This window comes from Salminus brasiliensis, chromosome 18 (genome assembly GCF_030463535.1).
Source record: "Salminus brasiliensis chromosome 18, fSalBra1.hap2, whole genome shotgun sequence".
NCBI classification, from domain to species: Eukaryota; Metazoa; Chordata; class Actinopteri; order Characiformes; family Bryconidae; genus Salminus; species Salminus brasiliensis.
This window is the reverse complement of record NC_132895.1, coordinates 13,296,591-13,403,992: the sequence shown is the minus strand read 5'-3', so window position 1 is coordinate 13,403,992 and position 107,402 is coordinate 13,296,591. Positions and strand designations below refer to the sequence as shown.

The window sequence follows — 107,402 nt, the reverse complement described above, 5'->3', positions numbered from 1 at the left end:
TCACATGCAATGCTTCCAACACTGGAAGGGTGAAGACCATCCCACACCTCTTCCAACACTTGTGCAGCCAGCTACCAATGCAACTTCACCAGGCAACCAATGTGCTTGGAGGAAAGCACCCAGCTCTGATGCATTGATGCCAGGGCTGACCAGCATGTGGGACGAAAGTGCCATCCACCAACCTCTGGTCACAGTAACAGCGCCTAATATCGCTGGACCATTCTGGGCCCCAAGAACAATCATTTCAAGAGTAGCAGGGTGGTGTGGTACTCTGGTTTCCTCACACTTCCCACAAACACATTGTAGGGGAACTAGCTATGCTAAACTGCCCCCTAGGTAGAAGTGAATATGTGTGTGTTGTTCCCTGCAATGGACCGGCACCCTGGCCAGAGGAGATTTCTGTCTTGCACCCAAGGATTCCAGGTAGGCTATAGACACACCACAACCTTGCTCAGCTGAAGAGGATAAGAATAATGGATGGATAGATGGATGGAGGTAACCATTCAGTAATTCAAGGTTGTGTCATAACAGAAATAAAATACTATTGAAAAATGGCTGATAAATGGTTCTGGTCCAGGGCCTATGGTTTTAGCTAAAACCTTTAATTGGTACAGAACCTATATATACACACCATATGTTCAAATGTTTGCGAACATCCTTTTTTAATTAATGCATTCGGCTACTTTAAGTTGCACCCATTGCTGAGACATATGTGTAAATGCACACACACATCCTGCCTAATCCCTGTGAAGAACTCTCGCCAATAGAGCAAATAAACATTAACCAATTGGCACCATGCCTGATGCCTTTGGTGGGACAAAAGATTATAAAGCTTCCCAATATAGAGCTGTGGAGCAGTGGAGCTGTGTTCTCTGGAATCATTGTGCTCCTTCAAATACTTTTGGGATGAGTTGGGGAGTTGAGGATGAGGTGGGGTGGTGATCATCCGACCTCTTGACCTCACTAAGGCTCTTGTTGCCGGATGCAATCAAATCCTCACAGCATTGCTTCAAAATCTAGTGGAAAGCCTTTCCTGGACAGTAGAGACAGTTACTCCAACAACAGCAGGATAAACCATTTTTAATACCCTTTCTTTCAGGAGAAACAACAAATGATCAGGTGTCCCAATACTTTTGTCCATACAGTTTATGCATTTTGTTCAAGTTCTTTAAATCTGGTTCCTCAATTTAAAAACATGTTTTCTAAAAAAAACTGTCCTTTTCAAAGCTGACTCCTATGACATGACTCTTTTTGGCACCTTTGCTGTAAGTGTATTGTCGCACAGTTCATACATAATCGAGTGCTCTATAAGCCCATAAGCAAACGATGTGTATGATGTAGTCACGTCAAACGCCTACACATATTATAACAGATCATAGTGGGCATGAATAATGTAAAACTGGCAGATTATGCAGTGTTAGAGGAATGAAAGCAGGCTGTCTGTAAAATGAAGCCATGCTGAGACTGTGTGGGTAAATAAACTTTGATGTGTCTGGCCTGATGAGTTCCCTCTGTCACCCAGCAGACATGTGACATCACAGAGGTCATCCTGACTAATGACTGAGAGAAAAGGCCTGCGGCGGCGGCCCTGATTAGAGCAGTTTAGGAGGTGGCAGCTGTGAACTTACGGAAAACCTGTGAACTTGGTCTGACAGATAGCGGCGAAATTCGCACCCGGGATGTTTGAAGTCCGAACAGTCCGTCGGAAATTCTGTCAACATCTTCAAAAATGGCTTCGACCTTTATGTTTGAGTTGCTTTCATACTGATAGCTAAAAGAAAGTAAACTGAGAAATGTTTGGAGTGACTGATGGGGGATACTGAGTAGTTTAGTCCACTTCACAGGCCTATGCTAATATGCATATCGTCGCCATGCAAACATATATTTACACTGTTAAAAAAAAGAAGATCCTAAAGGAATTTGTGGAGGTTCTTCAGTTTGAAACTGCGAAGGAACTTCTTAAGGTGCTTTCAGGAACCTTTAAGGAACCTTTTTCCTCAAAGCACCTTTCAATGGAAGTCAAAAGCAAGTGTAAAAATATTATTCCTACTAATTTTGGAGCATTTCTATTGGTCTGTTTATTGTGAAATTTGGATACAATGAAAAGAACAACTGCCAGATTCAAGTCATATTAAGGGGAAAACAACAAAAATGAAGGTTTTGAGTGATTGTGAGTAGTGTGTGTGTGTGTGTGCGCTGTACAGTCCCAGGGGTCGTGAGTCCCAGGTCGTGGGCTTGATCTTTGCTCTGGTCTCTGTCTGGCTATGCCCCTAGTTGTAAAAGAATGGGTGTGTGAATGGACTGGTGACCTGTCCAGGGGGTATTTCTGTCTGGCAGCCAGGGAGTCCTGGTCGACTTCAGGAGCACCACAATCCTGGTCAGGAAGAAGCAGATTAGAAGATGAAAGAATGAAAACACAAGAACAAAAACTGCTCCAATTAAACTGTGATTACATTAACTAACACTGTATTACCCATACCTTTCTGTATCGTTTCCCCTTATTCAGTTATTCATCCCAAGTAGACCACCTCAGGAGCCTCCACAACTCAAACCATAAAAATGCACTGCCCTTAGATTGCCAGCATTTTGTTATGTTAATATGCTGCGCTCCTCTAGGCAGCAGAAATGACACCAGTGATAAATGCGTGCAAAACAAATGTAAACTTGTTGCATATTTTATTCTCAGATGAAGGATATGCTGATGGCTCATTATTATAATATCTGCACTGAGAAATGCTCCCAAACACTGGTATTTACACAGCTGCAGGGGGTCATAAATTACATACACACACACACACACACACACACACACACACACACACACACAAACTGCAATGTGCTGTTCTAAGATTTAAATTGTTGTAAAGACTGGAATGTGTCTCTGTTTCCTCAGATAACTGAATTAGTGCCGAGGAAAGAAGCAGCTGCTGATCCACCTCCACACTATAGACCAGAGAACGCTACTGCTGGGATACCATCTGGGACTGGTGGTGTTTGTTGGGCCAATGTTTCACATCTTAGTATGATCGGAGTTCAGAACAGTTCCAGAAGGTTCTCCCTCATTCACATTGTTCTAGATTCTTCTCCTCTATTCAGTTTTAGAATGTTGTTCTAAAATGACACGCTATTCTAGAATGATGAAACTTACACCATTCTAGAATGCCCTTCTTTATCATCACTGTTCTAGAATGTTCTCTCTTATTTACAAAGTTCTAGAATGTTGATTCATTTACACTGCTCTAGAACGTTAACACATTCTCCCTCTTCAAGTGATTCGCCCTCATTCCGATTGTTCTAGGACATTGTACCCTACTCACTGTTCTAGAACCTTCTCCCCTATTCAGTTTTAGTTATGTTCTCTTAGTTTTAGTATAATTCCCTGATTCTAGAACATTCACTCATTCACACTGTTTTAGAATGAGTCCACTTACTTTAAACCTTTCTAGAACATTCTTGTTCATTCACACTGTTCTAGAACTTTTCCCCATTGACACAACTCTAGAACGCCCCCCTCATTAACACTGTTCTAGAACCTTCTCCTTTATTCAGTTTTAGAATGTTCTTAGTTTTAAAATGATTCGCTCATTCTAGAACATTCACACAGTTTTAGAATGAGTCCCCTTACTTACACCATTCTAGAATGTTTTCCCCGTTCTAGAATGATTTGTTCACACTGCTCTAGAATGTTAACACATTCTCCCTCTTCAAGCGATTTGCCCTTATTCCTATTGTTCTAGGACATTGTACCCTACTCACACAATTCTAGAAACTTCTCCTTTATTCAGTTTTAGAATGTTCTCTTAGTTTTAATGATTCCATGATTCTAGAACATTCACACTGTTTAAGAATGAGTTCACATACTTAAACCTTTTAGAATATTCTTGTTCATATACACTGTTCTAGAACTTTTCTCCACTGACACAACAGTAGAACACCCCCCTCATTAACACTGTTCTAGAATCTTGTCCTTTATTCAGTTTTAGAATGTTCTCTTAATTTTAATGATTCCCTGATTCTAGAACATTCACACTGTTCAAGAATGAGTTCACATACTTAAACCTTTCTAGAATGTTCTCCCTGTTCACAAAACTCTAGAATGTTCTTGTTCATTCACACTGTTCTAGAACGTTAACACATTCTTACTCAAGAGATTCTTCCTCATTCTGATTGTTCTAGTACACTGTACCCTACTCACATTATTCTAGAGTGAGTCCCCTTACTTACACCATTCTAGAATGTTCTTGTTCATTCACGCTGTTCTAGAATGTTATACCGGTCTCCCTCATTCTGATTGTTCTAGCACATTTAGATTGTTCTCCCTTATTCACACTGCTATCAGTTATTTTTAAAGAATTAGAACGCAGGAGTTTGTTGGGGAAGGTTGGGTCAGTGTTGCTGTGGTAGACAGTAATTGATGATGCCATTTAGATAAAGGATGATGTGTTTTGGTTGATTGCAGGGAGGAACTTTATCAGCAGCTCTGCTTTTACTGTTACTCTGCATTTTCCAAAGTGAATCAAAGTCAAAGCTAAAGTCAGCTTTACGTTCATTCCATCGCATCACAGATGTGTTAAAGGGGAACAAAATGTAGTTTTTTTCCCCCCCAGACACACTAAGCTATAATAACTAACCCCTTAACGCAAAAAGACTTGTTACACACTAAGGTGTATAATTCAGTAACTACAGGGACTTCTGTACAAACTGGTGTACAGAAGTCCCTATGTAGTCCATAGGCTAGGGGTTAACGTGGAACAGCAGCAGACAAGTAATACAATTAATTGAAACAATAAATCCAACAACACAGGCGGTTTAGGGGGTTGATGTTTATTTATATACAACAAATCATCACAGTCACATTCAAACATTTACATTCACAGCATTTAACAGACGCTCTTATCCCCAGCGACCAACGAAAGTGCTTCACTCTTCACTCATAAAATATTCAAGCTAGTCTGAATAGGCAAGACACGAGCACAATCACTCGCCTTTAAAGAGTGCAGGATTAGGACTGATTTAAGTACTCTTGAAAGAGATCGGGGTCTGAAGACAGCCAGAGACCCTCCTGTTCGGACACCCAAGTTCATTCCACCACCTCAGCTGGTGCACAGAGCAGAGTCTATATACTTGTCTATATACTTGTTTTGACAATTGCTATAAGGTAGACAGGAGCTGGTCCATTATTGGCTTTGTTGGAGTTGTAACTATGAGATGGACAGCTACAGCAGGACAGTGAAGAGAACACAGCACAGGTACATGGCTAAACTTAGCATTTAGCTGTACCATCAGGCCTTCAATGTTCCTATTTGGCAAAAAAACACAATGCTTCTAACATGACTGAATGTGATCTCCAAATAGTTTATTGAGCGTTCCTCAACCAAATGAGCTGCTTCAGCAGGGTTTACAGTTTCCCTCCAGCCATCAGTAAAGTTCTACTAACTTCTAACTGCACCCAGCGACTGCTGAAAGCTGCTTCAGTAGTTTCATCACTGTGCTGTATTTGCACTGCTCACTTAGGACAGTCATTATTACATCTCTGCATCTTCATTATTTATCACATATTACAAGTCCTATCAGATCAGCAATTTAGTGCTAGATTGACTCTTGTTGTTTCGAACTGCTGTGTTGGATTGCTTACCTTAATGTCAACTGTTGACACATTAACCTTACACAGCTGTTCTGAATTTAAATACCACCAGCGCTGTTGTGTGGCAGTGACAAACCAACAGTGAAAATAAATAAATAAATAAACCAACTGGCTGCATTGTTAAAATGACTGATAACAGGCTTGTAAACGGTCTTTGTGTGAAACCTGTCAACAGCTCCTATTTGCTGCTTTCAGATAGCAAATTGAATTGTTTATTAACAAACAAACACCGTCATCACAAGAGTGAGCTGATAAGCAGCAGCAGTAGGTTACACAGATTCTTCACTGGAGTGGAAGACTGAATGCAGTATTAGTATTTACTCTACACTACAACACTACCATAGCATCACTGTCACAGAAAATACCTTGTATCTCCATTCGTGTGTTGCCATTTTCCCACTTTGAACATAATGTGAATTTGGTAGATGTTCTTTACATTCTGTGATGAATGGACCAATATAAATGCTTCAAAATGACTCGAACATGGACTTCCATTCAAAGTTCAGAAGGCTTTGTGCATCATTTTGGACAGAATTCTTTGTGACATTGTTGATATACACCCAATACCAATGTATCAAAGGTAAACGACTATGAATTGTTCAGATGAATGAGGGCATAAATTTACATGTAGCAGCCATTTGTTTCCTCCCTAAAACCTTAAAATAAACAGTTTACAATATGACAATTTATTTAGATATATGGACAATAAGTATACAGACAAAAGTATTAGGACAGCGGCTCATTCACTGTCTTCTGAAATCAAGGGTAGTAAAATTTAATCCATTTGTTGGAGTAACTGTCTGTCCTGTCCAGGGAAGGCTTTCTACTAGATTTTGGAGCACTGTTGTTAGATTTGATTGCATTTAGCGACAAGAGCGTTAGTGAGGTCAGGATGTTGAATGATCACCACCCCCCTTATCACCAACTCATCCCAGACGTATTGGAAGGAAAACCACGGGAGGAACACAGTTCTGCTGCTTCACAGCTAAATGCTGGGGGTCTTTATACCCATCTAGCTCAAACCTGGCACCAAGTCATGGTGCCAATAGGTTAATGGCCACCTGCTCTGGAGTCCTATTCTATTGCCAATACTTCTTCACATTGACTAGACAAGCTGTGAGTGTGTATTTACATTTGACTCTGGATGTTCTGTTCAAATGGACCAATAGAAGTGCTCCAAAATGACTTGGCATACAGTGAAAGTTCAGAAGGTTTTTTTGCTTCTGAAAAGCTGGTGTCTCGGAGATACAAGGTTTTCAAGGGACAGGGATGGTATGTAGATTATATTCCAAATTATTTTAGTTTACTCAGCATCTTATATCGCTCTTCCTTTTATCTGAACTGTGCACCTATTTTTAACTCCAACGTCTCTCTCTAACAAATGACTGAAAACAGTTGCTAGCCTTTACTTACATCATCCGTCTTTACGATGAAATATCCCCTGCCTGACTTGTTGGACTTGCACATAACAGATGAAGTGTGTCAGGCTTTGACTTCAAGCAGCCAATTGCTTTGGCCTCAATATTTCTCTCCGTGCCACGTGTAGCCCTGTGAAGGAGGTGAAGCATGAGCTCCTACTGACTGTTGGGACCCATAGATGTGGGCTCGGAACAAAGGGCTCAATGATAAATAAACAAGGAATTCGGACATGCGTGGGTGGCTGGTCGGGTGGGAGTTAAATACATTAAAAGACTTAAAGCCAAAAGAGACATGGAGTGTTGGGCTAAGTGACAGGGTGTTTGGCAGGTCCTGAAGCCTCTGAATCTGAGGCTTTGCTCTTAACTGTCTGACTGCTGAAGGCCAGCATGTCTTTCTGCCAAATGAACAAGAGAGAGACTGCAGAGAACACATTCCATGGGTCGGCATGGAGAAGCACATGGTTTGCAGTGAGGCATGAGATGGGCTAAAACGACAGGACCACATGCTGCGAGGCCCGTTCTTTAGCGCTGAAAATCCTCTAGATATTTGGAAAGGTTGATTGATTTAAGCCACACACCAACAACTGCAGAATGGAACAATAAGCACAAACTGGAGACGTCAAAACTGTCATACGAGAGCAGATTTGAGATCAGATGATGGATCAGATTTTGTGTGGAGGAATAAGCGTCCAGATCCTCATTAACATTTAATTAACAAATAGGCCAGTTTGTCCTTATACACATATAGCTTACATGAAGCACACTGTTTTCAATGCAGATGTTTTTGACAGTGAGCCAATAAAAAGAAAGCTTTCAGCAGTTAATGAACACGTCTTTCTCCATACTCAGAGTTCAATGTTGAGCAGTGAGTGAATTTAGATTGTTCAAGTACTGCAAATCAAGTAGGCTGTTAAACTCAAAATTAACATGCACTCCAAACAGACATGAGTTTGATCACACAGATATACCACAGACTATGATGGCTAGAGGACTGGGTCAGAACATATCCTAAACATCAGGTTTTCTGTGGTAGGCAGTGGTCAGTACCTACCAACAGTGGTCCACAATAAAACCTTGCAGGACAACTTGCTGCTAACGTCTTGGTGCCACAGGAGGGATTTAGAAGTCTTGAGTGCATGCCTTGAATGCTCAGATCGATTTTGACAGCACAGGGGAGACCTACTCAATAGTAGGTAGGTGGTACTAATGTTTTGGCTGATCATTTTATAAACCTGTATAATTTTAATATCAAGATCTGTAAATAATATATAGAAGGTGTATGGATATAGTAAGAAATGACTATAAATGAATATTGAGAAGGCATTATTTATCACTTAAAAATATCTAGTCCTCAAAAGGGTTTGAATCCAGAGTAGAATATCCAAACATCTGCTGATAAATGTTTAGTATTATGCTTGTGCTGTATTCTAAAATAATTCCTTTTTTCACAATTATTTCCCAACCTCTCTTAATCCCTTAGAGATAAACAGACTGCTTCTGTTAAAAAAAACCTTTAAGATGGATACAACAAAAAAGTGCTCTGTCAGGCCCTCGTTATCGTGCCCTCCCAATGACGCTCTGTTCTGATTGGCTGTTCTGTATTGCGCTTTACTCAAAAACACTGAAACTGCAATGAGCTAAACTGTGGCATGCTGAACAGGTGAAAAGTTGGTTCCTGTGATACCAGAGAAACAGTGTTGTTTTTGCACTTTAGTATCCATATATTGACTGAATGGACTGAGGGAGTGAAAGGGAATTTTTCAAATGTATTAAACATTTACATATTACAAACTTGTTTTTCCATTTTTCATGGCAATAGCCCTTTAGGGTTTCATTAGAGATGGAAACTTTAGGTCCAGAAAGTAAAAATCAACCCTGGGACTATGTTCCAACTGTCTGGGCAGCTCTGCTGCTGCTTAGCTTTTGTTTTTCATGGTAAAAGTTTTTTACGTCTTCGTTAGAGATGGAAATCTTCAGTGTTAATATGACAAAGTATTAAAAATATTGAGTAGTAGAGTAACTATATATTATCTAAGACAGGCTTACACACTACAAACGCTGTCCACAAATCAGTATTGCATTCAAAATGTGCATTGATCCTGGGTGATTCAAGTGCATTCATTATATTTATGTAATCCAGTAAAAGGAAGGTAAGGCATTGAAAGGCCTTTTAATTAAGCTTTTAATCTCAAATTTAGTTAATATGCAACTCAGCTGCTCAAGGTTAGCACCAAGTCAGATATTGATGGTGGTGAAAATTGAAAAGCAAACATAGCATCCATTATTTATTGCACTTTACTGGGCAAGTAGACAGAAAGCTGGTGTTAAAGCTGCTATAACCCTCACACCCACTGCTATAGCTCAATTTGGTCTGCTACAACAGACTGGACGAGAAGTAATGACCCTCTGGAACCACCCACTGTATTTTCTGAATGTTATGAAGGCCAAACTCACACATATGAACACCTACACCAGGGTTGGGCTGTTCCACAGATATAATGACACAGGAATATGAAGTTCAAATGGACAGCGTTCCGTCCAAGAATAACGTAAGTGCAGCTCTATAAGCCACACATGTTAAATAACCTGCACTGAGTTCATGTAGTTCATAGTAGATCAAAAGTATCTGCTTTTAGAACAGATGGTGGCTGAACTCTTCCCTGGCCATTTCTGCACAGGCTTTTTTGAGGTTAGCTGAAGATCACTGGTCTCATTAAGGCACAGGTAATGAAAAGAAGCAGCAGATTATTTCTGGCTCCGAGAGACAGTGGTTCAAGAGGCCAAGTCTGACTCACTTAGGGGACGATGAACTACACAAATTACAGAGGACAAACAGCAGCCTGCATGCACACACACAAAGTGAGCATGAAATATACCTGATTCGAAGGGTTACGAGGTAGAACACACTCAGAAAGTTTATGAGGAATTTGTTTTAAGCGTGGTTGGAAGGTGAACACAAACTGTTGCAGAAAAATCTAAGGCATAGAAGCAGTTTAAGGCATGGCTTTATAAGCCACTGCACAGGTAAAAAAAATACTCTGATAGGATGTAACTTAAATATATTATAGTTAAATATAAACTATGCTGCTTCCAGGAGAGTCTGAAGCTCCTCATGTTAGTGGTAGAAATAGGAACACACATTACAGCCACTGTACATTGGAATTCAACCTCTGCATTTATCTCAGCTGTGGCAATGGACACACACACACGCACACACACACACCAACCTTAACACCTGGGAAGCAGTTCGGGGTTGGGTGGCTTGTTCAAGGGCAGCTGAGCAATGAATGTTAAGGGAGAAGTAGTTCCCCGCTTCCTGCAAGTCCAAGGGATTGAACCAGCGACAGGCTTCTCTAACTTTTAGGTCACAGCTGCCCCTGCCAAGGGTGCCATATGGGGGCAGGGGTTAGAACGATTCTAAGGGCCTTTGACTGCCAGGGGCCCTACAAATATATTCATTGAGTATTTTGACAGAATTGTTACAGTTGTGGGGGCCAGTGTAATCTCTTTTCTTTAGGTCCAAAACCCCTGGCTGCACTCTGGGCACCAGCTCACAGCTTTCACTAGACAGATCAACACACAAGTATCTGTCCTTCAGGACACTACTTCCTGATGTTTTCTTTTGAGAGCAAAAAGTTTTTTCTTCAAATAATTTATTTTATTTATGTGCTGTAATATTGTATTGTATTGGACTGCAGTAAAAAGGGTCTGGCAGCTTGTTTTATGCTTCCTCTTCCCAAAGTATTCGAATCTAGTGGAAATCCAGTAAAAATGGTCTTTATTAATGAAAATGCTTTATTGTTACTTTGATGTACTATTGCATGGGTTCCCACTGCTAGAGAACCCCCTGTCCTGCTTATTTTAGTGTTTTCCTGTTGTAACATACCCACTTCAACTCAGGAAGTGCTTGTTTATTAACTGATTAGTCGGGTCAGGTGTGTTGGGGTCAGGAAAAACACTAAAATAGGCAAGACAGGGAATGCTCCAGGGCCTGTTTTGGGAACCACTGTACTATTCCAATGTTCTCTGAATAATAACTGCAGAGTTGCATACTGGACTGCATTTACACTGGGTGCACATTCCACTTGTTTGAGCCTACACTTTCAGTTTTTCAGTTTGTGTCGATGGATAATTCTTACAAAATCATGATTTTCTTTTCACCAAACCATGGTAATAAAATATATCTACAAAATGAAGATCTCCTTTATGCAAAATAAATAGACTGAAGGTTTAGAAGAGAGAAATAATCAATACTTGTGAATTTTAAGTGTTACATGTTAATAAAAAGGGCCTGACTGCTCGTTTATTCCTTGTAAAGAACCCCTCCGAGCTAAACTGACCTCTTTGCTGATGCAGTCAAGCCTTGGAAACCTTGGAAGCCTAGCTTCAACCACAGAAGGGCTAGAACAGGAACATAAATCTTGCCGCCAAAATCTCCTTCCTTTGAGGGACTGGATGATGAAGTAGGTGTGGAGAGAAATGCAGAAGACAGAACAGAAGGCAGAGGCTGGGAGGTCTTGGGTGGATGCTGGCCTTCTTCCTCCGGTGGCTTCCTTCTCTGTGGTGTTTTTCTCTCAGAGACAGACTGAAGAAGGAAGATAACAAACAGGGGTCATCCCAGTCAAGCAAGATCTGGGTCACTAGTTCGGTGAATCCAGCAGCTTGGACCCATCAAGGCATATAGCTGAGTTACTCCACCCTTTGGCCCACCAGGGAAACCTGACACCATTAGGCCTACTGACATTGCTCTTTTCAACAAAGGACAAAGTGCTGCATAATTTCATTATACGTGACCACCACTGAGAGAGTGTTTCAAGGTGAACGGAGGAAACTCAAGGCCGTCGAAAAAGATTGTCAGGCTGGAAAGTACATTTCCATGAAACCCTAGACTTTGAAAGTGAGTGAGTGGCTGGTCAGAAATCTTCTCAGCGTAAGGTTTTAAAGGCTGCCCATAAACCTTTAAACACAAGGGTGCAATTTTGTTAAGTTCTCTGAGTAGCCCTCAAATAAAAGTAAGTGTTCTCCATTTAACATTCAAAATCCCCAGTCATTGATTCTTAACCACCTTAAAATGCAGCTGTAGTTTAATTTGGACTCGTTGTTTTAAAAGAGATTTCCTGTAAAGAAGGAGGAGAAATTCTTTCCCTTGTCCAGCATTAGGGCTGTCCTGAGGAATCAGCACTCTAGAGCATACCAGACATTCACCTATCAAATGTCTTTCATTTCTCTTTAAACAGCTCCTGCTTGGCTATTTCGAACCATTTATCCTCCCATATTATGTCTAAGCCTTAACTCAAAACATGTCTGTGAAGCAGGGCCTGTGTGTTGAGCAGACCTGAACTGAGACACTGTTATTCTTTTTGATTCCTCTCCAGCATGTACCTGGAGATTTTCCCTTCCGTTCACAGCCAATGGTGAGCAGCAAACGCACCAGTCCACACACGCCATTATCTCCTTGACCAACTGAGAAATATGGCTTAGCGAAATCCCAGAACCAGGCCCGCCCTGTACCATCACACAAAGCATGGTTTGAATTAATCCACCACGGGAAGCAGGGTTATGAATGCTGGGAGAGGAACATGATAAGAGTACTGAAACTGTTTTGAGGGCCAGGTAATCATCTCTGGCATGTCAAAAATGAGCATGTGAATCAAATGAAACAAAATTAAGGACATCCATAATACACTTTTCCCACGACGGTAAAGCTACAGCAAGAGGTAATGTTATCTTCCATGCTGAAATATCCAACAGGGAAGAATATGAGTTGGCGAAGAAGAGTTTACTGGAGGAGACTAAGTATAAACAAAATCCAGACACAATGTGTTCTATAGGATATTGAAGATGGGTCTTGTGCTTTATATTTTCTACCCTTAGCTATATGTACATTATATAATCACACACACACACACACACACACACACACACACACACACACACGTGTATTACATTTCATCTAAATAATGGCACATATATAGCATTAGTAGAAAATATGTTGTTGCAATACTCCTAGTATTATTTTTGAAGAATTTATACTGTACTGGAATATTCTTGAAAATAATAGAATTTTTTTATGCCTTTATTTTTAAAAAGTGCTCATTGTAAATCTCAAATGTCTTTCCCTTTTTCTTTTGCTATTTTCATTTCATTTACTGCCTAACAGTTGTGATTACAACTTATGAGTGTTTTAATGTAGACCACTTTTTACATGAGTCACAAAACAGGACAGCTAAATCAAGTGTTTATGTCATGTATGTGTTTATCAAGAGTGCATGTCGTCGCCAACATGCAAAAAGCCTGTATCTCTATTTTTGCTGTTTTGCTGGCGGTTGTTCTTTACATTGTCAAACTTTGATAAAAAGACCAACAGTGATGCTCCAGAAATATTTTTACTTTTACTAAAGTTTTTTTCCCTTTTCCTATAAAGTTGACATTTTGGAGATACAAAGGTATATATATTAACAATATATATGTGTACAAGCATCAGTCTTGTATGACACTAACAAACCCCCCCAAAAAACTAAAAAGAAAACCCTAAATGTAAAGGGATAAAATCTAAATAATTGTGTATAAATTAATAATAATTGTTATTGTGTCAAAATAAAAAGTAAGTGGCCACTTATTTTAAAGAAGAAAAAAAGTATTTATTTGACTTGAATAAACCTAATTAAATAAAAATGATAAAATTATACATAACATTTTCTTTTTTTCTTTTTTAGGTTGAACAGACAAACCAATTTTTCTTCTTTTTTTTATTTAGGTACAGTGTCTATTTACTTTTTACACCACTGCTTATTTATGGTCCCTTATACAGTGCTTCCTTTTAATAACCATCATAAAGAAACCTATCTTTAAACCATTTTCCATTGGTCAATTTAACATAAAATGGTAACATTGTAAAAGACACCTGACATTTTCCAATGGTACAGATAAAACATGGTTCTGCTAAGACGTTTACATTTACAAAGACTCTCAGCCTACATTTTGACCTTGTTACACAAGCAGGCCACTATATAGGAGTCTAGTCTAAAGACTCTTATTTGTGTAGTGTGGTATATGTCCCCAGCCAGGGAAACAAAGCCTGGTCTGCCATGGGGAAGTCTGTATCGTTAGCCACTATGCTACACCAACCTGCAACCTGTATAAAATACCAACCACTGAACCTAATTCTAAACAGAATGACTGTCTGACACCAACTGTGACCATTTAGATCAAAGCCCAAGAAGAACAAAGCAGTATCATAAACTGTGCGTTTGTTCCTGAGCGCTCTATTCTCAGGGTTCCCCTCAGATTGACAGCCTGCATCCATGGATTCACCGCTTTGCATCTCACTCAACCATCCTCATGATTAAATAGCTCATTCTAATCAGACCATGTGAATAAATGGGGACTGGTAGGACTGATGTATTCTGTTTTTGTACATGTTGAAGGTCACTGGAAGTGCTATAATCAAGCCACCCTGGATGTATCTGGAATAGTTGTATTGTGGTTGGCATGGGAAACTCCACTTTAGCCGACCTAAGATTATATTTAGAAAACAGCACAGTGGCGATGGAATGATAAATGGACGAGAGTGAAGAGTAGTTTTATTGGCCAGGAAATCACAGAAGAAAGGCTCAGACATACTCTGCAATTATCCTTTGGGGAGAGATCAGTCACTGCTTTCAGCACAGGAAATGGTCAAAGTGTGATTCAAGTGTAACATACAGCATTATTAGCCTCCACCTAATAACAACAGAAAAACCTTCGCCCATCTAACTGCATGCATCTCACGCGTTCGGCACAACTTTATTAGAGGGAAAGTTTAACTTTAGCACTGTTGATGGAGGAGGAGAACATAAGGAAGTCGATGTGCAAAGGCTCAGTCTTTTGGAAACACTACATCTGTTGTTCCTGTGGAGTTTATGGTGTCAGATAAATGATGATGAATTGTTTTAGATTCCTGTTTAACATCCAGTGCACAGGGTGTACTATCCTGATCAACTACTTCAAAGATAAAAACTTTACAATTCACTCTAAACAATAAAGGTGCTTCAAATGGATGCAACAGAAGAACCACTTTTGGTTCCTTAAAGAACCTTGTTCGTAATAGAGATGCACGAAAAAAGCTTAATTTTAAGTGAAGCTTCTTTAGACCTTAAAAGGTACTTCAAACACTCACATTTCTTTTATAAACATGGTTCTATAAAGAACCAAAAGTGGTTCTTCACAAAACCATTTGAAGCACCTTTATTTTTAAGAGTGAAGTGATTCTTCTGTGGCATCATAGGACACTTTATCGTTAAAACATCTTAGTTTAATTGAAAATGCCACTGTTGCACAATGCTGCCAGGCTTAGAGAGTGGAGGCTGTTGGAGACAATCTCTAGAGTTCAAACTCATGATCATCTAAATGCAAGTTGAATGCTGAGATACTGGTGCCACTCATGACCCCCAAAACAACTTTAATTGCCGTGTTCAGTAACTTTTAATACAATTTAGATTACATTCATTTAATTTACAAATTTAGCCTTTAGCTTAGTCTTCCCATCACACACAATGCTTTCAAGCTATCATGGTGGCGGCGATAACAAATGCACCTTCTAAATGGGAATGTGTACAGCTATTCAATCTGTTCGAACTGCCACCAACACATCATCACTGGACAACACGCTCAACACGCTTGGAGAACACCCATTCTAGTCATTCTTGTAGTCTTAATCAGCTAACAGATGCCTGTATTGGCTAGTACTGCGTTGATTGCGTTGAGTAATTGGGAAGAGGGGGACAATCCTATCCAACCATAGACTCAGAAAGAGCAAGGCCAGTTATGCGCCCTCCAACTCCCAGCCATACATAACTGAAGCATTGCTGGGCATCAAACTCACAATCTCCCGGTAATAGGGCCAATGTTTGCACCATGCAGAAGCCAAAATGAGAATCTTCAGGTTTTCTAACAGCATGTTTTATTAGTACTGAGGCAAATGGTGTTGGGCTAATTGCATTTGACAGTTTAACCCATCATTCTTCATTCGGATAACACGTCCCATATGGAAACACATTTTAGGCTGGATTTGTTTACAGTGCAGATGCTCCAGAGGTTGCAACTTCAGAAAGTGAAAAGCTGCTATATCTGACTGGTAATAGATAATGTGCCTGACATGTGTTTTTACTTTGTGGAAAGAACAGGCAAGCTACAAATGAGAAAAAACTGTGGACCCATGCTGACATAATACTTCTTAACCAGCAGAGGGTGGCATTTGCAGATTTGCTGTTACCCCAAAAGAGCAACTCTAGTAAGATGCCTGGAGTGTAAGAGAATAATGCCAAAATAGTAGTTTTACACAAATCATTTTAGCGGCAGTGCTTCTCACCATTATCTTTTTCCTGTAAAATATATGGTCATGGTCATATAAAAAACAATATCGCTGTTTTTAATTCATCTGCATCTTGCAATTTCACTTTAATTTGTGGCATACATTTCACAATGAAGGGCCCAATAGAAATACTCCAAAATTACATGGACTAAATACGCATTACTCTTATTTTTACCCAATGTGTAATATGTCTCTAGATTTTGTACATTATCCATGTTTGTACAGCAATTTAATATCTCAAGCTGGTTTGATCATCTGGTCACTGTATTTATAATGTAATAGGCATTTGTACACACTAAAGAGTCTAATACAGACTGTAGAGGTTTTTCTCTTTTTTTGCCCACCCATGTGACTTCTCAAAACTCAAAACAATGACTCAGTACACAAATTAGACAAATCAAAGCATTCCTTGCATTTTCAGTCCAAGTTATATTCCAGACATGATTCAATCTGGCTCAGTGAATAATTAGCAGTCATACTGGGGTCATGATTTTCCCACCACTCAAGCTCACCATCATTATAACTAACACGAACAGTATTCTATAGTAAGTACTTAATAACCTTTAAGGTATCTGTCTATCTGTAATATCTTGTATCTGGTATCTGTCCCTTGTCCCTAAGGGTGCTATATACCAGTGAATGAGGAATGTTGCAGTATAAGCATTAACCCAATCAAACAGCAATCACTGCTATTTGCTTAGTAATTATGATCCGTTTGTACAGACGAGTCCTGGCGGGGGGCTGGGGGGTGGAGAAGGGATTTGGCCTCCTCCACTCTGGAGTAAATATGAAAATAAACTGCCTCACAGGAAAGACCTAATTAGCCTGTCGCTCTCGCTCTTTTCAACTCATTTTTTTGGCCCTGACAGTCGCGGTCATGAGCTCCGGAGTTAATCCGGTGGCAGGGTCGCATGAGCCCTGCAGCGCTGGCACAAGATTCATCACTCTGCAGACATTAAACATTCAATAAAGCCTCCTCTATCTCCACTATCCGCACTGATAGATGACTTTTACAACTCATTAAAATGCCTTTGTTGTTTACCAGCATCTCCAAGTGAAAAGCACTTTTATTGTGCCAGCATTTCATTTCGGACAAAACTGCTGCTGGTCTTGGCCTTGAATTGACATCACTGCCAATGTGATATCATTTGCACTGAAAGTGGATAAAATGCACTGATATGTATGGCACCAGTGGTCAACTAATGTATGCATTTAAAGACTACGTACCTGAACCCTCACTGAGATGCATGCATGCATGCACTTTTTTTAGCAGCTAGAAAAATTAACACTCATGGATGATGACCTTTAAGAATCTGTTACCATATTTAACAAAAATGAAGAATACCTCTGCTAGAGATGACAACTTTCCGCCCACAGGCATCACTGGTGGCCTGAAGAAAATGCTGGGAATATGACCACTTTTTAAACACATGCGTAATTAAGCACAGGACTCTACTTTATGGTACTTGGTAGACACACTCTTCCATACGAAGCAACCTCAACTTTGACCATGTTAGGTAAGTATATACAACTGCCGTGGTGGCGCAGTTGTAGCGCGTTCAATCGGCAACAAGGTGGTGCTGGTTCGAGTCCTGCTGTTAAGCGTCCTTGTTTAGTGGGCGGTGGTGGCTCAGCGGTTAGAACGCTGGGCTATCGATAACGGGGTTGTGGGTTCGATTCCCGGGCTTGGCAAGCTGCCACTGTTGGGCCCTTGAGCAAGGCCCTTTACCCTCTTTGGGCGTTGGAGTTGGAACCCACCGCTCTGGGTGTGTGTACTCACCGCCCCTAGTGTGTGTTTGTGTGTTCACTACCACAGATGGGTTAAATGCAGAGGACACATTTCGCTGTGCAGTGTACACTGTACAGTGACAAATATGTGCACCTTTACCTTATTATTATTTAGGAGGTTTTAGGAGTCTTTTTGGTAGAGCATCTTGACCAGGAAGGGAATCAAATGCCAACCTGCTGTGGGGATGATGAAAGTGTTACCCAATAAGCACTACCAACCACTGTACCACGCACCTCATTTCCTATTAGGTTGCTTGATAGCAGGGGTGTTAAACTGGGTTCCTTCTGGGCTACAGCTCTGCTGAAATTAGTGTTATGCCTCATTAAACATACCTGACTCAACTCAACAGCTAATTAACAAGGCCTTCAAGAGTTGAACTCGTGAGTGCTAAAAGGGGAGAAATGCTAATCTCTGCAGGGCTGTATATGTAGACAGGTTTAGAATGAAACTACTCAAACTGTACAGGATCTACAGTATGTGGGTGGTCAGTTTTTTGTTTAGGACAAAACTGTGAAATTCTGGCTCCATGGCTCCATTCAGGGACTCAGATCAGTTGCACTGGTAGTTTTTTCAAGTAGGAAAGGCTCTGCAAAAATGGTAAGAATTTCACATTCTACTATGATTATGGTTATTTTAAGGGTTTGGTGAAATTTAGTCTATATTTAGGGTACAACTGTATGTAGTATACATTGAACAAATCCTGAAATATTGATTTTTTTTTTTAAGTCACGAATGTACGAATACCTGTTGAGTTTAAGTTTTCTAGAACTGCCGTGGTGGCGCAGTTGTAGCGCGTTCAATCGGCAACAAGGTGGTGCTGGTTCGAGTCCTGCTGTTAAGCGTCCTTGTTTAGTGGGCGGTGGTGGCTCAGCGGTTAGAACGCTGGGCTATCGATAACGGGGTTGTGGGTTCGAAATGGTAAGAATTTCACATTCTACTATGATTATGGTTATTTTAAGGGTTTGGTGAAATTTAGTCTATATTTAGGGTACAACTGTATGTAGTATACATTGAACAAATCCTGAAATATTGATTTTTTTTTTTAAGTCACGAATGTACGAATACCTGTTGAGTTTAAGTTTTCTAGAACTGCAAATCTTCTGGGATGTTCACAGCTGATACTTTTCTGGAATTTACTCAAATTGGTGCAGTCAATCTTTAGCAATCAATTCTTTGGCAGTTCTGTGGACAGAAACACCTTGATAAGGGAGGTCAATGAAAAATGGCCAGGCCTTTTTGTGGTGAGCAGAAAAGCATCTCAGGATGCACAACACGTCCAACCTTGAGGTGGATGTGCTATGACAGCAGAAGACTGTGTTGAGTTCCAAGTAGTGTTTCTAATTGAGTGCTTAGTAAGTGTACGTTTGCTAAATTTCTTTTGGGATCTATACAGTATGCCCGTCTGTCTACATACAGCAAAAGTATTCGTCCCCCTTAAACTTTTCAACCTTTTGCCACATATCAGGCTTCAAACATAAAGACATGAAATAGTAATTTTTTGTGAAGAATCAACAAGTGGGACAATCGTGAAGTGGAACGAAATTTATTGGATATTTGAAACTTAATAAGAAATAAGAAAAACTGAAAAGTGGGGCGAGCAATATTATTCACCCCCCTGCGTTAATACTTTGTAGCGCCACCTTTTGCTGCGATTACAGCTGCAAGTCGCTTGGGGTATGACTATCAGTTTTGCACATCGAGAGACTGACATTTTTGCCCATTCTTCATTGCAAAACAGCTCGAGCTCAGTGAGGTTGGATGGAAAGCGTTTGGGAACAGAAGTTTTCAGCTCTTTCCACAGATTCTCGATTGGATTCAGGTCTGGATTTTGACTTGGCCATTCTAACACCTGGATACATTTATTTGTGAACCATTCCATTGTAGATTTTGCTTTATGTTTTGGATTATTGTCTTGTTGGAAGATAAATCTCTGTCCCAGTCTGAGGTCTTTTGCAGACTCCAACAGGTTTTCTTCCAGAATGGTCCTGTATTTGGCTTCATCCATCTTCCCATCAATTTTAACCATCTTCCCTGTCCCTGCTGAAGAAAAGCAGATGCTGCCACCACCATGTTTGACAGTGGGCATGGTGTGTTCAGGGTGATGAGCTGTGTTGCTTTTACGCCAAACATAACGTTTTGCATTGTGGCCAAAAAAATCGATTTTGGTTTCATCTGACCAGAGCACCTTCTTCCACATGTTTGGTGTGTCTCCCTGGTGGCTTGTGGCAAACTTTAAATGAGACTTTTTATGGATATCTTTGAGAAATGGCTTTCTTCTTGCCACTCTTCCATAAAGGCCAGATTTGTGCAGTGTACGACTGATTGTTGACAGCCGGGTCTTGGTAGATTTGCAGTGGTCTGATACTCCTTCCATTTCAATATGATCGCTTGCACAGTGCTCCTTGAGATGTTTAAAGCTTGGGAAATCTTTTTGTATCCAAATCCGGCTTTAAACCTCTCCACAACAGTATCTCGGACCTACCTGGTGTGTTCCTTGGTCTTCATGATTCCCTCTGCGCTTTAAACAGAACTCTAAGACTATCACAGAGCAGGTGCATTTATACGGAGACTTGATTACACACAGGTGGATTCTATTTATCATCATCAGTCATTTAGGTCAACACTGGATCATTCAGAGATCCTCACTGAACTTCTGGAGTGAGTTTGCTGCACTGAAAGTAAAGGGGCCCAATAATATTGCACGCCCCACTTTTCAGTTTAAAATATCCAATAAATTTTGTTCCACTTCACGATTGTGGCAAAAGGTTGGAAAGTTCAAGGGGGCCGAATACTTTTGCAAGGCACTGTATCTAGATCAATCTATTAGCTATATCAAGTTGCCCAAGATACAGATTAGAGGACCACAGCTGCACTGCAGGTTTACAGGACACTTATTCAATTTCAGTGAGAAGTAAAAGCAGACCACCAAACAAACCAATAGAAAGAGTCGGAGTAGAGTTGGAAGAAGGCTCCTATTGCAGGCTAAAAGAGCTGATTCATTCACAAATGATGCATTACCAGTAGACCAGCAGAAATCCAGGTAATACCAGGCACATGCAAAGTAAATGTGAAGCTAAAAGATCCAGCTGTGAGAGATGTAACTTAACTAACGCTAGTAGAAGGAGTCTGGACCGGAGCACATGTGAATGATTGTCTCATTCGGTGTGGTACAAATGGGTCTAGCTGTCTGCCCTGCAGGGATAGGGGGTTAGGCAGAGGGTGTGGGAGCCTGACGCCTCTCTACCCCCTCAGGCCGAATGTGTCACTGAGCACCGAGACAGATCGACCTTTCACCCTGCAGGTCACACCCAGGTCCTCATATCACTGTTCTGAAACTCAATCACACCTTCAGTCTCCACGGCAAACATCTGTCAATCTTCTTTAACCTGTCAAACTGTCAATTACCAATTACCAAACTGTTCATTAGCCCGTTCCCTCCCAGCTTCTCTGATGATCCACTGTAGATGCTGTGCAAATACACCCTCACATTCTCTTCAATTTACAATCAGCTAAATGTCTATTAATCTTTAAAGCAACACTATGAAAACAATTTTATTTCATGCTCTTGGGCACCCCCTACAGACAGGATGTGTAATTTGTGCTTTGATCCACTTCTAAGAACACATTTTTCTGGACGAGCTGAGAGATACAGAACTGTCACTTAAAAAGGAAAGAAGCAAGTGGACTGAAGTGGTACGGTAATATTCCACAAATATGACTCGAATTACGCAGCATTATACAGTTCTCACAAATGTTATCCTATGCGTATCTCCAAAGTTACATACTGCAGTTAGCAGTGTGCCGAGCTGGGAGCAGTAGTGACTGTGACACTATTCTACCTATTACAAGTCAGTGGAGCCCCTAAGTGATGCTGAAGCTGTAATTTTAGGGTAGAAATGCTACACACCAACCCTAAAGGTAGCATTAGGATTAGGTTCATCACCGTTAAATCAACAGATCTTCACTTGATTGGCTGTTAACAAGTTGAATGAATGTATATAAGCTATGGTGGACAATCTCGTTAAAATGTGATCAAGTCTCAGAAGTACAGTCAGTTCGATTCTCTCTCTTTGTGAAGTGATATTTAAAATGCTTTATGCACTTTATGAGCATACTGGCCTCATGTATCATTCCTCAGCAGGAGAGAGGGAGTAATTGTCTGCAATCACTTCAAATTAATGAACCAGATGGTATTTCATAATAACACCTGTGATGTTCTGGCATGCTACATTCTCCCGAAAAAACACCAAAAATAGAAAAAAAGTTCTTTTCAGACAGTAATCTTGGATCCAGTTGAGTACATTAATACGTCTAGATCGTATATTAAAAAAATAATCGTGTACTAAGGCTTTGCATCCTACTCAGCGTGCATTTAACATCTCTTTAACAGTGGTTCCAATTCCTTTTGGTTGCAATTTTTGGAGTTTACTGTAATCCTTCAAAAAGACACTGCCTGGGATGGATTCCAAAAGAGCAGGAGGGCAGAAAATGTAAAAGCCAATTTCCATGTGTCAGGCATTTATAACTTAATATGCAACTAGAGCCATGTAGGGAGAAAGCTGCCATCACTTTCCCTCTGCTTTGGTCAAATTTATTAGCCGAAAAGACACAAACACATGACAGGCTAGGTCAAGAATGCTGGCCACATCTGGCCACATAAGTGTAAAGTTTTCTTATAATCGTTATTTTGTCTTCTGTAAATTTGCCAATTACTGGTAATCTGTCTCAATTTATTTATACCCCAGCCTGAGAACAAACATGGCATTATATAATGGAGCGAGCAAGGGAGGATATTTAAACCCCCTGAAGAGACTGCAGGGAACTGGAGAGTATTAGAACAATGCCCTCATGTTTCTACTTACGAGTCTGCACACATGCTAAAGATAGCATCTGAGTATAAAGACAGAGTAAAAGTCTTGGGCAGCTATTAAACATTTTTTAAACATTGTATCTCAGCAGTAAGTGTGTTTGTTGGTATAAAGTATAAAAGCGGAATTCAGTAAAATTACTGAAATGCTAATTAACAGCACAGATTCCTGACATCTCGACCAGCAGCTAACAAAACAGACACACACACACACACACACACTATGTCCAAGTGTTTGAAGACACGCCATCTAATGAATTCAGCTACTTTAGGCGGCAAGCTTTGCTGACACAAATGTGCAAGTGCACACACAGCTTGTTTAGTCCCTGTAGAAAAGTATTGCAAATAGAATAAGACTCTCTGGAGCAGATAAAAATAAACCATGCCTAATGTCAGGAGTGGGCTAGAGGGGTATAAAGTCCCCCAGCACTGAGGTGTGGAGCAGTGGAACTGTGTTCTCTGGAATGATGGGGCTCTATCCATTGCTTTTGGGATGAGTTGGGGAGGAGGCTGGGTGGTGATCATTCAACATCTTGACCTCAGTCACTGAATGCAATCAAATCCTCACAGCAATGCTCCCCTGTTTTTATAGATAGATATGGAATAAGACTTTGGTCTTACACTGCACTGTCTACATAAATGTACAAAGATATTTCATATGTCGCTTCTAGAAGAGTCTTCTAATTTTAGTTATCTGTGAGCTTCTGTGTGTGTGTGTGTGTGTGTGTGTGTGTGTGTGTGTGTGAAAGAGAGCAGTGAATGGGAAAGAATAATTCAGCTGTAACCCAGGGCCTCAGGGTTAAATGACCCGGCGCTGAACTTTGCCATTCTCTCCGCAGGTGGGTGAAGCACAGATGGAGCGGCAGCCTAAAAGCTAACAGCTTCCACAGGAAAAGTGAAGGGGAAACAGGAAGAAGTGATAAGCTATTAGTCTGTGTCCGCCATTAAATGCTAGTTTAAGTGTAAATCTCTGGTCTTTTTAAGTCGGAATCCATTTCGGCCCGTCAGACAGTTGTTAGCTCAACAGTAAACACGGGGGAGGATGGGCTTTCACTTGATGCTACAGAACATATTTTACAGATGATGTGCTGTTTCACCATCAATAGACCTGTTAAAATGCAGGGGAAATATGGCAATAGAAAGTGGAAAAAATAACTCTGGAATCGTTTTAAGGGATTAGGGGAAGTTTAAAGGGAAAACGGCAATAGAATTTAAAGTGTTTTTGTGCCTTTATGCTATATCAAGTGCATGTTAACGCATAGTGTGTGTGTGTGTGTGTGTGTGTGTGTTTCATGTTAGACTGCTATATCACAGTGACTTGCTACTCACTAGTTACATGTGTGTACAGTATGAGCCATTACAGTTGTAATCAAATTACTGCATCATCGTCATTGTATCAGTGGCTGTGTGTTTTTAAGGCTTTTTTGTGAGCAAGCTGTAGTTTGTCTTAGAAAAGGCCTGGCATTCCACGCCGACAAACTGTGACGTGATTTATTATGCACCAGAACTACTGTGAGGATCAAATATTGGCTGTATCGCACAATCCCATAATTCATAGCTCTTGCTTTTCTTTCTTTTTTCTTTTTTTTTTTTTTTTTTTAAATGCGGTTTGCACGCTGAGGTTTCCCTCTGCTGAAACCCAAGATAAAGGAGTGTATGAGTCACTGCGAGATAGGACCACAAACCCAGCCACAAGAGAACTAGAACAGGGCCTATTATATCTCCATCAGCCTTGAGTTTCCCCAGGAATCATTACCGTACTCAGCCCTGAGCACAAAACCTTCACTCCCCCGGCCCGAACTTACTCCACATCATCTGTCCTCTAGAGATGTCTGCTGGGAACAGTCAATGCCATTCATCTCTAAAATAACATTAGGAAGCTGTCAATAAAAAATAAGCAAAAAACAAACAAACAAACAAAACAAAACAAAAAACACTTTTTGTAGATCATTTGAAATCCACAGCCACTCACCAGGTAAAAGGATTAAAGTTTGCCACTTTTATTTAAGCAGTTTGAACAATGTCCTAATGGACATATTGGGCATAATACCTCTTTTCCCCTGAAAAAGAGATAGCCAGAAGCGAACCCTCAGGGTCTTCTAGGATTTCAGAGTAGGCATAATGATTTCTGAGAGCTACAAAAAATTTTTTTGTGTATATTATTATTATTATTTAATAGAATTGTGCCTGTTTCTTAAACTCAAGTCAAGGTTAATCCGTCATTTGCACAACATGTCATTTGCAGGACATTTATTCATGGAAATGTTCATGGTAAGGCTCACGTAATCACTCTACAGTATATACTAAATAAACAGAAATACACTTAATATACACAAAATGTGTAGAAACAAGAGGATCCTATGCAAGGAACAATGCAGCGTTTTCCCCAAAGCGCTCACCAGTGAAGTCATTTTACAGTGCACCAGAAGAGGAACTCTATTACAGAACAGCTACTCTTGTTTCCCACTGGTAATTACAACATTGCGGCGGTGTGTACCCATGCTCATAAACATAATATCCAACAGAAAATACTGCCAGCATTACATTTTAGATTAGATGAGTGAGACACTAAATTCCTACCCACTGAAGAATTTAATCACAACAAAATGATTACAATGCTCAGTGCTACAACAATGTTTAAAAACAAAAGGTAAGCTAAGGTATAGTATGATATGATATATTAAGATATGTTATGCTATGTGGCACAGTCTAATCTGAACAGACCTCAAAATATTTTTCAGGAGCCCGCCGTAAAAGCAAAATCAACATGTTTCATTCTGAAGCAAAGTAACAGGGTGGTAAAGGTACTTGTAAATCCTCAACTGAGCATTTTTCACCCCAACCAAAGTCACATACTTACTACTTAACCATCAGGTAAAATACATACAAAATACAGTACATGCATTCTATGATACTGTTAAAATCTCAATTACAGTGTGTTTAATATAATGGACTGTAATGCTAGTACAATACAATGCTAGCTGCTTCTTTTGGTTAACGTTTGCTAGTGGTGTAGCATAACACAAGCAGTTTTCCTCGAGTTTACATTATGTGATCTTTTAAGGCTAGACTTCTTTCAAAACCAGGTCAGAGTCTGTTCTCTTTTTTCAGCATACATTCCAGCTTTTTCTGCTGGTTTTTGTCTCCTGGTTATTAGATCATAGTCATCTCTAATTGCCACTCACTGTTGAATTATGTGTTTCCAAGGAGTACGCTTAATAAAAAAAAATAAAAAAAGACCCAAGAACGTCCTGTGTGTCCTTATAGCCGGTATGTAGCAGCCGCCTGACTGAGCTCCACTGACTCCACACAAAGATACGCGTGGGGCGCCAGCGGCACAGCCGTGCTTCATTTAACTGTGTCAAATGGGGCCACGAAAAGGTTTCATTGGACTATATATACTGTAGGCCCAGAGAAACACAACTTTAAAGAGGGCATTTCACCATTGACGCTGGCAGAGGGTGGCTGGAAATGGGTTCTGTTTCTAAAGGTAGAGTACTCAAAAGTGTTCAGCCCAAACATTTATTACGCTTATCTGGGTTAAATTAAAACAGCACTGAACTGAAACAGTCTCCGAACTGCTCCTGCAGAGAAAGAAAGACGCTGAGGTTCAGGTTTTCGAAAGTAAGAAGGGTGTTAGACAATGGATTTGATTATTTTAAAAAATGAGCACATGAGTATATACACTGCAACTGAAAGAAAAGGACTAGCCCACTGAGCTGTAACCCACACTTACACACACTCTGAAGCATGATCAAAAACGCTATGGAATTGAATAATCCCAATTTATAACTACCACCTATGTGTGACAGCTGTAGGATTAAGTGTATGCTTATTTTCCCATGATTAAACTAGGTGTTGCTTGACATCAGTGACAGTGTAATGATAGGGTTTTTTCCCATTATCTCAGAGCTGTCGAAGATATTCTTCATGCAGATTCTCACCAAATGCAATCCCTCAGCAGTCGCTAAATTAATCATTCTTCTTTTGCAGTATTCCAAATATTCTCACTAAATAGCTTTTAGATAACTCACGGGCCCATTTACCACCATGATTTAAGCATGGGCTTTAGTTGACTGTAAAAACCATATGCAACCCCGGCAGCCGGGCATTTTAATAGCGCTCAGACATTAAATTTCATTGCATTTGGCATTTGTACCAAGCTTGACCAAACCGCAGGGTGCACCACTGCTTTACGGCTGGAGTTAGCCAGAGTTAAACATGTTCCCTTTCACCATGGAGCATTTCACTTGTTGACAAACTTACAGTAATGGGTTTGAAATGTTAAGCATGACTTCTGCTGTGTCTGACTCACTCGAGTGGACCCTGCCAGCTTGGACTTTTTTTCTAGCATTCGGACAGTAAACCTTATTGCATCAATATTTACGCCATATAGCAGACTTACAAAAAGTGCTTTTCTATTTACTTAACAATAACCTCAGCTAGTTTGAATAGGCTAAAATTCAAAGATACCTCCAAGTTAAGACACTACTAAACACAAGTTAATAGGGTGACCACTCTGCTATTCGCCCAAGTTCTCTGAAGAGGTGGGTCTTCAGTCTGCTTTTGAAGACAGCGAGCAACTCTGCTGTTCGGACACCCAGGGGAAGCTCGTTCCACCACTTTGGTGCCAGGACAGAAAAAAGCCTGGACGCTTGTCCTCCGCGGATTTTGAGGGATGGCGGGTCGAGCCGAGCCGTACTTGAAGCTCGACAGGCTCTTGGTGCAGATCGGCTTTTGACCATTGCCATCAAGTATGGAGGGGCTGGTCCGTTCTTGGCTTTGTAGGCCAGCATCAGGGTTTTGAATCTGATGCGGGCAGCTACAGGAAGCCAGTGAAGAGAACGCAGCAGTGGAGTGACATGCCACTTCTTACTTGAAACTACTCTAACAATCCCTGATAACACATCTGTGCTAGGCTAAATACACAGCTGATTGGCTGTTACCACCTCTTCTCTTCAAAGTCAGTGTTAAACCAAAAGCTAATGCCAGCTGACTGTTCTTTGGGAATGGTATACGGTTAGCTAATTGAAGAGATTGTAGACAGAGAATATTTCAAGTATTCTTCCTGAGTAGCTTTTAGATAACTGGCCTTTTTTAACACTATGATTTAACCATGGGCTTTAGTTGACGGCAAACACAAATACGTTTTTCCTGCAGCTGGGACTTTTAATAGCTTTTGGACATTTTTTTGCACTAACTACACATTTATTACTTGAGGAATTTCAGTCAGCTGGTCAAACTAACCAAACAATCTCTAAACCTACGGCAAGAAATATATAGATATAGACGACAATATAGACAGCTTCACTTTTTTTTTTTTTTCAGGGAAGCAAATTGGTATTTACAGAGAAGATATTAGTGCAAGGCCGACGCTTTTTCCAACTCTTCTCTCAAAAGTCGGTTCCCTTAAGCACAAACCGCATTATCTCAGAGCAAACCACACATCAGCAAGGGAACTCAAAAACATGTTGCACAAGAAAGCCAAATCTTGGGAGGCAAGAGGGTGCTGGGCAGGTGTTAGGCTAAAAGCTGAAGTTAGCCGACTGGCTACAATCTCCTCAGCCAGCTGACCACAGGCCATGTCCAAAGACCACTGCATAGATACTGCATAGTTTTTGGACAACTTATTGGCCTTTCCCAACACTGTGATTTAACCATGGCTTTAGTGGACTGTAAAAGCTAGGCATTTTAATAGCATAACAGCATTTTCATTGCATTTGGCTTCTGGACCAAACCTGGGTGCACCACTACTTTCTTGCTGACGTTAGCCTGTGTTAAACTTTCACCATGGATCATTTCATTTGTTGACAAACTTACAGTAATGGGTCTGAAATGTTAAGCATGACTTCTGAGACGTCTGACTCACTCCTAGGTTCAGGCCAGTCTGTCCTAATTAACTACACATGCTCTCTGGAAGCGATAAGTCTAACGAAATTTAAGATTTACAGGAGCTTCCTGAATTGGACTGCAAAATGAAATCCAGTTGGAAAGAAAACACTGATAAACACGTGCATTATTCTAAGAGGGATCAGGACACTCCTGTGTATACAGTAGACTTTCTATTAGTCTAGACAGGGAGGAAAATGTGTATTAATTTCCTTTACTAATCTTATTTTATGGTCTGGTGGATTTAGAGGTTAGGGTTGTTTCTTTACCACGGACCTCACAACACAGACCAGAGGATCCACAATGCTCGTCTGATACATATACCACAAAGCTGCACATCCTTCCTTTTTTGAGCAACATGTAGTCCAAGATTAATAAAATGTTATTTGTTGCTTAGCAACGTCACCATGACAGTACGCTTTTTCTTCCCTCTTAAGGCTATTGAAATGCCTGCTGCTGCAGAGCTCTTTGTATTCCACCACCTCTCTGCTCTCTGACACTGGCATATTCTCGGTGTATGTGTGTGTGTGTTTTGTGAGGGGGAGGGTGTAGGGGACAGCTAGAGAAGCATCTACCTGAGCTTCCAGTGAAAAACTGTAAAACTGAAAGAAGGGTCAGATAACCGACTAAGGCATGTTCTCATACATTTTGCCATCTGTTTACGGCTGAACGACCTAAACAATCACAGTACTTTGGCCATTTTGTGCTTAAAGATAAAAAATTTAATATCATAACTAGTGACACTAACTCAGCTTAGCATGTGTGGCCTGCTTACCTTTATGCTACCATAACTTACCTCAAACTACAAACCTCACTCACATAAACACATTTACCTTTATAGCATTTAACTGACGCTCTTATCTATGGCGACTTAGGAGTTACTCGTATTACTGTAGTGTTCGGAGTCTTGCCCAAGGACTCTTACTGGTGCAGCGCAGCATAGAAACCCAGACTGGGAACCAAATGCCAGTCTCCCACATGGTGTAACAGCTCACTAGCAGGTAGTGGTGTTCTCCATTGTGCCACACCAAACACAAATTAAACTAAATAAAAAAAAATTCTATATAGAATCACCTCTAAACGTTTTTCCACCAATCTAAAGAACCCTTAAACTTGGCAGTCTCCACGGTTCTATACCGAATTACACTGTGATTACTACAGAAACCCTTTTACCATTTTTAAGAGTGTACATCTTTCATAGTAATTGAGTAAATTACCTATTCCTGGCCTACTGACCAATGAAAGTGCATTTTTTCGTAGCAAATGTTGCTAGGTTGGACAAGCAAAGGCCATATTAACAATTGAGTCATAAATGAAAAGCTAACAAGCTCATATCTGTGTTTTTCACACGTTTATCATTCAGAAATAAATCTAATCTTATTCCTAATTTAGAAATCAAGGTTGATAATCAATTGCCATGTCTGGTTACCAAGCAACCAACAGTACATGCACAGCTGAGCTACATATAAATGCTGAAAAAAACAAAAGGAAAAATGTAAGTGATAGTTAGACAGTATGACAAACTGGAAGGTTTAATACTCCTAATCAAAATAGGGTAAGAATGTTGTAGCAGTGAGTTTTCCTGCTGTGCTCCCCAGTTTTAGCTCTCACTTTCCAAGTTCCAACTCAAGTAAGTCTACGTGCCATACTATTTCCCCTAATAAACAGCCACGGGATCAAATGAGCCTCCTTATTATCCGCCGCCAAAGCTGCAGTATTTCATCTGGCAAGATTTCATTAACATCAACACACACAGGTGAGAGGGAATAGGAAGAACGTGTTTGAATTGCCTGGTATTTTTTGGAAAAATACACAAAAAAGGTATCACCCTCACAACTGAAACACTGCTGCTGCTGCAGTTTCACTATGATTAATATAATATCCTATTATTGTAGTTAATGCAAATGATCTGTTTCCTGTCACCTGATACCTGACAATAATAACATTAGGGTTTTTTTTTTTCAGTTGCTCAGCCAACCATAGGAAAAGGTTATCCTAATGTTCCTAAAGTACTTTACCCTACAGTAATTTTATCAAGGACATTTCTGTAACTCTATTTTGTTACACACCAATCAGGAATAACTTTAGTACTACAGAGAGGTGAGGTGAAAAACCCTGATTATCTTAATTTACAGTGGAATCTGTGAAGGGGTGGGACATATTAGGCAGCAAGTGAGCAGTCAGTTCTTGAAGGTGGTGTTAAAAGCAGGGAAAATGGGCAAGCTGAGCCACTTTGACAAGGGCCAAATAATGACAGCTAGACAACTGGGTCAGAACATCTCCAAAACATCAGGCAGGACTTTTCTGGTATGTAGTGGTCAGTCTCTACCGGAAGTGGTCCAAGAAAAGACAAGCAGTGACCAGGTCATGGGCGCCTAAGGATCACTGATGCGATTCATGGAGGCCCCACCTAATAGGACTCCTTCAGAGGTCTTGTGGAATTCATGCTTTGAATGGGCAGATCTGCTGCGGCTGCGGCACAAGGGGGACCTACTCAACATTAGACAGGTGGTGCTAATGTCATGGCTGATCTATGTACAGACTTATAGATGTATAGGACAAGATAATGTTGTCAGTCCTGAAGTTCTGATATGAACAGTTCACATATTTTGGCTAAAACAACAAATGGGAGCCGAGTTTTTCCAAACGTTCTTAAAAGAACACTGCGACACTGTCACCGGCCCTGGCTGTGTGCATTGCGTATTGTACTAACTGACGTCATCAAAACAGCCCACCTGACTACGTGGCACAGAGGGATGTATTCTCAACCCATCCTTGGCTCCAGAAGCATCATACTAACCTTGATTAAGCCACTAATGACATGTCAGTGACAACAGGCAGCCTCCTGGCCCTAATTGATTTTCCAATATTTCTCCACTCACTACAGTCATACCTGCAGTGTGGGACAGGCTATTTTGAGAGATGATGTATTATTCTCCAAAAAGTCAGTGGCAGAGGGGCCAAAAAAAAAAAAAAGAGGCGAAACTGTGGCTGCTCCTCCAAGATGGCATAATGAGCCTTGCCTTGTGACTGAGCTGCGATAGCCGCCCATTAAAAAGAAACCCCAGGTTTGTGGTCGTTAAAAAAAGCAGCTGCATTTTCACAGGTCATGGCTGATAGAGGACTTGTGGGCTCCGATACGGGCTAAGCTAATTGTTGAAATGCTCATTAAATCAGATAAAGTAGCTCGTAAATCAGACTGAAGGCTTGAACTGTGGTCAGTCGGTGCTGTTTGGCAGAGTAAATCTCCCATGGACTTTTATTTAATGCTTTAGATCTCATTACATCTTTTTCCTGACAAAGTTCCAGCGGCTCCGATACTGTACAAAGCCTGCCTTTGCGCACAGCTGGTTTTCCGTGAACTAGGATGAAAGGAACGTGATATTTTGACATATTGTCATGAACGTCAGAATCCCTCTGTTTAGTGCTAAGGTCGAACACCTCGGAAACGAACAAAGAGTAATCATGCATTCTCTAGATTAGAATAATTCATCACATTAATTCATCTTTGAACTTTCAATCAATTTAACTGACCTAGTGTCAAAACAATATTGACATTTCAGTATTTGAAGAAGTTCTTACTGGTCCCTTTTTAGTGGCATCATTACAAAGAGATTCCCAGGACTCTGTAGCATGACTGGAGCAGAACAGGTCTTGTGTGTTTCAAGCTTAGTTAACAGAAGTGAGAAGTGATGAACTGAGCGTGTTGTTAGATATGAAAGACTGACTGACTTTATTTGCCCTCTTCGACTCTTGTACATGAACCATCGCCCATGTGAAGGCAACGCTCCACTGGAGCCTGCAGCGCTCTTGGAATGCCAGGGAAACACATTAGAGGCCTCATTTGGAGCACATGTTTCAGGGAGGGAGCCAAATTTGACAACGCAACACAATGTGAGGCTGGCTCGTTGAATTTGTGATGTGATTAATAACTTGCCAGCATTTCCTAACCACATGCGAACGGATGGTGCTGTCTTTCATTACTGGCTTTTACTACTGAGTAATTGATAATTTCACTCCTGGTATAAATCACAGCTTTATGTCTAACCTCAAGACCCTAATTGAAATTGAGACCGTGTTTACACAGCATACAGCTCACGCCTAACCAATGCCGTCATGGTTGTACAAATTGTATATACGATACAAAGCTTTGCCAACGGGTTTGGTGAATACCAACCAGGCCTACAGTAAGGAGAAAGAGAATGAGGGCTTTGTGTGAACTGTGCAGGCATGTGTGAGGTTTCACTGAGAGAGTGTGGGCCGGAGCGTGTAAATGAACGGCAGAAGGGTCACTCCCCCTTTTCACACCTCCTGTCCCCTTGGCAGACAGCAGATTCCTGAGACAATATGCAACTTTGACACGAGCTGTTATTCGAGTGCATGCCTAATTTCGAGCTGACAAGTCAGGAGCCAAGAGAAATATTCATTTCAGGCATCTCCATCCGCTTGGATTCGCAGACACATTCAGAGAGCGCATGGAAAAACTGAGCCAGACGAGCGATGTGAGCATTGCATTTAAATCAAGCTCTCTGATGAGGGGATAAAATAGCTTGCTGTTTACACTGACACTGTTTCTTAACAGTGTGGCTGCATAAGCTTTGAGAGGCAATACTGAGCATGAGGCCTACTTTACACTCCCAGTAAAATAATAATGGCCTTCATAGTGGCAAACATTAAATAAAAGAAATCTGTGGGTTGAAAAGACTAAATCTTTTAACAACCTTGTATTAAGGTAGAGGCGTCATTTTTTATTTTTAGAAAAAAATCTTCAGCAATGCTAATTTTTTTATTTGGGGGAAAAAAAAACATTCTTCTGGCTCATAGAAGCTTGAAAAAAAAAGAGATCAGCCATGCCAGCCCTACACCAAATGACTTTCCAAGCAATTTCACTGTCGCAGACAAACTTTCAATGTCAGAATAAAATCACATGAACTTTGCTACAGTTGCAGTGAGCTCCCGCAGCTCCCATCATCTCCATCGTTTGGTGTAAGGTTTTAATATCATGCAAACTGTGGCATTGACATCGAATAACCAACAGGTGAGCTCTCTACAGCAACAAACAGGAAGTAGCAAAGCGGCTACAATGACATCTCTGGCAGGTAGGTGGGACATGGAACAGACTGTGGGGAAGCCTCGTAAAATAAAATACTATAAAAAAATATAATAAAAATAACAAATGATCTCAAAAGGAATGTAGTTGCAGTCTCGCCAATCGTGACCCTGCCTGATTCTTTGCAAAATCATAGTCTGTGAGTAATAACTCACTCAATTAAATGAGAAATATCTAATTGTCTTTAGTCTCAGACTTTAGTCTTTTAAAACTTTTCAGACTATTTGTTTTCTAGTGTTTGATGTGTTTTGGAGAGGAGGTTCAGAAATCTGCACTTCTTGTTAGTGATCACGATTGACTACACACACCGTTCAATGAGACAATTTCAGGAGCTCAGTGCAGATGTGAGAGGGATAATTGTAGATTTAGTCAGTCAGAAATCTCTTTTGTAAACACCTGCAGGTTCTAAGATCAGTTCAAAAACAGAAAGTCAAACTAGCTACAGTCAAACACGTTTTACATCACCACAGACTAAGATGGTGCCATCCAAGAAAGAAGCCCCTGCTCCAAAATCAACTTCAAGCTAAAAAGGTTTGCAGCTGAAGGTTAGCAGTCTTCTAAAGGAAAATGTTTTAGTCATATGATAAAGACTGAGTTGCTTATTACAGTGAAGGCAAGGTATTTAATCCAAAGAGCACTAAACCAAGTGGCTAACCTGTTGGTGGTAGCATCATTCCCTGTCCAACCTCAGAATTCTTCAGCATAACCTCAAACCATCAGCTAGACAGTTGAAACTTGGACACAACTTAGGGTTCCAATAGGACAAAGACCCTAAACACACATCAAAGGAGATTGTGGAAAGGAAAAAGCAGGCTAACATTAGGCTTTTGGAATGGCCTTCCCAAAGTCCTGACCTCAACCCTACTGAAAATATGTGGATTGTTCTTAAAAGTCAGATCAGTGCCAAGAAACCAGATCCAACCAGAATTCTGCTAGAACATTGATGATGGATATCAAAAGCATCTGGTCAAGGTGCAACTTACTAAGGGACCTCTAACCAACCTGTAGCTGTGCTGTTTGCATAACTTTCACCCTGTGTTGATTTCAGAAGATGCTCGAACGCTTACAAAAAAAAAAAAAAAAAAAGGGGGGGGGGGGTTAATTCCACATTATGTTGGCCTACTTTCATTGATCTATTTGCCATGGAATTATTTGTATTCAGTTCATACCATTTCAAATGGTGTAAAAAGTAGAACACCATGATGTTTTTGATATAGGAGCAACAACTTGCATTACTTCCAAAAGGCAGTGCATGCTATGCTCATCAGGGACATAATCAGTCTTGCTACATCTACAACACGGAGCCTTTAGTTTGCTGTAAATCAATCCCAGTCAAAAAGAGAACATGCTCTTCCCATAATGATATGAGGTGTACAGTCCATGTCTGAAAACCACATCCTTCTCATTGCATCTGGCTGCCTGGTCAACACCAAACCATAAACCGCACTGGCAACTCCACACTCATCAGCTTTTCCCATCTGCACATAATTACACATTCATGCATACAGTTGGCAGCACAGACTTGCTAACTACTTTAAATCATCCTTGAAAATTGGCAGCAGTTGCAAGCTTAGGTTTGAACACTCGGGGTCAGATCACTGCATATTGAGTTACAAAGTGCAGCACTAGCACATCATTTGTTTTATCACTTGACAAAGCATGAAATACTATAGGAATGCTTTGACATTACAGATCTGGAGCTGCCTGAACTTCACTAATTTACATTCTAAAACCAAGTGAAGGTGAGACTTAGCAGAGAAAACTCTCATTATCTGTGTTTCAGCATTTCATAGAAAACACTGCCGTGTGGACCTTTTCTTTTGTTAACTGTCCAAAACATGCTCTGTTTGTGCAATTCTTCTGACCACAAGAAGCTGCTTTAGATACTCCACGGATATTCATGTCAGTCATCCAGACCACATGAAAATTCAAGCTGAGTCACTTATACAAGCACAAAACTAGAAAACATGGAACATGAACCAATGAAACACAAGGAGAGCTCTTTCTAAACGTTTAAGCATCAAAACTTAACTGAAGTAGAACTGAAGTATCTATTTATGTAAGCAGATATGGGTGGGCTGATATTGACACTGCCCACAAGTATTAACCCTTGTGTTTTCCCCATTTTATTGCTTTTATAAATGGAATCATGGTCAAAATAACTGGGCTTTTTTGACTAAAAAAAAATTTACTAAAAAAAACTCTGTAATGTCAAAGTCAGAAAAAACGTTTTCTACAAAGTTATGACAAGTAAATAAAAATATAGAATGTAAAATAAGTGACTGCAGAAATATTCACCCCCACCTTTAAAGTGACTGACCTAATTCAACAGGTAAGTATTGCTAGTGGTCTCACAATTAGTGAAACGGACATTATAGGTCTTTGTAGCTTTCCTCACTGTTCTCCTTCTTGCACGGTCACTCAGTTTGTGAGGGCGGCCTGCTCTAGGCAGATTTACACACATGCCATAATCCATATTCCACACATACCTAGTCTTCTAATGACATATTTAACAGAACTTCAGGCGATGTTCAAAGTTTTTTTGTATCCACCCCCTGACTTGTAGTCTTCAATAACCTTTTCTCTGAGTTGTGTGGAGTATTTTTTTGTCTTCATGGTCTATTTGTACTCCCTTTTGAATACTGATTTACCATTGGCTGGACGTTCCAGGTGAGGTCCATTTCACCAATTGTGAGACATCTAGAGCCTGGATGGAGATATATATATATATATATATATATATATATATATATATATATATATATAATGTATGTGTGTGCATATGTATATATGTGTATATTCATGTGTGTATGTATGTATGTATGTATGTGTGTGTGTGTGTGTGTATGTGTATATATATATATATATATATATATATATATATATATACATACACACACACACACACACACACACATACATATATATAGTGACTTAAGTGTTTGAGTATAATAATAATAACAACAATAATAATAATTTTAGGCTCCCCGGTGGCACAACTGTCTAAGTGTTCCAAAAAATTATACTTGGCAATGCCAGAGCCATACATGGCCAGGAGTCCAAGATTCAAATTGTGGTTAGGTTTCAAATTGTGACCTGATTTCACCTGAGCGTGGGATCAATAATGTTTATGTGATTGAAATGCAAAAATTATGCAAAATACATTCAATTTTAAATAACTTGACTGTCTACCAAGTTTAGCATATTTTTTTACATCCCTCAACTTCTGTTGAGAATTTACCCTAATTCTCACTGGAGTTAAGCCTAGAAAATAGTTCTAGCCAATAACGTAATCTCTCTTTTCCTTTCTCTTCTTCACTATCTACGAAAAATGTTGGATATTGATCATCTCCATTATTGGTTGATCACCCAGGGCTCTTTTTAGGTGAATGATAGCACTTTCTATTCAGTTCATTTTTCACAAAGAGACGCTGAGAAGTGCAATCTCAGAACAAAGTGAAAGTCTGCACAGAGGCTGGTCTACAAAAGAGCAAAAACAGCAGGCCTATTCCATCTCAATCTTTACAGACTTGGACAGCCTTGAGTTGGATTTGAGTCCATGAGGCAGCAGTACAATGGAAATAATGTGTAGGGCTCAGCAGAGCACAATGGACTTAGCCAGAGGTGCTTTCTCTAAAGTGGCTGATACAGAAACTGCTTCAGCAAAGCTTTTATAGCACTAATTAAATCTCAAATTTGCAGTTGATAGAGAGTAATGTGGTTAATGTGATAATGTGCAATTATGATAGCAACATATGCATCTGCTAAGAAAGACAATCTGAGGGACCCTTGAGGGACAGTTTTCTTTTTTCTTTTTTCAGTACAAAATAAGGACACCACCACCAATACGCCCTCCCGTTCAGAACACACACACAGACTCTCCTTCCTGTCCTGAATAAAGCACTGTCCCGTTCATCTGCAGTTACTGCACAGTGTAGTCTGTGCTAAGCGCTATAATTGAGCTGTCCCGTCGGTGAACCGGCCTGGTGGGATGTATGTGTAATCAGCCAGGTGTTCTCATGAGGTTCAGTCTGACTGGAACACCTGCCGAAGGGGCCCGCAGCACTCTCCCATAAACCCTGTGGCTTGTCTTGTCCCAGATCCGAAGCATTCATTCAGTCATTCATTTACAGCTAATGCTGTAATAATGTGTGTGTTCTGTTTATCACCCATTGAAGGAATACTGAGGGATGAAAGCTAAAGCTAAAGTCAAGCTTCAAGCTTTTGGAATATGGATGGTTATGACAGATACCGTGTGGAGAACGTTAATTTCCTGTTGTAGAGTTATCTTTTTCTATTGATTTTCTGTGTCTAGGTCAGTCCAAGTCTGATTTGTGCATCTGCCCATTTTAAGAGGACCAAAGCCACGAGGCCTTATGCACAGCCTGCTCTCTGGCCCTGGAAATATCACCCAGCCTCAGGCTTTGCCTGTTTGAAAGGAGAAATGAATACTCTGTGCTGTAGTGCTGGGGTATTTTTAGCACACTGAATAGAGTTGCAGATGGGCTGTATAAAGCTGAATAGTGTTCCATTTCTGAAACAAAGTCTGATGTTAGCCTTTTGAGGCCTCCTGCTGGCTTTTAGCAATGCTTCACACACATGGTATAATCACTTTCTTTTTCAATGCCTACCTTTGCTAGTCATTCAGAAGATACTACAGTATCTTTCTCTTTTAAATGAACTACTAATAAATAAGTTGAATAACTTTTAATGACTTGACTAAAACGCACAGGCTTTAAAAAGGAAGCAGTTAAGGATATGAAACAAGTTTCTAAAAATGGCACAAAAATATGCCTTATTTTTATTTATTGGCACTATATATGCATTGGCATGCAAAGGTTGCAAAGGCACACCTGCTCAAAGTATCTATTAGTGTGAATAACTAAGCCAATAAAACATGACCAGAGTTAAAGATGACACTTTCCTTAAATATTTTAACAAAAAATCCTTTTTTTGTTACATTTTTTTGAAACCTTTCACAGGTTCAAAACAGCAAACAAAGAAAAAAGGGCCAAAGAGCAAAAGGTTATGGTCAGTAAGACTCCCTTTCGACTTATAGCTTGAGTCGTTCAGGTCTTGCTTGGAAGATTTTCTGCATATTCTAACTTCCCTCACCATATTGAAGTGTGTTTTAGGGGCATTGGGGCACTCCTGGTTGTTGGGTTTAAGGAGGCAAGAGTGTTTAAAGCTTTGAACTTACATTACCTGGCCTTTCCTAACGATGACCAAAAACAACGAGCTAATTAAGGACTGAGACCTAGGTACAAGTTATCTGAGAGCTCAAATCATGCTGTTCTTTTCCTTTAGTCACTTTAAATTCTACAAAACAAAAATAAAATATTAATTTTGCTTAAAATGTTGAAAAGAATATTTCAGCTTTAATCATTTGCCCTTTCAGAAATCATTTACACACTAAGTTACTTAGAAGTACTCAAACTTTTGCATACCACTGTCCGCTCCCCCCCCCCCCCCCCCCCATTTGCAGCGTTTCTTCAGGTCCATGTGGGTATGATTATGTTCGTACTTTAACAGTGTTCAGAAGTTTGTTTTGAAGACTGTAGATTTTAAAAAGCAGTCAGTCAATAGTCCACCATAATTAAAAACGTGCTTCTGAAGTCTTACTACCTTCAGTTATTGTTAATTCTGCAACACTTCTGTTTGATGTAGCTGCTTTGTGGTGCAGCCCATCTTTCAGTGCAGGAATTGCTTTCATTTTGTCAGATGGTGTGAAGTAAACAAGGATCTCTGCTGGAGGGGTTTGTGTTCTACAGCATATGTTTACTTAGTTGAGCTGCTCAGCTTTCCTAACTAAAGTAACTTGATGAAAAAACACCTTTTTTCACATATCAATAACAAAGCGATTTAAATTACTGATTATATAGACAGTTAAAACCACACTGCATTCCACTAGCTGTGTTACAGAGGGTCTATTGTCTATTTACATTGATATAATGGCTAATTTTTTTTTGTGCAACATAAACAAATAAGCAACTGAGCAACGTTTGCATTAGACGTTGTCCCAACATTGAATTTTCGTTAGTGGTCTGCATAGTCAGCGACATTATCATTGACCACTAAATACAGCACTACGCACTGTAACAGTAGAGCAAGGTGCTAGTGCTGGGGTAATCAGCTCTTCTCTGGCTCACTTAACATGTAATCGATTAATCCTGAGGGCACATCATGACATAATAGCCTGATTATTAACCTCTCTAACTGATAGTGTGTAAAAAGTCTTCAGTATTGGCACCTTCATCCCAACACTGCAGTAATAGCAGAGAAACACACAGAGCGACTTGCCTTCACTGTAATTTGGACGTTAAAAGGCTTACAAACAATGGCCAATATTTATCAAACTAATGGCAGAGTCAGTCACCTGACAGCCACCCAACCCAGCTTTTCCCTGAAATGAAGACCAAACTAAACAGCAGAAAGAGCCACAAACAAGTGAACTGCAGTAAAGGCAAAGCATCTCAACAGAGGAGACTCTGGTTATGTCCATTTCTGCTTTCCACCAGATTTTAGGCAGTCACAGACTGCAAAAGATTTACATACAAGTATTAAATAATGAATTTATTTTCTCATTTATTTTGTTGAGGCTGTGAAAATGGATTTTGCCATGGCTGTAATTCCTATATGGTTGCCATGTGTGTGTTACACCCATTGAATGTAGCTAAAAGACTACAGAGGCAGAATTTAGATATAAATAAAGATAGTGTGTGACAAATGCTTATGGACATGACTCATTTTTGACTCTTTAATTGATATACAGTATATATATTGAATATTTAAAGGGGCCATACCTTTGCATTATAATAACAATGAGAGTTCAATAGCAAGGCAAGGCTATAAGCTACCCAGTTACAGTCTCTTCAGCTTGCTAACAGCACATCGTGCTGAAAGGACACAACAAGAGGACCGGCAAAACACTCCAGAAAGATGTAGGAATAAATACACTGTTTTTGTTACAGTTTCAAAACTTTAAAAATGCACAAACTTTCAATTTAGGGATGTGGGGGTAGACACTCCCCCCCCCCCCCCCCATACTGTCATACCATCAAGTATTCCTGGAGGGGGAGTGGAGCAAGTAGAGCAAATGGTTCTAGCTACATTTACGTGGCTTCTGTGCCACCTAAATATGCCTCATTTTAAAACTAAAAAATGATCAAATGCAAAGTTCAGTTTGCTCACAGGGTGAATAACTAGCTAGCCACGTGAACAAGCACACTTTTATGTCATTCAATAAAGTGTTAAATAGTCACTGTAAATGTTAAACTGCTCTGAATCAGAAGAGACAGGCTAGCTAGTTAGCATTAGCTAGCTAGCTTACTTAGCACGATAGCGGCCTGCTCACCCCAGTACAAATTCAAGTCTGGCTGACAGAAAACCCAAATATATACGTTTAAACAAAAAGCACTCAGATCGAGCGACTGTTGTTAAAAGCACAGAAAGCTGAAATTACAGCGTTTTCTCCATTGTTTTGGATCTGTAGCCACTCGCTAAGCTAGCCTTTGCTGAGCTAGCTCAGCTACAGCGCCACCGAGTATCAGCCAGCTCAGTGCAGCTGCTGGTGACTAACAGCTGAGCTACAGACACACAGACGATGTAAACTCATGTCTGAAGGCAAACAGTAAACTGAGAGACAGGTTCTGCTGTGTTTGGGCTTGTAGTTAGCTAGAACCATCTATCTAGCTAACTGTATTTAGAGAAGTTAGCTAGCTAGCAAGCACGCTAAACCCCTCAGCACAGTCCGTGATCCAGCTAACTGATACACAGAACAGAAATCTGACACATTAGACATACAGTAGTTTTGAAATGCTGTCCTATTTTTTATATTTCAATTGCAATAAACTAATCAGGCAGGGTGTTCATTTCAGTGTATGCTTCATTCTTCCTCCTCCGGACATACCGTTTTACTGTTCCCACATTAAACAAATGATGAAACAATGAAACAAAATGAAACAAAACCAGAACTTTTCAGGTATGTTTTGATCAGCGGTATGTCTGGAGGAGGAAGAAAGAAGCATACACTGAAAAGAGGACCCTGTCTACAGTGAAGCATGGCGGTGGTTCGGTGATGCTCTGGGGCTTCTTTGCTTCCTTTAGCACTGAAAACCAGCAGCCTGTGCAGGGCAAGATGGATTCAATCAAGTATAAGAAAGTCCTAGACGAAAACATCATGCCTTCAATGACAAAGCTGAGGGTTGGGCATCATTGTAGCTTCCAACAGGACACTTATCCCAAGCATAAGTCAAAGTTCACCGGGGCTTAGTTTCAGAAAAATAATGGAAGGTTCTATAGTGGTCGCCGCAGTCGTCCAACTTGAACCCCATAGAAAATCTTTGGTGGGATTTGAAGAGGGTGCTTGCAGCACACAAACCCAAGATTACTATTTGTGGACTGTAGGCCATGGAACGATGCCAGAGGCTTGTGTCCAGCTGTGCATTATGTTTGCAGCAGGTCATAACAGCAAATGTGTGCTCTACTAAGTACTAAAGACGCTTGTCATGAAGGTGTTGAATAATTCTAAGACTGCAGTAGTAATAGTGGCATTTTGTGTTGAATTTGGAGAAACTGCATGTTCTTGTGATTGTGTTGAGCTTTTTAAATTGTTCTTGTTTGATTGTCTTATTGCATACAGCTGAAAGTTATGAAGAATCTTGAGTGCAACTAGCTTTGGTACACTTTTACTGCTGCTGTAAACCAGGCAGTAAAAGCAGAGCTTTATCAGTCCCCCCTCCAAAAAAAAAAAAAACAGCTGTAAATAGACTTGTCATACACCACCTGAGCATCTTTCACTACCAACCAAAGACACATACCTACTATTTCTACATTAATTAACAACTTAAAACTCTGTGAAAGCATTAATTTGCATCTTTAAAAGAATGAAAAACTCACTAAAAACACTGACTATGACTTTACAACAGAGGTTTGAGTCAGAATGGTTTGCTTTTACTGGGTACAGGTTAAAGTATGCAGAGTAATTGATTGTATGTTACAGATGCATCAGATAGAGATTAGGTTCCTAAAGAACCCTACAAGAATACGAAGAAATGAATGTTTTTCAAGCCACCAGAAATGGTTCTTATGTGGCCTAGTTCCAAACAACCTTCACAGAGCTATAAAGATAAAAAATAATATGCCATATATCGGTAGCCCTAAGATTTAATATGAGTTGCTGACCTGTGAAGGAAATCGTTAGCCATTACAGATGTAGAGGAACAACTCTGGACTAAAGCAGTCCATTGAGAGTGTAATCTGGATGTGAGGAATAGGATCTGGTTGGAACAGGATTATCCGTGACCTGAGCCTCCGTCAAACTGTTCACACTGTGGCGCTGTTTTATTCGCAAGGGATTAACGCCCTGTGCCCCCTCTCAGTGCTTTCCCTTCATTTGTTTTCTTCTCAAATATTCTAGTGACCTTGGCAACCACTGCAGCCAAAAACTTTCTTTTTTTAAAGGAGCTTTTGGCTCTGAAACTTGAGAGGAAGCATGGCTCGGATTTGCGAAAAAAAAGTGACAGAGACGACGTTTACAACAATGACAAAGATTTATTTCATCATTTTTTTTTTCTTGTAATTAGTTTTAGCTGCTCCGACAAGTGTATTTACAAACAATGGCATCTGAAGATATAAAATGTGTGTCTAACATAACGCAGGTAAATGCTGCACCATCAGGGAGGCTGGAGCACCACTCAAATGAAAGTGATAAACACAGGGGCCCAACGGCCAAGCGAAGTTTAACTGCCGAGGCGAATGATAGTCCATGTCAAGTGGCTAAAAACAGTTGCTTGAAAATCTAGACCGTGTAGGCTAGATAATGTCACGGTGCAGAGGAGAAATGGTCCAGGCTAGAAAAAAGGGATCCTAAAAAAAATACAGAGGCACAATGATTCATGCTAGACTCAAGATAAAGACAAGAACAGCATATCATGGTATCATTCCTTTTCTCAGCAAGCACTTCCAACGGCGTATGACAAAAGGAATTTGGGGGGCCACCTCGCAACATACAGTATACAGACATGAAATGTAGGCACAGTCAACACTGAAAAGAAGAAGTTTACATTGTGTTTCCTGAATCTGGTCATGTTACAAGAAAGATTCTTTCTTATTATAAATAAGCACCAGGATTTTTCTCTGGATGCAGGGTCATTTCAGATTTTTGAATGCTGGGTAGAACTACAGATGTCAGATGTCATGCTGGGTAGAACTACACATACACTCTTTAAATGAAGGTCCCTGAATGGTTCAAACTGAAAAATACAATGTTAATTCTGCAGCTTATGTGGTCTAACTACTACAGCGTACTTGTGGAGGCGTAAATGATTATGAGCACTGTTATTTTAAAGGCATATCTCAACACAAAATTGGTCATTTCTGCAGTTAATCTGTGTTGAGGCAAATAAGCATCAAAATGTTTGTTATGGCCATTTAAGTAGTTTCTGAAGATCCGTGCTTTAAAGGTTCTAGAAGACTGTGGGTCTTAAACTTCCTCAGGATCATAAAGACGATCATAATGTGCACTCCAATCCAACTGGCAATTCCAAAAGATGGCAAAAATCTGGACCTTTAGGACGTCCTCGAAGACCACTTTCATAACCATTGCAATGGCATAGCTCCCGAAACCCCTATTTGGCACCTTCATTTTTAAGAGTGTACGCTAGGATTGGAAGAAAGTCTTCCAGACTGGTTGGCTTGGGTAGGCAGAGAGATGATTGTGGTATAGGGACAGTGCATCGTCCACAAACAGCAGCTCCAGAGGTTTAGGTGCCTGTGTTAGATAAGGCAGGTTATTAAACGTCAAAACATCCTATTCAGAATAAATGGACCATGCAAACCAAGTGAAATCAGCATACCAACAGGGACGTTAGTGTCAAATACAAAAGAATGAGCAGTGAACATTGATATTAAACATCATCCTTGTTAAATGTTTTTTAGTTCTCCTCTGCTCTTTTTCTAGGCATAGGTACAAAATGTAACTGCTCTAACACTGTATATCACATAGACAACCTACGGATACACAGTATCCATAAATATTAGGATCCATATGCTCCTGTGTTAACTTTTTGAAAAGTGATGGTAGTAGTTTTATGTTATAGCTGTTTGCCATATTAATCCCCAACCAGTCATCCTCAGGCCTATTTACTGTGCTAGGCTGCCCAATCTACTGTAGAGGAAAGGCTGTAGAGTCCTGCAAGCTTTAAAAGTATTATGTCTAGTCTATGGTAACCTGTGACCGTGTCTATGCAGGAGAACTGTATCAGTAAGCACAGCGACTGAAGCAAATATTTATCCTGCTTTTTTTCCCCTCTCTTGACGCGTGAAGCCCATTACTATTGATCGCAGCAGGAGCTCTCGTCTTTCCCCCCTCTCGCCCAAGTTCACTAGAGTAACGCTAGCCTGCAGCTGAACCGGACACCGAGCTGCTCTCACGCGGCAGTCGATTTTTAATTCCAGAAATGACCCACATGAGGCCGCAGTATGTGGCCCGCATGCCTGACACTCTGGACAACATCAAAGAGGCTATTAAATCACGTTAGGGTGTCAGCTGCCACCGCGGATGGGTGCAACTCTTTGTCAGCAAGCGTTCTGCCACAGTTTGAGCAGTGTTCAGGTGATGTTTGCCGTGCTCAGCACCAGGTTTCTAAAAGCAAGTGAAATAACAGCAACAGGAGAGCTTCTGAAACAAAAGTTGGTGGAGAAATGAAGGAAACCCCTTTTACACTTTCACTCTATGCATTAAAAATTTCCCTGAAAACACGTTGCTTTGATATGCACTGCATTTACATTTATTGTTTGGTTAACATTAGGCGCGATTTCATTAGCACACACTAGGATGTGAATGATATTCCGGGATGAGAGAGCAGACAGAATTGTCAATAAAACGGTCAATAAATGGACCCCAGTTAAACAATTAAACAGACTCATTTGCTCTGCATTGAAACAACCTCAGGCAAACACGGTAGCATGGCATGACCTTCTCAGACTGTTCTTCCCTGATATCTGTTTCAGAATAGATTAAAATAACTGACAGTCCAGCAGACATCAGACATCAGTCTGCAGGGGTGTCCCAGATTAAATGCATGGATTATGGTTACGCTGAATTAGTGCTGAAGATAGGCCTCTGTGTTCAGCTCCTCTTGAATCCTGGCTATTGGCTACTGCGGCAGTGTGTGAGGAGCACAAGGACTGAGCAATAAATAGGGGAGAAAATGCTTTGCCAAAAAAAAAATTGTATATTCACTTAAACAGCCGATCAGTGAGGCTCCAAACTCTATAACAAAATAGCAGTATATCTACTACACTTGAATTGAGCAATTCACTTCAACAATACAGCATCCACTTCTTATTCCCATGACTGTACACAATGTACAAAATGAGTGCCTATTCTTTATCTAAGAAAACTCCTGAAAAACTACCATTCCTCTGAGAAAGAGTCCTCAGCAACTTGCCCTATTAAAAATCACCCATTCTGTCTCTTTTTTTGATAGAAGATTCGCTCTGGATCCACTTGCTCTACAAGCCTGTAAACAGTGTCCGTAGTCTTCAAAATCATCGCCCACATTTCCAGTGGACAGATCTCTTTGACATAATGTGGCCTTATAAACTCAATGGCGGAGTCCTCCATTGCTCTGTCATAAGACTTCTTCACATTGTCAAGTGTAGTCAGTTGGAGGCATAGAAATCAGTCTTCCCAAAAAAAGTCCTGTCCGTTTTTTTTTTTCTTTTTCAACCCTCTCTTCCAGGAAAAGCCCTTGGAGGGGTGAAGTATTGGACCATGAGGGAGAGAAGATGCATGTGGGTATATATGAGTGTGTGTGTGAGCATATGCATGGTTTCTTTGTGTCAATTCGAAGGCCTGTTGAGGGACAAGGGTATATTTTACTTGAAATCCACCAGGATCCACCCAGTAATGCCACTGGCCAATGAGAAAATCTCCCTCTCACTGACTCAGAACACTTTCGGCCTCTTCTTGTTAGAGGAACATGTTCTGAATCTCCATCAAGATAATGAGGACCTCCGATGTCTACTTAAAAGTGCTCTTTTGTGAGTCCTCCAGCGTGTTAAGATTGGGACATGTTACTGCTCTCACAGGGTCCGCTATAATGATACGACGGAGACCAAGAGCAGCAGAGCTGAGGCTAGCAGAGGGATAGCCATGCGTACACTCCCAGCAGAGTTGACATCACCTCGGGACGGCTCAGCTGATTCATGGCTCGTATCATCTACAGGGAGAGAGAAGATTTAGTGAGGCTTTAGTGAGGAACTGGGAGTATGCACATGGAAATACCACAAAACATCCAGGTAGCAGCAACTTACACTCAAGTCTGTCTACAACACAGGGCACAAAGAAATGTGTCAAAAGTTGTGGATTTTAAATGAATTTCATCAAATATCGGCTATAAACATGGAGATAAAGGGTCATGTAGAATGGGGATCTCTGATACAGCTGTTATTAGCTGTTTGTCCTTTTTGTACAGACAGAACTATGTAGATACATATGTGGTTGTGCAAACATTATCATTTAAACAGTAATATATGAACACAAGGCACACAGTCTTTACTTATGTTTGCTGTTTTAAAGAATGTGAAGTATCGAGTCACCAGTGTATCTATCGCATTTATTCAAATTTTGAATCACTGCACTCTTAATGTAGAATGGATGAGGAAACCATACAAACCTCTTGGCTCTATAGAGTTATCCACTCTGTCATTGACATCGAACACTCGGTCATGAACGTTGACGGTTTTCACACAGTTGTCTGTGAAAGAAACACAAAACAGTGATGAAAATCAGAACAGGCATGGTGGTCTTCAAGCCAATTTACAATCTTGATAAACTATGCAATTACAGCAAATAGTCAAAATTCCCATATGCCCTCATAAAACTTACTTGCTGGTCTGACAAAAACTTTTAGCCTCAGGCAGGTCCTTCTCCCGTTTTCACCAACTGTAGAGGCTGTAAAAACAATGACAGTTGTTTAGTACCACACCCAATAAATCTAAGCCACATGCACCCAAAAACATCTAGCATATGCAGCGTCTCGTACCGCACAGATAGTTTGCGAAAGTTTACTGCAAAGGTTTCTCCCACCAAAATCCAATGGCAGGAGGACAATGCAATCTGCCTTTCACAGATTAAACTCTGCTCAGGTAAGAATAAGTCCCTTTTCTGCTGTGGGAAATGGTAATCTGCTGTGAAGTGTAGCAAATGGGGGGAAAAAATAGCAGCGGAAACAAAAAGGCTCATAGAAAACAAACCATTTGGAGTGGGAAAATGCAGTTTGATACCTGAGCATTCAACATCTCCTCAGCCATTACCTGTCTGAGCTGAGCAACTGACGTCTAGGCGCTCTCTGCATGTTTGGAGCCTCATATAAATGCTTGCACTAGCACAGCGGCCTCAGAGGGAAACACAATCAGCATTCATTTCATTTCCTAGCGATATATGCAGCCGGCGTTACACTGGATATGCTGTTTCCCCTGTCATCTTAGCCATGGGCCATGTTTCTCAATTTGTCCTCGCCATAAAGGAAAGCCTATTAGCGCTTAAAGAGGAACAGGGAGACAGGCTCCTCTCGTGGCCGCCCTCTCTTTGTGCAATGGGTAATGCAATCTCCTGCTGTCAGGAGCCAATGCAAATGAGGGTCGAGGAGTGAGGGGGAGGAGAGCTTTGGCATTTCTCTCACAGATCACTCGAGAAGTAAAGGTGACTAAGTAATGAGCAGTGGAAAACACTTCAAATAAAGACATCCTTTCAAAGCCACACCACAGAGCCACTAATTTGCGCAGGCAAAACAGCACAAAGTTGTTGGTTTAATTGTTAAAAACTACTTATTACTTTTAGTCCATGTTTACCACATTTGACAAAAACAGAGGGTCAAATAGCTACCATGCATTGGACACAAACAACCCAAGCGAAGAGCTTTCAAATAAATAAGTAAAGGAAAATGTGCAGCTCATTTTAACATTTTAACTCCTATTGGGCGAACATGATCGTTCCACCTGCCTCTAGAGCTTGATTGGCTACTACATACATCAACACCTGCTACTTAAAGTCCCATTGGCTGCTAATAACATCAGCAGCTGCAAATGACAGACGATGAAAGCCACACCTGTTGCCAAAAGATCTTTACTGATGATACGAATGACCTCTGTTCAAACTCTACCCCTAGTTTTTGGTGGACACAAGCTCACCCTGGGTTCCCAGTCACTGGACCACATAGTTACTAAGAGCAAATGCAATCATTTAGGGGGAAAATTAATATCATACTTTTATCTTCATCTTCAGCTTTCCTGCGCCAAGGCATGTTTGCTGTCTGAAGTTTTGCGCTGAAGCTACAGGGCTAATACAGCCCATTAGTAATGTATGCTTATAGCCACCTGTTACGCAGCGTTCCCAGTTCAAATGGAACGCAGCATTATACCCACCAATTAGCTTTGAGTTAGCTTGTGTTGCTAACTACTAAAACAGTAGGAGCAGCCTGAATGCATACTTTGGTCCATTTGTATAGATAACACAGTATATACTGGATTAGAATCCACCTAAGAAAGTCTATTTGAGGTTACTTAAATGGAAGAACTTTCATTCATTGTTTGTTAGCTACATTAGCTTTGCAGCTCTGTTTAGAACTAAGGCACCAGGCATGTTTTGGGTACTTTCAGCACTTTCAACTCTAAATAACTGAGCAAATGGGTTAGGTTACTGTAGAAAAGCCATACCGGAATGCCAGACTCTGATCAATTACATATATGTGCGTATAAGAACACGACACATACATGCATGCTAAAAGCATGTAAAAGTCTGTGCATGCTCCAAGAATGCGCTGCATTGCTAATAGCCATGACCCTCATGCTTGTCTGTTGCGTGGGGTCTCCAGCTGCTCTTAATCTGCCCACTGTCTCCCCTTTCATCTCCCCCTCATCTTCGACTGCGGGAAAAGGATGGGTTAAATCAACGTGCTTATGTGCTGTCTACAGTGACACACTGGGGGTTTCTGAACCCTTAATCATGTCCCCACAAGCATATTTACTTTGATTTGAGCAAAATTGCTTGTGTCTCATTTCTCCAGTCTGGCCCAGTTTGGAGCAGAATCCCAGTGCTGATTAGAAACATCACTCTGGAAAGCTGCAGTGTGGCTGTGGGCTGGTCCAGCATAGCCGTCCCCACTGCACAGTTTTTTGCAGTCTTACAGTAGGCGTGTGTGTTTTGTGTGCAGGTCCATGTACACATTGCATGTTAGAGATTATATAGCCCAATTTAGCTTCCTTTTACATTCTCCCTTTCCTTTAAACAGCCTACAGCAGAATTACTCCTTAGTACATCAATTACTCTTTCAGAATTTACAATAGTGAAAAAAAGAACAGCTACCACCAACATTCCACATCGCATTAAGATAATTATGCTGGTGGCCCATAAAAGAACTCGAGCCTGTCAGTCACAGACATTGTGTCTTTGTCAGTCGGTACTGTATCACATAACTTACCTCAGCCCACTGCACTGCCAGACATTAACCCTACCAAACCTATAGTCTCACCAGCGTTACTTTTAAAAGATCTTGGCGAGGTTCTGTCTAACTGCTATTCATGTCTGTGTCCATGTTAGGTATGAGCAAGAGCAATTGGAGCTTTCGGTATGCTTCCTTTATTTTTTTTCATCACTATACAAATGTTTGCATGTACATATGAGTAATGAGCATGCTAAATCTCATTAAGGACTACATCTGTATATCAAATGTAAATTTTCACTTATATTTGAGCATTGGACAACACTCTCAGAGCACTTTATTAGAAGCACTATACTGATACTCTGTGAAACCTTTCTTTGCTCTAAAACCAGCCTTAATTCTTGCTGGTATGGATTCCACAAGCTGTTTCTGCGATTCTGGTCAATGTTGATGTGACTGCCTCATGCAATTCCAGTAGATTTTCCAAGAGCACTTTCATGCTGCAAATCTCCTGTTATTCCACAATCCAAAAATGTTCTATTGGATTAAAATCCAGTGACTAGGAAGGTCACTGAGGAACACTGACTGTTCATAAAACCAGCATAAGATGACGTTTGCTTTGGGACATGATGCATCATCATGCTGATCGTAGCAATTAGAAGATGGTAAATTGTGGCAATGAAGGGCTGCACATACCCCACACCATTACACCACCTATATCAGTCTGGACTGGTGACATAAGGCAGGTTGACTCGTTGGATGCATGCTGTTAGCTGAGTGACCAGTTTTGAGCCTATGCCTACTGCATTGTGCCTCAGCTTTCTGTTCTTGACCGACAGAAGTGGAACTATAATTAACAACATAAGCGTTTCCATCCGCAGAGCCACCGTTTGTTGGATGTTTTTTCTTTCTTGCACCATTCTAGTAAACTCAAGACTGTTCTGATGAAAATCCCAAGAGTAATCCCAACAGCAATTCTAGAAATACTTAAACCAGCCTGTCTGACACCAAAAATCATGCCAAGCTCAAAATCACTGAGATCACATTTTCCCCCATTCTGATGGTTGATGTGAATATTACCTGAAGCTTCTGGTCCATATCTGCATGGCTTTATGCATTACACTGCTGTCACATGATTGGCTTCTTAAATAACTGAATGAAAAAGCAGTTCCTAATAAAGTGCTTAATGATAGTAGACTGTCCTGTTATAAGAAAGTCCTATATTATATATTTATATAAAAAGTCACATTATTCATAGCATGGACTAAAAAAGTAGAAAGCAGTAACGTCACACACTTTAGTCTCGGGAGGAAAGGGTTAAGACTGGACGACACCACGATAGCTCAGACTATTCAAGGCTACACTGCAGCCTGCACTGCCAACAACCTGAGCAGCTTCTTCGCGTCTACAGCTTCACATAGCAGACATTAGATCTGCACTGTAGACAACCAGGGTTGGGAAAACCACCTAGACACCACTATCCCAGCTATGGGCTGAGAGATCAGATGAGATGAAACTGAGAAGTCTGATAAATGGAAAGAAGATGGATTGATGCCCTGTCTGAGAGATAAGGCACCCTGCTGTCTTCTGATCCGTTCTGTCACATTCTTAAGACTCCGAGAGCACTTACCCACATAAAGGAAAATGAGGTTAAGTCGTTCATTAAAAGACCTCTTTCAAGCCAAGTGAAAAAGACCCACATTCTGTGAAGACCTGTGCTTATCGAAGGGTCGAATCTGATCTGAGCATACAGTCGAAATGCTCCTGGACTATCGTATCATCAAGACTGGGAGAGCAGACTGCAAATGCCAGTCGTGAGCTTTTGAAGCAGGCTCATATCAGACAGGGCACACTGCCGTCAGCCTCTCTCACACAGGGGGAGGGGAGACGGACTACAAACCTCCCTTGAAATTGGATTTCTATCCTCAGAGATTAAGATCAGACTTCCGCCCAGGCCATATTGGAAAAACATGCTGCCTTAAGCCATTCAGGATTCAAAGTTCAACTGCAGCCATCGGAGCATGTTCACATTTGACCCCGCAGGGCCGGCCCTCTGATCCCCCCTGATCGCATCCTGAGCGAGACGGGCCCACTGACTGACAGCCCAGAGGCCACGTGTGTCACCCTCAGGCTCTCACAGAGCGACCTCTCACTTACACTGATTAACCATCGGCAGCCTTTAACAAAGGCACTCTGTCTACCTAACACGCACAGACAGCTGACCAACCAACCACAGCACTAATTCGCAGCTACAAGCAGACACTGACTTTCAGCTTTAAAAAAAATGAAGGAATGGTAATTAATATTACAGGTGTAATTTTTGACCCCACAAACCCATTCAGTTCCATGACTATTCCTTAGAAAATAAATAAAGAAGAATTACAATATTTCTTTATTTATTTCGGTATGCAATGGTAGGAATGTAGGTGAAATTGTTCACTGCACAGAAACATTACAGTGTTGGTGATAGGAACCATGTGTCTTTATGTCTACAAGTACAGTAATTTTAATTATTTTTCAAAACAATCAGTAAACCTACACCAGCTTTGTGTGAAACGGAAATTTCAAAAGAGAGAAAAAATAATGCTTTCTAATTCTGCCTTACCCTGCATCCCTTGCATCCCTCCCAACATTTTTTAGGCCAAATACTTCTCAAAACTATTAATATTAGGAATAAAGCATTTTACATTCAATCAGTTGTAAGCATTTAATGATGCAGAACATAATAAGTGGCCTTCCCAAATCACCTCAAATTTCAACACAATTCAATTGACTTATTTTGGTAGGATTCAGAATATTTAATATAAAATTGATTTGATTAAAATCATATGCAGGCAATTTTCTGAGTGTATCAGAGATATTACTACTAAACTATATATGTAAATATATAATACATGTATAATGATATAATAAATATATATTGTAAATATACAAAACATAATAATACTTTAATCCACCAATAACATCTTAAACTTATTTAAACCACAGGTAGTTCCTGGCTTTTTCCCCACTGTTAACTTAGTAGTCGAGTAGTAGTCTTAAATGTGTAATGAAAATCATGGAGCATAAGGGGTTAAAAAAAATTAGACCTATTGTAAAAAAAACTCTAAACAACAAAAGTGTAAAGATATGGCACACTGCCACCAAACTGAGTATGACTGAGTATTTTATTTCATTAATTTATTTATCTAATGCCTAATTTCGGCTCCCATTTTTGTAAATGTACGAGCATCATGAGCATCTTTATCTTGGTTAAATCTGGTCCTAATAAAACTGCTGAGGCATTTTTTGTGTTCCTACCAGTTTATAAATCCATTCCAAAACGTTCCAAAATCGACGCAGTTCCGTCGGCACCTACGCAAGCAATTCATGCACCTCTATACACGATAAATAAAGTTAGCCGTTTTATCATAACTATAACTATTATCATACATTTCCTTGTTGCTGGTTTCATTTAACAGTCATACTCATGGCTATCCAAACACTTCTGAAGTGGTCGCTGCTGATATGATCCGGTTTACTGACAGCAATGCAGCTGCTTTCTTCTACAGATTAAATTCCCCGCACCGTGGGTGTATGATTACTTTAACACTCTACTTTACATCATGATTGGAGCCAAAACGCCTGATTGCTGACAGATTGTTTGTTATTTTGTTCTCCCTTTAGTTGCAATGGTAGAATGGAGAGAAACTGCCTCTTTGTTTAAGCGAATCTGCAACTGTTGAGTCATAAAACTGAGTCACACAGGAAAGAGTAGCATTGCTTCATATTCTCTCACTCAGTCTTCCTGTAAAACCTTCAGATTACCTGACAGCTCCAGTATTTTATCTTAAACGTTTCACATCCCACTGTCCTGACTCAAAGCTCCAGGGAAATGAACTTCGTTTCACAACATAGCCTTGCCTTTTATACACACCCGTGTAAAAAAAAACACGCCCTCTAATCGTCTGCTAGGATCTTACCTCTAATCATTGTTTACTGTGCATTCCTCTCACTCTCTCTCTCTCTCTCTCTCTCTCTCTCTCTCTCTCATTCTGCACTCTTATACATGCTTCCATGCTCCATTTCTCCTCTATCGCTCGCTTCCATGCAGATTGTTTTGATCTTCCTGTATGATCTGTCAGTTCATCTGGTTAAATGCCTCTGAATCTGACTCTCCCGAAGCTACCTCAGGCCTGAGCTGTCCGAGCAGTCAGACCACTCCTGGGCCTTATTTTGTCTTCCCGCTCCCGCTCTACAGGGATCTGACTCCAGTTGTAAAAACACTGGTTTAGATGCTTGTTTTAAAGAGCCCTCTCACGAGCAAGCGAAAGCTGAGACCGGGAGTTTGTAACAAAGACGCCTTACAGGAAGACCGCGAGAGTTGGGACGGTTTTCCATGAAGGTTCGTGTTTTTGTTTTAGTCTGTTTTGCCAGAACTCCAGAAAAGACAAACTCATACTTGGCTTTGGTAATGGCATTTCTCCTCCTAGTTTGGAATCAAATACTTATGTTTCAATCCTACCAGTACACCATCAGAACAATATCTTTTGTAATGTAATGACTGTAAAACTACACGGCAATTCACGACTGCAGTATTTTAAATCCATTAAAACAACGTGGTAGCGGGTATTTGAATAAAATGATTGTAATGTGCTCATCCTGCGCTATTGCACAGGTCAAAATGTAAAAATTTTTTAATTTAAAGGTCAAATAATTTAGTGAGAGATGTAGCTGTGTGATTTTAAAAAAGCTGTAGGTATTAAGCAAATATTTAGTAAATTCATAATACAGTTTAAAATACATGATGTGTTCACAATAAATACTGTAAATAAAGACAATTATTTTTCATTTTGTTCATCTTAAAATAACTGTCATACTAAACAAATGTAAAATATTTATATTTATTGCCTAGTTTGCCTAGTTAAAACTGCAAAATTGAAATTTTTGCACCAAACAAGCAATCAGCAAATGGCAAATTTGTTTAAAAAATGATTTTGATTTGGCAGATCTGTGTTGAAGCTCGCTCTTAATTTCAGTGTAGCTCTTTATTTGATTTCATGTTATTCACACAGTCCATACTCACATATATAGTAGTATTCTCTGCCTGGTCGGAATTCGAAGCCCAATGAGAACGGCGTGAACAGCTGGAACTTTTCTGAGAACTTTAGAGGTCCATTGGGAGAGTGAGGCCGGTTGCACTCCCAGCGCTTGAAGCCCGTGGCCGTGTGGTCACAGGAGCTGTAGCCATCATAGTTGACCATGTAGAGCATGTAGCGCTCGGTCCTCTCCTCCGGCACAGATTCCATGTAGTGGGGACAGTAGACATCCAGGTAATCATTTATACACACGTCAATGTGGTAGTCTCCTCTGTAGAATCTGTGAGGGGGAAAAGAGAGACAGACATTTACAAATCTCTGCTAGAGGTGAGAGGATGCAGATAAACACTATTCCTCCAGCACTCGTCCTCATTTAGTCCTTTCTTTACGAGTCATGCTCGTAGGCTGCTCCGAAAAAAGGCAGCTTCCAGAGGAAGGCTCTTATTTAAGGGTAATTATCATAAATGTGAAGCGACGTAAATCACCTATCTCTGCTGAGGATCAGTGGAGAAATTAATAATCCAATCTCTGACATCAGAGCTTTAAATACTCTTAAAAATATGAGGCTTTTATGGGTGAAATATGACATTTTGAGTGATTGCACTCGGAGGAATTTCAGAGAGGGGAAAAATGTGCATCTCCGATGCCAGAGCAGCCTGCTATTTCAGATTTACATCTTGTTTATTGTAAAATGAGGAGACCTCGAGAGGATCTAACCAAGCATGAGTGTCGGCGGGATATGCAAGGTATTCGTTCCTGAACGAGGAAGCAATTGAAAAACATATACTCCCCAAGGCACCATATAAGGCTGCATTTGCACAGCTTTAGCGGAGATGAACTGGGTCGGCTTAGCAGTGGAGCTTCGTGGATGATGTGTTCAGAGGTTCTGCTCGGTTACACACTGCTCTGTTTTAACCCTTAGAAGTCACAGTTATCGCTGGTGATGAGCAAAAGCATGGTGTAAGTTGAGATGCATTACTGTTCACTAATACACTCCTAAAAATAAAGGTCTGCAGTGTTTTTAAAGCAGCATTATGTAAAGTTTCTACCTTAAAACAACAGCTTCAAAATGAAGCACGTTGATGCTCCATTGACTTGAAATATGGAAAATAGCACCGCTATCATTGTTACTCCGGGCACAGTACGCCAGAAACTGCACTATGTAACTTTGGCAAAGCAGACAGGAAAACGCTCATGAAAACAGTGCAACGCTGTGTCACATTTGTGTAAAACCCTGTAATCCTGTAATCGTCAGTCCACATGCTTTTTTCACTTGTGATACCAGTTCTGTATCTCTCAGTTTGTAAAATGCATATAAAAAGTGTGTCCTTTAGTGGTGGCTCAATGCAAGAATTCCAAGACAGTAGAGCAAGAAATGCCAATTCTTACATAGTGCTGCTTTAAATAGAAAATGAGACATTTTATTGTGATTTAAATAGGAGTTGTCTGGTACAATATGTGCACTGTTATTGAATGATTTAATATTTATTATGATTTGAATTTAGTTAAAGATTTTTGTTTGTACATTTTGTTGTACATTTTGATTTATATAGTGCTGCATATAATGTTCTGTACAAACACAAATCTGTCAGAAATCCAGACTGTAATTATGTCCTTACATTAGAATAGTAAGCAAGAAAATGCAATAACTATCCACACTTCTATGGGTTCATGGAAAACACTCTGGGGTTGTGAGCTAGTGCCTGGGCATGCATGTGGATGAGGTGATGTGATGATGTTTCATGCTCGAGGGGGAGATTTCGGGGAGTCGGGTGACTCACTAAACCCAGAAGTCACTAAGCCCAAGTCAGTGGACACTCAGCAGCCACCCTGGAGGGAGCCAGACGAGCTCCCAGGCTAATGTGAGGTTAGCTCTGAGATCCTGCTGTGGACAGCAGCACAGCTGGATGCGCTGACACAAAGATTTCCACTCATTAGGGACAATAAAAGACTATTGAGCACAGATGGAGCTCAAGAGCTATCAGATTATCATTATGTGGATTTCAAATGCACCGCTGGAATACTGAGCGTGTCCCTGTTGGTTTGGAAGCCCGGCACTGGTCTGTGTGTGTGAATATGTGTGGCTCAAAATCATTATGCAGAAAACTTGTGGAGTTATTTTCAAGAGCTAGAGCTCCACTAGGGAGCCACTTTATCTTAATTGAAAACAAAAGCCAAGCAAAAAGAAATCACTGCCTTTTTCTTAGAATTTTTCTCTACACGTTCCTGCCTGGTACAGCTGCTTTACTAAACATCTAAACACGATATTAGAAGTTCTCCAGCAGGTATGCTTAAACCCTTGTTCCTTCTGCATCGCTCCATCCGTCACAGGTCATCAGTAGTGAAACGTCAGCTATTTCCTCAGCCGCGTTATTAGCGTATTACATTTCCTGTAATTTCAGAAAGGATGATTCTGCTTGAGGCGGCCGCTGAAGAGTCTCACTCACGTCAACATCTGTCTCCGAGCCCAGAGACAGCTCTGCTGACTGAACTGGTGTAAGTTACGCCTACACAGCTATTAGCACCCAGGGAAACTCCACATTCATCCTTCAGTGCTCCAATCCGGCCCTCAAATTAGCTGCAAAAGATCCCAGTCAAAGCGCAGCACCATTCACTTGTCCATCAGCTCTTACCTGAGACATTCACACGCTTTGCCAAGGGTAATAACAACAGGTTTTTGGCTGGAGGGATATTGACTGGCTCATCTGGAGGTCTTTCGGGTCACTGAGGCAAGGATTTGTGTCAAATGTTGGAAAACAGCAACAATGCCTAGAGCAAGACTGGTCTGTTTTCTGACATGCAGTACATTTCCAAATGTTTGTGGACACCCCTTCTAATGAATGCATTCAGAGAATTTATGTTGCTCTCATTGCAGACACAGATGTGATAATGCTGCCAATAGAATTGGACTCTGGAATGATGCCTCTTTATCCAATATTTTTGGGATGAGCTGGAGAGTTGGGGATGAGGTGGGGTGGTAATCATCCAACATCCTGACCTCAATAAAGCTCTTGTCACTAAATTCAATCAAACCCTCACAGCATTGCTCCATCTAGTAGAAATCCTTTTCCGGACAGTAAAAACAATGAATGAGTAGATGTCCAAATACTTTTGTCCATATTGTGTATCTTGGAAAATCAGTAAATAGGAAGCGAAAACATGTACCAACATTTTTCTTGTATGGTACTGAAGCTAATGCCACCTCAGTCGTGTGTTTTCGGAGACCATAGGCTCTGCTCTAGTGATTCATAAAGAGAGTTGACCCCGTTAGACTACGTGAACAAAACAAACAACTCATCAACATGACAGTCATTCATTTCTTCATTCACTCCGTGAGGAGCAATGGCCCAGCTGCTCAATAAGCCACACAATACAATCGCAATTTATCATTAAGATTAAAAACGGAGTTCATTAGCTGCATCTAGTACAGCTACTTACACAAACACAGAGAGCATGGCTGACCCCATAGAAAGGTCTGCAACAAAGCATCACATTCATGTTAACGATAATCTGTCTATTCATACAACCAAGTCTCTCTGTCCTTTCTCTCTCTCTCTGTCTCTCACTCTCTCTCTGACCTGGCTCTCACAGGGTTGTATAGGTGATGACCGGGGCAGGCTACTGTCTCAGAAAAGGTCGAAAACTGGGTGTGAAAGCTCTCCTGGTGTTTCCTAGATTACCGTGATTGAAACTGGGTCAAAACAAGGTTGGACTCCTGAGCTTTCAACAAAAGACTGAAAAATGAAGGAGGTGCCTGACTCAGGAATGTTTTAGAGGGCTACATCAAACGCCAACATGACCATGTTGTCATGTATATCTACATGAAAGCAAACTAAAGAGCCCCTTGAAACCAAGACTTAATATTCAGTTAATGATCTTGAGATCTATTATTCAGTAACTGCTAGGTGTGCAATGAAACACTCAGCCCATGACTCAGTTTGATTTATGATAGTAAGTTTGTGATTTAATATTCCCTTGATATTTTGGAAAGTATATGAAGATTTTTTTATATATATAGACTAGAGCTGGAAGACAGGAAGCTGGAGATAGGAGAAGATAGGACGTACAATGGTGCCTGCACTCTTAAAAGGAAAGGTGCTACAAAGGGTTCTTTGAACGATGCCATAGAAGAATCACATTGCTTAAAGAGTACCCTTTAAATTGGGAAAGAACCTTCAAACTGACAAATCTCACTTACCAACGTTTTTCTTTATGGACACAAAAAGAGTTCTTTATGTGTTCTTCTATAGCAACACCCAAAAAAACCTTTGTAGCACCTTAATTTTTTTAAGAGTGTGGTTTGGGTTAAGTTAGAAGTGTGACACATGACCGTAAGCATACTGCTCTGGGTTAAGGTGTAAGTGTGTGGTTGGCCATGCTGGTGTAAGTTGATCGTGGCTGATTGTGACACTAAACTTAAGTGTGAACCCTCATATAGGGCTAAATAATTCCAGACGTTCAATGAAACAGGTCAATTAGTGGCCAGGTAATATAATAAGGCAACAGACTGGCTGGCAGAAAAGAGTAGCCAATCATCACTCGGCTGCTCAGCTACAGCTGCACTGAGGCACACGGTCAAGGCCTTCAGCCCACCTGTCTTCACTCAACCAGTGCTTAATCTCCCAGGCCTCTAGAGGGAGCTCTTTAGATAATTACTGCCAAGGCTCCCTCGGGCACAGGTCAGCTAAGCCTGTGGCCCTGTGGCCCTTTCAGAGCCACAGATGGACAGCCTCCTCCTCGTATTACAGCTTGCTGAGAGCTGCTGGAGCACTCACACACAGTTGGCCCATCATTCACTCAGTGGAGGCAGTCGCACATCTTCTAGCGCTTCGCATATCATTCATTCTCTCCTTCCAAACAAATGTCTGTCCAGAAGCATTAACGTTCCACACACACACACACACACTCACAATAGACTGCCAGGACTCCAAGCTGAGCTGGTTTGGCAAAAGCCTGAAAAGACAGATGAAGGTAGGAAAAAATGCATAAATGAGAAGCAGCTCTCTATGTTCCGTGCATTTCCCATGGAGCGGATGCTTGTTCTAGGACACATTCTAGGAACTCTATGCATGGAGAAAGGACATACGGCTGTTTGCATGCATGACCCTGATAGCAGGAGACTTCCCTGTAAATAGATTAGGAATGTGATAAGTGTTCTCAATATTAGGATCTTTATAATATTAGGAGATATTACAATCTGATAATAGGATAAATAAACATTGATAACATGAGGAATGGAAAGGGCAGATATTTCACCATAACAGCCCATAATCACCTAAAAATGCAGGTTTCACAAGTAATAACAATAATAATTATAATGCATTTTACACAGAACCTTTCACATACCCAAGATAACTTTACAATTGAAAAAATAAATGTATTAACTCTACCCCAGAATAGTGGTTAGGGAGTTCTGAGAAAATGGTTTAAGCTGGGCTTTAACATCTTGAACCCTATGTTTATTATTTAGTTATTATTCCTAATGCAGAAACTATTGTAAATTATATGGTAAGAATCTGGTTTAGCATATCATGTGGAATCCCACAAGGTTCTATTTTAGGGCCTGAGAAGCCAATGTTAATTATGACAGTATGAGAAGTGTGGGTTTACATACTTAAAGGGGTTAAAGGTAGAAAGACACATGCAGGATGGTGGTAGAGTTCCAGAGAGATGCGACAGCAACACTGGATGATAGTCAGAGTCAGAGAACCTTAATTTGCAAGATAGAACATGTGGATGTATTTCAGATAGGAATTTTGGTTTTAAAAAATGATATGTAATGCTTGGAATGCTTTATGGACAAACATATGGGGACACCTGCTCATTCACTCTATTGATCAAGGGTATTAAAAAGGTTTATCCTGCATTTGTTGGAGTTACTGTCTCTACTGTAAGCATTGCTGTGAGGATTTCATTGCATTTAGCGAGAGTGTTATTGAGGTCAGATGGAGGTTGGATGATCATCACCCCACCTCATCCCAAATCCCCAAATTAACCCAAAGTATTGAATGAAGCACCATCATTCCAGATAACACAGTTCCACTGCACCACAGCTCAATGTTGGGACCTTTATAGCTCTGTAGCCCACACCTGGCATTAGGTATAGTGCCAATAGGTTTATATTTATTTGCTCTAGATAGTCCTATTTTATTCGCAATACTTTTCTACAAGGACTACACAAGCTGTGTGTGTGCTGTGTGCATTGCAGCTGTCTCAGCAAAGGGTGTAGCTAAATGCATGCATTAAAATGGGTGTCCACAAACATTTGAACAATTAAGGTAATTTGTCCAAATCATGCAGTCCTAATTGGACTGTAAATGAAAGCTACATCAGTGGCTGGCTGACTGACTGACAGATGTATCTGAGAGAACAGTAGAGAGAGAGCGCGAGTGTGAGTGAGTGAGAATAGCTGTCTCAGTCTGGGTGAGACTGGTGCATGCTTTTACATGTACAATATGTGGAAGATATTCACAGTGGCGCAGGTTAATCTGGTCAGTTTCATGTCACTGTGATTAGCAAAGAGTGTGTGCTGCAGCATGGTGTGTGTCACTCATCACCCCCCCCACCACCCCACAACAGTGCTACAGCACTCCCACTGTGGTTAACCCTAGGGACTTTCAACCAATAACACGTACACACAATATCTTCTGACAGCTGACCTTCACGCATGTTTCCATGGAGCTGTCTCGTAACGCTGCGCTTGCGTTCCTTTAACGAACATGAAAAGTGCTTTCACAGTCCACATACCATCAGCTTTGCGTGGGCCTGTGCCCTGTTAAACTAATGCACTGCTCTAACATAAAAAAGCCTCATCATCTAGAGTGGACCACTTTGGGCGAGGTCCTGCATGGACGTCCCATAACTAAACTGATGAGAACGAGTGCCTGTCGCATTGAGCCCACTGTGAGGTCAGAACTTGGGGTCGGAGGCCATGGCTTGCTTATTATTAATGAAGGCCCCATTATTCAGGAAAGGCCGAAAAGGGCGACAGGGCTGACCTCTGGGTCATTCATCTTGGGGGGGGTGGAGTGGGGGGGTGTCGGCAAAAGAGTGGGAAGTGTGCTTAAACATGGTGAATAGCTAAAATCTCCTGGCCTGGCAAACAAGAACAAATTACCTTTTCAGCAAAACAAACAAGCTAGCTGCTTCACACCACCAGTGACAGGAGCAGAGTAGGAGTTCAAGTCAGAGGAACATCTAAGCATGATGTTTTGACCATAGGCGCAGCCTTTAATGGTCTATAATCCACGAGTCCAGCATCTAGAAATTGGTCAATTACAAGTATTTTCAGGTTATTTCTGACATGAACGTTGAAAAATCATTTCTTTATGAGCCTACACACAAAACAAAGGTTCTTCATATGGTTCTTTAAACAATGCCATAGAAGCATCACTTTTAGTTCAATAAAGAACCATATAGTAGAGATGTGTGAGTGTAAAGAACCTTGATGTTCACTTGATGTTTACAGGTTCTTTGCACTTACTATTGCAACCATTGTAACAATCTATTGTAAACACAGTTCTTCATTAAAAAGTTGTTCTTCTATGGCATCGCTCAAAGAAAACAGCTATAGTCCAAAAGAAGACTCCTTTACCGTGGCTGGCCCAACAGTATGTTGTTGTAGTTAGCATTAGAGCCATTTCAATGAAAACTACTATAACGAACTAGGCTTACTTAGCCACTCTCAAGGGCATGAGAGTATGGACATATTGCTTTGCTAAAGTATGTTTTGGGGTTCCATAATTTGCTTTAATTTAAATAATAAACTATATATTGGTTCACTTAATTTACAAATGTAATAAAAATGGATATTCCATTCTTTTAAACAGATTTTGCACAGAAATGCCCCTGTGCACCGACTTGCAGTCCATTGGTCTAAGCAAACAAAGACCTGCCTCGCAGTCTCCCACAGGAACTAGCCTGTAGCCCACACCAGATGACTCTCCTGGGCCTCAGGCAAGGCTCCTCCGCACCCAATCAAGTCAATGCTGAATCAATTAAAATATTGCAAGCAGTTAACAAAGCACAAATCATGGCTGCAAATCGACAAGCCGCGCTAACTGCCCACCGTGTTCACCCACCCATTTACGAGCGATCTGAAATACAGTCGGCAGTTCAGCGCGCACTGAAACCGATGTGTGGGGCGTTCTTTTAGAAAGCTAAGACTGGATCGATTAGCAGAGAGAGGGCGGAGGTGGAAGAGCGATAAGGTTGCCGTCTGAAGCGAGCACAGGGTCAGAGCGAGAGGGTGGTCCATGCTCTGGCAGGCTGACTGTTTTTATCTTCAACAAACGCAGCAGCTACAGAAAAAACAGCACATGTAACGTCATGTAACATCTAAACATAGAGTGCCCTCAGAGTGCCGAGCATGCTCAGGCCTCAAACACCTGGTGCCCTCAATCTCTCCCTGCCTGACCAGCCTTGCTCCCTCAGAGCCTGTCAGAGCCTCCTCCATCAGCCAGCCGGCCCGCAGGGCCCACCGCCAGAACACACACGTACAGTCATATATACAAATACACACACACACACACACCCACACACACACACATTCACACACTGCTCAAGGAGCTGTGATGGAACAATCTTAAAGCTTCATAATCATGTATCTTCAGATTTCAGTTGAATGTATCACCAGTTTACCTCACAGGTTTACTTTATATTCAAATAAGTCTTATTTTCTCCACAGAACTGCTGGTGGTTCCTGACTTGTTTTCCTTACTTTTAATCAAACTGCCTCATTCACCAAAATTGTTCTTAGAATTTTCTTAAATTGGTTCCTGAGAAAAGTTCTAACAAAAAAATCTGTCAGATTCGTAATGTGTTTTTTTAAAATGCGGACTTGTTCGCACCTCTACTCTCATAATGATGGATCCCATTGTCCTCATAAATGTAACAAATTCCAAGCAAGAAAACACTGGTGAATCTTCCATAAAAAGTGGGATTTTAAGAAGCAATTTCTTCTTAAGAATGGCCAATAAATGAGGCCCATTTTCATTTCATATTTTTTGGCCACTATTTTTTAACTACTTTTATAACACACTAAGCGGTAAGCGGTTTATCACACAATTATCTTCAGATGTGTGAACCCTCCATGAATAGAGAAATCAACAAAAATGAAAATTACGTTTTCAATTTGTCTTCTCCAGTAAAGTTACCATTTCTGAAAATCAAGATTTGGTGTGATGTACCCTCACATGACACTAGTCACAAAAACATACAATCATTATTCAGAAACAAATACACAATTATGTCTAATGATATTATGGGCAAACCTTACAAAACAGTCCAGTGGCTACTGTGGCAAGGTACACATCCTCCAAGCACCTTCTCTTAGAAATACACCCTTTACATACATTATAGCTGGAGCTTTTTCTGAATTTCTGCATTTGCAAACATTCCAGCGCCTAGAGTAACATGTAAATTTGGCCAGACATTGCCTGAGGTCTACAAGTCTCACAATTTCTTGAGAAGCAACACCTGCAGGCCTCATTTGAATTTCCCCCATCGTCGGCTTCGAGGGATCAGCTCAGTGATGCGGCACATATTGTGCTGGATGGATGGCCGAGGCCAAATTGCAGTCTGAGCGAGAGCCAGCTCTCCAGACCAGAGCCAAGTCCACTCCCCCTCCTCCCCCAGCCCGGCCAGGGGCCATGGCAGTCCTCTCATAAACACCAGGATTTACCATCTTCATCTGATGATAGGTGATAAAGCAGGAAAAAGCACCTTTCCATAAATCAGCTCCACCCTGCCTCTGTCCCACATCCTTATTACAGCTCAAACCAAACAGTGCGTCACCTAATGGATGAAGATGCCTGAGAAAAGGAGAGTAGGGGACAGATGTTTTTTATCTCCCACTGATCTGACAGGAAGGTGGACATGAGGAATGCATGTGTGTGCGTGTGCGTGTCAGGGCATTCCACGTCCGGATGCACAGTGTTTTTCTCTATGGGAGGAGAGCGTTCCTCCCATGATCCCACAAACCTTCTTTTCATATCTATATCCTGAACTGAGGACTCCAAGTTCAACATTTTCTCTTCTGAGAAAATATTTCTTATGGGTTGTGGTTGCATGATTGACATCATAAGATAATATACTATAATTTCTGTGGTGTTCTTTGAAGTTATGAATTACAGTTTGCAACACAAACGTAATGAATCTATGTTTGGAATATTTTTGTTCCATGAGGGCCAGTGGCATTTGGAAAGTGCATTATTATCCTTGCTGTATTTATCACTACAGTGTTTATCTAGCAAGTCTGATTGGCCTGCTAGATATCAATTTCAGGTCAACCACATGTTACTATAAAGCTGTAATCGATCATATATACACTGTATGTTCATATGTTTGTGGACACTCTAATTCATGCATTCAGCTACTTTGCTGACACAGATGTTCAAATGCACATACAGCTTGTCTAGTCTGTGAAGAGAAGTACTGCCAATAGAAGACTCTCTTTTAGTTTAGTAGACAGTAGAGACAGTTAATCCAACAAAATCAGCATAAACTCTTGTTTAATGTCCTTCATTTCTGAAGAACCAATGGTTAAACAGGTCTCCCAATACTTTTGACCATATAGTGTTTTTTGTTTTTTTTGCTCTCTGCCAGACTCTATTTTAGGTCAACTGCATGTTAATAGAGAGCTGTAATGAATCAGATATACACGGTTATGAATTTAGTGTGCAACGTGGATGTGCAAAGTAATTAGCATAACCTAACAATGTGCGCACCACCAGATTTAACCTGTTGCCTCATTTCAGTGCTATTTGTATCTGGCAGTTACTGCTCTATTTTAGGTCAACTGCATGTTAATATAGAGCTGTAATCAATCAGATATACATGGTTTATTGGGCAGACAGGACATGCTAAGTGAATAGAAAAACCTAGCAAAGCACAGAACCGCATTTAACCTGTTGTCTCATGAAAGTGTTTTTGCTATTTGGAAGTTACAGCTCTATTTGAGGTCAGCCACATATAAATATAGAGCTGTTATTTGTTTAGCATGCCGACTGGACAGGCAAAGTGATTAGCATAAACCTTAATTTAACCTGCTGCCTCATTAAAGTGTTATTGCTATCTGGTAGTTACCACTCTATTTAGGGTAAACCTCATATTAATATAGAGCTGTAATCGATCAGATAGACATGGTTATTTATTTAGTGTGCAGAGTGGACGTGCAAAGTAATTAGCATAACCAAGCGAAGCGCACACCACCAGTTTTAACCTGTTGCTTCATGGAAGTGTTTTTGCTTTCTGTTACTTACCGCTCTATTGTTAGCTTGCGAATGCCTCGGCTGTTCCCACCTTAACAGACTTATTGAGTGGCCTTGCCCCTGAGGCAGCAGTGGGGGAACACTGACAGAGCAGAATGATGCTGTGGGTAAGTCTGACATGCGCACACACACACATACGATGCTGTGTATTAATACACAAGCCATCCGAATGACAGGCATTCCCGCGCCTCATCTAGCCCACAGAGAGCAAGAAATGGGGAGATGACAGTTGTGTTACATGCTCTAACTGTCATCCCTCTTCTTTACTTAATATAGCAGTTCAGTGTGTTTGTAAGTCTTCCGTCAAACCCAGAGGTTGTCAGAAACAGAGACATTCCTGGACCAAAAATCAAACATCTACTGGTATAAAATGCAGTCTAAGAGGTTCAATAAATAGATCAATATTGCTCAATTGAATATACTAACATTCAGTATTGAATAAATATAAACTCTGGCTCTTTTAAAACATGCAAAATTGGATATTGCTTGTGTTGCTGGTGTTCCACTGCTGTGTAAATATTGTATCCAGTCACAACTGTGAGGAAAACATAAATGATGGACAGCACGATACCACGTCTCCCTTGCTGATACTGATATTAAAATCTTGTGTATTGGCCAAAGCCAATCTAGTATTTCACCAATATTGCTCACAGCGCAATTTGTATTTACGGCAGTGGAATGAAAGTAAATTACACTCTGCACCTCTAGGGGGAGCCCAGTAACAAAACAATTGCCACATAATACTGCTTTAAGGTGTACATCTAGGGCGTTTTCACATTAGCATTCACAAAAGCGCTTACTCTGAGACTTGATATGTTTAGTCAAGTGTGAAAGCCATGTGTGGGGTTGCATGATTGGTCCATTTTGTCACATGACTAAAAACCTTCTCCTGCGAGAATGGCTACTTGTTTGCAGATGTTTAGATTTTTGCTGCTAAAGTGTTTGTAACCAAGAAAATGAATGAAAAGTGTTAAACAGTTGAATCCAGGTGCTACCATTTTGCAAAAATGTGTGCATAAAAGTAACGTTCGGAATTGCACAATCGATCCATGGTTCAAATAGAATTCTTCTGTATGAAAGCAAACCAGCGATAATGAGCCTCTCCCCTAAACAAACCCAGATTGGTGCTACTAAACTATTAACTAACACTGCCCTCCACTACTTCACACAGTGTCAACAAGGGATGGATGGATGGATAAATTTATTTTTATCCAATCCAGCAATTTATACTGAAAATTTCCAATACCAGTACCGATATATAGCAATAGCTCCAAAATGAATCCAATCAAGGTGGGGTGAAGAATCATTATCAATGTAATTGTTTTTTTCTTTCTTATTAATTTAATTACTTGTTGTTACTTATTTTATATGTGCATTTATTTTGGGAAATTGTTACTAAGGACCAAAATAAAACCATCACTACTACTATTTATTAGTGTTCAGAGATTGACACCTGTTCATTCATGTTTGTTTGCTTGTTTGCTTAGTCTAGGGTTGTGCCAATCCAACATGTATGAGGCCTTGGTGATAACAGGGCATTTCAGGCCCTGGACTCCATTGAATCTCACAGAAAAAACACAAACTCACAGCACAAAAACACACTACACATAGTAGTCAACACCGCACTGATACTCAACACACCGTGATCCTCAGCTTAGATCAACAAAGCACTTCTTGAATCCTCAACCTTCATGACCTGCTTTACGTGACCTTGATTTTGAGTTTAGACCTGAGCCTTTTACACCTGCTTGTCCCAAAGGGGTTTTAGAAAAGAAGTATCTCTGTCTGTATTTTACTGATCTCTCACTTCAACAGCTCTTATAACCTGACTTAAACAGAGAACATATAAACAAATAATCGAATACTTTCTTTTGAAAAAAAGAGAGAAACTATGCATACAGCATGCTTTCAGCATGACAACAGAACCGCAGTGAATGCACTTGCAGCAGTCTCGGCCTACGCCTAGCTAAAAAAAAAAAATTGTGCTAACAACACAAAGACTCTCCCTGCTTATTCATCCCTAAGGAGAAAGGCTTTCAGGCCCACAGAGGTGATCATTCAGCCCTGCAGCAAGGAGGGGGTAGTTTACAGAGGGGATCCTGGGTGATTACCTGTGAGCTGGGCTTGTTTGTTGGGGAGGAAGTAGGCTAAAGACAGGTTCGGGTTGCATTCGGAGACGTGTAGGTGTGGGGGGCGGGGGGTGTATGCAGGAGGGCTTATTTGAGGAACAGGTTGAGGCGCGCCGCCTCGCGAGCTGCTGACGGACTTAGCAATGCTGTCAGAGGCAGACTGATGATGTTGCTCTTTCTCACGGCAGGCACAGCCACACTAGCGCTAATCCTCTTTTGCTACTAATGAAAAGCAGGTGAGCAGTAACACAGCTGAGAGAGCTCTCTCTCTCACACACACACACACTCACACACAAACCCACACACATACACACCTCAGGCAAAAGGGTAAAGTCTTAATGTTTTTGGATTTGTTTATAGGCGAGTGGGGGTCAGGGAGTACTCTGGGAACAAGTTTGGAAGCTATCGGCTAGCTGGAGTTCAGAGATCTGAAGAATCGCTCCGTATCTGTTTCACACAAAAGCAGACAAACACAGCAGACAACATTACACACATGCTTCGAAAAAGCTGGGCCCACATTCGGTGTGCCCCCCATGCATGACATTCCTGTGTGCCTGCTGGCTCTTGTCCCTTCACACTTGTCACACTGAAATTCAGCCACTCAAATGTTTTCGAGTCATCTGAAGAGACTCTTACGGGCCTGTTAGCATGGGGGAAGTGTCAGGTGACAAAGCCGGGCCCGAAGCCTCGCTGGGGGGCCTCCCAATCCCCCACCACTTCAGCCTGTTGTCCACACAATGGCTAATTGGAGAGATCTATGGGGTTCAAAGATCCAAGGTTTAATCAGTATTTAGCACCATCTGGGCTGTGAGCTTCCAGCCTCCTTCTGCTTCTCTTTATTTAAGACTTCCTGCTAAAGACCGGGGGACCGCCAGTCCCTCGCTTTAAAATGGAGAGAGACAAAATGAAGGAGGCGTGTGCATGCTGTAAAACGTGGAAGTTTTATTTTGTTTTCGAGGCGTAGTAATGGAAGAATAATAGTGCCTTTAAAACACAGAACAGATGTGCGGCAGGTTTCTATTAAGGGACCCACAAAGAAGGGTTATTTTTTTCCATGGTACAGTAAATTCCCTTCCAACGATCTGATACATACACCAGTGGCTGCAACTTGCGTGTCTACATTTCATTACGACGTCAGCATTGCTATTGGGCGGACGTTCTGCCATCTTCAATCTCTCATTCTGTTTCTTTGTATCTCGCTCCCGGAAGAGGTGCTGTCTCAGTGGAGGCGAACAGTAGTCCCTAATGAGCCATTCATAGTGCTGTGGTGTTAGCAGCGAGGGTTGCCAGGTCTTTCACACTGCCGTAGTGGAAGCTGCGAGGGCTGCCAGGTCTTTATTCTGTCAGCAGCTCATGCTGAGGTATTTAACACAGTTCAGACAGAGCTCTTCAGCTGGGAGACAGATGCGCCACACTGAACACAAAGCACTCCGAAGATTTGGTTATTTTCCCTACAAATCCAAGGGCAAATAGACCAGGGAGGGAGATGGGCTAAGCAGATTCCAGGAGCGTCGAATCCCTTCTGATGGAGCTGAAACCAGCTGCATGTATTTACTGAAGAATGGGAGGAGGATGACAGCACCAACGACTAAGCGTTTTTATTTTCCCCTCCCATAAAAATTTAGGACCCGTCATTCCTGCTTACTTGGACTACATCGCCAACCCAGTGGGTAGAGTTAAGGCCTTTTGCCATCACTCAAAAAGCAGGACAGATATCTTACAAGACACCTTGTTCTACATTTCGTCTGGAAATGTTCTGGGAATGGGTGGTAGTATAACCAATGTAGCATCAAGCCTAAAGCAATTTCGGCTTTCATCATCCCCTCACATCTATTCCTCTTTATCAAAGGAGTTCCTTACCACATGAGGCCGTTGTGTGCCGTTGTTTAGAGCAAACATGATCATCTCCATTTCACAGCATTATCATTTTCTTCATCTAAGAGGATTTCAAATGTGAGCTGCAGCACTGGGCTTGGAGCTTTTTCTCTCTGACTCATGAGTGAGTGTCAGGCAGGCTTCCAAACACAAACACATTCTCTTGCCCAGACTCCATTCAAATCTAATGAGACTTAAGCTCACCCTTCAACACACAACCAAACGAGGAAACTCTCCGGCGTTGCCATCCGTGGGCCTAAACCTGGCTTAGCAGGAAGCTCACGCTCAAACCGCTAAAGCAGCCCTGAGGGATGAGCTGATCGCTGACAGGATATGGAAATAGTTAACAGGAAAGACACCATGCATGTTGTTTCATCAGTGGTCTTGGCTGCTGCCTCTCATGGGACAAGAAAAAAAAAAAAACGAGAGAAGAGGAAACTTCTGTTTTGTCAAGATGGCTGAACAATGCCACAATGTAACTGATCCAGGTGTGAATATTTTTGAAACTTGCTCTGGCCTTAGCATGTGTCGCTGCAGGCCAAATAACACAGCGAGAAGGTTGTGTGGTGAGAGGCTGATGCTGAAAGTTTAGAATCTGATCCTGGGTGATGGTTTAGGATACACATTTGAAATGCCAGCTAGGAATTCCCCATAATCGAGCATGTTAACAGCAGGTCAGTATAGAAGCTAGCATTGTGTATGCTGGCACTGTCAAGAGTGAACAAACAGAAAGGTATTCTCTCTCGGCATGAATCACACATAGGCAGTTTCGCTGTGACACCTTCTTCACTCTCAGAAGCCAGCAAGGCCGCACTCTTCTCTACTCCTCAGTGTTGGAACCAGACACCTACTTTAGTCTCCTCTTGGAGACACCATCAAACTCAGACCCTAACCTCAGATGGTACATGAATGGATACTGTCTGCGGCACATAAGAGGGAGATACCCTTATCTGTGCTCTGCTGGGTCTCAGGGAGTCTAAAGCAGGCTCTCCAGCATTGACTCTTCCAGTTAGCTCTACTGAGAAGGAGAGTCTCCAGCTCTATCTTTGGAATGTGGGAATCTAATCTGCGGAACACTCCAAGCCTGGGAGAAGACCCTCCGCGTTGACAGTTCGTCTCTTCAGACAGACACCTTGGGCTGGTGGGGAATGCCAGGGCGCTGTGGTAAGCCCTGATTAGGAATCAGGCTTGAAGCCTCGTCTCTCTACACCTCTGAACCCCCACTTGGGCAGCACAATATGGACTTATGCACAATATGGACAGAATACTTGCTTCGTAGTGAGATCACAGTATGTTTCCCAGTGTGTTTTTAATGCATTCCACAGCAAATTGTGATTCGCTTATGAAAAGTTTCTTGGAAATTTCTTCACACTGGGGAGGGCTTATTTGTATATTAAGGGATTAAGTAATCAGTATTACAAAGGCCAGATTAACCGCCAACATATTGAGCAGCCCTGCTCCCGCCCACCACCTCAAGCTCTGTCTTTCTCCACTGACAAGGGCACAGGAAGGCCAGCTGGCCCAACAGTTGCCCAAACGCTAGCCGAACCCTTCAGTGATGCTGCTGTAACCCTGCCTTCCAGTCAGCTCAAGCCACACCTTTCCCCATAGCCAACAGGGATCAATGACTAAATGACAGAGTGAAGACAATACCCACACTAAGTAACGTGACAAGAATTTTATAGGCAGGTCGCTTGCTGGGGTGAGGAAGCATCATAAAAAAGTATGCCTGCCATTAACCTTAATTCCAATTCAGGTAATGCCTGTTTTTCTTAAAGACGTGCCAATGGCATGACAGCACACAGAGTTTCATATCAAATAGCATGTGGGTGACAAGCATCTTACACAAAGAACAAAGAAATTACAACCACAACCAGCTTCAGAGGGATATTAAAAGGAATGCTTTTCCAAAGAACCCACAATGAGTCTGTGTGTTTCTAGCAGATGCCATTGCAAAGTTGTCCAGAGGGATAGAGACTTTAGCTTCGGCATGCAGGGCTTGCCTCTCAGTCTGGAAAACCATCATAATCCGCTAAGAAAACACACATGAAAAACTATTGACACAGGCCACACAGCCTGTCTCTGCACTGTCTGAGGCCAACTTGTCCCCTTAAATAGGTGTCAAGAGGCAAGAGGGGAGGCCTGATAGCCTACCCTACTCTGTAGTCCTGTTCATTCTCGCTCATTCTCTTTCTTTCCCTTACTTGAATCAAGTCCTGGGAAGGCATGCGGTGGACCTGCTTGATGAATGAGCCCTGAGAGATTTGTTTTTGTCTCCCTTTTTATTCCCCTCTCTCTCTGTCTCTTTCTATCTCTCTATCTCCCTCTCTCCCCATCTCCCCTTCTCACCAGCGCTCTGCTAATGACTACGCCGCTTGCCGGCGCACGGTGGCTGGCCATCAATAACCCCCATCTGGCAGATCCAGAGGAGGGAAGCGGATGAGCCTCCGGCAGGCACGCATCTGCTTAAGCATCCATGCTCCGCTGCTAGTCCCCTTCTTGCAGAGTGAAGGTTGCATTACTAATGCACGGTGCCGGGCTCGGGCTTGTTAGCGTGCGGCAATGGGCCGCTTATTTATTACAGCGCTCGCACATGTTTCTACTGAACAGCGCTAACACGCTGCAGATGTCTGCCAGGAGCGTGCGAGGCTGGCTGAAGCCTGACTATGACCTGCGATGCACAAGGACTCAACGTGCAGACACTTAATGCATCTCGCAGCTTGATAGCTGAGACAGCAGACAAAACTTGAGAAATACTCCTAGCCTTGGGCTGCCAGTGATGCTCTATTATGGGCCCATAATATGCCTGAGCAATTATATAAACAGACAGAGGACATCAGCGAGTCTCAAGAGTCTCAATCTTCTACCTGAGCCATTCAGATGTCATAAGAGAGTGAGAGAGTGTTTATATGGGTGTAGTTTCCATCACATTGTTCAGCCTGCGGAAATGCATCTGTCTGGGTGGCCTAGCTCCTTGTTGTAGCCTTCAGGATTTTCCCCCTGTAAACTGGAGTGTCTGCATACGAGCAAATTGCCTTTAAAATGCACAGTATAAAATAACATTGACCAACTAATGATTGACTGACTGGCAAATGAGAAGACATAACCATCCATGAACTCATTAATTAGATGGTCAATTAAAGTCTAATGCCATTAGGTTCCCATCCCTGTCTCTCAACGAGTATCTCTGGGTGTGACATTCGGCCAGAGATTGCTATTACCAGCTGGAAATGCATGGTGCGGTAAGATGGTTCTGAGGTGTCCCTCACGACTCGACATAAAATCCTGTTTCCTGACAGTTCGCATATAACCGCATGACACTTCACTCAGGAAGAACAGTTATGACACCATGTCCATTAGCCAAATGGAGTGCACTTCAGTAGTATTGATCAGGACCTCTGCTCACTCTCTCTGCTTTGTGTCTTGCCATTCTGCAGCACTCCTTGCTAACCTAGCAGGTCAAAGGCTAATAAATCTAGCCCATAAATGCCTTGTGGAGGGCGGAGATGACAAGCAGCAGCAGCAGCAGCAGCAGCAACAGCAGCAGCAGCACCAGCAGTGTTTTTAATACTGTGACGGACACAGGGCTCCTCTCCTGCAATCTCCTCTCCCAGTCAGGGATTAATGTGTACTGGCCTGGGCAGCTTTGATGTTGCCACAAAGCACTGCCACAACCTTATGGTGACCAAATGTGCAGTTTCAGAGCGGTCAGTGATTCATACGTCTCGTCGAGCTGAGTTTCCATACTGCACAGCAAGCCTTTTAGACACACAGTCTGAGAAGGCAACATGAAGGGGGGATGGACACACGTAACTCATGAACACATTGGAAGCAACCACGGCCTACGGTTTGGCCTGGTTGGAATCTACTCAATCTTGCTTGCTTTTTCTAAGTGGTGGAATTTCTACAGAGGCAGCCATCCTAATGACATCCTTCAAAAGGTTCTTCACTCTCACATATCTCATGTTCTCAAGAAATCATCTATCGAAACATACTTCAAGAAGCCAAAAGTTGTTCTTCAATGGCATAAGCCTTAAAGCCTACCACCTTAATTTTTTAGGAGTGTTGGGTAGAAACTGGGTTCACCTTGACTTCACTCTGCATCGCTTGTTGTAAAGCAGGCTCTTTAGCTTCTGACTTTACCAATATAGAGAGCTCTACAGCTCTAGAGCAGGGATTTAAATCAAACCAGAAGAGTTCAGCTCTCTCATAAAGGAGCGCTAACAGCTTACTGTCTAAAGCTGCCTTCACTCCTGAAGTCCCACAGTCCGGTCTTATTATCGAGTCATTGTGCGTCACTGTGAACGTCAGGTCACAGGAATGGACACACAGATCTCCTGAAAAAAAAAAGATGAGCTGGGTATGCTGGCCCCTCACCAATATGCTGCTGGGTGATCAAGATTAAAAGCATATCCCTATGAAATATTGATCTTTTTGTGAGCGTTCCACAGATCTAGGATAACGAGGTGTCATTCGAGCTGCTCTCTGGCTCTGGCGGGGGACGGGTGGTGAACGCCGGAGGGGTAAAGTCATGCCCCGATGAGGTCATACCCCTTCCTGTTAATGTATAGATAACAATACTCATGCTGCTTTCATCAAAAGCACATGGTGCGTTATAGATAGATAAGGATTTTTTTCGCTCTCAGTGCCCCCCTTCACTCTCCAAGACAATAATGGACGGAGTGCAAGAAGCATTTCAATCGCCCAAGAGCCTTTATGGGATTTATCTTGGCCTGCAAGAGGCACAATGTGTTTGTCCAAACTCTTTTCATCTTTTATCATCTGTTAAGTAAAACATTCTACAGAAACTGTGGTTTCAGCTGCATGTGTGTGTATGTGTGAACATATGTGCACTTCTATGCAAATACAGTACACGCAAAAAAATTATGCATTGCCTCCCTGAGGGCCTCCAGTGAAACTTAAACGACACCATGTGACTCAGAGAATCCCGGTCAGGCCAGTTTCTAAAAGTCTACAGTGCTAACAGTGCTAGGCGAGGGCTTGTGTGAGCAGCTCACACAACTTCCGCAGCCCACACCTAAGGCAGCGCTGGCACAGGCCTCAGCCATCCTATACTGGTGCCATTAGGCTGCAGACGAAAGCTCTGCGGGCATTTCAGAGCTGATACGGTGCGCAAATGAGATCACGAGACGACAAACAGACAGGAATGCTGATAATGCGTCTGATACCACTGGGCGGTTTAAGTTCTCACACTGTTAACAAAGGAGCCGGCAAACAACCACACATAAAACAACAACAAAAAATCCCAGGCTGCTCATACAGAGATCGACATTGTGTTGTACACAGTAATTATCCCAGTCAGAGGTTGGCAGGAGAACAATCCACCTTTTCATAGGGGATCTGCAGGAGAACAAGTGGTAAGGGCCGTCGCCATGTACCTATTCTCTTTCATCGACATCGAAGGCTCCTCGCTTGAACGGGGGGGTGGGTAGGTGGGGGGCGGGCTGAAAGAATGATCCTGAATGTTTCTGTATGCGGTTGACATTCACACTATGTGGTGCTGGATGGCACTCGTACTTGTCATGCAGAGATGAGTGGCATTTGAGACGTGGCAGATTTCAGCAAAGGAAAGGTCAGCGTCAGTCGGCGCTATCTGTTAGGACATCACTAAAAACCTGCAAATCCCAACACTGATGAGCCCTGAGCCACTCATTTACACATGATGCCGCAAAGGAGCGTTTCACCAGCCACCCAAACCATGAAGCATATGGGTCATAGACTCCTGAAAGCTGCACTGGTTTAGTGACTGGAGCAGATGACTGATAAAAAGCATAGCATGTGCTATTTCTACAATTCCCTGATAGGCAGAGAGAAATAGATGTAAGGGCAAGTGGACATGTGTAACTTTCCAAAGACATAACAAGACGTATTACCTGCAATTGGCTGTCTTGGTCTAAAATCCAATGACAATCATGTTGATCATGTTGAAGTATTTTTGCAATCATTTGGCATTGGCGTTCTTTCTCTTGAGCCAACTATGACCATTGTTGGAAACCTGTATCTTGAAAATGACACCTTTACAGGAGAATGGCTTAACTTTAAATGGAAGTCAATGAAAATCAAATTGTTGATTTATTATGATGTCAGATTCAAAATATGTCAAAAATTGAAAAATGGAAAAACTGAAAAATTGAGATTTTTTGCTCAGCAGCAACGATGGGTTCTTATTCTGGCCCATACAGAACACGGATGGTGTTGTGTGCTGTGCTCAGGTTAAGGAATCCAAAATGTACATTCTTATATCATAGAAAAATCTTTCATTGTAATATCAGCTCCAGCTAACGGCAGGTCTGGGTGCGTCACAATGAAGCAGAAAAGGCCCAGCTGCCCCGCTACAGGGGCATCTGGGTCTCACAGTTGGTGTGGAGGATGAGCTGAAGCACAGAGAAGATGAAGTCTGGAGCCCACTGCTAATGATCAGCTTGCAAACTGCGTTGCTCCACGCAGTCGGCCCACGCGCACCCTTGTTGCAGGCCTTTTGCATGGGCCGATGATTTAAAACAGGAGACGGGAACACCTCATCCGTCTGGCTCCATGTGCCAAAAAAAAAAGAGATGTTTATTTTATTTACAGCTCGAGGAAAAATGAAGGCGTCAGAGAAGAAGACGCTGTAGGTTATCACAGGACCAATATTAAAAGAAAGCACATGTTTGGCCTCACATGAGAGGCAACTGTCAGCGAAATGGAGAGGCTGGGAGAAGTCTGGGTGCTTTTGGGCTGACTCGACCGCCGTCCAGCCAATGCCACAGTAGAGAGACATTAACAGCACGCATGCGATGCTTTCAATGCACCATCAAATTTTTATGAAGTGGCCACTGGCCATCAAACGTGGAGGGAAAAAAAAGATGTCATTGCTAGTTTCGACTCGTATAAAATGTTATGAAAACATATAATATGTTTCAGGTCTATTTTCTCTGGTTCAAGCAGCGGAGCTCCAAGGCCAGCTCTGTGCTTTTCCAGAAACTAGCAGCAGAGAGCAACACCATGAAGCTGTCTGCCCAAAGATCCCCACAGCTTCAAAGAGAAGTGCACACCACGATGGACACACACACTCACACTCAGAAATGGTGTGCACTTGGGCTTATTCGTGTGAATGTGTACTCCGGCATGTTTGTGTGTGTAGCCTGTGTCTGCTTAGCCACTTTTGTATGTGTGTGTAAAATCCTATCAATGTCACAAAGGTCACGCTGCCTCAAGATAACCCAGAGAGATTGCTGTGAGATCCTGGGATTTTCAGGCCTTTTATTTTGTGATTAGGTGTCACTTGAATTTCTTTGGTGCCACAATGAAACCTTTTATGTTCTGGGCACCACAAGGTTTAATAGGCGCTTCGGTGTATTCAGTGCGAATGTAAATGGGGTGGACCGGTCACTTCACAATGCTCATTCATTTGAACCATAATTGTATACACCATCCCCTTTTTTAGCACGGGGGCAGAGGGGGATTCACTCCCTTTTTTTTGTACTTCAGTGTATTTGTAATTCCCACAGGAAATCTCACAGGGATCGAAGGTTTCTTTTTTGTCTGGCAGTGAACCCAGGGCGGCCATTTAGTGCGACGTTTCAGCTTGCAGTCAAGATATGCTGGAGAGGACGTTTGGAGTCTAAAGTCAGCAGTGGCCGTCAGCGCACTGACGGCAACCGTATTAAGGAAACCAGTGTGTCCAAACACCCGAACACCCAAACACTACCTAGCCGCAGCCCAAAAAATAAGTAACCATGTTTACTGGTACCATGACAACTGTTCCATGAATAGTTTTGTGCACGCTGTTCTCGCTAAACACCGATCTATCCGCTTCCTGTGCAATCATATTTCATTATGCACCTCAGAATGCTCGTGAGCTGAACAGCATGGCTAAAACGAGCCAGATGTTGACCAACAGGACAAATTCCAACGTTTATGCATTTTCACTTAATATATAGCTAGTAGCGGGGTAATGGCAGCAGTGGACATGAGCAGGTCCATGTATATGAAAGGCAGACAGCACACAGGGCTGTGCACTTTATGTCCAGACAGCTTTACAGCCTGATTCACTCAGCAATATACAGGCTCATAAAAGCAGCTTTCAGGCCACGCCACATCACGGCACCAACGACAGGCCGAGTTAATCATCGGGATTATTTGCACATCCAGCAGACATTTCTGCAGCCACAAGTGAAAGCGACGGAACGCCCAAGATGGCATTCTGAGCGGCATAGTTTCATCAGCCCATAGCCTCCAGACTCTTGTCTGCTAACCACTGTCATGGCCAGAGCACACCATGGGAAAATATCTACTTAGCTTCTATTTTCACCATGATGGTGTTTTGTTAAAGATGGTACATCACTTTATATTTTCCAATACGGGTACTAAAACTGTAAACCAATATATATTCAAAATTTTTCATTTAACAAACACTTCACTTCAAGCCCTTCACTTCAAATGTGTATCTAAAAGTAACAGTAATGGCACTAATGGCACTTACAAATGCAGAAGACAAAAATGGTCACAATCCTGCACATTGTACTTGAATATGTTTTTAAAAATCATATATATATATATATTTTAAAAATAAGTGTTTAGCTAACCAACAACTTTTTTTAATGTACTATGTAGTACGCAAATAACATTTAATAAGTAATGTGCGTAACAGCATTTAGCCTTAGAGGCCTTTGGAAGCATTGTTTAGTTAGAGGTGTATTTCTCTATGAAACTAATAATTAGAATATGGATCAATGGATCAAGAATATTAGTAGAATAACATGATTGGGAAGTTATTTAAATTATTTTTTATCATAGCTGACATTTGAGGTCATTTACATGCACAATTAATAGCATAATGACTAATAAATAATTTATTAGAACCACATCTTTATCTAGGACAGTAGACTAGGCATCTTACTACTATTACCTACTGTTACTATTACTACTGTACCGATGACAGTTGTGCGTAGCTTCTATTTCTAGAGATATACTTGCTGTAAACTACGTGTTCATGTACCATGTTGGCTGCCCCGCGTATTCACATCCGCAGTATACACATCCGCAGTATACACATAAACGGTAGGGGCTAGATGCAGGCACTTAAAATGGCGGAACATCTTCAATAAAGGCTGTGTGCGCAATTTCCCGACCTGTATGATGTGCCCTTGCCTCTGTACATTTACAAATATGCTTGTCAGAAAAGCTGGCGAGAGATCAGTATTATTAGTATTATCTGTATTAAGTCTTTGTGGAAACCTGGTCAGTGAGCTCTGTTCTGCGCTTCAGGTAAAAGCCTCCAGTAACACACTTGGCACATAGGCAAGTATGTGAACAGTTACGTTCATGATGCAGCTGGTTGTCTGCGTGAATGCATGGTCAAACAGCAAGTATATCTCTAGCTATAAAGTAATAGGTCTAGTTTTGGTTATGCTACTTTCAGAAATAAATGTGTAATAAGAAGGAAGATGGCAATATTAATTTTATGGCATTTTCTACAAATTATAATTTACCTAAATCTGTTCCTGACTCATGATGTAATTAAATACAGGGACTTAAAGTACAGTACAACCAAAGTAGGACTGTTCTGAGTTGAGTCTGTTAATGTTGGGATGTTTTCGCACTACTAGCTCTGCGGCTTTCAGGCTCTGTGCTGGGGTCAGTGGGGGCCACTTTGTTCCGGTGATGGAGGGCTGAATGGGGTCATGACAAGCAACAAAAGTGCCGCTTGTCCTGGCATGCAGGGTGAGCTTGGGCCGCCTGACCCTGCCCACTGATTTTTCTGTACAGGAAACTGCAACAAAGGCCTTTTTAGACACACACAATTAGCCGGGCACTCAAAGGGCATGCGTGAGCGCTCACACTCAGAAGCTCATGCACCGATGCACGCTTAAACACTTCTCAAGGTGTTCAAGTGAAAAATCCACGCTTTGTGAGTCAGGGCAATATGGGATTAGCAGGTAATCTAGCTAGCTGAACATATGAGGATGGAACTGAAGTCAGATATGAGAAGCGGCTGCTGTGAGAGACAGCTGCCATTATAAAATATATAGCATATATATATAGCATATCTAACAGAGGCCGATGTGAACAATCCTGATACTTACATTAACTATACAGGATGGGGAGGGGGGGGGTAAAATACAATAACTGACTGCAGTTTTTGTATCTCTTATTTTCTGTATTTTACAATAATTTTCTTAAACGCAAAATGGATTTTTGTGTTGGAATGTTATTTTTATGGTAAACTTTTTTGTTATTTTTTTATGTCACGTCATTTTTTAGTTTTAGACACTGATCCTGAAACCCTGAGTATCAGTGAAACTGATAAAGATCAAATAGTTAGCCTTTTAAAAATACAAAAAATTTATTAAGCTCTTTATTTCGAAATATTTACTTACTAAGTTCGGTTCAGACCGTGATTTGGACATCATGGTTCGGAGTCTGGTACTTCCTTTTCATTTATTCTGAACAGACAGTTGTTCAGTTGTGCACTAGGTTTGTTTTACCTAGTCTCTTATAACCCCCCTGAGGTAGCTGGTACAGCCTGTAGTGTGTAAACAGTAGCATGTTTGACATGTTTCCACACATACTAACCCTACACCTATCCAACAATGCCAACACACCATCCTCGTCCAATTCAATATGATGTCATACATTTAAAAAAAAAAAGTAAAAAGACCAGAATGGCAGTTTGCAGCGTTTTTCAGTCATTTCACTGCAAACAGAACAGTATGAGATAAAGAAAGGAAAGATAACCGAACAAGCCATTCTCTCCTCGCACGGCAGCAAGACTACAGATATCACAGCGATATTCATAAATCCACTACAATTGCCACAATGCTGTGAGAATCCAACCATGACTTGCTAATGGCTTTTAGCTTAAAGTGTCCAGGTGAAACTTGCACTTACAAAATTTGATTCACCCATCTTCACCCATTTTACCATCTAATGTAAACATCTTTCTGTTGAAAGTTACTGTTATCAGTCAATTTGAGTTACCTAAAAATCAGCCAATATCAATGGCCAATTGTCATATAGAAGGGTCTTAGTGTCTAGGATATGGGCTGATCTTTTTTACTAGGCTCTAGTGTGACCTCCTTGCTGGATGGGGTGAGAAAAAAAGCATGTGGAGGTGAGAGGCAGCGAAGAAAAATCCCTGTGATGGTGCTGATAGTCACACTCTTGGTATGTAGTTTCCTCCATCTGTGCGAAACAGCTTATGTTATGCTGACTGAAGGGGGAAACACTCACACACATACAAAGGGTGGAGTTTTTACTCCGGCCCCAGATTCCAATCACTCCCAGAGTTTGTGTTTATTTGTTCACTCACACAATACAAATGCCTGGCCGTGACGTTTATTTATGCAGCTAATGGGCCAAAAGCACTCAAAACCACAGTCTCTCACACACTGCCATTAACTCCATGACTCTCTGAAATGGAGGCTTTGCTTATTGATGGATTGAATCTTCCGACATAAACAGCGAGATAAAGAACAGCGTTATGAGACTGAGCATAGCTTTTCCATTCCCGCTAAGCTCAGAAAGCTTTTCCCTGGGCCAGAGCTAGGTGTCACACATTATTAGATGCTTGTATTCTGGACTGCATGGACAAAAGTGCTTGTTGTCTGCCCTCATTTACTATGATTTCGTTCACTCCTTTCTTTCTCTCATCTACTTACATAGGCTATCTACTCAAAGATAGAGTACCTGGACAAAAACAGAACCAATAGCACATTAAGAAACCTTCTAACCTTTGCCTTCAAAGCCAATCAAAGGGCAGAACCTAGATGGAAGAACCTAAACAGCCATTTCAATGCACTCTCAATAGTTATCAGGGATAATTGCCCTAAGAAAGAGCCATGCAGTCTTTCATCAAGGCTCATTTGGCTAAGTGCTGTTTCCACACAACCCCTTTAAGAGGGATACACACATAGCTTGCTGATTTGATGAGCCTCAAGAGAGTATGACACATGATTCACTATCAGATATATCACATATCACACGGTTAGCATATTCTCTCTCAAAACACCATCAGCATGCCCTGTAAAAATGCCTGTGGGTTTAACACAGTCATGGGTCTGAGCAGACTGTTCTCGCTCTCTCTCTTTCTCTCAGCCCATCGCTCCTGCCTACATGGACGCACCTTTTGGCAAATATGCTGATTCAATTAGCACCTAAAAGACAGTGGGCTCCTCAGGGTAATTATGTCATCTGTTTTTGTGCTCTCTAATTGGAGAATTCTGCGAGGCTGTTTGTTGAGCGTGGCCTTCATCAGCAGCTGTCGGAGCTGTGTCCGATATTATATTTTCACTCGTTTGTTTCCTGGTGTTGTTTTGCGATGATTACATGCGGCAGGTCCTGGAATAAAGGAAAGTCGAAGGTGCTGCGTTTGACTAACTGGATGTGCCCAGCTCCCCTAATAATCATTGCGCACAGGTCATTAGCAAAGACTGGTCAGGTCGCTTCCATCAGCCCATCTTCAACACAGCGCAAGGTGGCAGTTCATACTGTGAGAAAATAAGTGATGAGAACCAAGGCAGAACCATAATTCCTTTGTAAGCTGAAGACACAAAGAATCTCTAACTTCGTTTTCCATCTGGAAAGTACTCCAAGTCCTGGGATATCTGTTCAGTCATCTGGCCACAAGAGCAGAGCCTATTGACTGCTGAGGACTGAACTGACTTCTCCCTGACACTGCAAATCTCTCAGCTGTGCCGGGGTTAGACGAATAGAGCCAGCAGCCAACAGAGCTGAATAATGGCCAGACTTGCCAAACACAAACAAACTTATTTAGTCTCTAAAAATACACCCAACTTGACCTCTTACTAAAAGACACCAGTGAACAGTGCATAAGTTGTTCTTTGTCTAGTCAAATCTAAAGCTTGCTTAAAGCAGGGATTACGCAATGTCCAAAAACATGAACCGTATGTACACACATATATATATATATATATATATATATATATATATATATACACTTTGATTACAATACACAATATTTAATAATGTAGCCAAGCCATTAATTCCATTTACTTTCAAGCTCCACTGTATATCCACATGTCCACATCCCATTCTGAGCCTTTTTCCATTTATTTAGTTTTTTGTTTGCAATGTTAATCAAAGTTTCACTTATTAAGAAATAATATAACAGATATGTGGTTTTGACTGAAAGGTCAGAATCTGCACCTTTCCAGAACTTTACAGACCTTCTCAAGGGAAGACCAAATATACAGATGAAAGCTACAGAAAAAACACAGCCTTCCACATTTTGCAAGTTCAAGGTGACCTTCATATTTACCGCAACTCTAACCCCGAAACGAAAAGCTCCATGAATCAGCCTAAATTGTTACTTTTAGCCAAGCAAGCTGATTCACACACACACACGGATACACACACACTGACCAGCAGGCATAAAACATTCTAAATGCATCATAAACATATCAGACAGCTGAGCACTGATTAGCATGGGCCACGTCCCCCCCACAGGGTTCAGAGCATTGCTTCTCAGTACAGGACACATAGTCATGAAAGCCTGACCCAGGCCCATAAACCTCTGGATCTAACATCACACCGCTGCCACAAGGTCAGCCTCCAGCTCCTTCTTCTGCCTCACAAAGACCGGAGCCATTTTTCCCCTCGTCTCAGGGTGAGAAAAGCCAGGAATAATGAACTGCTGGACTCCAGATTGCACGTCGGCTTCCACAGGCGTCATTTCCATTCCGGAGCGTAACGAAAGGCTGTGAAAAACACACTCTTGAGCGTGAGGGCACCAAAGTAAATATTCCGTTCTCCTTTCAATGTTGCGTGATCAGATTAGGCATTGTAGATTTGCTCAAAGTATTCCGTTTCAGGCTTAGCCGAATAAAGTTTTTTTGGAGAAGCTCACGCTCAGGTCCGAGACGTCATGTAAAATAAAATGTGCAAGCTGATTCATACTTAAGAAGAACAAACATTATGAAGAAAGCATGGAGTTCGTCAAAATGAAGAGGAGAAAGTGTAGACTGTAAACTTTCAGTAGATGTCACATTTTTGTATTTCAGGATTTTAATACATGGTAAATTACTGTCACATGTAAAGTTTTTCTTTGTGTAAAGAAAATAAAATAATTTTGTCATTTTTGATTGACTTTGAAATTAACAGAAAGAAGTAGTTATACATTTCCAAACATATCCCAGGGCCATGGTATTTGAGGATAATGTGTACTTGATGAACTGGATGTAGTGAAGAGTTTCTTACAGGGGGTTTTAAAACATATCTGTGTGTCAAACTATTATTAAACAACCCCTTAAACTACTCTGAACCACCAGTGGTTCCTGGCTTTTTCCCCACTGTTATAACTTTTGCCAGTTTGCCTTTCTTTGCATGTAGATACCGATTCATAACCCGTAATGTGCAATAAATGTCATAGCACGACACAGAGCGTAAGGTCTTGTGACAGTATTTCTGCCGTACAAATGTTTTCAAATGTTTTTTGGCATTAATAAACTTAATGAACCCATGCTTCTAGATCTCTAGTACCCTATGCTATAATAATGCTTTAAACAGATGTTTTTATTTTATTTTATTGGTTACTTTTCTTAGATTTGTCTTCTTCTTAAATTAAAACCAAAGAGAACCTTACAATCTAACCAAAAGGTTACAAATCGTCGCTGTAACGCTAAAACCCTGATCTCCAAAATAGCAGAAATAACTTCCTAGGAGAAGTATAAAACCGTCTTAACTTTCAATGGAACTCAATGTAAAAAAACATTTTATTTCTATTGGTCCATTCATCTTGAATTTTGATACAATATAAATAATAACTGCCAGATTGAATTCATTAGGTCAAAAATGAAGATTTTTTTTGTGTGACAGCAACAATATAGTACTAAAAAGATATTATTTAACTCTTACCATAGAATAGTTTAGCACTATATAGATTCATTTACTAGTTATTTGTACCAAAAAACAGAAAAATCCTTTACTCAGAACCATTTAAGCCTCCAAATATTGTTTTGAGATGGTATTGTTCTATACACAATCAAAAGAACCCTTGAAGAATCATTGTATTTTGCATTGTCAGACCAATAAACATGTGGTGGCATGTGTTTTTACATTTTTACCCCAGTATCGTTTAGTATCTAGCACTGTCACACTACATCTGGCTTTTATCAGTATCAAAAAAGTCTAGTATTGAGACAACTCTACACAATGTAAACCAAAGTAAATATATAAATCACTATATGACCAAATAATATTAATTTTACCTGAACAGTACAGCAAGAGTCAAAGCAGCGACTCAATTTCTAAGGGTTAAAAGTGCACAAACAGGGCAGGACTTGCCGGACCCTGATAAGGGTAACAATGGCAGCAAGTGGAACTGGTGAATGCGGGCTAACTTCAGTAGCGTCTCCACCTTGTCTGCTCACACATTTCCACAGCAAATGAAATTAGCAGGCCTGTGTGTGTGAGAGTGGAGATTCAAATTAAAATCATGCAGTGCTTCCCCAATCATCTGAAGAGCATCTGGTCCCACTGAAGGCGCTCAGCACGTGCACCATGTGGCAATGCAGTGGCAATATCGCTTTCAGACAGGTAGCACTGGCGTACACACCGAACACAATGAGACACAAATCAGAGAAAACACATCGTAATGAGATAGAAGATAAGGTGAGACACGGGCAGGAAGTGATTTGGAACCCCATTGGGAAGCCAAAGCTGTGGGAGGCTCATATAATATAACATCAATATCAGACGTGTACCCCAGCTCTCAGGGAAACAACAAGTGCGGAATGCGTGCCGGGATTACGAGGACACGAAAGTCGGCGGCAATAGATTATTATCAGTTCATCAGGGTTGCCAGAGGCAAGGGAAATGACATCAGAGAGACGGCGGACAATGAAAGGGGGTTAGAGCTCAGCTGAGCCGGGGCTGCAGCACAGTCTAAGCTATTTCATCCCTCATGTATCTGATATCAGCCCTTAAAACGCAGTCAGCGCAGCGGCCATGGCAGACGCTTGGCGACAAGCTAGAGAGAGAGAAAGAGTGAGAGAGAGCTGGGGGAGGGCCATGAATCTGAGGGAGGCCCCCGCCTCCTGTAACGTTCTCACATTCACACCGGATCTCTCAGAGAGAGCGAGAAGTCTTCAGGAGGGGGTGTGTATGTGTTTGCTTTCATATGTTTTGTAGGAAAACCTGAAAAAAACTGAATAATCAGAATCGACCTGTCAGAAACAAATAAAGTAGTACGTTTTACAAATGTCTTTTAGTTACTGAGGTTCAGATAGGGTTGGGTTTAGAGTCTTAGAAAGTCATTACACATAATAAGATATAATAACATTAAAATAATAAAAATATATATACATAGAAAAACTTGCATCTCCCAAATATGCAAAATAAATAAATAAACAAATTAATGATTTTAGCATTTAACATTAAAAATCATAGTGTAATAATATTCAAATGTGATCAAATTAAATTTGGACCATTTCTATTAATCATGTTTACACCATCTGAAGCGCAGCTTGCTTTTTCAAATAAATAAAATTGTGACTGCATGAATGAAATGTATATATATATATATATATATATATATATATATATATATATATATATATATATATATATATGCAATGTATATATCTATATAGCTATCGTGCAAAAACCTTGCATTTACATGATTAGAATCTGGAAGTTGTTCTTTTTTTTACAGAACATTTACAGACATTTTATGATGAAGGTACTAATAGAAATGCTCCAAAATGACTGACGTACTTTGAAAGTTATTTCCTTCTTCATTTTTCAGATATAAGGTTTTTGCAGTGTGAAAGCAATGATACATTTGAAATATATGCATCAGTCCACAATGTGACACTATAGAAAAACAAATCTGTGTTTGCTTGAGACCTAAGTTCTAACAATCCATAATGACACTGGTCTAGCTGTACTCCAAGTCCAGCTCAACAATTAAATGCAAATTCAACAGCAGCAGTCCATTCCCCTTCTATCTTGATATGAATTTAATGCAGACCACTCCAGCTAAGCCAGTGTAAACCAGTAAATGCTGACAGTGATAAAGATTAACATGCACTGCATCTAGCCTCTTCAGGTTACCACAGCCCGCCACCCCGATCTGCCTGAAATTATTCAGCCCCTCAAAATCTTATTGGTTACCCTACATCTGCAGAGTGTGTATCAGCCATTCTATTGGTAGTCCTTTCTGACCACTCCCCCACCGATTTTTCCATTTCGTGACCTAGTTTAACGAAGTCTACAGCCATTATATTGTAGCACCAAAGCTGTCATATTCCAGACACTACTTCATTAAAGAATGAAAGGATGAAATGAAATGAAATAACACAGCACTGGAGGTAAGTGACTTCTCAAGACCAACTTCTCAAGATGCAGTATTACCTTACAACCCAATACTGGACTATTGATAATACCCAAGAACATCTACATTTGAATGAATTTTCCTTCAATCCAATTAATGGAGAAGAAAACCCACAGACAATAGGGGGGAAAACAATGAGGAATTCCTGTTTGAAGCAAAGCTCAGCAGGAAATGTGTGAGTAGTGTTGGCTAAGCCATTTAAAAGTCCCATGTGCATTGCGTGTCTGCACCTCAGCAAGTCAGTTCTCACTTCCATGTGACTAAAGCTATGGTCACGCATACTAAGACCACTTTTCCCCCTTACAGCAGGGTCTCTTTTAGCCTCCGATCATTTGTGATGCTCAGAGGACCATAAGAGACAAGTGAGTGAGTGAAAGGCAGTCACGAAAGGGTTGCATTTAACTCTTTAGTATCTGTGCATGTCCACTACTACACTCACACATAAGTGAAGAAAATAAGAACTCCTAAAGGAAACCTCAGTAAAGCATTAAGCATTAAGTATTAAGTAATTAAAAATGTGATTTTATCATTTAAAAGAATTTTATCATTTAAAAGAAAAATAACAAAAATAACAAGATCATACAATCAGTACCACAATATACTAAACCTCATATTACCTTATTACCATATTACCACATATTTATATGCAAAATCAAGAAATTCAGATTCACAAAAAAAAATAAGTTTTAAAAACACTGATAAAATAAAACAATTGTAATGTATATATATAAAGAAATAAAGGTTATTTTTAGAACATGGAAAAACGAAAAGAGACCAGTGATAAGCCATCACAAAATTAATAAAAATGCATAGTAAACATGACAAATATGAAAATTACAAAACAAATGTTGTTTATTGGCAAAATATATTTTGGTTAAAAGTGTTTTTTTTTTCATTTTTACTGTAAAATCATTTTATATTTTATATTTATATAAACTTTTTCAAATATTTTTAACCGTAATACATAAAAAATATTTACATTTTGAATATGTATGACTTAAATGTACTTAAATGTAGTTAAAAGGCTTTCTTTCCCTAAACAAACCTACTCAATACAACTTTAAAACATGTGTATAATATTTTGTTGACTTCAGTAAACCATTTCTAGACTGTCTACATTTTAATTCCTCCTGAACAGGCTTTTAAACAATCACAAAAAGTACTTATTACTTAATGTTAAAAATAGGTGTGTAAAACCCACCCAATTTTAGTAAAGACATAAGCTGTGTATATGAGGACATAGAGGGATGTGGAGTCAGGTCTCTTCAGCAGACTGGAAAGGGCCAGGGGCTTTAGGTGCGGTCATAAAGTTGCTTTATTTGTTTCCTGAGCACATTTGGTGCTTATGTTTCCATCGGAAGTCTTTATAGGTTCTCTGCAATATTTATGGACAGGACAGATGGTTTGCTTTACATTACAGAGATATTCTTTTCTGACTGCTTTTCTTTGCCTTACTCAGTAAAAAACTGCTATATAAACTGAATGTAACATCAGTGTAAATAGTGTAAATAGTAACATCATGTTACTTACATTAAGAGTATATAAATTGATTTTACTATAGAGTGTAAAGTGTAAATTAAGCGTACCTTTACCATTTATATTCAATATACATAGTAACATCATGCATTTTATACTTTATTACGCTGATTCAGTACTATTAAACTATATTTTGAAATATTAGCCCATAATATATATAGCAAATAAAATTGTTGTTTTAACAGAGGCCATTCTTACAGACAGCTTTCTCTCTATTGTCAACAGGAATGTAAACTTTGCATAAAAATTTTAAAATCTGCCTGATTCCATATGTAAATATTCTGAGATTCTGTGCTACGGACATATGGTTTTTTAGATAGAGCTAGTATCCACAGGCTAAAAAAACACTTTTAATTAGTGGTAATAGACTCAAACCAGATATCGTTGTAAAATAATAATCCAGGTAATAATTTTAATAAGTGTTTACATAAACACTAAATTCATCAACTTAATCTAATTCAAGTGATGTAATTCTAGCTTGCTTTATAGAAAGTATATATTTATTAAAATTTAAAGAAGACATTACACATATACAGAAATGATACATGTACCATTAATGTTTTCTGTAAGTTTACGAAAGGAGCTTTACGTCATGAATCATCATTCTTGCAAGCCTGTCAGATTCGACAGTTTCTTAGTCATAATGTGGGAGGATTTAGTTTCGGTTTCTGGGCAGAAACAGTATCCATGAGATATCCCTGAGATATCCTGCCGAACCAGAGTTTTGGGAAGGTTTGTGAGGCTGCTTTGAAACAGGATGATCCAGGCTAGCGGCCGTCACGGCTCATTGTTAGTGAGACAAAGCCGAGTTGTTCGGCTATTAGCACCTCTTTGTAGTAGCTGTAAAAGGTGTGATATACATCTGTAAATCAAGTAAAGGACAATATTGCTAAGGGGATTGGCCCACTGCTTCCCAATCACTACTGATCGCCTTGTAAATACTATTTTTTAATTAAAAGTGGAATAAAAAAAAAAATTGTCTTCTTAAAAACTACAAAACATTACCAATAAGTCTAGAATTCAACACAGTAAACATGTTTTTTATCCCTAGTTAAAGTGATAAATAGCTGTATTTTCACTCACTCTACGGAGCGTGACTTCCTGTATCTCCAAAATGCTGAACGTAAGGTCACTCTTTAGAGACGGAGGGTTCTGATTGACTGGACACCGAGACTTTGTCCCAGCTCTGTGTCAGGACCTGTTACTCCAGATGCCCTCTCCTCCCCACCAATGTTTGCTGTCCCACGCACGCGATCCCTCTCTTGGCTGCCAGCACTGCGCTTGTCCGCCTTGCCGCTTCGCTGCACCCTCTCATCGCATTACTTCTGCTATTCTAACTTTTCCATCAATTATGCACAAGAATAACTGAGGCCTGGCCACCGCGCAGGCATAAAGGACTCAGTACAAGCTTTCGTGATTCCAGCGTGCGCCTGCGTCTCCCCTCTACCAGTGATACTAGTGCCAGGACACCAGTGCAGAGACACAGAGCGGCACGCTGGCACTGCCATGGCACGCTTGCCCGCACGCCATCCACACAGCCACTCAGGCATCATAGCCCAACTTCGGCAGTCCCTGCCAATACTCTGGGACGCTCAGCGTTTTACACCTAGTGTTTAAAGTCACGCAGGTCGCTCTGACTCAAATCCTTTGCATGTGATTAGTTAATAGAAGCTGGAATGTTAATTGGCTTTGAAATAAATCAATGCTAAACTTGCAGATCGATCCACTCAGCGCTAAACGAGCTAAGTTTCAAAGTTTGGCTAATAATTTGTGTTGACCCACTGCACAGCATTAAATTCGGCACAGATTAAGAGCCAAGGAAAAAAAATATACAGCCCCTTGATGTGCCTAAAAAAGCACATGCCCGAGGAGCCATCCCAAATCTGCCGAAGCCGTTCCGCTCGAGAAACAAAATGGAGGCAAGTTTGGAAATGGCGGCTGGCGCACTGCACCCTGTCTCAACCTGAGAAGACACAACTCTTGGAGAGCGACAAATACGCTAAGTCTCTTCCAGTCTGACCAACACTGACACTCGCGCCAAATGCGTCAAGCGTGATCATAAAAAGGTAAAAACAAGCGCGGAACTCGACAGAGGGCAAAATGGAAAAGGACAAAAAGACAAGAAGGAAGTGGAGCCAAACGCAACACAGCTCTAAGACAAAATGTCGACCTCGACATTCCAGTCATGGCCGTCCTGACCTCATTTTCCACATATTGCGTGTGAAGGTTTGTTGGCTAGACTTGACTCTGAGATCGCAAACAGCTTTTAATATTTCATCGAGCCCAAAGCTCTTAGCGTACTCGCGTCCAATACGAGAACACGCTCTGTATTATGTCTAATAACTCACAGAAAAGGTTCCTCAAAGTTACACGAAGACAATAAGGAGATGTTTCTGACGTACAGGTTTGCAAGGGCTGAGCTGTTAGCAGTGGCCTTCAGTTGGTTTTTCTTTCAGCTGTGGGAAACAAAAATCTGTTTTCTACAACACAAAGAAGTGAAATTACACCAGGAAAGAAGTTCAGCGGTATTCGGGGTGTTCAGAGTTAAGAAAACAATGTGTCGTCCTGAAGAAACCTCGTCTCGGTACTTTTCCGTCGCTCAAACTGTTAGGTAACTTGACACAAATAAAAGGGCAATTACATGAAGCGGCTCTGTTTTTCATTATGTTTTAATTAACAGGCCAATAAAACTACACCAAAGTTCCCTCGGAGGCACTTTGTTTATAATAAAAGTCTGTTACCAAAATAAAGTTCAGAACATGATGTCACCATGATGCTCCAATCAGTATCTTGCAGACTCTGTTGAAGCCCTACGGACTGTCCTTATGTTGACACGACAGGGCTGTTAGTGCACTGATTGATGGACAGATTCAGATCGGTGCTAGCACAAAGGACATAAAGGCTCATTTGTAAGGGAGCCTGTGGTGTTTTTCTAAAAACGAGTCAAATATTTACTTGTATGCCAAACAGTGATCATTACACTACATGGTGTGTGGCATCTTTGAAAACCACTCTTGACAATGGCCCACTCTTTTTCGTCCGAATATGGATGAATCTATTATTTTCAGTACTTATTTAGGACTCTTTCAAAACTCTTCAGAATGCACTGGTTTCCTATAGAGGTGGATGACAGACAATATTTTAGCATATTGTGACAGATTTTAGTACCGTGATACACAATATGCTTTGCTGAGCATATCATGAAAGTGCTCAGTGCTTAAAGAATACTGATGAGCTGTTTATTTCATTACAAGGAATGTAATTAGTCCTGTTTAAATGGGCTGGGCAAATTTAGAATGAAAATCCTTGTAGGATAAGTGTAGGCAAGTATTTGTCCAACAGGTTTAAAAACTACCTCTACGGATGCATCTTGTCTGAGAACTATTAAAGTCTTTAAATATTGTGATGTAACCTTTCTACCATATCATCCACCCTCATGACAGTTTTTTTCCAGAATGAATGGACAAGCCACAGTGTCAGTGCCTCCGTGTCCCCTTTTCTCATTAATTCTTTCCAATTCAGTCCATCTTTATTAGCTTAGTCTGTTGGACAAATGTTTCCTTCATTATTTTCCATTGCGATCAAATGTGGCGTAATGAAGAGCACAAAGGGCTATCGCTCGGGCACCGCTCGGCTCTTCCGCTGGAATACAATGTGCGAAGCAGTCGTTACCACATGCAACATTTTCCTCCATTGCTTATCAAGCAGGCTTAGCAAACTTTAGGGTCCTTTCAAGAGCTTTATCGGGGTCTTTAGGGCCTGAGGTTGATGAATATGAATGGCCGGTGAGGTTGTGGCTCACTGGAGGAGAGAGGGAAGGGTGAAGGGGTTCAGAGGAAGTGTTTTGTGTCTCCACACAATAGGCCGATGACCTCTTAAGTCCTTTAGAGTCTCTCTGTTAATACCTTCACCCGGACCTTCAAAGGCCCAAGCGAAGCCATTTCAACACTCGCATTTTAAAAGTATGAGCAGTTTACCAGGAGTAAACACTGACGGATGAAAAGTGCCTGTTAGCAGCTAAGAGCCACCATGAGAATGAGGGATCACTAAGGCAACCCAAACAATATTCATTCACTAAAAAAGGTTTGATCATTCAGGGGAAAAGTTACACATTCTAAAAAGTCTGAGGAGACTAATAAAACCTAAATACTACAAATCTAATGATGAAACATGGGCCAATTGCTAAAAAAAGAATCAATCTCACTGTTCACCTTCTGACATTATTTGAATCTAGACCAATAGAAATGCTACAAAATGACTTGGAATTAAATTATCTAACACTGGACAACGCCAATTAATCTTTTCATCAATTATCTGCCAAACTTATATGATCACTGTGCATCTTTGCTTAGAGGTGGGCGACATGGTAAAGCATCACAATATCACAATATTTAGACATTTCAATGATACACAATATTTGTCACAATATTTTGACACAGGCAAACTGTACCAGTAGAGGCAGATTTTAAAAGTTCTTTTTAAATACTTTCATACTTAGTTAATTTTTGTTTTATTTACAAATTGGTTGCACTCTGGACTAATTACACTCTTTGTAATAAAAACTGTAGTTAGTCAGTCAGTGTTCTTTAAGCACTGATGATGACTGTGTATCACAGTAACCAAATATATTATGAGGGCTGGGCGATATGACTAAAAATCGCTTAGGAGAAATGCAGATATATCTAACTGAAATAGAATAGAATAGTATAGAAATATCTAACTGTGCATCTAAGTAATTTTTTACCACTCCTTGTGGTATTTCACTCAGCACACTGCACTGGATTATGTTGTTTGAGATGGCATTATAAATGTGTCAGAGTGCTCCTGAATGTTTCTTCAGTATAATTTACACAATTTACACAGACTGTACTCTGTTGAGTCTCATTCCTCCGGAAACCAAACCACTTCCACACCAACAACCCATGTACGTTCTTTTGTGGAATTAAATCACATATAATTACATGTGTAGCAGAGACGATATTACGGATATCGTCTTTTTTAATATCTTGTATATCTTGTTTTGAATATATCAATATTTCTGATATATTACCCAGCCATAATCACAATACAACAATTTCACATTGCCCACCTCCATCTGTATGACATGCCTATTTTAAACAAATTCAATGGAGCATTGAAAATGTGTCTAAATAAAAGTTCACCAGTTTGTCCCTCAGTCACTTCTGAGGGTCTAGAATTCGCTCTCTTTCAAAATATTGCTATCAATGACCATAACCAAGCATCTGAGTGCATTATATTTGTTATTGAATTGTTTACAGCTCATTTGCCCTTGTTTTTATGATCACAGATATAAACATGGCAGGCTACTTTGCAGTTTTTTATTTAGAAATAAAATAATTATTTTTTCTGAGACAAACAAGTCTGTGTGGTAGAAATCAGAGCTCTACATAATTAGGATCTCGTAACACATAACATCTCAAAGATTTATACTGAATATTGACTTAATTGAGAGAAAATCAAATCAAACCTGAAAATATGTGTATCGTCACACCCCTGTCTATTAGAGTAATAGCACATTATCTAAACTCAGCGGAAGTAAGAGGCCAGCCACCTCTCGGCGTGTAAGGGTCACCTAACAGCAGGATGTGTTAGTTCCCTCTCAGGAGGACTTTCACTTGGCAGAGATCATTCTTCTGACACTGCATGACTCTTGAGACAGTTCCAGCACTGCTGGTCCAGTTCTTGAGGGTTCTTCAGGATAGTGGTTCTTCTGTGGGATAGTGGACTTCGACCCCTGAAGGTCCCCCAGTTCCTCTTTTGCCTTTTGTCTTTAGGAGCTGTGCCACTTCTAGACTGTGTCTTGCCCCTGTTGTATGGCCCTCCATATTCTTACATACAAGACCTGTCTGCCCTTCCTGTGTGTAAAAGCTTGCATACTTTAGACCTTGGCAAGGGTCCACTAAGACATGAACAATGGCACCCTTTCACATAAGATGGATCCTGGCTGGGAGAGAGCCGAAGGCCTAAAACCCAGTCAATATTCGTATGCAAGGTTTTTTTATTTTTTTATTTTAATTGAAGAACTGAAGCGGAACCAAGCAGCAGGGAGCCAGGAGCGGCTGAAGAGGGAAAATCAGGGTAAACACAGCAAACAATGCTAACCGGGCGCCACACAATACCACCGAGCAGCTATCACAACATCGACTGACCACAAACCGCAAAAAAAGAAGGGGCTTTGTTTTTTAAGTGGAGATTAAAACTGAGCCAGTACATAAAGAAAAACATTCGAGGTCATTTTGCGTAGCGCTTAACTAAGGATGTGCATCAGAGCCGGGGGGTTACGAGGTGGAAAAAAGGGGGCTTTACAAGAAATCCATCACCATTTCACATTTCTGTAGAGGACAGATAAAGGCAAGAAAAGTGCTGAATTCGTCAATTCGACCCTTACGGAAAGGGAGCGCCACTGGCATTTACAAAAAAAAAGAGGCTGTGGCACTCTCACAGACCAAGAATTAAGCAAGTTTGCACAATCTGAAAGGAAAAAGTGTTTCCCATCTGTTAGCCAAAGCTTTGAAAGGCATTATGTGAGATTAAAACAGCACCATGGAAAGGTTTCGCCCTCCAGAGATCTCCTTCCCCAGCTGTTGAGTACTTAGACCTGTTCCATGGACCTCTTTGATGGGAAGAGGTATCAGCTTCCATGGCACCACATACACAAACAGTCAGAAGATTAAGACTGGAATTCAATCCTGATTCTCCACTGATCCATCCAATCAGCAACAAATAAACAGGGCTCATTTTCAACACAAGCCGATTTCCTTGTGAAAACATTTCAACAAATTGCCTGACAACTAACAAACATATTACCAATGCATTATTTAATCTGGAGGTATCCAAGCATGCACTCTTTTCACAAACTGAGGAGGAAAAGACAAGCAGATAGAAGGACGAATTAGCTTTTCTTCTCAGTCCACAGTTTCACTTAAAAGAACTAATTCTCTCCTACGAAATTGCCCATCCCAAAAAGAACCAGAAGGCATTTAAGGGAAAGGTGCCAGCTTGAATTGACCTGATTTGTAATTGCAAGGGGCCCTGACCGTATTTTCCAAAAGCCCCAAAACCCAGTGAAGCCTGAGAGACCATATGTAGAGATGAAGGAGGACTTGCATGTGAATGGCTGAGCTTCTCTAAAACTCTAAAACTAAAGGAGCAGTTTCCTTCCAAATCCCCTGAAGAATTTCTATACACTAGACTAAAGAGAGAGCAGTGGCTGTTTCCACAGAGCTGAGCTTTTTTTCTAGAAAACATGACTCCTGTGTTTATGACATGCATATTTGGAACTAAATTTACTGCATAAGTAGGCATGGTTAAGGAAGCAAAACTCACATTTGCTCACATTTTTGTTCCTGATTGGATTGGCGTGTTTAGACAAGCTTGCACAAATGTAGATCAGGTTCCATGTGTTTAGACTTCAAGCGGGAAGATCTGATCACTTTTGAGCATGAGCACATAATAATAATAAGAACTGAATTCGATTGCCAGTCAAATCAATGGTAATGTGTCTCCAGTCATTCCAGTCCTCAGAGTATCATTAAACAATTTAAAGCCGCATTTAAATTCATTCCAGTGTATGCCATTACATTCTGCCACCAACTGGTGCACTAGTATTTCACAGCATGCCTAGCTAGAACCTGGATTTGATCTGTTGTAACACTCTTTCTAATGCCTGTAATTTTCAATTAGTGGGCTACATTAAAAGGAGAGGATGCAACTGTTGTAGAGCAAAAGAAGTGGATGGAGTCCTGAGAAGCTAAATATCTGATGAAATGCAAATCTTTCAGATGTTTAGAAAGCACATCTTTCATATTTTAACCAAGACAACTTCAACTTTAAGCTCAAAGTTATTGAGATAAGGTCAAAGTTATTGTGACGAGTTTAAAGGCCTGGCGTTGTAGAGAGACAGTCATTCCCTCTGGTAATGAAAACCGCAAAGTAAGTGACTTGTTTTGAGGGATACGACTGACATATAGCCAAAATCGGGGCCTCAAGGTCATGACAGACAGTGCTGCTACATTATACAGCACGGCCCGATTTGGATTAGGCCACTGGGTAAGAGCATGAATGCGAATGAGAGACACTCATTTAGAGTAACTCATTTATTTACCAGAGGGGCCTCATTCGGCCCGGACAAAACCCAGGCAGGGTGCCTCTGACACACACACATACACACATACAGTACCCCCATACAGGCCCTGCCTAGCCTTACAGGCAGTGCATGCCCTAGGGCTGCACCCTAACTGGAGCTCAGTGCACCCTGGTTGATGGTTAACGCAGGCCCAGTGCTGCTGTTAGCGCTGAATGTGTGAGCTCGGCATGCGCTTCCCTCTCATGAGCACACCCCCGGCTGGGCAGCAGGCCCTGCTGAAGGCCACTCCGAGCCTAGGCCATTGTGCTGGCTCTGCATGGGGTTGGGGCGCAGGGCACAGTGAGACAGCCCCATGGCAACTGAGGAGGAAGAGCGGGGAATGGGGAACACTTCACTTTCAGAGGCAAGATCTGGACTCCTTCAGAGAGCGCAGGACACTACTCCTGCCATTTTTTAAAGGTTCTTAGCGTCAAACTCCTGATGTTGGAGGTGCTCGGTGCTGAGGGGTCACTGTATAAGATGCGTAAGAGTTACAATCCCTCTATAGCACATTTATGGACCTGGGCAGATTCTAGGCAAGATCAGTAGTGCTGAAATTTTCTGTGAAGCTCACTCCCCAGTGTGGCACATTATTTTTCTGTGCAGTAATTTCAGCGATTCTACATAATCTCTCATTTTAAGAGAGTGCATGGCCTTCTGTTCTTCTTTTTGAGGTGAACACACACACATGCACACTGTATCCTACAACTGAAGAGGGTGCAAAGTCACAAGAAACACAAATACTGACCCACTGCCTGTGATGGTCATCAGTAACCAGGACCAACAGCTATGATAGGTAATAAAACTACTTACTAAGAGCTCATATAATTGATGAACTACCACTGATGCCCTACTGTAAAATGTTTAAAACGCTTATTTAATGATGTATGTGTTACAAATCCTTCCCCCATTACAATACACAGGTTATTAAGGCAGTTACACTAACTAATAGGTTTATTTAAAGAATACAGAGAGACATCGCCATAAGGCCAGTCTGCTCAGTCTAATTCCCAATGAGGTTTCATATTTTCTTCAGCACATGCGAGTGTTGCCGGCTGTGTGTGAAGCAGTGTTGCTTACGACCTACACGCCATTGACGCTCATGGCAACTGGAGTGGACTGATTACGCACACATTCAGGCGTAAATACGCAGCATATATGCGCTATAACCCCGTTATGCCCGTCATGTAACACGTCAAACACCAACAACCGGAGACTAAAAGTGACACTGGATGAGAAACCGAGCTAAGAACATGGCTCTCCGTGCTCTTGGACACTCACCTCGGGTTCGTGCGGTTCCAGTAGACGGCATAGCGATCCGCCACCACCTTGGAGGCAGGCTCCTGGCCCAACACACACATCCACAGGAGGAGGACGAGAAAGACCAACACTCCCACCTGCGGCATCGCTCAAAGTAGTCTCACACTCAGTCCTGCGTGCTGCGCTTTTAGGCTACGGGGGATCTCAGGGTCGAGTAGGCAAAGCAAAAACGCCGGCCAGACTCACATCTGCGGCTCCCTTTAACCAAGCCCGGGCTTTAGTCAGTATTCAGTCAGTATCAGCTCCACGTGAGAAGTGTGATCTGTCTCTCAACAGCCGCATACACCGCGCAGCAGCTTCTGTACCGCCACAAGCACCAATAATGTCCTTTACAAAGTCAGAATGGAGAAGAAATGAGGAGGAATACGATTGAATGATGTCCTCTGCTGCTTTTCAGTGAGTAGTCCCGTACGCGCGGCGGCGCATCCCTCTTCGACCAGCTTACCGCACACAAGAAATGGTTATCCCGTCAGAAATCAACACAAAGTGACTTTATCGCTTATTCTGGAGCTTTTCTGTTCAAATCCGAGCTAAAGAAAAACAACCCAACTGGTAAAGTTTCTCCCGCTCATCCACACAGAAATCAACAGCCAGGCGAGTCAGGTCTGCTGCGCTCTGCCCGTCCGAGGCTCAGTTTCTCTCCGTCCTCAAACTGTCAGAGACCGAAGGGACAGAAGTGAACCCGCACCACACGCGCTGAGTTGTGCGTTTCAGTTCGCCGCCGGCTCCTATTACTCACTTACTGTAGAAAACAAACGGGTCAGACCGCAGTCTGAGTCTGAGCGAGGCGCTGTACAGTGAACGGTTCGTCCGGTAAGGTCGGTTTGAGTGAAGCAGCCGAGCGCATTAAGCCACGCGTTCCGGGAACGAGCCGAGTGACTTTCCAGCCATGAAATGAATGTGTGCGGATCCCTCAGCCTCGCAGTCCGGCTGCTCGCACAGCTCCGCCCCTCCCCGGCTAAACCAACCAGCCTCGCAGCCTCAAACAGCCCGCACGCACTCAAAGCGCGAGCCACAGTTTCACGTGACCAAATGTTTTGCGGTGTAGTCATGACAACAAGGTAATTTTTTTTTTAAACAATCAAAATTAATTAAAAATAACTAAAAATAAATGAGCGAAGAAATAAATAAAAGTTACTTGAATCACCAAGAGTTTTCTGATGGCCATAATATTGTTTTCCTGTTAAATAAACTATACATATACAATATACAACTATATTATACATTTAAATAAATAATAAATAAATAAAAGCTGCCCTTTCTCCAATGATCACAATGTTTTATGATTTTTTTTGTTTGTTTTTTTTTTTGCCCCATTTCCAGCAGTGTTGTGCTTTTTAAAACTGCAGCAGTTTTAAAAAGCACAAGTCTTAAGAATGTGATTTATAAAGTGCAGAGAACAAATGTTTCTAATTTGCAGTTGTATTTCAGTCATTCAGCGACACATTTACTCAATATAGTCAGAAATTGAATCTAGGGAATTAAATTAGGGATGTTTGGATATTTAGGTAGCTAAACTGATTTAGCTAATATCTCTCTCTCTCTCTCTCTCTCTCTCTCTCTCTCTGAATGAACACAATTAAAACCATGTCCCTCAGTAAGAGTAAATTAATTGGACAACAGCTTATTTTTTTTTTCTGATATTTACCCATTTTCTCCCCAATTTGGATCGCCAAGTACCCAATCCACACATATTCCCCCGGTCAGGTGCAATGCTCCCAACACTGGGGGAATGAAGACTGACATGTGCCTCTTCCGGCCAGCGCCTCTTTCTTTAAACTTTTCTCAATACATGACCAGGCAACCAGAGCGCTCGGAGGAAAGCGCTGTATAATGGGCTCCAATGCTTTGGCCAGCAGACGCCAGTTTCGGCCAGCATTGCACTGAAGTGATGTGGAGAGAAAGTGCCACCCTGGAGAGAGCAAGGCCAATTGTGCTCTATCAGGGTCCCAGCTGCTGATGGCTAGCAGAATGACTAGGATTTGAACTAGCGATCCTCTGGTCATAGTGACCCTATTCCGCTGGATGGACCACAGCTAGTTTTATATATATATATATATATATATATATATATATATATATATATATATATATATATATATATATAAATGTTGCCTTATTTTCAGATTTACAGATGCTAAATTCTGACTCAGCGGACCATGGTATAAATGTTAATTATCCATGTATAACTGAAAATGAACAAATGTCAAATGTCTTGTCTTGAAAATGTTCCATTACTGGTGGGGTATAAATATATATATTACTATTATTATTTTATAGTATTTCTGTATTTTGGTGACTTTACAGGATTAAAACATGATATAGTTCATTTTAAAGAATACTGAATTTTTGACTAGGGCGTGGCCACCGTGCCCAGGGGGCGTGGCATAACATGACTGATATTAGAAGGTAAATTCATTCTGTTTCTGCATGCTCCTGCAGCGGACTGTGCGTAACGTTAAAATAATAATAAAGAAAGAAATGAATGCTTTATATTTTTATCATTGGGAAGACGAATGGCAATTCCATGATAAAACACACTGAGAACGTCGCTGTTTTTCGCAGAGAAGCGAGACCACAGTTGGGAGGGGGCTGCACTGTCTATCGCACAGGGCTACATGAAGGGGCTTCTGGCTAGCTAAACAAAGCCAGAAGGGGGCATATCACCTTCCCTTACTCACATAATTTATTACACAGCGTGAGTCCCATGAAGTGAGTAAACCGCAGACCTAATAAAATGATAATAAAACCCAGAATCAAGTCAGATCTCTAAACCTCTAGCTAGTGTTTTTGTATTTTTCAAAACTGGCGAGCAGAAGCAAGGTCGTCCACAGAGGCTATGTCTGCATTATAGGTCAGTCCGAGGCTTCATTGGTAGTGTTCCTGTCTTCATAGGCTTCACTTATCAGTAGATCAAATTTCATGCTCCTTTACGCTAGAAGTATGGAGAGATACACCAGAACTCCCAGTTTCCTTGAATAAACAGCTGCTTACAATAATGCGTTACAGTGCTGGGTCTTTTTGCTGGGGGTCGTACAGTAGTGGTATTAAAGACCACTGAGGGTCCATGTCCAGAGTGTGGGTCTGCCGTCTGTAAAGCTCCAACACGCCCCATAGTGGAGCCTGAGAAAAATTCTCTCTCTCTCTCTCTCTCTCTCTCTCTCTCTCTCTCTCTCTCTCTCTCTCTCTCTCTCTCTCTCTCCCACCCCCCCATCTCTGAACAAGGAGGAAAGCTAAATACTATCATGCTATAAACACGGCTGATGAGTCTTTCTTGCTTACAGTGCATTAAAAGAAGTCGGTGGTCTCACGCTGTGTTTGTTTGGGCTGCCTGCTTTGGAAATGGGACATCCTGCATAATATGTCCCACCAAGAAGCTATCACCCTCAGTAGTGCTAATCCCTAACTGTTACTACTGTCTACCATCCCAAAGACAAAAGAGTCTTTTTGAAATTAGAGACAGAGGACCCTTAAAGTACAGCTGTAATCACGCACACACACACAGACAGACACACACACACACGCACACATACACCGAGACTGGAGGTGGAGATTGAGTTTGGGAAATAAAGAAGATTACGGGCAGATTAAAACTGTTCGTCTGTTTACTGCAATACTGATGTACAACAAAAGCAGTTGTCATCAGACACCCAGTGCATTTGTACTGTAAAGGACGTTGGCGTCCTTCCTCCAGATCCCCATTCCATTAGTGAGGGATAAGCTGTGGGTAATCACATAATAACTGCACAATTTAAGCACCAAAATCCTTGAATACATTTCACATCTTCACCCACATCAGCTTCTTCTCGAGAAAATATGCTCCCAAAAGCAATTCTCTGATTATTCTTGCACTGGGCTGAAAATTACATATGAGATCTAACTCTTAATAAGAGAACTCGCACACATATAGTCCAGCGCGCCTTGAAAGTCCAGAAGATATAATAAAAACATTCATGCAGACCCGATTCAGTCCAATATGGTTTGTAATAACTTAAGAGAAACATGCCCCAGTTTTCCACCATATGCATGTTTTGGGAAGGACTGCAGCTGCTAAGTTGCTGTTCTGCTGTCGTAGAGTTGAAATCATCACACGAAATCATGCTCAGTGTTTTCTCCTCTCTTTCCAGATCTTCATCTCCAAATGCTGAATCTCCCTGCAACAGTCCCCTTGAAATGCTCCCTGCTGAACAAGCCCCTTCTGGCAGAATAAATGTTTATCACTGGCCTGGCAAAGCCATTTATGCGCCTGTATCTTAGCAAGCAGTAGAGTCTGAAACTCTAATGTGAGTGACTCCAGCTGGACGCGTTGATCCATGAGCCTTCATGTGGAACTGGAACGTGTGGACGAGGCAGGAGGGCATCAGAGACCGGAGCTCAGAGATCAGCAGTGTGACTAGAGAAAAAGAGAGAGAGGAAGAGGAAGAGAGAGAGAGTGAGAGAGTGATGGATGGAGGCTTGGTTGAGGTCACTGGTGGCATGAGAGTGTGGAGGAGGAAGGCTTAGTTTAATCACTGATTAGTTAGACATGTTCCCTGCGATTGCTGATCATTTCTGATCCAGACGGTGATAATTAGACTCCCCTTAGAAACACTGCAATCATGTCTTCATTACTACCATAGCACAAAGCGTCAGTAAGACATTAAGTGAAACTCAACCTTAGCAGTAAGGATAATGTGAAGTGAATAGAAACTCATTATCTGGAAAAGATAACTGGCCAACTCCTTACATTCCCAGGCTTATGACATCCTCAGGCTAATTACACAGCAAGTTATTCTTATGGTAACAGAGTTAAATGATGTAAGCCTGATCCTGGACCCAATGGAAGATGTTGAGTATTTAGGAAGTAAATGTCCATTTAATCCATACAAACAATTGGTAACTAATTATAGGTAATAATGTACCTTGTGTATTCTGGATTACATTGTGTGATTAAACAAATCAAGTACTTTGCATTTTAGAACACCTTTAAAAAGGAGCAACTTTCTAATGAATAAACCAAGACAACCATATTCACCATTTGTGTTAGCAGCGAACACACACATCCACTCAAGTGAGCAAACACACACTGTGACTGTAAGCCGAACCCAGGTATCAAACCCACAACCCTGTCATCAATATCCCAGTGCTCTAACCTTTTAGTCACTACGATATTATGATATTTAAGGATTACATTCTTCATTCATTGGTAATGTACTTAAAGTTGACCACAAACTGCCTTCTAACTGTGTGAGTATGACTCATTAAATACCTGCATATGGTTTTTAGAGGACGAAAACAGGAGGAGGGATCAGTAAGGTTTAGTGCTTCGGATTTTGTGGACGCATTGTACCAACTAAATAATAAGTTAGTTTAGAAGTAAATTGAAAAAAGTCACCCTAAAAGATCATGTCATGTGTCATAGTCATGTGGTTTGTGAGCAGCAATGGATTATATTTTTATATTTTTATTCCAAAATGCACTATGATATTACACATATATTCATTCATGGACTCCCAACAACATATTTTACAGGAAAACAAACACCAAAAATGAACGCTGATAAAATGCATTTCTTTTAATTCAACGCTACATTTCTTAAAGGAATATGTTAATGTTTTATTGCTTAGTCCAGATGCAGTCAATCAGCCAAGACATTGGTATATGATGTCTGCTTCTTTAGTTTAGAACAAGAGACGATTTGCTAACATTGCTAACAAACACTAGATTCGATAGAGATGATTTCAGGCATGTATTTCAAAAACGTGCAAAAATGTAACTGATTTGCTTTAGAATTGATGAAAAAGCAATTTTTTAAACTTTTAAACATTATAAAACACTTCTACTTAAATTGTAATGGGTACCTAATATGACTGCCCCAACTCTAATCTGTGAGAAGTTTATTTAAGTTTTTATAGCCTAAAGTAAGTCATGCCGTGTTCTTACCCACACTGATTTGTCTGTGAGAAACTAATGAGGATCTGAATGCTTTACGAGTAGGTTGAGAGATGTTAATGGCCATGTATATGTATGAGATTGGTGACAGTCTAATGTTTGTTAGCAAAATTAACCTAGCATCTTCTGTTCTAAACTAGAGTAGCAAACCTCAGAACCTAACATGTCTTGGCTGATTGACTGAATCTGCGGTAAGTGATTAACCATGTTAATTTAAGGTTTTGCCGAACACTGATAACCAATGATTTTCAGAGAGGCTGTCTCTCCATATACTTAGTCAGTTTACTAGTGTTACCTGCCAGCATGTAATACTAATTAATTAATTCACGTTATTAAACGATTGACTTTTAGCAGCATATAAACACAAAGTGGGTTACTTAGGCAGACTTAAGCAGACTTTTAAAATGCTGTGGGAAGTGAATCATCCAATACATAGAAAAAAAAACCCAATTCCATCCAGAATAATGAGGTGATAAAGACCTTAACTAATAACGTGAGAGGTTATTTTCAGACTGGTGGGGATAATTTTACCCGGTCTGCTCAGCGACGGACCCCGAGGCCCTGGCACAGGAGCACTAAGCCTTGTGTCTGACTCACTCCGCTTAGACTTGTACAAACACATCTGATTTATTTTTGGTGGATGCGTGTGTGGCACCCCCCGCTGACCCCTCTTATCTTTAGGTGACCCCCGGTTCACACACATCAGGTCCCTCCTGCTTACAGACAGCGAGATGTGTGTTGGCTGCATGTTTCTGCAAGTGGCCTCTGCAGTGCAGTGCCCGTGACCCACACAGCCTCTCCTGTTTAGGCTCATTGTATGAAAAGTGAGCGCTGCTGACATCGGAATTCCGGCTATTTCGGAAAGAGAAGTTCTCACCGTAGTTTTGCGTTACCGTGGAGATGGCCTGCCCGGCTCTGATCCGCTGAGAGCCGAGCAGCTGATAGAGCCAGATCAGAAAACAAGACCCGGATTCATTCAGACAGCTTGGCTCAGCTTATATATTAGTTTCGAGTGACTTCATTTGGGTAATCTCGGTCCCTGAACACATTCTCAGATGTCAGCCCCACAGATAAAGAAATGCAAGTCAGGAAGTTTTACAGGACTCGCTTTCTCTCTTCCCTCTACTGTATCAACCCATGGGGATCTTTTAACTCAAACTAACTAGCAAAAAATTTATGAGAGGTAGATGCAGTGAAAGGAAGTCCAAAGAAATATATGGATGCTGAGAGAGTAAGCAGATCCAGCTGTGTCCAAAACTGTTAAAAAGTGACACTGCAGAGATACAGTAGGTTTCAAGTATTAGCATTTAAAGGAGCAGAAGTTGATTTTCACTGCCTTTTCTTGCTAATTCAAAACTGTGAAATCTGTAGAACACAATTCAATAATTATCATTTTAGCAATGGCATTCAAGCATGCGGACTGGGAGGATGAAAGTCCTTTAGAGAAATTAATGCAGTACTGGTCAGCTGCAGCTGACAGTGCTAACCAGATAGCATAGGTAGTAACTGATAAACTCATTGGCGCTCTCATTACAAAATATCTGGCAGAGAATATACTCTGCTCCCACAGCTGCAAATTGTTACGAGCCAAATCCTTGTGTTTATAAGTGTTTATATATTCATAATTTCACTATCAAGAAGCTCTGGGCACGTGTGCTCACTCTCCACTGTGTGTGTTTGGTCACTTGTGTGTATGTGTGCGTTCGCGGCACGGATGGGTTAAAGGTGGAGGCCAAATTCCATCTGTGTTCAACATTGATGGTCAATATGGTTGTCTTGTCTTGTCTTAGTGTGCAGCACCACATATCAGGGTGAAATGCTGACAGCATCATGCCCCTCAGACATCAGTTTGATGCCCGCTCTTGCCAGACGCCACCGCTATACTGAGAAGAGTTTGAAGAGTACTATGCTCTCTGAAAAAGAGATTTTAGAGGTGAGCTTTGTGTTCAGGGCCAGGAATGGAAAGGCAGATCTAAGGGGGGGAAAATGGTACCAGTGATGATGTGTTCGCCTTCATAACCGCTCGAGCTTATGCGTCTTGAAAGCTTTACTAATGCCTCTTTAAAGGGGAATTCCAACATTTGTTAAACGATTATGCATAATGAAATGATTAAGATATAAAAAAAAGTAATTCAGAGTAGTGTCATATGCTCCATTCCAGAGAAACTGAAGTCAGAATAATTTGCAGCGGTCGTGAAAAGAAGTCAAAATATGACAGTTCTAGTAAAAGTCAAAGACATCCAG

At 41.1% G+C, this 107,402-nt stretch overlaps 1 protein-coding gene across 1 annotated transcript; it reads right to left on the bottom strand.

Moving 5' to 3' along the window:
* Positions 1-43,637: 43,637 nt before the first annotated feature.
* Positions 43,638-100,108, bottom strand: efna5a (ephrin-A5a). The gene is made up of 5 exons (XM_072662375.1): positions 99,189-100,108; positions 55,583-55,875; positions 47,964-48,029; positions 47,752-47,832; positions 43,638-47,295 (listed from the first exon to the last, which is right to left on the bottom strand). The coding sequence occupies exons 1-5, from the start codon at positions 99,311-99,313 to the stop codon at positions 47,171-47,173; spliced, it is 690 nt and encodes a 229-aa protein (XP_072518476.1). The 5' UTR covers positions 99,314-100,108; the 3' UTR covers positions 43,638-47,170.
* Positions 100,109-107,402: the final 7,294 nt, after the last annotated feature.

Bases quoted from the DNA above. Each gene is read 5' to 3' on its own strand.
- efna5a (XM_072662375.1), bottom strand. From the start codon at position 99,313: ATGCCGCAGGTGGGAGTGTTGGTCTTTCTCGTCCTCCTCCTGTGGATG. The intron at 48,030-55,582 runs GTGAGTATGGAC...TTGTTTTTACAG, and splicing joins CAGAGAATACTACTATATAT to CCTCTACAGTTGGTGAAAAC. The intron at 47,833-47,963 runs GTAAGTTTTATG...TTTCTTTCACAG, and splicing joins AGTTTTTGTCAGACCAGCAA to ACAACTGTGTGAAAACCGTC.